General features: G+C 46.6%; 1 protein-coding gene across 1 annotated transcript; it reads right to left on the reverse strand.

The window, feature by feature from the left end:
- Positions 1 to 53353: 53353 nt before the first annotated feature.
- panx1a (pannexin 1a) lies at positions 53354 to 121584 on the reverse strand. The gene is made up of 5 exons (XM_085998779.1): positions 121071 to 121584; positions 91804 to 91940; positions 66182 to 66399; positions 63765 to 64459; positions 53354 to 55495 (listed from the first exon to the last, which is right to left on the reverse strand). The coding sequence occupies exons 1-5, from the start codon at positions 121249 to 121251 to the stop codon at positions 55377 to 55379; spliced, it is 1350 nt and encodes a 449-aa protein (XP_085854905.1). The 5' UTR covers positions 121252 to 121584; the 3' UTR covers positions 53354 to 55376.
- Positions 121585 to 121896: the final 312 nt, after the last annotated feature.

Genomic DNA, 121896 nt, shown 5'->3' on the forward strand with positions numbered 1-121896 from the left:
TGCTTATCGTTATATATAACGGTCACCCTTATTTTTCCTTTGGGGTAGACTTTTTGCCCCGTGTACGTCTTCAAAATAATTTTTGCATCTCTCAAGGGTATGTTTGAGAATAGCCGCTCGTAGTCCCGTCGGTTTATGACTGTTAGGGCTGATCCTGTGTCTAATTCCATCTTTACCTGGACTCCTGCTATCTTGAGAGTGACCCAAATGGTTCGGTGATCCTCTGTTGTGATCACATTATGTAGTTTCAGACAACTCAGTTCCCTGCTTTCGGAGTTGTTATCACTCTTTTGTTCATCTGAACTATTCTCCGTTATCTTATGTACCTTCTTGTACTTTCCTTTGGTAGGTTTCTTATTGCTGGTTTTCTTTCCCGACCTGCAGACTCGTGCTATGTGTCCTACTTTTCCACACTGTCTGCACACTTTGTCTTTGAACCAGCAATCATTCTGGTCGTGTGTTGTTCTGCCGCAGCGATAGCACTTCTCTGTTCCATATGACATTTCGTTTGTGCCATATTCTTGCGGTCTCTGTTGTATCTCTGCAGCGCCCCGTGCTGCTGCTTCATATGATACCGCAATGCTGAAAGCCTTTTCCAGCGTAAGGTCCTTTTCAGATAAAAGCCGTTTCTGGGTTCCTTCACTTTGAAGCCCACACACAAACTTGTCCCTTAAGGTATCTGCCAGTCCCGCTCCAAACTGGCAGTGTTTCGATAGTTTGCGCAGTTCTGTTAAATAATCTGCATTGCTTTCATCCTTATGCTGGTTCCGTTTGTGAAACTGGAATCTTTCTGCTATCAGCAGCGGTGTGGGGTTTAAATGTTCCTTTAGTATCGTTACTATGTCTTCAAAACTCTTTTCCATTGGCTTCGTTGGGGTTACTAGATTTTGCAATAACCCATACGTCTTTGCACCCATTAAATTTAACAATACCGACGCTTTCTTGTCATCTCACACCTCATTTGCCTTGCAGTACACCTCTATTCGTTCGACATATGTAGTCCAATCTTCGACTTCATTGTCAAATGCGGTGATACTGCCACTCTTCGGCATTTTGGGTGTGGTTTAAAATGGCGTCTCCCAATGGCTTAAAATGGCGTCTCCCGCGCTTTCCTTCCTCCCCCGCTGCTGCCGGTTCTCGTGGCAATGGCGACGCCCTGTAGGTTTTGCGCGCTCTCTCTCCCTCTCTCCGACACTGCTCGGCCCCTGAACACCGGCTGCGCCCTGTGCGCTCTGCCCTCTCTCTCTCTTCCCCGTCGATGCTGCTCGGCCCTTTGCTGTGACGCTCGGTCGGGCTCTAACCCGCCGCTGTCCGGGAAGGGTCTGCGCACTACCTGTTGCCAGCCCGTTTCGCTGGACCACCTCGACTGGAAAGCCAAGCCTGGCTCTCGACAGCCTCCCCCGCAATTCTCGAGTCTCTGCTGGATGACTGGGCGGTTGCCCGTGGTTGACGCCCGCATCTCTGGCCTTGACCTCCAATCCACTGATCTTCAGGAACGAATCCCCGGGAGGTGATGCAGAGTTGCAGGTAGGTTCGAACCTGCCTCGTCGCCAATGTTACGTCCGTGTATAATCAGACACAGACTGCGGAGAACGGTACAAACGGTGTTTACTCAACGTGGCTGAGACTGCAACTGATCTATACAGATTACTACTCAACGTTATATACAGGTGTGGTCATTGCCGGTACTACAGTATACATGAGCTGTACAAAGTAGTTCCCCCCTTAAAGGTACATACATTACAGAGAGAGAGACAAGTAAGAGACAGGGGAGAGAGAGAGAGAGACTGGTGTCAACAGAGATCACCACCCTGCCTGCTCAGCTCCTACAATCCACACACACTGACTCCTACCCTGCCATTGGCCCAGAGCCTGCTCACCTCCTCCAATTGACAGAAACTGGGAGAACAATTCGGTTGGTTAGCGCTTCCCGTTAGCGTCTCCCGGGGGGGGGGCACTAATGGGTCGCTAGCAACTTAACGCCCGAGCGCGGCGATTCTAGCGCCACTCGCAAAATTGACCTGTCGTTTTGCGGTGGCACTAAACACTACCGCCACGTTCTCCTGCACCTGGAGATCGTGACATCATCCAAGTGTGCAACGCCCCGCTAGCGCCCCGGACTGGAAATTAATTCTCGCCCCCTGCCTTAGCGCCTGCCGCTCAGAACAACAGGTAGAGGGGAATGTTTTGCAGTCGGCAAGGAGCTGGGGGAGCGCTATCTAAAGGCATGAGCTTCCTGCTTTTTCTTGTCGGCAAAATTTTTGACATAAGCAGGTTGAGAGGGAGAGAGACGTCTGGAGACATCTGCTGTCCTAAGGAGGTTTGGTCCTGAGCAACACTTTTCAGGTTCCTATTTCTCTGAGCTTCATATTTACCACATTTACGAGATTAAATGGGGGCTGTACTAACTCGGGGCTTCGTCCTCCAGCTTCATCTTCGGAGGCAGCAGAGGTGCAGAGAGAGAGTGGCAAACATGGCCAGAGGGAGGAGGGTCACCAGGCCTCTGCACAGGAGACCTTACCCTCCGAGGGTATTCTGGGAGCAAATCTCCTACATTCATTTGTCTGAGGAGCAGTGTTTCCGAAGGCTGTGCTTCAGCAAGGAGGTGGTCACTGAGCTCTGCCACCTCCTGCAACCAGATCTGCAGCCTCAGCTCAGGACCAGGATGTCTCTGTCGGTGGCAGTGAAGGTGACGGTGGCTCTGCATTCCAGGCTTCAACTGTGGACATAGCGAATATCTCCCAGTTCGCTGTCATTGCTGCATCCAGGAGGTCACAAAAGCTCTGTACAAAAGGAGAAGGGGGTACATCTCTTTCCCCATGACCCAAGACAAATAGTGTGAAAATGCAGAGGTGTTCCGCAATAGCAAGGGCTTCCACTCTCTGAATGTCCACAGACAGCGCATCCTCGCCATCAATGCCCGCTATCCTGGCAGCAGCCACGATGCTTTCATTCTGCACCAGACTGGTGTCCCAGACCTCTTCCAATCACCAGGTCAACCTCAAGGCTGGCTCCTCGGGGGTTATCCACTCTGCACCTGGCTGATGACACCGCTCCGTAACACCAACACTCCTGCTGAGCTCGCTTACAATGAAAGCCATAGCGCCACCAGGAACCTCATCGAGCAGACGATCAGCATCTTGAAGCAACGGCTCCGGTGTCTTGACCATTCTGAAGGAGCCCTGCAGAACTCTCCCGAGCGAGTCTCGCTTTTCATTGTTGTGTGCTGCATGCTTCACAACCTTGCAATTATGAGGGCATAGCCATTGCCACCAGGGATTGGTGCACCACCTCAGGAGGAGGAAGAGGGAGAGGAGGAGGAGGTGGAGCATGAAAAGGAGGATGAGCAGCACCAACGTGGGAGGGAGGCGCAAAATATTGCTTCCACAAGGGCCGTCCATGAACACCTGATAAGACACCGCTTCTGACGAATGACAGTGAAGATGGCTTCTGGGATGAAGCAGCACATCAGCACAAGCATCCCGCAGACCCTATTGCCGGGCAAAGCTCCAACGAGTCAAATGAGCAAAGCTGTAAAGTTCCAACTGTGTCTTATTTATTCAGCACAAACAATTAGAAAAAAGCACAACAATTCATAAACTAACAAAACTCGTTCTTACCACATAGAGATAAGTGTCAACAGAGTGAACAATATATTAAGGTGGACATCAAACTTTCTCACAAACATTCCCCCCATTTATTGCATAATTTTTACTTTTCGCCCTTCGAGGGTGATCTCCATCCCCTGCGCACTTTCCCCCTTCCCACCCTACTGCTCCTCCGTAATGTGGCCCCAGTGGCTGCAGCAAGGATCCAGAGACTGCAGATGGCCTTGAAGGATGCCCTTGACCAGCTCTGGGCCTGGAAGGCCCGGCTGCAGCCTGCACCAACTCAGCGTAAGCGGCAGCAGTCTGGGCTGGCTGGGTTTCAGGCTGTGGCAAGTGCAGTGGCGGAGTGGCAGTGGTGGCAGCAGGAATGCTGTCATTCTGAGAGAGGACAGCACCTTCCTGCTCGACCGACACACTGCCACTCCCCTGGAACAGTACCTCAGCATCCGGAGCAATCTGCTAGAGCACAGATTGCTGGCCAGCTGTGGCACTGTGAGATCTCTGGTGAACAGTGGGTGACCCAACGATGATGGCAGCAGTCAGCGCTTGCATGGCATCAATCTGAGACTGCATGAGAGCAGTCTGAGATTGGATGGCACCAACCAATGACTCGATTCCAGCACTAAACCATTGCATTGTCTCGGCCTGTGCTGCAATAGATGCTACCCCCTCACCCATTACACGCAGCATTGTCTCCCTGTAATTCAACCATCCTCTGCAATGAGGCAAGGATGGGTTCAAGGGTTTGCACACAGATGGCAGCAGTGCTGGCGGCGGACTCCTCCACACTCCTAGCCAGTGCATCCATGCTGTCGGGCACCCTTGCCATTGCACCCAGCTCAGTGTGCATGCTCATAGCCTGAGTATTCATCGTCGCAATATCGAGGTCCTCATCCAAGTCCTGTGCAGCAGAACTCGTGCGCGCACTCACCCTCCGGGGAGATGGCCCCTGAGCTTCCCTTCCCCCATGGCGTTGCTGCAGCCCGCTGGGTCTTGGAGCTTCACCTACATCAGATCCAAACCCCCTGCTCCCCTCCAGTGAACGCGTGGCCCCAGTGTCGGAAGTGTCAACCTCGGGAGACACAGGTGGTGAGGCTCCGGCTTCCTCTTCCTCCTCCTCTGGCACGTCGCTGCCACTGGCAGGCTGAGGGACAGGCTGGTCAGCTGGTGGTTCACTATCTGAAAGCAGGAGGGTACAAGAGTAGCTTTAACGTGAGGGCAGGGGGACAGGAAGGGAGCAAGGACTGGAGACAGTTAGTTGGGTTGAAAGTGTAAAAGGGTGGTGTTGTGAGGGGAAGGGGTCTGAGAGAGGAGAGAAAGCTGATGAACACACCGTTGTTGTCCCCAAGGGGTCGATCTCTCCACCGGCCATGGCGCTGACTACAGGGCTGGCAATGAGTCTGTGGACTCTCTCCTCCAATTCTGTGAGGGGGTGTAACTCCGCCTGTCCTCCTCCCATCCGCTGGGTCTCTCAGCAGTTATGTGAAAGCTTGGCCTGCAAGAAAAAAGACAGCGTGTGAGTGAGTGTGCAGCCATGTGTTTGGCAGATGTGCCTACCATAGTTGAATAGCTGTTAATGTGTGCAAGGTGTGGGATGTGCATGTGAGTTTTATGAGATGGCCATAGATTTTGGATGAGTGTTGGGCATTTGGATATTTACAACGTTTGTGCACAGAGTGAGGTTGAGATGGTGGGGTGTAGAGGTTTTGAAAAGCAGGTACTCACCCTGACCACCCGAGTGAGGTTGTTGAACTTTTTATGACACTGTGTATGTGTCCTTTGTCCCAGGCTTGGTGATGACACATGCTGGGCCACCTCCCTCCAAACTCTTCTATACTCGCAGGGCAATGGCCTCCTGCCACTCTCTGGAAAGAGCACTGCCTGTCGCCGTTCAACTGCGCCACCAGAGCCACCAATGCCTGGTCGCTAAAGCGCCGAGCTCTCTTCCTGGGCCTCTGAGTATTAATCACAATTGTTTGAGCAATATCAATGAGTAGGTGTTTGCAGGCCGAGGTCAAACGCTGCAATGAGCAGGGTGTGGCTGTGCAGCAAGATGGACCCTGCCCTTTAAGAACTGGACAGCGCCAGTCTAAGTTGCATGGTAATTGACATTGCCTGAGCTTCAGTAGCGCTCTGAGGTGGCGCCTCGCTCCCCAATGTTAGCGCACTAAGAGAGGTGTGTAGCGCTTGATTTAGCGCTCAAATCACCTCTAGGGGCGATGGAGATGAATTTCATGGTTGGCGGCGATGATTAGCGCTGGGCGCTAAACTTTGCGCCTGGCCAATATTAGTGGCCCAAATTGGGCGATACCAATTTTTCCCCCACTAGGTTTAGTAAGCCAGATGTGGAGAGAAAGAAGTGAATGGCAAGAGAATCTTTCTGCCCTCTGCAACCAGTTGCGCTGGGAGCAAAGGATTCATGACAAAATGCAGTATACACAGAAGAAACTAGATCAAATACTACAGACAGAAAACAGCAGACTGTGTGAGGAGTTAGAGGGTGCAAGGAGAGCGTTAAGGGAATTAAACCGGTGCCAAACCACTGACTCCCCCGAAGTAGACCATGGCCCGTGCTTAGAAAAAATCCAACAGCTGCAGGCACAAATTGGCCAACTATAGGCAGTGGTGGCTGCTGTCTCCAAAATCAAACCAAAAGATCCCGGCCTTCGCTGGGACAATATAGCTGAGGACCCCACTCCCTCTGCTCCCTCCGCTCCACCTCCACCGTACAAGGATGGCGAAACAAACAAGGCAATACCAGTGCGTGTGGTCACTCGGGCCAATGCTGCCTGTCAGCTCAGCACCAGACTGAAGAGGAGGTGGAAGGCGTCCAATCCTTCTCCTCGACCACTAATGACAGGGGGAAAAACGGTCACCATGACCATGCATAGGCCCCTTTCCACTGTTGAGGTCAGGGTACTAAAGGATGACCTAGGGACAGTGGACATGAACACCAGCCCCCTCGACCTCAGGCAGCGGTGGAGGATTTTTATAATCACCCACCCAGAACTAGAAGGGGACGATCTCAAACAGGTCCTCCTGGATGCATGTTCCTCAGGACTAAAACAAGAAATGGACCAGGACATACTGAGGGGGGCACAATAGATGAGATTGAGTTAGAACTATGCCAAACACTAGGGGAGGAGGGCATTGATTTTCACCAGCTCATAAATAACACCAAACAGGGCCCTCCCGAAAGCCCGAATGCCTTTGCACATAAACTCAATGACAGCTTCCAGCGCATCAGGGGCAGTGGAGGGGATTACTTCAATAAACCGGGCTTCAAAACCCTCTTTTTGAATGGCCTCCAACCATTGGTCCGTAACGCGCTGGGCATTTACGTCTCCAAAGATACCCCCGTGGGAAGAAGTACGCACCCATGCCAGAACTGCTTGGGATCAGACCCATACCAATATCCCTGGGACACCTGCTAAAGCTACAGAACCGGCCGTCGAAGGCCCACTGCCTAACCCAAACTCAGGGCCGTCCAAAACTCCCACTCCAGGAAAAGGTGCCTCAGTGCGTTGCTACATCAGCCACCGTCTAGGCCACTATGCCCATCTATGCAACAACAACCCCCCAAGGCAAGCAGACCCTGACTTGGTCGAACAGCGACTAGAGAGAATAGAGGCAGCTATAGTGGCTTTGACCATCGAACTGGGAGCCCGACCGGTTGCTGCGGCGCATCGGCATCATGAGTCAACGGATTCGTTTCCACCTCCCCTGTGACTCCCACAGGCTTCTTGTGGTAAACCACTGTTTGTATACTGTTTGCATTCCATTGTGTACATGCCTGGACATGCCTCGGCTGACTCCTCCCACAAGTCCTAGTATAAAGGTGACTGCTCCCCAGCCCTTTGTATTTCTGGACCGGTCGACCACTCGAGGCAGACCTCCATTCTTTTGTTAATAAAAGCCTTTAGTTACTCTTCTAACTCTCAGTCTTTTATGAGTAATTGATAGCGCATCAATTTTATTAACAAAATTTTTATAATGGAAAAGATCCTCACACCAGCATGCCTGGACTTAGGTCATCGGGAGGCGGACTCATCCACCAAGTTTACTCACTGGCTTAAGTGTTTCGAAAAATTCCTGACCGCCTCCGAAGCAATCAAATCGGAAGAGGACAAACTGGATGTCCTGACCTCCAAAGTGAACCACCGAGTGTACTCGGTCATCCAAGACGCGACCTCGTACGCGGATGCTATCAAGCTCCTCAAGGACCAGTACACGCGCCCAGTGAACGAAGTGTACGCCAGGCACCTTCTGGGGAGTCGTAAGCAACAACCTGGGGAATCGACCGTGGAATATCTTCAGGCACTGTCCGTGCTTGGCCGGGCCTGTGGGTGTAAGGATGTAAAGGCCGCTGTGTACAAAGAGGAACTTATCCGGGACGCTTTTGTAGCGGGCCACAGATCCAATTACACCCGACAGCGACTGTTGGAGCAGAGTGACCTCAACCTCAACAAGGCCTCTGAACTCACACTATCATTGGATGCAGCCTACCAGGGCATGGATGCCTACTCCTCTGCACCGTGGACACCGCGGGGAACGACAGCCTGGGACACGGTAGGACCGCCTCATAGCGCCGTGCCACCCCAGCCACACCCCAGCAACGGCCCAACTACCGCAGCAGTGTCCCAAGGCCAGACAGCAGTGCCCCAAGGCCAGAAATGCTACTTCTGTGGCCAGGCAAAACACCCCAGAGCGCGCTGCCCGGCGAAAAACGCGATCTGCTCGGGCTGCGGGAAGAAGGGACACTACGCTAGCGTCTGCAGGGCCAAAGCCACCCCGAACCCCAGCAGCGCCGCGTGTGGGCCATGCGGGCCGCCATCTTGGGCCTCCTCGGCCATGTGCGAATCACCGGTACAGCAGCCATTTTGGACTCCTCCAGCCACATGGGGATCATGGACGCCGCCATCTTGGACGACAGCCGGGACGCAGCAGGCCCCCGACACCGCCTCATCTGATACCCGCAGCGACACACCGACCCCTACGCTGGCATCCGTTACACTGGACCAAGCGAGACCGCACCAACTGGCCAGTTCCACAATGGACATTAAGGTAAATGGTCACGATACAATCTGCCTTTTTGACTCTGGGAGCACGGAGAGCTTCATCCACCCTGACACGGTGCGGCGTTGCTCTCTCCCAGTCCTGCCTGCGCACCAGCGGATTTCTATGGCCTCCGAATCCCAGTCAGCGGACATTGGCGGCTACTGCATGGTGACACTCATAGTAGACGGGACTGTGTACGATAATTTTAAACTTCTGGTCCTGCCCGACCTCTGCGCTGCCGTTCTACTGGGGTTAGATTTTCAGTGCCACCTTAAAAGTGTTACGATGGCGTACGGTGGACCCCTCCCCCACTCACAGTCCGCAGCCAGCAGCTTCCAAATTGCCCGCCGTGCACCAGGTGCAACCTCTCCACACTCCGAGTCACCCCCCCCCCACTGTTTGCTAACCTCACCCCTGACTGTAAGCCCATCGCCACAAAGAGCAGGCGATACAGCGCCGGGGACAGGGTTTTCATTAAAACCGAAGTGGAGCGGCTCCTGAAGGAAGGGATTATTGAGGGCAGCACCAGCCCCTGGCGAGCCCAGGTTGTGGTCGTTAAGACCGGCGAGAAGCAGCGCCTGGTCATCGACTACAGCCAGACAATAAATCGCTACACCCTACTGGACGCTTACCCACTCCCCCGCATAGCTGATATGGTCAATCAGATCGCGCAGTACCGCGTCTTCTCGACCATTGACCTGAAATCAGCGTACCACCAACTCCCTATCTGCCCTGAGGACCGCCAGTATACTGCCTTTGAGGCAAACGGCCGCCTCTATCACTTCCTTAGGGTTCCCTTTGGCGTCACCAACGGGGTCTCCGTCTTCCAAAGGGAGATGGACCGGATGGTAGATCAAAATGCGTTGCAGGCCACTTTCCCATACCTGGACAATGTGACCATCTGCGACCGTGACTTGCAGGACCATGACGCAAACCTCGAAAAATTCCTCCGCACCGCCCAACTCCTGAACCTGACATATAACAAGGAGAAGTGCATATTCCGCACAAACCGCCTCGCCATCCTTGGTTGTGGAACACGGAGTCATCGGTCCCGACCCCGACCGGATGCGTCCCCTTATGGAACTCCCACTGCCCCACTGCCTCAAGGCCCTGAAGAGGTGCCTAGGGTTTTTCTCCTATTACGCCCAGTGGGTCCCCTACTATGCGGACAAGGCCCGTCCGCTGATCAAGTCCACCTCTTTTCCCTTGACGGCAGAGGCCCGCTTAGCCTTCCACCGTATCAAGGAGGACATCGCCAAAGCCACCATGCACGCAGTGGACGAATCCATCCCCTTCCAGGTGGAAAGCGACGCGTCCGACTTTGCCCTGGCCGCTACCCTCAATCAGGCGGGGAGACCCGTGGCCTTCTTTTCACGAACCCTCCAGGGCCCGGAGACCAGACACTCCGCTGTTGAGAAGGAGGCCCAGGCTATTGTGGAGGCTGTGCGTCATTGGAGGCACTACCTGGCCGGAAAACGATTTACCCTGCTCACTGACCAGCGTTCAGTCGCTTTCATGTTTAACAACAAGCAGAGGGGCAAAATCAAAAATGACAAGATCTTGAGGTGGAGAATCGAACTTTCCACCTACAATTACGAGATCTTGTACCGGCCCGGGAAGCTCAACGAACCCCCGGATGCTCTATCGCGTGGCACCTGCGCCAGCGCGCAGATCGATAGACTGCGGGCCCTCCACAATGACCTCTGCCACCTGGGGGTCACCAGGTTCTTCCACTTCGTCAAGGCCCGCAACCTACCTTACTCCATTGAGGAGGTCAGGACCATGACCAGGAACTGCCAAGTCTGCGCTGAGTGCAAACCGCACTTTTATAAACCAGACAGGGCTCACCTGATAAAAGCCACTCGCCCCTTCGAGCGCCTGAGCGTCGATTTTAAAGGGCCTCTCCCCTCCTCCGACCGCAACGTGTACTTCCTCAATATTATTGATGAGTACTCCCGTTTCCCGTTCGCCATCCCCTGCCCGGACATGACCAGTGCCACGGTCATTAAATGCCTAAATGACCTCTTCACCCTGTTCGGTTTCCCCAGCTATATCCATAGCGACCGGGGCTCATCGTTTATGAGCGACGAACTCCGTCAGTACCTGCTAACTAGGGGTATTGCCACAAGCAGGACCACTAGTTACAACCCCCGGGGGAACGGACAGGTGGAAAGAGAAAATGCGACAGTTTGGAAGGCCGCCCTGCTAGCCTTAAAGTCTAGGGGCCTTCCAACCTCCCGCTGGCAGGATGTGCTACCCGATGCGCTCCACTCTATTCGGTCACTGCTCTGCACTGCCACTAACGCCACCCCTCATGAGAAAATGTTTGTCTTCCCAAGGAAGTCCACATCGGGGACATCGCTACCGCCATGGCTGATGTCCCCAGGGCCGGTCCTACTGAGAAGACACGTAAGGACCCATAAAACGGACCCCCTGGTCGAGAGGGTCGACCTCCTCCACGCCAACCCCCAGTACGCTTACATTGCGTACCCGGACGGGCGGGAGGACACAGTCTCCATAAGAGACCTTGCACCCTCGGGGGCTGCAGTAACCCACTACCCACTACCACCCCCCCCCACGATCCGATATCCAGCCCCAGCAGACGGCAGGCCTGGGTCCCGCGACCCGCTCAACATCTACGAGGACGACACGCCAGCGCCACAGCCTACGCGGGACTTGATGCCGGAAGCTTCACTACCCCTGCCGTCGCCACGCCGATCACAGCGGCAGACAAGACCTCCGGAGAGACTCCAATACACTAACTTTTAATACACTTCACCCCGCCGGACTCAATTTTAAACAAGGGGTGAATGTGGTAAACCACTGTTTGTATACTGTTTGCATTCCATTGTGTACATGCCTGGACATGCCTCGGCTGACTCCTCCCACAAGTCCTAGTATAAAGGTGACTGCTCCCCAGCCCTTTGTATTTCTGGACCGGTCGACCACTCGAGGCAGACCTCCATTCTTTTGTTAATAAAAGCCTTTAGTTACTCTTCTAACTCTCAGTCTTTTATGAGTAATTGATAGCGCATCACTTCTCAGGTGGAGGTAACTTCCCCACTCTGAACGATGGTGGTGGGAGACCGGTAGTCCGCACTGTTGATTCTGGAGGCTGTCAACAATTAATGTTAGTCGACTCCGGCTCCTCCGCCACCATCATTCACGATCCCCACCCAATTCTACAAAGGGCATGCCCCAAGTTTTATCGGGCTTTAACAATTCAACCCAGACAACTATACAAGGATCCTTTCCCTTGGGGTTAAAGCAGGGTGTTGTTTGCAAAGGCACGTTCACGACCAGCTCCCCAGTTTGGCCAGTTAGAAAACCAGATGTCTATCGGATGACTATTGACTATCGCAAACCCAACTCAGTCACCCCCACGTGTGCCCCGGTGGTTCGGGAGATACCCACCCTACTCTCCCAGATTCCCAGTGGCAGTAATCAGTACAGAATGAGATTCAGTAGAAAACATCAGAAATTTAAAATTGGTTTATGGAAAAAAGGATAAGATTAGTCTATGATGAAATAAAGAAAGGAGAAAGGGAAAGAATCTATCCCTTTTCTACTTTCAGTGCAGTCCCTTCTAAAAAAAAGAAGCCTGTATGAATGTTTCAAAGCTAAAAGCTGAGGAAAACAAGGAAAGTTTGTTTAACAAAAGATTAAGTTTCAGTCTAAGATTTAACCTTGGAGTTGCAGTTGCTATCATGAATTTTCCAAGGCAGTTTGATTTGTTTTGTTTAAATGTGAAAACCAAACTGTCTTTTTCGATCGGGAAAGTTTTTTTAATTTACGTGAAGTGACACAATTGCTTGTGTCTGACAATATTAGCTCCACCTTCTTATAAAGGAGTTAACCCTTTCCGCTGGCAGCTGTTTTTAAAAAAAAATTGATTCACCAAACAACTTTGATCGATGTTTTCTATCTTTAATATTATATCAGACAGTAAAGTTTCTCCAGACGCTCATGAATGAGATAGAATCTGGTATTAATGGGAATTTTCATTCTAGTGAAAGTCAGGAAAGTGTAGTTACGAATAGTAACTTTCTCTTGGAGACATTTGTGTCCTTGCCTATGTACCTTTTAAGAAAACTGCATTGATATCCTGACCACTACCCAAGATATCGGGACCATGCAGAGGGAGATGAGCAAAGATCTCCAGACGACTACAATCTTTTGATAGGATCACCTGAAAGCCCGAAAATGGCTTGTATCGGATGGCACATGTGGTACGATATTGAGTACCGATATGAGCGTGAAAATGTGATTTGTTATGTGTGAAGCAATTACCATCCAGGAATGTATGTTGAATTTGCACTGAAGAACAGGTCTCAGACACGCTCAGTTACTTGACAACAGTAAAACATGAAATGGTTAATGTGGCTCAGGAGAGTGAGACAACTTTTAAAGCATTGACACATACTCCATCGAGAAACTATCTAATTAATGAAACAATCAGAATAAAGTTAAACACACTGGTACCTGTTCGAGGGATTGAAATTGAAGTTGAAACGGAGAGTTACATGGAATTTGGATTGGGACAATTGAGGGCTAAGGAGAAATCATGTTTAGCAAGAAATATCCACAAGTTGGATACGAGTAAAAGAGAGATCTGGAGAATCATTTAAGTCCATGACTTGTTGATTAGTTGTAAAATTGTAATGTTGCTTGAAATGATTGTAAGACTGGATTTAACTGTGACTGTAATAATTGTGTTTTGTAGATAACAGAGTGTGGGAAAAAACCAGTATGAATCCAGTATGAGGTGGTTTTGGTGGTGCCTCCTCTGTCACTACTACCGCAACTACCATGCTTTACGGGTCTAACAGGACCTGTCCCATCAACCAACACATTTTACTCAATATCAAAACCTATGCTCAAGTGAAACTGACAGTAAATGAGATACTTAAATATGAGCTGCACAATTATGTGGCACAATTCGGGTAATACATTCCCCTATGCTTGTGATGTGACTGAACTCCTCCCTAAAGCACTTTTATGTTTTGGAGCAAGACAACTCGAGAATAGATGTTGAAATTGATAGCATAGGAGATGACTCACACTGGTGGGATATTGGGCTTAATACATCAGCACATCCTTCGGTTCGTATTATTTCACACACTCTGGTAATTCTCCAACTTGTAACCCATGTAGTAAGACTTTGATACATAAGCCAATTGTGTACTCATGTCTATGACTAACCAGCACTAACAAATTAATTGAGCACACCAAAAGAGAAGATCCGTAGCAACGTAGAGGAGACCCCAGGCGGGGTAAGATCAGGAAAGATAGAAGAAACAGAGGATGCCCCAGGCAGGGCAGAATTGGAACACCGGAACAGTGAACTGAACCTGTGTAAGGGGTCAGAGGTTGCTCCTTCTCCTCAAAAGAAAGAATTGTAAGAAAGGGGCAAATCTTCATTTTTGAGTCTCCCTACTAACTAATGCCCAAGTTGAGAAAGCAATAAGCAAATTAGGGGATTACGAGTGATGGGAAGTAGCTTATAATGCCAGCCAGCATCCCTGGGCATGAATGGTATCAGCAGGCCGATAACTTAGAACTAGCTAGATTAGTCAAAAGAGGATGATGAGAAGCCTTACTGCTGTAAGGAGGGATGATATCTTAGCAGGTTCCTCTAATGAGGCCATTTGGTACAACTTAAAAACAAAAAGGGGGCAAGCACTTTGCTGGGAGTGTACTATAGGCCCCCAAACAGTCAGGGAGAGATAAAGGAACAGATATGTAGGCAAATCTCAGAGAAGTGTAGAAATAATAGGGTAATAATAGTAGGGGATTTCAACTACCCCAATATTAACTGGGATACTCAGAGTGTGAAAGGGTTAGTGTGCGCAGAATTCTTAAAGTGCATCCAGGAGAGCTTTTTGAGCCAGCATGTAGAAAGTTCTACAAGAGAGGGGGCAGTACTAGACCTAATTCTAGGGAATGTAGCCGGGCAAGTGGTAGAAGTGTCAGTAGGAGAGCATTTTGGTGACAGTGACCATAATTTGGTGAGATTTAAGGTAGTCATGGAAAAGGACAAAGATGGACCGGAAATAAAGGTTCTAACTTGGGGGAAGGCCAATTTTAATATGATAAGGCATGATCTAGCCAAAGTAGATTGGGATAAGCTACTTGTAGGAAAATCCACATCAGAGAAGTGGGAGTCTTTCAGAAAGGAAATAGAGAGAGTACAATGCCAACATGTTCCCGTAAAGGTCAAGGGTGGGACCAAGAAGCCCAGGGAACCCTGGATGTCAAGGGATATACAAGAATGGATTAGGAAAAAAAGGGAGGCTTTTGGCAGATACAAAGGACTAAAAACAGTCAAAGCCCTAGAGGAGTATAGAAAGTGCAGTGGGGTACTTAAAAAAGAAATTAGGAGAGTGAAGAGGGGGCATGAAAAACACTGGCGGGCAAAATAAAGGAAAATCCCAGGGTGTTTTATAAGTACATTAAGAGCAAGAGGATAAGCAGGGAAAGAGTAGGGCCCATTAGGGACCAAAGTGGCAATCTGTGTGTAGAGCCGGAAGATGTGGGTGAGGTTTTAAATGAATATTTTGCATCTGTGTTCACTATGGAGAAGGACGATGTAGGCATAGAAATCAGGCAGGGGGATTGTGATATACTTGAACAAATTAGTATTGAGAGAGAGGAGGTACTAGCGATTTTAGCGGGCATAAAAGTGGATAAATCCCCAGGCCCAGACGAGGCAAGGGAGGAGATTGTGTGAGGCAAGGGAGGAGATTGCAGGGGCTCTGACACAAATTTTCAGAACCTCTCTGGCCACAGGGGAGGTGCCAGAGGACTGGAGGACAGCTAACGTAGTACCATTATTCAAGAATGGCAGTAGGGATAAACCAGGGAATTACAGGCCAGTGAGCCTAACATCAGTGGTAGGGAAATAATTGGAAAAAATTCTGAGGGACAGAATTAGTCTCCACTTGGAGAGGCAAGGATTAATCAAGGATAGTCAGCATGGCTTTGTCAGGGGGAGATCATGTCTAACCATTATGATTGAATTTTTTGAGGGGGTGACTAGGTGTGTGGATGAGGGTAGTGCAGTTGATGTAGTCTACATGGACTTCAGTAAGGCTTTTGACAAAGTCCCACATGGGAGACTGGTCAAGAAGGTAAGAGCCCATGGGATCCAAGGCAATTTGGCACATTGGATCCAAAATTGGCTCAGTGGCAGGTGGCAGAGGGTGATGGTCGAAGGTTCTTTTTGTGACTGGAAGCCTGTGTCCAGTGGTGTACTGCAGGGATCAGTGCTGGGTCCTTTGCTGTTTGTAGTGTACATTAATGATTTAGATATGAATGTAGGAGGTGTGATCAGTAAGTTCGCAGATGACACGAAAATTGGTGGAGTGGTAAAGAGTGAGGAGGGAATCCTCAGGCTACAGGATGATATAGACGGGCTGGTCAGATGGGCAGAACAGTGGCAAATGGAATTTAACCCTGAAAAGTGAGGTGATGCATTTTGGGAGGACTAACAAGGCAAGGGAATACACAATGAATGGTAGGATCCTAGGAAGGACAGAGGATCAGAGGGACCTTGGTGTGCATGTACATAGATCCCTGAAGGCAGCAGGACAGGTAGATAAGTTGGTTAAAAAGGCATATGGGATACTTGCCTTCATTAGCCGAGGCATAGAATATAAGAGCAGGGAGGTTATGATGGAGCTGTACAAAACATTAGTTAGGCCACAGCTGGAATACTGTATGCAGTTCTGGTCACCAAACTATAGGAAGGATGTGTTTGCAATGGAGAGGGTGCAGAGAAGATTCACCAGGATGTTACCTGGGCTGGAGCACTTCAGCTATGAAGAGAGACTGGACAGGCTGGAGTTGTTTTCCTTAGAGAAGAGAAGGCTGAGGGGGGACTTGATTGAGATGTACAAAATTATGAGGGGCTTAGATAGGGTAGATAGAAAGGAACTTTTCCCCTTAGTAGAGGGTTCAATAACCAGGGGACATAGTTTCAAGGTAAGGGGCAGGGGCCTAGAAATTCAGTATAGCCACTTTTGGGGCGGTAAAGTCGGGCGGGCGCTAAAGTTAGCGCCTGCCGGAAAGTGGAAGCCACTTCGCCGATATTCAGTAGCTTTGGCCAAGGAGTTTGGGCGAGCGCTGAAACTGGCGTTGCACCCCTATCTTTAGGCGCTAAGCCGGCGGTGCAGACTGATAACGCCAAGGCCGGGCGCAGCGCAGGTGCGGTCATGTTTTGATTGACAGCAGACACCCTGACGCCGGCCAGCTCTTAAAGGGGGAAGGGTCGACTTGGTCTGCTGCCACGCCCTGGATACTGCAGCCCTCCAGCTAGGCCTGAACACTGCTGCTGGACCCAAATAGCGCCTGAAGCCATGCAGAAGGCCCGTGAACGAGCGCAGCGCTTCTCAGAGCATGCTTTGAGGGTGCTGCTTAGGGGTTTGGAGAAGAAAAGAGATATCTTGTGCCCGGACAGTGCCAAGAAGGCTCCCAAGAGGCTGTACAGGAGAGCCTGGAGGGAAATCGCCCAAAGGGTCACAGCCAACAGCGATGTCCCCAGGACTGGTGACCAATGCCGCAAGAAGTTCAACGACCTCACTCGGTTGGTCAGGGTGAGTACCCTTTCCAGTGTCCTCCTCATCCTTGCATGTGCACCTCACATTATGGGCAAAGGGACCTCAAAGGCCTAATGGCCAGCCCTCCTCCAGCAGCTATGGCACTGGCATGATCATCAGTAGCACTTTCTGCACTTGACACACTGGCCAAGCTATTCGACCATGGGAGGCAGTGCACACAACAACAGGGCACCACACTGTACTTAGAGGCCGTCCTTTCTCTTGCAGGCCAAGCTGGCGCAGAATCTGAAGAGCCGGACTGTCACCGGGGGAGGCCGTGTCCAGTTCCAGGAGCTCAGTGACCTGGAGGAGCGCGTGGCTCGACTCATGCGTGCCCGGGTGATTGGCCCCGTTGCTATTGGAGATGCCGACCCTGTGCTGGGCCCCAATGGTAAGGACATGACCGTTTGGACCTCTCTCGTTCCCCTTGCGCTTCAGATCTACATCCTTTGCCACTGTCACACCAATGCGCATAATGCCACCACTCATGCCTCCCTCGCTGACGCCCTGTCCTCACTCTAAAGCTACTCTTGCGCCTTCCTGCTTTCAGCTGGTGAGGAGGAGGTCCCTGAAGCCGCGAGTGTCAGTCCCTCGGAAGAGGAGGACGACGAGGACCAAGAGGGAGGCGGCACATCGGGGGAACCCTCATCCGCGCCAGGGGATGGCAATGGAGGGGACACGTCTTGCCTGGAGGAGAGCCAGGGGGAAGTGTTGCAGGGGGGTGTAGCTCCTGTGCCCAGTGGCATCCAGCCACGTTGGAAGGGTCGGGCAGCACGGCTGCCTTCTCCCCAGAGGGGGGAAGTGTTGCAGGGGAGGGCAGTTGCTGGGCCCAGTGGCGTGCAGCCACGCGGGAAGGGTCGGGCAGCACGGCTGCCTTCTCCCCAGAGGGGGGAGGTGTTGCAGGGGAGGGCAGTTGCTGGGCCCAGTGGCGTCCAGCCACGCGGGAAGGGTCGGCCAGCTCGGCGGCCTTCTCCCCAGAGGGAGAGTCCGGCCTCCAGTCCGAAGACGGTCCTCGCCCAGGAGGTGCGCCTCCTTGATCAAATGTCCGCGGATTCGGAGCGGCGCCACACCGAGTTCATGGGGGTTGTGGGACAGTTGCCTCAGGCCATTGAGTCCCTGGCTCATAGTGTGGCCGATTTCGGGGACTCACAGGCCAGGGGTGTCGAACAACTCGCGGCAGCACAGGACACGAGTCGAGAGTTCATGAGTGGTGCCGTGCAGACACTGGCTGGTCTGATGCGGGCACAGACCAGGGCAGTACGGGCACTCACTTCTGCCACACTCGCTGTGTCACGGACGCATCGCCAGGGCACCCGCCGCGCTGCTGCAGCACAGCGGTCTGGGCTTCACCAGATTGCTGTGCTTGCTGCAGTGCCAGCCCAGCCGAGTGCCAGTGTCTCTGGCGACCAGCGAGCGCCTGGCATCAGCCAGCTTGCCCCCATTGCTGCAGCCGCCACTGCCACTCCCCCAGCAAAGCTGCGACGAGCTGCTGGAGAGACTGATGCTGCCCAGCCAAAGCTGCAGCAATTAGCAGCCGGCCCCCTCCAGGGCCGGACCTCGTCTCGGCCGACCCCCAAGGGCATCTGCCGTCACGCTTTGTGCCCCTCAGGAGCCTTCCCCCAGCCTTGCAACACCCACAGGGCCCAGGTTGAGGCGGAGCAGCAGGTCGGGCAGGGGCCGGAGAAGCCTGCACAAGGACTCGCCCTCTCGGCACACCAAGTAGAGTGTGTTGCCAGATGTTTTTTTATATGGGGGTGTTTGTGTTCTGTATGGGGGGGGCTTATTTTGGTAAGGCCAAAGATGAAGGCAAATGTTTTTTTAGATGGGGGTGTTTGTGTTCTGTATGGGGGATTTGTCTTGGTAAGGCCGAGGATGAAGGCCAATTGGATGGACAAGCTTTGTTATTCCTCCGCAGGTTGTGGGAGTGAGATATGTTTTTGACTGTTTTTTGGGGGTCTTGTCTGTTTTTGTGTTTCATGTGGGAAGGGCCCTGAGTTTGTTAAATAAAGCTTTTTATTTATTCAGCCTGTCCATGTGTCATGTTTCAAGTGGTTGTTGCGTTAACCGGCTGAGGGCTTGCGGAGCAGCTGCATTCAGGTGCGTTCATTGCCACAAGCCATTCCCTGAGAGGGGGCCTAGAAGTGTCGTTCAATAAGCCGCCGGCGGACGGCCCTTGGACCTTGTGGCTCCCTCCTGGGCTGGTACTCCTCCTCCTCCTCCTCCTCCTCCTCATGGTCCTCCTGCTCGTCCTCCTGAGGTGGTGGTCCAACGTGAGGTGGCAGTGCCTGAGTCCTGCGGATAGCCAGGTTGTGCAGCATGCAGCAAACGACGACGAACTGGGAGACTCTATCCGGCGAATACTGTAGAGATCCGCCGGAATGATCCAGGCAGCGGAACCGTTGCTTGAGGACGCCAATCGTTTGCTCTATGATGTTCCTTGTGGCTTGATGGCTTTCGTTGTATGCCTCCTCAGCAGGGGTCCTGGGCGCGCGGAGCGGGGTCATGAGCCATGTACACAACGGGTAGCCCTTGTCCCCGATAAGCCATCCCCTTGGGGGAGGCTGTGCCTGGAACATGTCAGCCACAGTAGTCTGGCGCAGGATAAATGCATCGTGGCTGCTTCCTGGAAAGCAGGCATTGACAGCTAGGATGCGCTGCCTGTAGTCACACACCAGCTGTACATTGAGGGAATGGTAGCCCTTCCGGTTGCGGTAATCCTCGGCATTGTCGCTAGGTGCCCGCATAGCCACATGCGTGCAGTCAATGGCGCCCTGCACCATGGGGAAGTCGGCGATCCTGGCAAATCCGACTGCACGCTGCTCCTGCCTCTCTAGGGTCATGGGGAAGGAGATGAATTGGTGTCTCCTTGCGAAAAGGGCATCGGTGACCTGCCGGATGCAGCGATGCACGGCGAACTGGGAGATGTTCGCTATGTCCCCAGCAGCGGCTTGGAAGGAGCCGCTTGCATAAAAGTTCAGAGCCACCGTGACCTTCACTTCCACCGACAGAGACGTCCTGCACATCAGCTGTGGACGCAGATCTCTGTGAAGCAGCTGGCAGATCTCTGCAACCACCTCCCTTCTGAAGCGCAGCCTCTTAACACAATGCGCGGCAGTCATGGTGAGATAGGACACCTGCTGCCGGTATTCCCTGAGTGGGTAAGGCCTACGTTGCCGACGCCTGATGGCCCCTCTGCGTCTAGGCATGGCTGCCCCTCTCACACAGCGTCTGCGAGCCCTTCGCACATAATGCTGGAACTGAGGGTTGGAACCCCATGCAGCCCCCATAATATACTTGCAAACAGTGAAATCACAATGAGTCAAATTTCCAAGCTCTGGCCAGAAGCCAAAAATACCTCTCCTGTCTGTTCCTTGGTCTCTGTCCAGAAATCCAAAGCACTAAAGTCATTGCAGCAAAATGGCTGGCCTTTATAGTCCAGTCTGAGTGCCCTTTAATTAGCGCTCCCCGAGGCCCGCAGGGCCTCTGCTGCGTTCCACTTCACAGTTCTTAACAGCGCCACGCCCACATTGGGCGGGCGCCACTGAAGTTCCGGTTTGGGGCGCACAAACAGCGTTGCACGACGAAATGACGTCATAAGCTGCGCGCGCAGCTGAGCGGGTGCAAACACTTTGCGCCGGCGCTAAATGTCAACTGAAGTTGGGCGTAGGCGCAGATCGGCCTGCGCCCGGGCGCGAAGTGCCTAGCGCTCGAAATCTACTCCTCTTATGGCGCTAACGGCTGGCGAACGCAACTGAATTTCTAGGCCAGGAGGTTTAGAGGGGATTTGAGGAAAAACTTTGGAATCTGGAAATCACTGCCTGAAAGGGTGGTAGAGGCAAGAACCCTCACAACATTCAAGAAGCATTTAGATGAGCACTTGAAATGCCATAGCATACAAGGCTACGGACCAAGTGCTGGAAAATGGGATTAGAATAGATAGGGCTTGATGGCCGGCGCAGACACGATGGGCCGAAGGGCCTCTTTCTGTGCTGTATAACTCTATAAGTCAATAAGGATATTTCCTTCTCAAGGTGGGGAGTTGTAAGAAATTGTGAATTGGAAGAAATAACTTGAGACAAAAAAGCCTCTTCAGACTGGTATTAGAATAACTGGATAGACGCTTAGAATTTGCTTATGTTCTTGGTTATAACATTCTGCACCGTGGCGGTTACCTTGTTTCCAGACTAGCTGTCCGTGGTTTGTGTGCTAGAAGGGTTGTTGACTGTATCTTTGATAATCTACCTGAGGCCCACCCCTAAAGAGAGAGTAAAAGAGATATCTAAAGAGTGTAAGTTTCGCAAAATTCAGGCAGTTCCCCCCCCCCCCCCACCGAAGATTATTTAATTAAAAGAGACCCTGGTTGGACTGAGTTTTAAAATCCAGGGCACAACAAAATGGCTGCAGTCAGACCTTGTGACTGAAAGCCTGTCAGTTTCAATTCGGACCCTGGCAAGCTAACAGCCTGTGTATTTCAATGTCTGCAGCAAGGAGATCACGAAACCAGACAAGACTTTTGCATATGCATTGGGGACAAACCCAATTACAATCAGACCTACGCATAAAGGCCATCAAGGTGTTTGCTCAAACAATCAAAATAATCAGCGGGGCCATCGAGACGGGGCTGGCCCCCATCAAACAACCTGTTGGACAAAGGAGAGCAGTTGCAGAACCGGTAGGAACCGATTACCGGCCATCCAAGTTGATGGGCCAAGATCGATACCTTTTGTTTAATTCCAGCCCGCTCAAATCAGACAAAAGAATGAGCTGATTGAACGTAGAGATAAGGGCTACCGAGGGGGGTAGAACTAGCCTCTCGAGGAGCCATTCTCTCTCTCTCGCCTCGCCTCCTGCGCCCAGCCTCGCCATCAACCAAGGAAGAAGACCATCGAAGCAGAGCCCGTCCGGAGAGGTAGGATACCCTGTCAGAGACCTTTTAATTACTGGGGTATCTCTACCTGGACGGTGAAGTCTGTGCAACAGCGAGACCACGTGACATCGGCAGGCAACAGGGCAAAGGAGCAAGGCTTTCTTTCAACAACTCAGACCGGTGAGCATTATACTTCTGACCCATCGCAAGATAATCTAGCTAGGTGTAGAGGGTGGGAGTTAAGGGGATTGCTGAATTTTCATTTTAGCCATTTTCCCTCGATGTGCCGTTTTCTCCTCCCCTGTTAAGTGTAAATGTACTGCATTCATATCATCTTTTTGTATAGTATTGTTATCTTATTTTCTCTGATAATAAATGTTGGTTTTCTTTGTACCAAACCACTGGTCTGCTCATTTGTCTATATCGTTATCTGCCAATAAGTCCGGGGATCAGAACTAAGGGGTGAGAGATTCGAACCGCTCAGAGATAAAGCAGCCGGAGACACAACCGACTGGCCAAAGCAAGTAGCAAAACCCCCTTACAAGAGCTTTTAGCACAGACGGTGAAGGGAAGAGTTGTTCGCGCACACCAGCCTTCTGTCCGATCGGGACTGATACCAGCCGTTTGTCACGGTCGTATGACTACTATGTCTATCTTGTACTTAACTTAAACTGCCGCTCCTTAATAAAATGCTTTACAACTCCTAAAACCCTTTGGGTAATCTGTGTGTGACCTGTGATCCAAATCGTACAAGGTGGATCGAGTTGATGAGATTAACTTGTTGGTGCCTGAAGTGCAGATGGGGGAGAACTTGCGCTCAGAGGTTCATCTGATGTGGGAGTAAGGCTGGAGTAGGGACAAGAATGGAAGAATGAAGGAAGAGGTGGTAGCTGAGGCAGCCATGCAGTTAGTTTTAAACTTTGAGACAAAGATGTCCGTAAATTATCACTTGGAGGTAAGAATAGAGGGACAGGGTTAGAGATTTTCATAAGAACATAAGAAATAGGAGCAGGAGTAGGCCATTTGGCCCTTCAAGCCTGCTCCGCCTTTCAATAAGATCATGATCTTCTACCTCTCCACTTTCCTGAACTATCCCCATATACCTTGATTCCCTTAATATTCAAAAATCTACCGATCTCTGACTTGAATATACTGAACCACTGAGCCACCACAGCCCTCTGGGGTAGAGAATTCCAAAGATTCACCACCCTCTGAGTGATGAAATTTCTCCTTATCTCAGTCCTAAATGGCCGACCCCTTATTCTGAGACTGTGACCCTTGGTTCTAGACTCCCCAGCCAGGGGGAACATCCTCCCTGCATTTACCCTGTCAAGCCCTGTAAGAATTTTGTATGTTTCAATGAGATCACTTCTCATTCTTCTAAACTCAAGAGAATATAGGCCTAGTCTACTCAATCTCTCCTCATAGGACAATCCCCCCATCCCAGGAACCAATCTTGTGAACCTTTGTTGCACTCCCTCTATCTTATGTTAATTAATAAATAGACATTCTTATTATGAACACAGCTAGCTTTTGCTAGACACTTTTATTGAGCACATGTGGACTAGGTACAGTATCTGTAGAGGCTTCCATCTTGACTGCTGCCTTGTGGGTAGCCTAGTGCCTCATGGGTAATATAGTCTTAATATACATAAAGCTGGGTAGTGTAGTCTTATACATACAGCTATATACAGCTCTACATAGCTCTACGGCTCCACCTAGTGTCCACTATAGAATGACATGTTATTGATCATTACATCCCCCTTTCTTTGAGGTTTAACAAAATCAATATCAATCAACTTTCAAGAAAACAATAAAGATAATATCAGTAACACTTTTATTAGTGCTCTATAAACATAAACATTTTCAAAACAGTCAACACATTTTCAAAGCTTTACATTGTACTCAAAGATTAAGTCTATCAGGCTCTTTTACTTCACGTGTGGATCTTCTCAACATGGGTAAGTCTGATGTGTCTTCATGAGATTGTTCTGGCGGTGAATGACAAGATGCAGTTGCGGCATTGTCATCAATCTGCTCTTGTATAGATCGAGGTCTCCTTGCGATCTTTGCTTGGAGAGGGTTTCAGTGTTTCCTTCACTCTTCATGCCATAACTCTCAATGTAGTCAATGCACTCTCGAAAAACTGCTGGCAGCTGGATCCCATCATACAGCATAGTCCTCTCAGCAGCCTCGGCTAATGGAACACCAAAGATTGGCCTGAGGGAAGAAGGAGTATCCACCGGAACTGCTTCCTGCTCTGGTGCAGGCTTCTTCTTTTTCTTTTTCTCTTTCCACTGCTTAACAACATCTGCTGCAGTTATATCTTTGGACTTTTTCTCCTTGTGTTTTTCCTCTTTGTGCTTTTCTTCCCTTGGCTTCTCTTTGACCTTAAAGTCTTTTTCTTTCTTCTTGGAGAAACTAGGCTTTTTGAAGACATGGATACCCTTTGGCCTTTTCATCCTTGATGGGCTCTCTGCTTCATCACCTGAGTCATCTGGTCTGCTTATGGCACAGTTTATACAGTAGACTCTCTTGACCAGTTCTAAGTCTTCACAAGCTTTGTCACCTAGTATCAAATCAAGTCTTTCAGCCACAACAGAAAACATGAGATGATGCACTTTGTCTTTGTCTGTCACTTTAAGTCTGCATACACCTAAGCTATCTATTTTCTGTCCATTATAGATCTTCAGTAGTACTGACTTTTTCTGTATTTTGGGCTTTTCTTTCATATTGTTAATGTCACTCATACTGATTAAGTTTGCTTTTGCCCCAGTGTCCAGTTTCAATGTAACTAATGCTCCATTTACCTGCAGTGGGATCATCCAGTTGTCCTCTTTTACTGCATTGACGTTATGTTCAGCATTGTCCATTTCTGAGGGCTGCACATTTTCTGTATCCTTTTTGATATCGTCACATGACACCATTCGTACAAAAAATGTCTCACTTAAATCAGTGTCCTCAATTACATTAACTCGTTGCCCTTTCTTAGTTTTTACTTTTGAAAAGCATTGTTTGGCAAAGTGATTCTTTCCATGACATTTTGTGCATATTTTTCCAAATGCTGGGCATTGTCTTAACTGGTGTTTGTAACCACAGCGTTTCCAATTAAAAATTTCATCCTCCGATTGCTTTTCATTTCTGTTCTGCCCATGTTTCTTCCCCTTATAGGACACAGCACCGACAGCAGCATTATCACTCATTACAATCGCATCATTACTGATTTCACTGAAAGTCTTCGCTTGCTTTCGAGCTAGCTCGCTGGCTTGGCATATTTTCACTGCATTTTCCAAATTTAGTTCGGTTTCTCTCAACAGACGTTCCCTGACTTTTTTATCATGAATACCAAACACAATCTGGTCATGAATCATGGATGATTTCAGCTCAGAGAAATTACATGTCTGTGCTTTCAGTTTCAGATCAGTTATAAAGCTATCAAAAGTCTCATTTTGTTGCTGTGTCCGAGAACGGAAGATGTATCTTTCATACGTCTCATTCTTTTTGGGAGAGCAATGTGCATCAAATTTTTTTAGCACATCTTCTAATTTTTCTCTGTTCTCCTCTGGATTAAATACAAATGTATTAAATACCTCTATCACCTGTGGGCCTGCAACCATAAGCAGCAACGCTATTTTTCTTGCGTCTGGCTTCGTACCGAATCCGATGGCAGCAATGTAGAGTTCGAATTGTTGTTTAAAAATCCGCCAATTGTAGTCGACATTTCCCTCGAGATTCAAACGCTCTGGTGGCTTCAAATTCTCCATGTTGCTTTTCACAATTTTTTAGCAGATATTTACAGCTCTTGGTATCCTGGTACCATCTTATGTTCATTAATAAATAGACATTCTTATTATGAACACAGCTAGCTTTTGCTAGGCACTTTTATTGAGCACATGTGGACTAGGTACAGTATCTGTAGAGGCTTCCATCTTGACTGCTGCCTTGTGGGTAGCCTAGTGCCTCATGGGTAATGTAGTCTTAATATACATACAGCTGGGTAGTCTAGTCTTATAGTGCGGCACGGTGGCATAGTGGTTAGCACTGTTGCCTCACAGCGCCAGGGACCCGGGTTCGAATCCGGCCTCGGGTAACTGTCTGTGTGGAGTTTGCACATTCTCCCCGTGTTTGCGTGGGTTTCCTCCGGGTGCTCCGGTTTCCTCCCACAGTCCAAAGATGTGCGGGTTAGGTTGATTGGCTATGATAAATTGACCCTTAGTGTTAGGGGGATTAAATACGTGGGGTTACGGAGATAGGGTGGGATATGTGTTGGTGTAGGGGTTACGGGGATCGGGTGGGATATGTGTCGGTGCAGGCTCGATGGGCCAAAATGGCCTCTATCTGCACTGTGGGATTTCTAAAAAAAAAAAACATACAGCTATATACAGCTCTACACAGCTCTACGGCTCTACCTAGTGTCCACTATAGAATGACATGTTATTGATCATTACACTCTATGGCAAGTATATCCTTCCTTAGGTAAGGAGAACAAAAATGTACACAATACTCTCGGATTGGTCTCACCAAGGCTCTATATAATTGCAGTAAGACATTTTACTCTTTTACTCAAATCCTCTTGCAATAAAGGCCAATATACCATTTGCTTTCCTAATTGCTTGCTGTACCTGCATGTTAACTTTCAGTGATTCGTGTACAAGGACACCCAGGTCCTTCTGAACACCAACATTTGCCAATCTCTCACCATTTAAAAAATACCCTGCTTTTCTAGTTTTCCTACCAAAGTGGATAACTTCACATTTCTCCACATTATATTCCATTTGCCATGTTCTTGCCCACTCACTTAGCTTGTCTATATCCCCTTGAAGCCTCCTTGCATCCTCCTCACAACTTACATTCCCACCCAGCTTTGTATCATCAGCAAACTTGGATATATTACATTTGGGCCCCTCATCCAAATCATTGATATAGATTGTAAATAGCTGAGGCCCAAGCACTGATCCCTGCAGTACCCCACTAGTTACAGCCTGCCAACCCAAAACTGACCCATTTATTCCTACTCTCTGTTTTCTGTCCGTTAACCAATCCGCAATCTATGTGAGTATATTACCCCCAATCCCATGAGCCCTAATTTTGTTTAATAACCTCTTGTGTGACACCTTATCAAACACCTTCTGAAAATCCAAATACATCCACTGGTTCACCCTTATCTATTCTGCTAGTTACAACCTCAAAAAACTCTAACAGATTTGTCAAACACAAGTTTCCTTTCATAAATCCGTGTTGACTCTGCCCAATCCTATTATTATTTTCTAAGTGCCCTGTTACCATGTCTTAATAATAGATTCCAGCATTTTCTCTTCTACTGATGTCAGGCTAACAGGCCTGTCATTCCCCTTTTTCTCTCCCCCTCCTTTCTTAAATAGTGGGGTTACATTTGCTACCTTCCAATCCACGGGAACCATTCCAGAATTTATGAAATTTTGGAAAATGACAACCAATGGATCCACTATCTCTATAGCCAACTCTTTCAAAACCCTAGGATGTAAACCATCAAGTCCAGGGGATTTATCGGCTTTCAGTCCCATTAATTTCTCCAGTACTACTTTTTTACTAATACTAATATCTTTCAGTTCCTCATTCTCGCTAGACCCTTTGTTGTCCACTATTTCCAGGAAGTTTCAAGAGGAAGTTGGACATTGAGAAGAGGAGTCTGGGATTGTCCTTACCTCAAAGATGATCCGGGAATAGTAGGAAGATTTGGCAGTGGAGAGGGAGGTGCAATATTGCTTGACAAGCCAATTGTGGTAGTGGATGTCCATGCTACTCATACCAGATGTGCTTGAATCTGTGGCCTTTGGACTTGTGGGTTCAAAGGTAAGGACTATACCAGAGAAACCGTGGAGCTAGAAGACCTTTAGTGACTTGGCGGGGATGAAGGCATCTAAAGCAGAACCAAGGAAGCTCATGAGTACGTTGAGAACAGTATCATTGTGGATGGAGGTCCAGTGTAGAACGAGTTGGAAGTTAGAGAGTTTTGGCAAGGAAGCTGGAGAGAAGTATATTTCAAGAGCAAAAGTGAGGGATATGGGAGGGAGATGTGGGCAGTGAAGGAAATGAAATAATGATCAACCTTGTGAATGACAAAAGCTTGGAGATAGCAAAGCCACACATGATGGCAAGGTTGAGTGAGTGATGTGTTTAGGGGAGTTTATGCGTAGGGTGAGGTAGAGGAAGGGCAGCTAGGCCGAGAAGTTGTTGAAGCGGGGACTGTAGGTGAAGGCTGAAATTGCCAAGGAAAAGAAAATCTAAGGGATTGGAAGGACAGATTAGGGAGGATATCTCGGCTTGTGAAGGAATCAGCCATATAACCTATTCAGAAAAATACACCATTCTATGAAAGAATTCTGGCCTTATTAAAACATGACAAACTGGGTTTGGAAATCTGGAAGCCTCAACAATCTAAAACTGTGATAGTATTCTGGCTGTAGAGATAAGATAGTTGTTGACACTGAATCAATAACCTTATTGAAAGAGAAGGTTAAAGGCTCCCGGCAGTCTGAATCTTTGGGAACAAACAATAATTCACCCTGTTAAGATGTTCTAATTTACACTTTGTAAAAAACCACAAACATCTGCCTTCGTAAAAATGACATCAAATAAAGCGCACCTGCTGTTACACCGTTTTTTATGGTAAGCTTGGAACACCTAGAGGAGAGACATGGTTCTGTAATGCTACCAGCTGAGATGACTGTAAGAATTACAGAAGTCAGCAGAAAAATGACTAGAGATAATAAGCTTACATCAGCAGAAAACCTTAAAGGCAATACCACTGGAAAAGGGTATAAATATTGAACTCTCAAATAGGATAATAGACTCGCTGTAAAGGGACAAAGCGATTCTCAGTTTCAGAGACAGCTCTGTAAGTCTACAACTCTTTGTACCTCAGGGATCAAAAGTACTGTATTTGATTTTGGTGGATATCCTGAATAAACTTTAAGAACTGTAAAACTGTAGCGAAGTTAAGATTTGAGAGTAAGGATCCCTGATAAGACTGTAAAGCTTTCTCTTTTTGGAACTGTTAATGTTGCGATTGAATCACCAACTGTAAATTACATGTCAGTTCTTTAATAAATCTATATATTTTTAGAATTGTCTCACATAAGACTTCTGTATCAAACTCGTGAACTCAATTTCTGTACACTTTTTTGGTGAGGAGTTGCAGAATTCTGGGGGAGTTTTCCAGACCCTCATAATATCCGGAACGTTACAGTCTAGCTAAACTGATTAAAAGTGCTATCTGGAGGACGGTAACATTTTCAGGTTGTTCCTTTCCTTTAGGGAGAGATAGTCCGGACCTTTAGACCCAATTAAGTGTCTTTAGGATTCGGCTACCACAAACTTTAGTTGAAAGTAAACGTCTGAGGAATACGCCTGATCTGGGGTAGCCCTAAAGTGGCTAGGACTAGTAATTATCCCTTCAGGCTAAGGTATCATCGTGAGCCTTGGGAGGGTGACAGAAGAGAAGAAATTTAAAGGACAGGTGAGAGCGGGGGAAGGGGAATGAAGTCATTATGCCTGAGGCGTAGGGGAAAGGTCCAGATGGGACCTGACAATAAAAACCATATCGCCACCACAATGATTTGCGCAGGAGACAAAGATTGTCGACGTCAAGCATAGGTCCCTTGCAGTCAGAATCAGGGGAATTTATAATGTGGAACAAAGAAATGGCAGACCAATTAAATACATACTTTGGTTCTGTCTTCACAAAGGAGGACACAAATAACCTCGCAGAGATGTCGGGGAACATAGTGTCTAATGAGAGGGAGGAACTGAAAGAAATCAGTATTTGTAGGGAAATGGTGTTAGGGAAATTGACGGGATTGAAGGCCGATAAATCCCCAGAGCCTGATAATCTACATCCTAGGGTACTTAAGGAAGTGGCCCTAGAAATAGTAGATGCATTGCTGGTCATCTTCCAAAATTCGATAGACTCTGGAACAGTTCCCATGGATTGGAGGGTAGCTAATGTTACCCCACTATTCAAAAAAGGTGGTAGAGAGAAAACGGGGAATTATAGACCGGCAAGCCTGACATTGGTAGTGGGGAAAATGCTAGAGTCCATTATAAAAGATGCAATAGCAGAGCACTTGGAAAACAGTGACAGGATCGGACAAAGTCAACATGGATTTACAAAAGGTAAATCGTGCTTGACTAATCTACTGGAATTTTTTGAGGATGTAACTGGTAGAATAGATAAGGGAGAACCAGTGGATGTGGTGTATTTGGACTTTCAGAAGGCGTTCGATAAGGTCCCGCATAAGAGATTATCGTGTAAAGTTAAGGCACATGGGATTGGGGGCAAGGTACTGACTTGGATAGAGAACTGGATGGCAGACAGGAAGCAAAAAGTTGGAATAAATGGGTCTTTTTCCGAGTGGCAGGCAGTGACTAGTGGGGTACCGCAAGGATTGGTCTAGGGACCCCAGCTATTCACAAAATAGATAAATGATCTAGACGAGGGAACTAGGTGTAATATCTCCAAGTTTGCAGATGACACAAAGCTGGGTGGGCGTGTGTGCTGTGAGGAGGATGCCGAGAAACTCCAGTATGATTTGGACAGGTTGGGTGATTGGGCAGAAGCATGGCAGATGCAGTACAGTGTGGATAAATGCGAGGTTATCCACTTTGGTGGCAAGAACAGGAAGGCAGATTATTATCTGAACGGCAATAGATTGGGAAAAGGGGAAGTGCAACGAGACCTGGGTGTCCTTGTGCACCAGTCGCTGAAGGTAAGCATGCAGGTGCAGCAGGCGGTTAAGAAGGCAAATGGTATGTTGGCCTTTGTAGCGAGAGGGTTCGAGTACAGGAACAAGGATGTCTTGCTGCAGTTGTACAGGGCCTTGGTAAGACCACATCTTGAGTATTTTGTGCAGTTTTGGTCGCCTTATCTGAGGAAGGATGTTCTTGCCATGGAGTGAGTGCAGCAAAGATTCACCAGACTGATACCTGGGATGGCAGGAATGTCGTGTGAGGAGAAATTGGGTCGATTGGGCTTATACTTGCTGGAGTTCAGAAGAATGAGAGGGGATCTCATTGAAACTTATAAAATTCTAACAGGACTAGACAGACTAGATGCAGGAAGGATGTTCCCGATGGCGGGGGAGTCCAGAACCAGGGGTCACAGGCTAAGGATAAGGGGTAAGCCATTTAGGACTGAGATGAGGAGGAATTTCTTCACCCAGAGAGTGGTGAACCTGTGGAATTCTCTACCACAGAAGGCAGTAGAGGCCAATTCATTAAATATATTCAAGAAGGAGTTAGATATATTTCTTAAGGCTAAAGGGATCAAGGGATATGGGGAGAAGGCAGGGACAGGGTACTAAATTTGGATGATCAGCCATGATCTCATTGAATGGCGGAGCAGGCTCGACGGGCCGAATTGCCTACTCCTGCTCCTATCTTCTATGTTTCTATGTAAAAATCTATCAGGAAAAAAGTGGCTTTTGTAAGGAGCAGAATCACAATCTGTGAACCAGGTTTCTGACAGGCCCAGGAGATTAAGTGACTTATCCAGGAAGAGATTGTAGATGAGGAGGTGTGTACAAGACAATGAACATTCTGGAGGATCACATGAAGTGGAGTGAAGGTTATAGGCCCACCAGCGCAATCAGTGGGAGAGGGCACAAGAACATAAGTGTTAAGTCCGCGCCTCAATAATACACGGACTTCGGGAGAACAGTTTAACAGGTACTTTACTGAACAGGAGGGCAACGTCAGACTGAAATACAGAAGCCTGCTAGGGCCTTTTATACAGGGGTGGTCACTGCCGGTACTGCAGTCTAAAACCAGTTCTTCCCTTAAAGGTACATACACAACAATTCCTCCCCTTTTAGATAAACAGTACATAACATTCATTTAACAACTAAATAATAACTAATTACAACTTTCTGGATATTATATACATCAACTGAAATAATCATTTATAAGTTCAGTCTTTGAGGAGGCTTCCTGATCCTGACTGGATAGCGCCTTTCTCGAGTATCCTGTTCTTGCGGCGAAGCTGATTCTGGTTCATGGTCACTGGTAGGTTCGTCAGCTTCCAATACCACTGCATCTGAGGTAGACACAATCTGTACTTCAGGTTGATTACCAGGTGCACCTTCTCGTGGCACGGGTTTGGCTTGTTCCTTTGACTCTAGAATCTGGTCAGCATGGCGCCTCACAATGCTCTCTCCAACGTCCACTGTGTACATTAGTGGTCCCTGCTGTGTGCATATCGTTCCTGGCTGCCATTTTCCTGTTCGGTAGTCACGGGCCAAGACTGGTTGCCCTACCTTGAAGCTCCGGGTTGGCTTCTCATTTATGTGCTGGAATTGCTTATCCTCAATATCTCGTCTTATGTTTGGTTTGAGCAAATCCAGGCGACATCTTAGCCTTCGGTTGAAGAACAGTACGGCTGGAGTTTGGTTGGTTACTGCATGTGTCGCATTCCGGTAGGCAAACAAGAAACTATCCACCTTGTGTTGTAGTGGTATGTCGTCATTATACATTGCCTTTATGGCCTTTTTAAAGGTCTGAACAAACCTCTCAGCCAATCCATTTGTGGCTGGATGATATGGGGCAGATGTGTAATGTTTCACCCCATTATTCTTCAGGAACCTCCGGAAATCCTCAGACACAAACTGTGGCCCATTGTCGGAGCAAATCTGTTCTGGCAACCCATTCCTGGTGAAGATGGTCCGTAGGACTGCAATAGTTTTCTCCCTGGTGGTGGAGGACATTTTAATGACCTCTGGCCATTTCGAATGGGCGTCCACAGCGATTAGAAACATTGAGTCCATAAATGGACCAGCAAAATCAATGTGTACCCGTTGCCATGGAGATGAGGGCCACTCCCATGGATGTAGCTGTCGTGTATGTACCTTGAAGAAGGAACTATATTCTGCAGCCCCTGTATACTGCAGTACCAGCAGTGACCACCCCTGTATATAAGCCTGTGCAGTAACTTTGTATAGTAGCTCCAGTTTTGTCTCCATTCAGTAAACACCTGTTATAACCAACTTCTGCAGTCCGTGTCTCAATTACACACGGACATTACATTGGCGAAGAACAGATCCGAACTTACCTACAGTTCTGCACCACCTCACGGGGATCCATCCCTGAAGCGAAGTTATTGGAGGTCGAAGCCAGAAGGAAGAAATCAAAAAAGAAAGGAAAAAGAAAAAAAACAGACAGAGGAAATGGGCGTCGACCGTGGGCAACCGCCCTCTGATTCATCGAATTCGAAGGTTTGCAGGAGAGGCTGTCGAAAGCTGGGCTTGGTTCTCCAGTCTATGGTGTTCCAGCTAATCGGGCTGGTGGCAGGTAGTACACTGATCCTTCCTGGGCTGCGGCGGGCTAGAGCTCGATCGGCTGGCTTTTCAACGGTGCCGAGCAGCGTTGTTGGGAAAGAGGAGAGAGAGAGAGAGGGTGGAGCACATAGGGCACGGCCGGTGCTACGAAGCCGGGCAGCGTACAGACCCGAGAAGAGGGAGGAAAGTGTCCCATAGGGTCTGCTCTGACGAGGGGAACAGTAATTAAAATAAAGGAAAAAGAAGTTAGAAGCGCAGAAAGCCGCGAGGAGCTGCAGTTTGCCACGGGGACCGCGGAGAGCGGCGTTGGCAGCAGCACGGGGGGAAGTGCGTGAAGACCATAGGGCGTCGCCATCAAGGCATAAAAACGCCAGCAACAGCGCTGGCAGCAGCGGAAAAGACAGAAAGCACAGGAGGGGCCATCTTAATCCAGCGGGGAAGAAGGCAAAGCGCGGGAGGCGCCATTTTGTTCAATCGGGGAAGAAGGCAAAGCATGGGAGGCGCCATCTTAGATCTCCAAGATGCCGAAGACTGGCAATATCACTGCCTTCGATAATGAAATAGAAGACTGGACCAGGTATGTGGAAAGAGTCAAAGTATATTGCAAGGCAAATGAAGTAGCCGATGAGAAAAAGGCATCGGTACTACTAAACTTAATGGGCGCAAGAACGTACGGCCTATTGCGGAACCTGATCACTCCAGTCAAACCGATGGAGAAGAGATTTAATGAAATTATTGATATCCTACAGGAACACCTAAATCCTACATCGCTGCTGATAGCAGAAAGATTTAAATTCCGCAAGAGAAATCAGCATAAATATGAGAGCAATGCTGATTACCTTACGGAACTACGCAAGCTATCAAAGCACTGCCAATTCGGAGCAGGACTGGCAGATACCCTACGGGACAAATTTGTCTGTGGACTCCTGAGTGAAGGAACCCAGAAGAGGTTACTCTCAGAGAAAGAGCTGACGCTAGATAAGGCTTTCAGCGTGGCAGTATCGTACGAAGCAGCAGCAAGGGGAGCTGCAGCAATACAGCAAAAGCCACAGGAATACGGCACCCATGAAATAACATGGGGATTTGAAAAATGTTATCGCTGCGGCAGAACAACCCATGACCAGAAGGACTGCTGGTTCAAGGACAAAACATGCAGGCAATGCGGAAAGATGGGACACATTGCACGAGTTTGCAGGTCCGGGAAGAAGACTAACGACAACAAAAAGACTACTACGGAAAAGTACAGGAAAGTACAAAAGATGACGGACAGTAGTTCCAAAGACCAGAAGAGCGATAGTGAATCCGGGAACAAGAGACTAAGCTGTCTCAAACTACACAACGTAATCGCAAAAGAGGATCACCGAACCATTTGGGTCACCCTCACGATAGCAGGGTCCCAAGTCAAAATGGAATTGGATACAGGATCAGCCCTGACCATCATGAATCGACGAGACTACGAGTGGCTATTCACACACATACCCTTGAAAGACACATCCATTGTCTTGAAGACATATACGGAGCAGAAAGTATACCCCAGAGGGAAAATAAGGGTGCCTGTCGAATACAACGGCAAGGAAATACAGAAATTGTATCTGTACATACTGCAAGATGGTGGACCACCGTTATTGGGATGTGAATGGATCAGAAAGATAAGTTTAGACTGGCACTCCATTCAGGCACTGACTGTGGCTGGTAAAAAGGATGACGACGTCACACCTGGACGATTGTCAAAAATCTTAGCTAACGCTAAAGAGGTATTTCAACAAGGACTGGGAACTCTTAAAGGCGTAACCACCTCAATAAAAATAGAAGAGAATGCAATTCCCAAGTTTCTCAAAGCAAGACCGGTACCGTATGCAATTCGCCCAGTCGTCGAGGCAGAGCTGGAGAAGCTGGAGAATGCAGGCGTGTTATCTAAGGTAGGCTGGAGCGAGTGGGCGACACCCATCGTTCATGTCATGAAGGAAACATTAAACAATAAGTCTAAGGAGCCAAGGAAGGTTCGCATCTGTGGGGACTTCAAGGCGACTGTGAATCCAGTCCTTCACATAGTACAGTATCGTCTTCCGAGGATAGAAGATATTTTCGCCTCACTATCTGGAGGGAAACGTTTTACAAAAATTGACCTAGCGCAAGCATATTTGCAGATGGAGGTTGAAGAATCCTCTAGGAAATATCTCGCGATAAACACTCACAAAGGTCTTTACCAGTATAATCGACTGGTATTCGGAGTAGCATCAGCTCCGGCTATATGGCAAAGAGCGATGGAACAAGTCCTGCAAGGGATTCCGGGGACTCAGTGTTACTTGGACGACATCCTAGTGACAGGTGAAAATGACAGTGAACACCTTGCCAACCTAGAGCAGGTGCTCACTAGACTAAGAGAACATGGGCTACAAGCCAATTGCCCCAAGTGCGAGTTTTTTAAGAAACAAATATCGTATTGTGGCCACGTGATTGATGAAGAGGGGTTACATAAGTCCCCTGACAAAATTGAAGTTGTAGTTAAGGCTCCAGCGCCTGAAAATGTGTCGCAACTGAGGTCATTCCTCGGATTGGTGAATTACTACCATAAGTTTTTGCCGAATTTGTCCACAATTCTGCACCCACTGAACGCCCAGCTACAAACTGGAGTAGCATGGAAATGGAGCGATGAATATAAGCGGGCCTTTCAGAAGTGTAAAGACCTGATCACTTCAAGAGAAGTATTGGCTCACTACAACCCATCACTACCGATAAGACTGGCGTGTGATGCGTCTCCCTACGGCGTTGGAGCGGTACTGTCACATAAATTCCTTGATGGTTCAGAGAGGCCGATAGCTTTTGCGTCACGCTCGTTAACTTCAGCCGAGCGTAACTACGCCCAGATTGACAGAGAGGCCCTCAGCCTGGTGTGGGGGGTGAAGAAGTTCAATCACTACCTGCACGGACAGAAATTTACTCTACTAACTGATCATCAACCTCTTGTCTCCATTTTCAACCCAAGAAGGGCGTCCCGATAATGACAGCACAACGGCTACAGAGGTGGTCCCTTTTCCTAGGGGCACACCAATATGACATAGAGTACAAAGGAACTAAACAGCATGGGAATGCTGATGGATTGTCGCGCCTACCGTTGCCGACGGTGGAAGAAGCAGCTGCAGTGGATCCTGTGGAGATATTCCACTCGACCACAGTCGAATGTCTACCTGTGACCAATGCCAACATAGAAAAGGAAACACGAAGTGACCCAACACTCTCCATGGTCTATGATTTAATGGTGAAGGGATGGCCAGCACATGGCGAACCACTGTTGCCAGCATTCTCGCCGAGAAGAGAACAGCTGTCAGTGTGCCGAGGAACCTTGATGTGTGGATCCAGAGCAGTAATTCCACCCAAATTGAAGGATAGAGTGCTCAATGAGCTTCATGAGGGTCATCTGGGAGGGGTAAAAATGAAGAACTTAGCCAGAGCGTTTGTGCGGTGGCCGGGAATCGATAGAGAAATCGAAGAGATGACCAAGAGCTGTACAGGATGCCAGAAGGTCCAAAACGCCCCACCACAAGCCCCTCTACATCCATGGGAGTGGCCCTCATCTCCTAGAAAAGGGTACACATTGATTTTGCTGGTCCATTTATGGACTCGATGTTTTTAATTGCGGTGGATGCACATTCAAAGTGGCCAGAGGTAATAAAAATGTCCTCAACCACCACAGAAAAATCTATCACAGTCTTATGAACCATATTCGCCAGAAATGGGCTGCCTGAACAGATTTGCTCTGACAATGGACCACAGTTTGTGTCTGAAGAGTTCCGGAGGTTCTTAAAGAACAATGGTGTTAAGCATTACTCATCCGCCCCATATCATCCAGCCACCAATGGATTGGCTGAGAGGTTCGTTCAAACATTCAAGAAGGCTATCAAGGCAATGTGTAATGAAGACATACCCCTACAACACAAGGTGGATAACTTCTTGTTTGCCTACCGGAATGCGACACATGCGGTTACCAACCAAACTCCAGCCATGATGTTCTTCAATCGAAGACTAAGATGCCGCTTGGATTTGGTTAAGCCAAACATCAGAAGAGATGTGGAGAACAGGCAGTTTCAGAATATGAATGAAAGGCCGACCAGGAGTTTCAAGATAGGTCAACCAGTTTGGCCCGGGACTACCGCACAGAGAAATGGCAGCCAGGAACGATCTGCACACGGCAAGGACCTCTAATGTATACCGTGGACGTTGGAGAGAGCATTGTAAGACGCCATGCTGACCAGATTCTAGAGTCACTGGAAAACGTCAAATCTACACCATGATCCTATACACCTGGTGATGAAACCGAAGTACCAATTGCATCTACCTCAGAATCGATGATATTGGAAGCAGACGAACCACACAACGACGTTGATCCTGAATCAACTTTGCCAGAAGAACCTGATACCCCAAAGAGGCGTTATCCAGACAGAATCAGGAAGCCTCCTCAAAGACTGAATTTATAATTGATTAACTTCAGCTAATGTAAATAGCAACTGTAATTGTAAATATGTTATTTAATTATTAATCGAATGTTATGTACTGTTTAGCTAAAAGCGGAGGAATTGTAGTGTATGTACCTTGAAGAAGGAACTATATTCTGCAGCCCCTGTATACTGCAGTACCAGTAGTGACCACCCCGGTATATAAGCCTGTGTAGTAACTTTGTATAGTAGTTCCAGTTTTGTCTCCATTCAGTAAACACCTGTTATAACCAACTTCTGCAGTCCGTGTCTCAATTACACACGGACATTACAGTAGCGGGGCCTGTGGTGGAGCGTTTTGGACCTTCTGGCATCCTGTGCATCTCTTGGTAATATCCTCGATTTCTTTATCGATTCCCGGCCACCACACAAACGCCCTGGCTAGGCTCTTCATTTTTACCCCTCCCAGATGACCCTCATGAAGCTCATTGAGCACTCTATCTCTCAACTTGGGTGGAATTACCACTCGGGATCCACACATCAAGGTTCCCCGGCACACTGACAGCTGTTCTCTCCTTGGCGAGAATGCTGGCAACAGTGAGTTGCCATATGCTGGCCATCCTTTCACCATCAAATCGTAGACCCGAGAGAGTGTCGGGTCATTTCGGGTTTCCTTCTCTATACTCGAGTTTGTAACAGGCAAACATTCGACTATGGTCGCATGGAATATCTCAACAGGGTCCACTGCCGGTGTTTCTTCTACCGTAGGCAACGGTAGGCGCAACAGCCCATCAGCATTTCCATGCTGTTTCGTACCCTTGTACTCTATGTCGTACTGATGTGCCCCTAGAAAAAGTGACCATCTTTGCAGCCAGTGCGCCGTCATCACCGGAACGCCCTTCTTTGGGTTAAAAATGGAGACCAGGGGCTGATGATCAGTCAGTAGGTTGAATTTCTGCCCGTGCAGATAGTGATTGAGCTTCTTCACCCCCCAAACCAGGCTGAGGGCCTCCCTGTCAATCTGGGCATAGTTACGCTCGGCTGAGGTTAGCGAGCGTGACGCAAAGGCTATTGGCCTCTCTGAACCGTCACGGAATTTGTGTGACAGTACCGCTCCAATGCCGTAGGGTGATGCATCACATGCCAACCGAATCGGTAGTGTTGGGTTGTAGTGGGCCAATACTTCTTTTGAAGTGATTAGGCATTTACATTCCTGAAAGGCACGCTTACACTCATCACTCCATTTCCATGTCACTCCAGTTTGCAGCAGGGCGTTCAGTGGGTGCAGAATTGTAGATAAGTTCGGCAAGAACTTATGGTAGTAGTTCACCAACCCGAGGAACGACCTCAGTTGCGACACATTTTCCAGTGCTGGAGCCTTGGCTACAGCCTCAATCTTGTCCGGTGACTTATGCAACCCTTCCTCATCAATCATGTGGCCACAATACGAGATTTGTCTCCTGAAGAACTCACATTTGGGGCGGTTGGCTCGTAGCCCATATTCCTGTAATCTCGTGAGCACCTGCTCCAGTTTGGCAAGGTGTGCATTGTCATTTTCGCCCGTAACCAGGATGTCGTCCAACTAACACTGGGTCCCAGGGATCCCTTGCAGGACTTGTTCCATTGCCCTCTGCCAAATAGCCGGGGCCGATGCTACCCCGAATAGCAGTCGATTGTACTGGTAAAGGCCTTTGTGAGTGTTTATCGTGAGGTATTTTCTAGATGCTTCTTCCAACTCCATTTGTAGATACGCTTGGGCCAGATCAATCTTTGTAAAACGTTTCCCTCCAGATAGTGAGGCGAAAATATCTTCTATCCGCGGAAGTGGATACTGTACTGTGTGCAGGACTGGGTTCACAGTCACCTTGAAGTCCCCACAGATGCGAACCTTCTTTGGTTCCCCAGGCGTGCTGCTCAATGCTTTCTTCATTACCGGAACGATGGGTGTGGCCCACTCGCTCCAGTCCACCTTGGACAGCACACCCGAACGCTCCAGACTCTCCAGTTCAGCTTCAACGGCTGGGCGGATCGCGTATGGCACCGGTCTGGCCTTGAAAAATTTTGGGTTTGCGTTATCCTCAATCTTTATGGTTGCCTTTACTCCTTTTAGAGTCCCAAGTCCTTGTTGGAACACCTCTTCCGCGTCAGATAGAATTTGTGACAGACGTCCAGGTGCGACGTCATCATCCTTATTGTCAGTCACAGTTAGCGCCAGAATGGAATGCCAATCCAATTGTATTTTTCGGATCCATTCACATCCCAATAATGGTGGTCCTCCATCTCGTAGTATATACATATATAGTTTCTGTGTTTCCTTGCCGTTATATTTAACTGGCACCCTTATTTTTCCTCTGGGGTAGACCTTTTGCCCCGTGTATGTCTTCAATACAATGGACGTGTGAGAATAGCCGCTCATAGTCTCATCGATTCATGACAGTTAGGGCTGATCCTGTGTCCAATTCCATCTTTACTGGGGACCCTGCTATCATGAGGGTGACCCAAATGGTTCGGTGATCTTCCTTTGCGATCACGTTGTGTAACTTTAGACAACTTAGTCTCCTGCTCCCGGAGTCCTTATCACTCTCCTGATCTTCCGAACTACTGTCTGTCAGTTTCTTTACTTTCCTGTACTGTTCCTTAGTAGTTCTTGTCGTGTTGGTTTTCTTTCCCGACCTGCAGACTCTTGCTATATGTCCCATTTTTCCGCATTGCCTGCATACTTTGTCCTTAAACCAGCAGTCCTTCTGCTCATGGGTTGTTCTGCCGCAGCGATAGCACTTTTCTGCTCCGTACGCCATTTCGTTAGCGCTGTATTCTTGTGGTTTCTGTTGTATTTCCACAGCTCCCCGTGCCGCTGTTTCGTAGGATACTGCCACACTGAAAGCCTGTTCTAGCATCAGGTCCTTTTCCGAAAGTAGTCGTTTCTGGTTTCCTTCACTCTGGAGCCCACAGACAAACTTATCCCGTAAGGTGTCTGCCAGTCCTGCTCTGAACTGGCAGTGCTTCGATAACTTGCATAGTTCCGTAAGATAGTCAGCATTGCTCTCATCTTTGTGCTGGTTTCTTTTATGGAACTTGAATCTTTCTGCTATCAGCAGCGGTGTAGGGTTTAGGTGTTCCTGTAAGGTATTAACAATCTCCTCAAAACTTTTCTCCATTGGTTTAGCTGGGGTAATTAAATTCCGCAATAGGCCGTACGTACTCGCGCCCATCAAATTCAATAATACTGACACCCTCTTTCCATCGGCCACCTCATTTGCCTTGCAGTACACTTCAATTCTTTCCACATACGTGGTCCAGTCTTCTACCTCGTTGTCGAAAGCAGTGATACTGCCACTTTTCGGCATCTTGGGTGATTTAAAATGGCGCCTCCCACGCTTTTTCTTCTTCCCCAATGGAATAAAATGGTGCCTCCCGCGCTTTTCCTTCTTCCCCTTGCTGCCACGCTGCTCCTAGCGTTCTACGGGGTAATGGCGGCGACCCGCGGCTTCGGCGCGTCTCGCTTTCCTTCCCCCCCCCCCGTTTATTTTCTCTCCGCTGCCCGGTTCTTGAGCACCGACCGCGCCCTGTGCGCTCCACCCTCTCTCTCTCTTGTTTTCTTTTCCCGGCGACGCTGCGTGGCCCGTTTTGTCGAGCCGCTTGATCGAGCTTGAGCCCGCCGCTGTCCGGAAGGGTCAGCGCACTACCTGCTACCAGCACAATTTGCTGGAACACCTTAACTGGGGAGCCAAGCACAGCTCACCACAGTCTCTCCCGCAATTCTCCAAACACCGATGAATTTTTTTATTTTTTTGGGGGGCGGTTGCCCGCGGTCGACGCCCGTTGCTCAGGCTACGACCTCCAAGAAACCTCCTCTCAGGGCGAGATCCCCGTGAGATGATGCCACACTGCAGGTGAGTTCGAACTTACTCGTCGCCACTGTTAAGTCCGCGCCTCAATAATACACGGACTTCGGGAGAACAGTTTAACAGGTACTTTACTGAACAGGAGGGCAAAGTCAGACTGAAATACAGAAGGCTGCTAGGGCCTTTTATACAGGGGTGGTCACTGCCGGTACTGCAGTCTAAAACCAGTTCTTCCCTTAAAGGTACATACACAACAATAAGAACATATGAAATAAGAGCAGGAGTAGACCATGCGGCCCCTCGAACCATTCAATATGTTCATGGCTGATCATCGAGCTCAACTCCACTTTCCCGCCCGATCTCCATATCCCTTGATTCCCCTAGAGTCCAAAAATCTATCTCAGCCTTGAATATATTCAAAGACTCAGCATTTACAGCCCTCTGAGGCAGAGAATTACAAAGATTCACAACCCTCTGAGTGAAGAAATTCCTCCTCATCTCGGTCTTAAATGGCCGACCCCTTATCCTGAGACTATGCCCCCTAGTTCTAGAAGAGGTTAGGAGGATGGGAAGAAGTTAATTCCCTGAGAGCAAACTGTGTGTGATATACACGAGTAATCTATGCCAGTGATAGTTGCTGTGGCAGTGTATACCTGCAGTGGATGGAAGGGAGGCTGTAAGCATGTCCAGTAAGGATTTGAGCTGGAATGGCAACTGAGGAGGAAGTTAGCAGGGGAATAGGGTCCGGTGGGGTGAAAATCAAGAGGGGCATGTTAGAGAAGAACAAGAAGGGGAGATGGGAGTATAGTCTGGAGGACAGAAAGGACCGGGTGCAATAGTGCAGTGGTTATGTTACTGGAATCGTCCAGAGGCCTGGACTACTAGTCCAGAGAACGTAAGTTCAAATCTCCCCTTGGCAGTTTGATGATTTGAATTCAGTTTAAAAAGTCAGGAAATAAAAAGCTGACATCAATCAAAGTGAAGCTATTGGATTGTTGTAAAAACACAACGGGTTCGCTAATGTCCTTTATGGAAATAAGCCAGCCGCTCTTAGCTGGTCTGGCCTATAGGTGACTCCAGTCCCACACTGACATGGTTGACTCTTAACTGTCCTCTGAAGTGGCCTAGAACGCCAGTCAGTTGTATCAGGGCAACTGTGGATGGGCAATAATTGCTGGCTTTGCCAGTGACACGCACATCCTTAAAATAAATGTTTTTCAAAGTCAGTAGGAGTAGAGGAACTTGGATTCAGAACAGCAGCCAGAATAAGCATGCGAATGCACACAGGAAAGCCACTGATGATGAAACACAATTAGCCTTCTCTAATTATGATGTGCTTTTTGTAGCATTATAGAATGTGTCTGCTGTATCTAGGATTGAGGTCAGGCAGGCAGAAGGATTGATTCATGGCTAAGATCAGGGAGCAGCTTTCTATCCTTAATTACACAGTACAGCCACAATCAGGTTCTGCCATTACCATTCAACCTTTACCTTACAGTGACAAGATATTGATCAAATTTATGTCTTCTTCTGTTTCTGTGCATTTCAAGTAGTGCTTTACAAAAGAAAACTGAAGTGGCATTTTTGCAAGTGTGTTGTATGACACAGTGGAAGAGGTCACATTGACACATATATTGCTCATGGGAGAAGCATCGGGGGGACAAGTGCAGTAAAATGTGATGTTGTAGTATGAAGACTAAGGGACTATTTCACCCTCCCCCTCCCAGCAAGAAACAGGGTGGGGGTGTTAAAGTGATGTCTGAGGCTTCCCTGCGCCAGTCCCACCATCCACCATTTTAACTGACCTGCATGTCCCAGGAAAACAGGGTCGTATTGAAAGTCACGCATTGATGATGTTATACCCACCGCCACTGCATTTTAACTCCACTCAGTCTCGGAGAACATAGCAGGATTGGTGTCTGAGCGCTGCTGAAGCTGTATAAAAGGGGACTCTCGACTGCAGCTCACTGGATCACAGGATCTTTTGCTGTCTGGTTTGCCAGGAGAGTTTCCAGCTTCTAGATCATAACTTTCACATTTTGGTGCCTTACAATCCTTTAATCACATTCTATAATTTTAATGGGAGCCGTTCTTGCTTCTTTCTTCTGGCTGGAGCAAGACTTGGAGGAGGAGGAGCAACAGCAGCAGCCTCAACAACCACCTCCAGAATAGATGAAGTAAGGAGGGTTGCTATACCCAGCACACGGAGTATACATGCCAAGACTGGGGAGCAGTGCAGGAGGATGTTGTGCTTCTCTGGGTAGACTGTCTCAGGCCACTACAAAAGGGCCTGCTGCCTGCTTGACTGGGGGTGGGGGGTGGGGACATGTCATGCCAGTGGCCTTCAAAGTCACCCCAGCCCTGACACCATTGGCTCCTTTTAGCCTGCAACAGGGGACATCAGCCGCTAGCAGGTGACTGACGCCCTATTTGCCAGGGCCCAGCAGGACATCACCTTCCCCACTGGCCTCAGCAGTCAACTGAAGAGAGCTTGTGGAGAGAGCCAGTTGCTGGCTTCCCTCTCAAACAGGGCACGATTGACTGTGGTTATTAGGGCACCAGAACATAAGCGAGCAACATTTGTCAACAGAAAAGGATTGCACTCTATCAATGTACAGCTCGTTGCTAATACCACAAAAACATCATGCAGATCTGTGCAAGGTACCCAGGAAGATGTCATGATGTTTTATTCTCAGACTCTCTACCATCCCCCTGCTATTTGACCAGGAGAGGAACATGACAGGATGGCTGCTGGGAGGCGGGGGGCAAGGGATACCCCCTACTGACCTGGCTGGTGACACTTCTGCACAAGCCCACACTGCCTGAGCAGCACCGATACCATTGAAGCCAGGGTGCAACCAGGATCCTTATAGAGCACATGTTCGTACTGCTCAGACAGAGGTTCAGATGTCTGAACCGCTCGGAGGGCTCCTTGCAGTATGCTCCAGATAAAGTGTCACACATGGTCATGGTCTGCTGCATGTTGCACAACATTGCATTACAGAGAGGACAAAGAACAAAAGCAGCAACGGCAGTCATCGGACAAGACCCAGGAAGGAGGAGAATCAGCAGAGGAAGGAGAGTCACACCAGCGCCTTGCAACCAGAGATCAGTTCATAGCTCAGCGATTCTACCAAGCTTCTCACACCCCTGCCCTGAGAACTTACATAGAGCCCCTCTGCAGAACAGTCCTTGCTCCATTCTTCCTCACTTCCTTCATCCTGCATTCAACATTCAAACTATTCAGACTTCTACATCAATGACATTCTGAGAATGCAGACTGAGAAACTGTTATAAAACCACACTGTAGACCAAAGTCCCAAGTGCAACAAAGATGATTAATTTAATGCCAAACATAATAATTGCCTTCAATTAATTTCTCACCCAGGTGATCAACCCATAGTGCTTTTCTTTAAAGAAGGTTCCCTAACTCTACTACTCCTATGAGGTGCTCCCCTAGTGGCCTGAGCAGAGCTGGTGGAAGGCTGCTGTTCCTCATATAGGGACGCTTGAGACGCTCATGGTCTGTGGCTTCTGGGTGCTCGAGCCTGTGTGGGCCCGGCCACAGACTGCTACAACTTGGCTGGTGCCCGAGCAGTCTGGCCCAGCTGACTTTCTGGCACCATGGTGGGTACTGATTGGGTGGGGGGGAGCGGTGGAGAGGAGGCAAATGTCCTGACATCTTGAGAGAGGCCAGCACATAGTGCTCCCATTATGCTAATTCCAGTTCCTTGGGGGCTGGGGCTCATCCCTTCCAGTAATCTACAAGAGAGCAGATTGCAGCAGATGACCGATCCCTTCAAAACCCATCTATTCGATTCATCATTCTCTCGATTGTGGAGCCCAATGTCGGTATGGAAGCCATTTGAGCTGTCACCAAAGCTGTAATGTGTGCAAACATGGACCTCTGTTGTGTAGACTCCACCACAATGTCCCTGGAGGATACCACACTATCCAGGGTAGACTGCGGAGTGGTGATGCCATGCGAAGTGAAGCCACAGAGTTTGGATACAGAATCCTCCACACTCTCAGCCATAGTGGTGAAACTCCTTGACATGACTTCCAATACCTCATGCAGCCGTCTGTGTGAGGCCAGCAGTTTTCTTCTCATAGCTAGACCCTAAAAGTCCTCATGTCATCCTCAGCAGACCTAGGAAAGGGCCTCTCCCACCAACAAGGTCTTTCAGCTGTCTCTGCCTCCTTTTCTGCTGCTGCCCACTGGTGCTGGGTGTTTCACCACATGCTGACCACACTAGCTCATTATCTAGCCCATACGGAGTGCCAATGTCTGAGCTGACGCCTGGGAGGGGTGGAGTGCCTGGCAGTGCATCCTCAGGATTGTGCTCCTCCAAGGTCTGTTCTTCTGCAGGAGCTTCTTGGTGTGGAGATAGCCATAGAAGAAAGAGAAGGGAGAAGAGTTAGGACGTCAGAGAGAAGCTGCATATGCTCAGGTAAGAGTCTGGAGAATGCAGGTTGAAGTTGCTAAGCTTGCTGCATCTATGCTAAGTGGAATGAAGGGATACAAGTAATATGCAGACACCCTGCTTGGGTACGTCGCCAGTCTCTCCTGGCATGATGCTTGGGACCATGCCTGGACCAGTGATCCCCAGGGCTTCTTGCTCTGCCTGTGTGAATGCAATATTTGGGACACCTCCTGCACCTCTCCCTGGCATTATGTGCTGTTTTGTCCTGCAAAAAGAATGGCGCTAGTGTGCGGTGTGAAGACAGGAAAGGAGAAGTTGAGTGTAAGGATGAGTTATCTTAGTGTGCCCTTGTGATTGTATGGTGAAGGATGTGATGGAGGGGAGTGAATAGTTGAGAGTGGTGGGAGAGGGGGTGGGAGAGAGGGTAGGAGGTGTGTTGTTAGGTAGTGTTGACAGAAGTGAAGAGGTGCACTCACTTTTGCTGCACTTGTGAGGTCATTAAACCTCCTTCTACATTGAACCCAGGTGCTGGGGTGATGCTGGCACTGACCCGGTCAGTCACCTGTGTTCAGGCCTGCTTCACAGTAACCTTTGGAATGCACCTGCAGGTGCTGAAGAATAGCATTTCCCTCACTTCCTCCACTAGAACCTCCAGGGATGCATCAGGGAAGTGGGGGGCAGCCCCTCGACTCATCTCTGCAGCCAACATCTTCCAGAGTTGTGCAATTAAAAAAGCAAGCAAGGGATACAACCTTACTTTAAGAGGTGCCCCATGCAACCCCCTTTAAGTAGTCAGGGAACCCCATAGGGAATTGCATGGGTCACATGGGTGGGTGCCCGATTCTGCACGTGATTGGGAGGGCAGGCTGCCCTTCAAATGTTAATGAGGCCCATGAATTAAAATGGCCTAGGCCTCATGCTGACAACATGGGGGCTTGCTGCCTGCACAATTCCCAGCTGAGGTCAAAATCAGACCACAAGAGATAGTGAAAGAGAAGAATAAAATGGATGGCCACCAGGGTATACCGACTAAATAACAGCGTTTGTTTACATTTTTCTTTTCTCAGGTGAATGTGTTGCAGTAGGGAATTAGAGGCAAGATGAGGCTTAAGCTCTGATTCACAAGGAAAAGTAAACACAGACTCTTGAAAATTACAGTTTTCCCACTGCTGTTTGCAGCAAATTACTACTTACAGAACTGAAACAGACAGCAAATTCCTCACACTGTACTTATAACCTCATGAAATTGAAAATTAATTCTAGCTTTACATCTCACTGCAAAATTATATTGGTAATTTTATTTTGAATGCAGGCATAACTTTAGATGCCAGCCAAGAATTTCAAGTAGGCAGGAATGAAAAGAGCAGTGAAAGTGTTAGATATAACAGTCAGAAAGTTACTGCCCATTGGAATAGTAGATTTCAAACCAAAATGAGAGCTTGATGCATTTACTGAGTTAAGCCAGTAATAATACATCCACAAATAGAAAGTTGTACCATACTCCAAAGTGTCTAATGGAATGGAGGGGGCTGAGAATCAGCAGACTATCGAACCTGGCAGTGGGAATCCACCTGCTGGTCATCTACAGTGCTGACCCTGCCAGAGTATGCAGAGCTTGGGGAGGTCACCTAATTTAAGTTATGCCAGAGGCACCTGCACCATTGAGGGCACATCGCAGGTGCTCGGCAGAAGGGAAAAGCATCTCCAAGGCACAGTAAAGGATACCATAGGTTTGTGACAGCAGTGAGAGTGTTGATTGATTCATTTATTCAAAGTGTGCAGGAAGGAGTTATGGGTAGTAATAAAATCTTAGGTCCAGAGGCTATGTACAAATCATTCCAGTTTCCTTCTTGCTTTAAGATAGCAATCGACCCTTGAAATTGTGCACTGGTTTGGCAACTTCTTTCTACTTATCTATTTTTGATGCATCTTTTGCACTCATCAGGATGAAGGACCAGCAGTACTGATGAATCCATGTCGGACATCCAGCATTAGTATCATTTACTCCCAAAGCAAATGAAATTGCTAAATCAGTGCAAATGTGTGTCAAATTGTGGGCAGTTTTCTGCTACAAGAGACAGCCCAAACCCATTTCGGAGGAGAACTTAAGTTGATCACTCTGGTCTGAATCAAATATAATCTCAGAATTCAAAATTCTGGGACTGATGCATGTGAACACTGTAAGGGGTGGCGTGTGGGTTGTTTGTCAGCTTCACCTCTGACTCCTTTGAGCGGTTCGAATTGCTCCCACTCCCTTCTGTTCTAGACTTTGGACTTATTTGGGAGTTGTAATGAACTTGCAACAGACACCTGGGTTGGTCAAAAGAATTCAGATCTTTATTTTGAGACAGGAGAATATACAATAAAACTTATACTCTAAAAGGGTGGGGAACACTCGGAATAAGTGAGGGAGAATTACAATATACAAAATCCCTTACCCTCCCAACCCCACTACACTAGCTAGGCTGGAATCCAGAGGACCAGGAAATGCTCACCAAAATGACTTTCTTGACAGACTGTAGAGGTTCACGATTTCAGGGTTCTCCTTAGTTGGTGGTTGGGGCCTGCTGTACCCTGGACGTGGTAGAAGACTGCACCTGCGTTGGGTCTTCAGTTTCGGTTTGTCCACTGATGCGGTTAGTCGCTCTGTTGGATGTATCAGGTGAGTACCCGATTTTCTTTGGTTTCGGCTAGTTTTAGGGTCTTTTGTGTCCAAATCTTACCCAGGGGTAAGTCAGACTAGCCTGTAGAGTGGAAACAAGACTTTGTTTTTTTAGTTTTTCGGCGGTTGGTTTCTTGTTGGTCGCAGTGGCCCAATATTATCTGGTTAGTGGTAATATTGGTGTTTGTTGGTTTCTGTAGGCCTTCGGTTGCTGCGACTTTCATTCTCCTTCTGTTTCTTCAAGTCTCCGATGATGATCCATTGAGCTGTACTGTGCTCTCGCTGACCTTCTGATGAGCTGACTTCTTAACTGACTGACTGTAGAACTGAAAAGGCAGGCCTCAATTATACTAATTTTGGGGCCTGGCTTATCTGACTGCCAAATCTCGGGTTTCTTTGTTAAATTTGGCAGGCTCATTATTTTTAATGTGTTTTAAAACTTTAACAAGCTTCGGGGATGGCCCATCTAAACTTAACGAGTTTTGGGGATGGTCCATCTAACTCTTAATCGGCCTTTAACTGGTTTCGGGATTGCCTTGAAACTAGTTTAAAAATGCAAAACATTTGTCAATCTGTTTGATTGGTTTTGGACTGTGGTTTGATTGTTGTATCCTGTAGGGCTATGTTCTTTCCTTTGTGTTGCTGGGGACATGTCCTGTTTTATTCATGTACCTTGGCTCCGTGAATTTTTGGCAGGAACAGGTTTCATTGTCTTTATGTAAAAGGCTGAGGTGGCCTAGGACATTCTCAGACTGTCCAATATCCAAACTCGGGGGCCCACCCCACCTCCCCTGTGTCACAGCCTTTTGCAAGCCTGAACATGTCTTTTAAACCAGCCAAATCTTCCTGGGATTTTTATTTTAAATCCCTTTGGCCCAATAAGTCCTTAAAACAGTCCAAAATCTCTTCCTTCCTTACACTTAGGGAAAATGTGTAATTTAACTCTTTGAATTCTTCTGTTTGGCCCAACCACACTTTTATCCTTTTTACAGGTTTCTTCTGTAATGTTCCAAAATCGTTTTTAAAATAAGGCTTTCCTTCTGTTCTGGGGTTGTGCAGAAATTTTCCAACCTTACAACACCTCTGACCCCAGAAAGTAGGGTGGGGTCAGGAGCACAACCAATAGGTGGGCAGGAGTCTTATGCTGCCATATTTATGACAGCAGAATGGGACCAGAGGAATTTCAGGGCCACAGATCAGACAATAATAAACTTGCCAGAATTCATTTGATGTGACCCTCAACAAATGTTAGATTAAAAAGATTTCAAATTTATTCTGAAAAAGGTTTAAGTCCAGCTGACAACAACGTCTTAATTCAATTCACTGCAACAATTTTAAACAACATCAATTAAATTGAAATACAATTAAAAAGTAGTTCAAGATAAATTATTTCAAAATCTATACATCGTTACATACAAAGGAATTAACATTTGGTTCATTAGAATGCCTCCATAATTGGTTTAAGCTTATATACAGCAGAATGCTGTCAATATATATGAATTTTCCATTTACACAATATTTAAATAATTATTTCTGTAATAAAACTGTGGTTCAAATATTTAAAGCACTTTCTAAAATTCTTTAAAATAAAACAAATAAATAATGGTTTGATGGTCTAATAAGCTCAAACTTCCTGTGATGTACAACATATGCACTATCCCATTTGTAAGTTATTTTACTCCAACAGAATTCTCTCCCATTGCTGCTCTTATTTGCAAAGAATTAGTCAGAACTCTCATTGTTCCTTCTGGATGGTTAACTTTGAATATCATCATCTAGCCTGATGGGGAAAATTCACACAGCGAACAAATTTTGAGATTAATACTATTCTGCTAAACGTAATTCAGAACATTCACCAATGGACCAGTAACAGTGGGAGTGTGACTGCTCTACTGTACTGAGGAACACACTTCACCACCGTTGCATGCTTGCTGTACGGTCCTTCCACACGCAGCTTCTTATAAACTGTCAACACAAGTACATCGGTATATTGGAAATACAACTTTAGTTGCTAGTATGTCAACAGACACCATCTTTAATTGTAGACCAATAAATGCTAATTCTTTAATTGCAGGCATTCTGACTTATACTGTTTCTTTGCAATAGTCTTTCTGTTTAGTTTCCCTTGTCCCAGTCATATTTCTTGCTAGCAGGAGGGATGAGTATTCTGGATTATGGATTTAAGTAGCAATATATCACTCAAGTTCTTTCATTCACAAGAAAGTCCAGCACATCACATTTGTGACAGATCAGTTCCAATGCATTATCATTGACTGTGCATTCTATATCCCTTATTAAAATCCATGCAACAAGAGCTGTAGTGCATATAAAGGTGACAAACCAATGTTAAAACACCTGAATGCAAGTATAAACATTCCAGCCGTAACAAGATATGTGCATGCTGTATGACTTTCATATTTTAACAAGTTAATAACAAAAAAGTTTAATTTTTACATGTCAGCTTATTATGGGCCATTTATTGTCAGCTAGCTGATGTCTTAATGTTTGGCAAATTATGTTTAACTTAGAAAAGTGTAGTGTTATGCACGTGACCACATCTAATGCTAAATATATAGCTAATATTGAGACTTTAGAAAGAGTGCAGAGGAGGGCCACAAGATTAATTCTCAGCTTAAAATACCTTAGCTAGGCAGATAGGCTCAGAGCTGGGTCTGTATACTTAGAAAGGCGTAGACTCAGGGGTTATTTGATTTGAGGTTTATTAAATAATAGGGACTAGATTGTGTTTTCATGAACCAATTACTTCATCTGGATAGGTTAGGGAGGATCAGGAGTCACACTTACAAGTTATGTAAAGGCAGAACTAGGTTGGATGTTCGGTGATTCTTTTCTCAGAGAATATTAAACCTGTGCAACATGTTGTCAGCTAATGCGGTGAACCCTGATTTGCTGCATTCCTTCAAGAGCAGTACCCGTTTTTGGCTGGGGCGGAGATCAGCTTGTTCAAGAGGTAGGTACGCTGTAACATAAATTAGTGTAAACGTGATCTTCTGGAATAGATTTGATCACCTAAAGAGGAATTTTTCATTTTTCGCTCCTAATTAGCCTAGGGTTTTTGTCTAGCTTTTCACACCTCGCAGGAGATGACATGGCCCTGTTTCGTAGGGAGTGTCTGTATTGTAATACATAAGGTATCACAACTATATGGGACAGGCTAGATGGACCAGATGGCCTTTTCCTGTCTGTTATTTTTGTATGTTTGTCTGCTGGGGAAAGCAGTTTTTTTGAACATGCTGCCTTTTAGAAAGTAGTATTTCCCAAGAAGGCAGGGCAACAAAAAAAGAAAATGTAAGCAATGTTCTCAACCACCTTTACTTCGTAAAGCAAGAGCAGCAATGTGAAAGTCTCATCATCCACTGAAAAATATACAGATGTATAATTTACATACAATTTTAATATTTAACACTTTTATAAAATGCAGGTTCTCAAGATTCTTTAGTTAGCAGTTCTAATGCCACAGATTTACTGTGGACTCAGTCCATTTGATAAAGTTTAAAAACATGAAGGTACTTTTACTTTAATGTACAGACAAATGAGAGAGAGCGCACCATTAGGGTAATCCCTCAACATCAAAAGGTTAACATGCCCGACAGTAACCACATGTAAAATCTGAACCTTTTACTCCGCACGAATGGTTAGTTAGAAATCTAACAAAATTTCAACAAGATTTAGCTTCTTCCATTCAGCTTGGTCTATAAAAAGATTATAAAGCAATACCAATAAAATGAGGGAATACTAATTGGCTTATGAAAGGTTAAGTGTGCACTATTTAGGGCAAGTACATGATGACCAGTTGATACAACGGAGCTGCTTCCAACAATGATTAAACTAGTTAAGACTAATTGAAATAGCAGCTACTGGAAGAGAATCTGTGCAAGTGAGTTTGGTGACGATGAGTTAGTCAAGCACATGCATGGACACCAACAGTATTTCTAGACAACGCAAAGGCTACACGGTGTTGTAATACAATGCACAACAGATTCGCAGTCAGGGGGTTTACATTAACCAACAGTGTTCGCCACACAGATAATTGTGCTGTTCAAATAGCAACATAACCCAGCCAACATGAAAAAGCATCAACTTCACATTTATTTGAGGACATGAAATGCTTCTTTCTTCATCTTGTCCCCCAGAATGACATTACTATGATCTTTTTAAAAATTGCTTAACAAATGTGTGTACCATTCACCATCCTCGATAGCACTCTATGCATAAAGTGAGTTCTATTACACTTATGCTGGCTATTATTTAGAATAAAGCCTAACAAGAGAATGTGGTGTTTTTCCATGTGAGCAGAGATGTTGGGGATGGCACACTTCACTTTTAGCAGCGGATTTCAGCCGATCTTTGATATCTCTGTATGCTTGCATCCCAGAGCCAGGGTCTGTTGCCTTAGATTACCAAACAAATTAGGGTGTGTGTGTGTGTTTTTTTTGGAGTTTGAAGTATTGCTATTATTGGAGATTACTTTTGTTCTCTCATGACAAGAATAAATAAATAAATACAAAGCTGTAAAAAAAAAGCTGGCAGAGTTTTAAGTGACTTTAATAGAAAACTACTGGCACATTTTCCTGAATTCAGCAATAAACATTCATGAAAATTCCACAATGATAACCCCTAATTTTTGAAAAGCAAAACTGCAAATCTGAATTTAAAAATAGGAACTTGGTATTACACATCTCCATCTGATGCAGGATACATTTAAAGTTCAGAACCAGCCTCATCGCTGCAGGTGCCAACTGACCTGCTGTGTTTATTCAGCATTTTCTATTTTTAATCCTAAATGTGTGCGAGTCAGTCAGTGGGGAAGTCCTAGTTTGCTAGCTTATTTGACAACCATTACAATATTGGTTCCAGTCACTGTTTTTGACTCCAATAAATTGTACGATTACAAAACCAGAACAGTCAAATTAGAAAGTCACTATTCTGCTGGGTGCATTTCATGGGGAAATCCCACTCTAGCTAGAATAACCAATTTATTGACTTAAGGGCCAGGGTTTTCCACTTTTTAAAAATTCATTCCAGGGTTGAGGACATCGCTGGCAAGGCCAGCATTTATTGCCCATCCCTAATTACCTTCGAGAAGGTGGTGGTGAGCCACCTTCTTGAACCGCTGCAGTCCTTGTAGTAAACTTCGTAGCTGTTGTGTACAACTGAGTGGCTTACCAGGCCACAAAGGGTGGTTAAGAGTCAACCACATTGCTGTGGGTCTGGAGTCACATATAGGCCAGACCAGGTAAGGATGGCAGATATCCTTTCCTAAGGGACATTAGTGAACCAGTTGGGTTTTTTACGACAATCCGATAGTTTCATGGTCACTATTACTGATACTAGCTTTTTGTTCCAGATTTATTTAATTAACCAAATTTAAATTCCCCAGCTGCCGTGGTGGGATTTGAACTCACGTCTCTGATTACTAGTCCAGTAAACTAACCACTATGCTACCGTTCTCGTTAACCAGCTGCAGTTTTCCTACTATTCACTGTAATGGACAAAATTATGGGCTGGCAAACGCAACAGTGGAAAACTGACCAATGTACGCTCATAAAATCTGACAACTTGAGGGGTGAAAGTGGCGAGAGTGACTGAAAGACACCAACACTTTCGGGAGCTTTCCTATGAAAGTTTCTATATTCCCCATAACTGGACAATTGATCATTTTAATAAACTTGATAGAGAGATTTCTCTTAAATCCACGCAGTATGTCAGTGATGTTATACAGCATCTGTATTTAACTAATCTAAAATAAATATGTTTGTTTGTTGTTCTGTATCAGTAGTCTATCCATTGTGGTCTTCCCGAAGGCATGTTCTATCTCAGGTCCGACACATGGGATTCTTGAGCCACTCACTAGAGAAGAGTAGCCGAGTTGGGTTCCTGTTGCCTTCCTCATGGTTTTAATCTTTGGAGAATCTTCTCCCAGGTGAGCTGCAAGCAAGGCTAAATAGCCCCACCTACTCTATGATTTTGGGGGGAAGCCCAGACGCAAGCACCCCGTTAAATGTCATCACAGTATTTAGAATCCATATTCTGGTCTCTGCTCACAAGAGCTGTCTGGAGTGGAGCTTCAACTCTTTGACTTCTGACTTTGAGGCAGGAATTCTACCACTAAGTCAAAGGCTCACTCTATCAATACAGTATCCCCAATTAGATCTCCAATTAAGAAGACATTATTACAATCTGTTCAGTATAAATACATATAAAACATTTTTTAAATGTCACATTGACTATTGAATTAAGTTCTGCTTTTCCTGATTAATTTTAACCAGGTCGGTCAATCTACATTCTATTTTTGAGCTTACTCAACATTCTTGCTAAATCACTGATATTACAAATTTATAAAAAGTGTGACAAATACAAATTAAAAATAAGAAAGTAGTTATTTTCATAACAAGCACTCTTCCAGGTAACTAAACAATTTAAATTTTATAAAGACACAATGCAATAAATTTATAGCACATTTGGCCTTCAACAAACACACAGCTTGCTAATACTGCTGTAAATGGATGTCTAGTATTTGGGAACAGGATCTGCGGTGTTAAATTCCATGTTTTAACAGTTTGAACTACAAGTCTGAGATTCCAGAAGTCTTTGTCGTAGGGCCGTGGACTCATCTCTTTCTTCATCGGTGGATCTGGTCCCATCTTCTACGGAATCTGGTTTAGTTATAACTGAAAATTTTAAAAAGATCTTGTTTACTCATCTGTGTAACAAAAGAAATTATGATGTTTCACAATAATTAAGCATGGTTACATTTTTGGGGTTTCATTTACACTTTTTCCATTCTAGACAGTTTGGGCTTCTGTGTTTCATGCAACTCTTGGATGCAACACTTCACTCCCTGTGCCCCAGAATGTTTTCACTTGACCAGATAACTGGGTCAATTTGTAGTGTACCCAGGGAACCAGCAGAGAACCCTCTTCGGTTTATTTCAGCTTTTGGTTTTAACAGTTGTGCGAAAATTTTAGAATCCTTAATTCAAGATCAAATTAGTAAACATTTAGAAATAAGTGGGATAAGCTAGCGTGGATTTGTTAAAGGCAAGTTGTGTTGGACAAACTTAAGAGTTTTTTTTTGGAAGAGGTCCCCGCTTGTATAGATAAGATTAGATGTACTGCATATATATTTTCAGAAGATGTTCAATAAGGTGTCTCATAAGAAGCTTGTTAGAAAAATTCAGGCATATGGTAGAAGAGGAAATGCGGCTAGAAAGCATGGGTAGAAAGTTTGTTGACTGTCAGGTTGCAAAAGGTTAGGGTTTGAAGTGGTGTACGCCATGGGTCAGTGCTGTGTTCACTTGTTTATAGATAGATATAGATAGACTTGGGTAAAAGGCACGAGTTCTGCTTAAAGCCTACTAGGGGCCCCAAATGCTACTCGGAAAGGGGATCAATTACCTTTCAACTAATAACCCTGAGCTCCATTAGAGCTGAAGAAACAATTCTCTCAGGCCACATGGTCCCTCTAGTGGAGCAACTGTGTGCCACTTTGACTTAAGTCAACAGAAGTGGGTGGACACCTCTGAGGCAATGTTACTGGCATGGCCTGTCTGCCCCAATTACAGTAATGACCCTAACCCTGCAATTTTGGAGGGGGTCCACAGGGATTTCTGTGAACAGATGCAAGTTTCACTGACAGAGCGAGACTCTCAGAATTTCACATTCATGGTTGTGATCAAGAATCGACTACAAGTTCTCTACAGCACTTACTGTGCAGTAATCTTTTTAACTTCCAAAGGCATTTGATGAAGTGCCAGCAAAGTTGAAGCCCATGGAATGAAAGGGACAGTGGCAGCATGTATACAAAATTAGCTTAGTGATGGGAAACAGAGAATAGTGGTGAACGGTTGTTTATTGGACTGGAGGAAGGTATACAGTGATGTTCCCCAAGGGTCAGTACTAGGCCCACTGCTTTTCTTGATATATATTAATGACTTGGACTTGGGTGTAAAGGGCACAATGTCAAAATTTGCAGAGGACACAAAACTTGGAAGTATGGTGAACATTCAGGTGGATAGTGACAGACTTCAAGAAGGACATAGACAGGCGGGTAGAATGGGCAGACACGTGGCAGATGAAATTTAATGCAGAAAATTGCAGTGTGATATATTTTGGTAGGAAGAACGAGGAGAGGCAATATAAACTAAAGGGTGCAATTCTAAAGCGGGTGCATGAACAGAGACCTGGGGATATATGTGCACAAATCGTTGAAGGTGGCAGGGCAGGTTGAGAAAGCAGTTAAAAAAAGCATACGGGATCCTGGGCTTCATAAATAGAGGCATAGAGTACAAAAGCAAGGAAGTTATGATGAACTTTTATAAAACACTGGTCCGAACTCAACTGGAGTATAGTATTCAATTCTGGACACTGCAGTTTAGGAAGGATGTGAAGGACTTAGGGTGCAGAAAAGATTTACAAGAATGGTTCCAGGGATGAGGGGCTTCAGTTACGTGGATAGACTAGAGAAGCTGGGGTTGATCGCTTTAGGAGCAGAGACGGTCGAGAGGAGATTAGATAGAGGTGTTCAAAATCACGAGGGGGTCTAGACAGTAGATAGAGGGAAACTGTTCCCAATGGCGGACAGGTCGAGAACCAGAGGACACAGATTTAAAAAGGTGATTGGCAGAGGAACCAAAGGCGACATAAGGATAAACTTTATGATTATGATCTAGAATGCCATGCCTGAAAGGATAGCGGAGGCAGATTCAATCATAGCTTTCAAAAGGGAATTGGATAAGTACCTGAAGGAAAAAAAATTGCAAGGCTACAGGGAAAGGGCCGGGAGTGGGACTAGCCGAGTTGCTCTTGCAGAAAGCGGGCATGGGCTCGATGGGCCGAATGGCCATCCGTCAAGTGGGGATAAGAAGGAACAGGGAGGGAAAAGCACCCACATTTGGACAGGTAGGGGTGGCAGCGGAAGTGGGGGTGGGACTGAAGGATGTTTTTGTTACAACAGTCGAGATTGTAGGATAATTTGAATGTACTATTGGAGTTCGTGATTGAAGCGGAGAACATAAAAACATAAGAAATAGGAGCAGGAATGGGCCACTTGGCCCCTCGAGCCTGCTCCGCCATTCAATAAGATCATGGCTGATCTTGGGCTCAAAGCTACTTCCCTGCCCGCTCCCCATAACCCTTCACTCCATTATCTTTCAAAAATCTGTCTATCTCCACCTTAAATGTATTTAATGGCCCGGCCTCCATAGCTCTCTGGTCAGAGAATTCCACAGATTTACAACCCTCAGAAGAAATTCCTCCTCATCTCAGTTCTAAAAGGGGGAGCCTTTATTCTAAAACTGTGCCCCCGCGTTCTAGATTTCCCCACAAACATCCTCTCTACATCTACCTTGTCGTGCCCCCTCCATATCTTATGTTTCAATAAGATCACCTCATTCTTCTAAATTCCAATGAGTATAGGCCCAGCCTGCTCAACCCTTCCTCATAAGTCAACCCCTTCATCTCTGGAATTAACCTAGTGAATCGTCTCTGAACTGCCTCCAATGCAAGTATATCCTTCCTTAAATAAGGAGACCAAAACGGTACGCAGTACTCAAGGTGTGGTCTCACCAATACCCTGTACAGTTGTAGCAGGACTTCCCTGCTTTTATACTCCAACCCCTTTGAAATAAGGCCAACATTCCATTTGCCTTTTTGATTACTTGCTGTGCCTGCATGCTAACTTTTTGTGTTTCATGCACAAGGACCCCCAGGTCCCTCTGAACTGTAGCATTTTGTAATCTTTCTCCATTTAAATAATAATTTGCTTTTTTATTTTTCCTGCCAAAGTGTATAACCTCGCACTTTCCCACATTATACTCCATCTGCCAAATGTTTGCCCACTCACTTAGCCTGTCTATATCCCTTTGCAGGTTCTTTGAGTCCTCTGCACAACTTGCTTTCCCATCCATCTTTTTATCATCCGCAAACTTGGCTACATTACACTCGGTCCCTTCATCCAAGTCATTAATGTAGATTGTAAATAGTTGAGGCTCGAGCACTGATCCCTGTGGCACCCCACTAGTTACCATTTGCCAACCGGAAAATTACCCATTTATCCCGACTCTCCGCTTTCTGTTAGTTAGCTAATTCTCTATCCATGCTAATATATTACCCCCAATTCCGTGAGCTCTTATCTTATGCAGTAACCTTTTATGTGGCACCTTATCGAATGCCTTCTGGAAATCCAAATACACCACATCCACTGGTTCACCTTTGAGGAGGTAACGAGCAGGGTGGACAAAGAACTCCAGCAAATGTGTTAAACATGATTTCCCTTTCATAAAACCATGCTGACTCTGCTTGACTGCATTATGATTTTCCAAATGCCCTGCTACCGCTTCTTTAATGAAGGACTCCAGCATTTTCCCAACGAGATGTTAGGCTAACTGGTCTATAGTTTCCTGCTTTCTGTCTCCCTCCTTTCTTAAATAGGGGTGTTACATTTGTGGTTTTCCAATCTGCTGGGGCCTCTCCAGAGTCCAGGGAATTTTGGTATATTTTGCAACCAATGCATCCGCTATCTCTGCAGCCACTTCTTTTAAGACCCTGGGTTGCTGGCCATCTGGTCCAGGGGACTTGTCATCTTTTAGTCCCATTATTTTACCAAGTACTATTTCCTTAGTGATAGTGACTGTCTTTAGTTCCCCCCTCCCTGTGGCCTCTTGATTATCCATTATTGGGATGTTGTTAGCGTCTTCTACTGTGAAGACAGATACAAAATATTTGTTCAGAGTCTCTGCCATTTCCCCGTTCCTCATTATTAATTCCCCAGTCTCATCCTCTAAGGGACCAACGTTTACTTTAGCTACCCTCTTCCTTTTTATATACCTGTAGAAGCTCTTATTATTTGTTTTAATGTTTCTTGCCAGTTTACTCTCATAATTCATCTTCTCTCTATTATTTTTAGTCATCCTTTGCTGGTTTTTAAACATTTCCCAATCCTCTGGTCTCCCACCAATCTTCGCAACATTTTATGCCTTCATTTTCAATTTGTTACCATCCTTTACTTCCTTAGTTAGCCACGGATGGTGCTCACTTCTCTTAAAATCTTTCTTTCTCACAGGAATATATTTTTGTTGAGAGTTATGAAATAGCTCCTTAAATGTCCGCCACTGCATTTCAACTGTCTTACCCTTTAATTTATTTTTCCAGTCCACTTTAGCCAGTTCTGCCTTCATGCCATTGTAATCGCCTTTGTTTAAGGTACAACTTTCTCACCCTCCAACTGAATTTGAAATTCAACCATGCTATGATCACTCTTTCCTAGAGGATCCTTTACTATGAGATCATTTATTAATTCTGTCTCATTACACAGTACCAGATCCAAGATAGCCTGCTCCCTGGTTGGTTCCATTACATACTGTTCTAGGAAACGATCCTGGATGCACTCTATGAACTGCTCCTCAAGGTTACCATGGCCAATTTGATTTGTCCAATCAATATGGAAATTAAAATCACCCATGGATTATTACCGTACCTTTTTTACAGGCCTCCATTTTTGTTGATTTATACTCTGTTCAACAGTATTGCTACTGCTCGGGGGCCTGTAGAGTACACCCACCAGAGACTTTTCCCCTTTATTATTTTTTTTATCTCCACCCAAACCGATTCTACATCTTGATGTTCTGAGCCAATATCACTTCTCACCACTGCACTGATCCCATCCTTTACCAACAAAGCCACTCTACCTCCCTTTCCTTTCTGTCTATCCTTCCAAATTGTCAAATACCCTGGAATATTCAGTTCCCAGCCCTGATCACCTTGCAACCACGTCTCAGTAATGGCGATCAGATCATACCCATTTGTATCTACTTGTGCCGTCAACTCATCTATCTTGTTACGAATGCTGCATGCATTCAGATATAGAGCTTTTAACTTTGTCTTTTTACCATTTCTCCTTGTTTTGGCCCCATTGTCTGTTGCAATCTTATTTTTAAACATTCTGTCCCTTCCTGTCACACTCTGGTTATTATTTCCCCCAAATCATGCTTGACTAATCTACTGGAATTTTTTGAGGATGTAACTGGTAAAATAGATAAGGGAGAACCAATGGATGTGGTGTATTTGGACTTTCAGAAGGCTTTCGATAAGGTCCCACATAAGAGATTAGCGTGCAAAATTAAGGCACATGGGATTGGGGGCAAGGTATTGACTTGGATAGAGAACTGGTTGGCAGATAGAAAGCAAAGAGTTGGAATAAACGGGTTGTTTTCCGAGTGGCAGGCAGTAACTAGTGGGGTACCGCGAGGATCGGTCCTAGGACCCCAGCTGTTCACAATATATATTAATGATCTGGACGAGGGAATTGGATGTAATATCTCCAAATTTGCAGACGACACAAAGCTGGGTGGGAGGGTATGCTGGGAGGAGGATGTCGTGAAACTCCAGTACGATTTGGACAGGTTGGGCGATTGGGCAGAAACATGGCAAATGCACTATAATGTGGATAAATTGTGAGGTTATCCACTTTGGTGGCAAAAACAGGAAGGCAGATTATTTGAATGGCATTAGATTGGGAGAAGGGGAAGTGCAAAGAGACCTGGGTGTTCTTGTGCACCAGGCGCTGAAGGTAAGCATGCAGGTGCAGCAGGCGGTTAAGAAGGCAAATGGTATGTTGGCCCTCGTAGCAAGAGGGTTCGAGTACAGGAACAAGGATGTCTTGCTGCAGTTGTACAGGGCCTTGGTGAGACCACACCTTGAGTATTGTGTGCAGTTTTGGTCGCCTTATCTGAGGAAGGATGTTCTTGCCATGGAAGGAGTGCAGCGAAGATTCACCAGGCTGATACCTGGGATGGCAGGAATGACGTATGAAGAGAGATTGGGTCGATTGGGCTTATACTCACTGGAGTTTAGAAGATTGAGAGGGGATCTCATCAAAACCTATAAAATTCTGTCAGGCCTGGACAGACTAGATGCAGGAAGGATGTTCCCGATGGCCGGGGAGTCCAGAACCAGAGGTCATAGTCTAAGGATAAGGGGTAAGCCATTTAGGACAGAGATGAGGAGGAATTTCTTCACCCAGAGAGTGGTGAACCTGTGGAATTCTCTGCCACAGAGGGCGGTGGAGGCTAGTTCATTAAATATAGTCAAGGAGGAGTTAGATATATTTCTCAAGGCTAAAGGGATCAAGGGATATGGGGAGAAGGCAGGGACAGGGTACTGAATTTGGATGATCAGCCATGATCTCATTGAATGGCGGAGCAGGCTCGAGGGGCTGAATGGCCTACTCCTGCTCCTATCTTCTATGTTTCTATTTAGTGGGGTAGATTTGCAACTTGCTTCCCGGGCGTAAAACTGGAGTTGCAAATCGGTTACCGTTATAGAAACTGCCTGATCTTTATTTCCATCGACAACAATTGACAAATCCACAATTGGGAACAACGATATCTGCTTCGGGGGGGGGGGGGGGGGGTGGCGGGGTGGTTGCACGTCTATAAATGAGGTTGAGGCCCCCCACTTTTAGCTTTGTCGGAATGTCCTTTGCAGTTTCTGGGGACAGGCAATATTTCATTCAGCTAACAGAGAATAACAGAATGCCAGGTGGTTAATGTGTGGAAGTTCAGGTCGATTCACAAAATTGGTTTGCAAGGGTTTGTAAATATCAACTACTACTTTCTACACAGCGTTACTGTGACACTATTAAAATAGCATCCACAGTGCCACCTACAGGCACAAGTAATACTGCAGGTACATGATGTTGGCAGTTTAACAATGATTTTTTGTTCGTGAGCTTGACAGATTTTTAATACATTTTGAAATTGAATCTTGAAACCCACTCAGCAATTTTAATATATAATAGATATAGCTAGAAATCTTTGGTTCAGTATACTCCATCAATATTGCTCTGCCACATATAGTCTACTCCTTTTAATTCAGACATGGCAAGAGAGCCTCAGGTGGGCAGAGGAAACGCTTCAAGAACACCCTCAAAGCCTCCTTGAAAAAGTGCAACATCCCCACCAACACCTGGGAATCCCTGGCCCAAGACCGCACAAAGTGGAGGAGAAGCATCCGGAAGGCGCCGAACACCTCGAGTCTCTTCGCCGGGAGCAAGTGGAAGCCAAGCGCAAGCAGCGCACGTCAACCCAAGCACCCCACCCACTCGCCCCTTCAACCACCGTCTGCCCCACCTGTGACAGAGACTGTAGGTCCCGCATTGGACTCAGTCACCTGAGAACTCATTCTTAATGTGGAAGCAAGTCATCCTCAGCTCCGAGGGACTGCCTAAGAAGAAGAAGAAGGGTGTTACACAGAAGCAGTGCTCAGTAAGTAGACGAACAGGGAAATGAGGCGAGAGGTCAGGAATGCCCTCTCCTGTCTAAGTCTCTTCCTGCCTGTGTCGACTGCAAGTACAAGCCAAGCTCTGCCTCCAGCCAGGAAATCCCAAGGCAAAGTTAAAGGGGCAGAGACCTGTCGATCTGGCTGTCAGATCTTCATGACCTTTGTGCTTGGGGAACAGACTTCTCTGGGAACAAAGCTCAGGAAAATCCATCCTAATACCTTAGAAGATACTTAAAATTTGAAAAGAACCAGGAGTCTACACTATGGAAAAATCCTTGCAACAAAAACCGCAATGTAAAATGAAAGTTTTCTCTTTCATTTTCCCTTTTTTCAACTTGCAATTTTTTTTCCTTCTTATTTCAGTACATCGGGTTTTGAGACTATAGGCCTATTGAAATAGGCTTCAGTTTCTGAGATCTGCCATCGAAACAATCCAGAGAGTAGTTATCATTAAGAAGTCTGTTATTACACTCACAGCTTGAGAAGGATGCTAGGAGTAGAAATTATGATCTGCGCTGCTCTTGTACGAACACGTAATGTGCTGGTACCAAATTCCTCTCTGCACTATTTTAATCCAGGTATTTAATCCCGATCGTTTGTGACAAGTGAGGGAAAAGTACAGGAAATGTTTTTAAAGTTTACTTTCAACAAAAAGTCTTACCTTTCAGTTGTGTTGCATTCAGTTGTGTTGCATTCATGTCCATGTCGGGCTCAGATTTCTGCTCAGCTTTCTTGGTTTTGGCCAAACCATCTACCATATCTGACTTGACTTGTCCAAGGGCTATTAAAGGCAACATTACATCCATCACTGATGCTGATTCTAGTAATTCCTTACCTTTTATGTGTTGCAGCACTTTAAGGCACTTATGTGATTTTACTTCACTGATGTTTTCTTCCAAAAATAAAAGGTACAGGCTCAAGTCATTCCAACAGCCTTTGGTAATCTTCATCACCTCAAACTGTGGCAAAAGTTCATATACCTTAAGAAAAGTGAGGTTCTTTCTTAAAGGAAAAACCATACTGTAGACTGTGACTGGTATAAGGAGGATATATACAACAATGTTGACAATACTTAGAAGTTGAAAAATTCCAACAGAAATGAGTTTACACTGAAAAAAATCTGGTATGTTTGTTTCATTCCCCAAAATGCCTGTTTTGACTGAGCATTTGAATTCATCTGTGAGGAAAGTCAGAGAGATGTAATATCCTAAGTAGCTGCTGGCAAGTATAAGAAAAGCAAGAGCAAGGCCATTGCGGACAAGATACATTGTCAACATGCTGCAGGAGTCTTCTTTTGATTTCAAGTAACGCTCCACGATTGGGAACTGGAAAAAATTCTCTTTTTTTCCCTTGGAACTAAAGTTAAAAAGAAAAATGAATTAAGTGAAGAGAACATAAAATGTGACGCACTGTTCTTTACACGTTTTGTGCACACTATTTTAGACATATACTACCTCCTTTAGAAAGCCATGCAGCATACCCAGGTCAACAGGGCAATCAGATGGTAAGATCCTGAAAACTATAGCATAAAAAGGAGAAAAATATATTCTTTTCTTTCCTTCTCTCCCTCCAGAAAAACACCAGTTTTTCCACTTGGCACCGCTCACCATCAACACAAGAGAGTGGAACTCTTTCAGGTAAATCTTTGTCTTCAACAGGTGGGCATTAATCTGGGAGGAGCAGCAGATCAACCGCCTGCTATGGAACCCGCCCGATTTTCATTCCATTAAAATCAAACGAAAATTAGGCAGGTTTTATAACAGGCAGGCGACCCTCTTCACCAGACTAACGCCCATGCAGCAAAGACAGAAATTTACCCCATTTGTTTAAGAATTGTGCTTGCTAAGTTACGTGTTTAATGATTTGAATAATTTAACAAGTTTTCCCAAATGATTGTTGCTTAATTAAAAATAATTCTGTAAAACAGACTAAATCTGACCTGTGAATAATATATATATGACTAAATCTGATTTTCAATAATAACTAACAAATTGAATTTATATAGGAAAGGTTCCAAAATTTAAAACTTAAGATTCCCAGTGTGTGCGGAGTCATCTGATCTCAGCCAGGGCAGAATTTGAGGTGCTACCATTGCTCTCAGTGCTGCTGGGCTAGGAAGGAGGAAGGTTAAATATTGCAGTCAGGCAAAATCAGGTGGTGAGACCTACCACCGCCTCACCAACAATGTTCCCATCAATTTTCTTTTTGGGTGCATGGCCCCTTCAAGGGGTTGCGCAGCCCATTCAAAATACCCCGCAAGCGCGGTTTTTCGCATTGAAAAGCCGGTGAGCCGACAGGGAACATTGCTCACCAACCTTAATTTTGTCCGATTTCAGTCGAATTCTTCTTCAGGGCTCTTCTGCCTCTTTAAACCTGGCCACCTCTTCTGGCAATTCCACTGCGGCATAACCACAATTTTCCTCTTTGGCAGTGGTGGGCTCCATTTGGTGATGGGAACCTGCCGGGAGACCACACTGCATACTAAACGAGTCCGACCCAGGAAAATGGGTCAGCATCGTTGCAGGGTCAGAATGGAGGACGAAGTCCCATCCTGCCACTATCCCACCAGATAGACAAGAATCCAGTCCATGGTGTTTCGGACCTTGCCACTCAGCACTTTATACAAATATGGTGCTCCTCAACTGAATTGCTTGCTTTTCACCCCCCCCCTCATTTATTCTTGTTCAATGGCTCATTAGCAGTTTGAGGAGTGTTAAAGGATCATTATTACTAATGCACCATGATTGGTTGCTTCTTTTCTGTTCCTGCTAACACAATTGCACATTTCAAGATCCCCATTCCCACCATTTTGTTAGCGTGTTGTACGTTACTATTAGAGGGGCACTTAGCCCCAAAATAAAGTCAGGGAACAAGCTAATTTTCCTCCAATATTACAATTCAACATGAAATAAATGGTAGTTACGATAACCATTCAGAAAATATATGAGCTTATCCTCCCACAAGTCTGCAAGACTTCATCAACATCCAAAAAATCTGGTGTAGAATCCACAGGCCTGGGATAACTGCAAAATTTACAACCACACAAATATAGCACCAACAATCTGCTTATCTACATACCCACTTTGTTCCTCAAAGGATTGGAACCAGCTGTTAGCATCAAATCCACTGGTGCTGACAATGTGCTGTGCTAATCTGATTCCACGGTTGTAGGCCTTATCAAGCTCTTCTATTATAAAAGTCAATTCTCCATATAGCTGAGGTGCTGCAGTAAACCGCCAAAACAAGGCTGGAACATACATAAGGATCGCCACTAACAGCAGAACGTATGGAAAAACCTGCATCAAAAAAAATCAAAAACAGCAGAGCTTTATGTTAAATCAGAAAAATAAACATTTCAGCTTCTCGTTCTGTGCAACTGAAATACATTAAACTCAACCTGTGCTTGTGAGCTGGCTAATGCTTATAGTAATGCCTTTCTTTACAGGTGTATAAATTCTCTAGCAGACAGTTTGCAAGGCCAGAAAATTGAAAGAAGAGGGAATGAGAAAACCGCTTCAACACACCAAGTGCAGTCTTCTCCATTGCGACCTCTAGCCCACCCAAGTAAGCAACTTTTATATGATGTAAATAAAAACTAAGACTGGGCAGGGTAATTGTGCCATTGATGTAAAGGGTGGAGCAGAAAGAGGTCAAAACCTTGCTGGAAACTCAACATCAGAGTTCCCAGACCTCAGGCCTTCTTAGGGAGCACTATGTTTGGCACAAGCATAATTTGTAAGACTAGACATACAGGCTAACCAAGTGGTGGATATGGGCCCCACATGGGAGTGCAAGCCAGGATTGTGCCCCTGACCAATGATTTGGTCAGCCATTTTTTTTGTTTCAAAGTGCTCCCATTGTACAGGGGCCATGGGAGGACCTACATGTTTCTTCCCCCTGACCCCATGAACTTCAGCAGGGTCACTGGCAGGGATCGGGACAGGCACATCTCGGTACTAATGCCAACATGTGACATCCCGCTGATTTTGGGACCTACATTTTTAATTGCGAAGCCAATGTAGGTCAAACGGCTCTTCAAAGACAGGATAGCCACACACAGAAACATGGCATAATCATCTTCTCCCAGCAACTACAACATCTCAGGCAATAAACAACAATGTTGTATCTAAAAGATTACACTAAGAGCTAGTCTTGCACAAATGGATATGGGAAATGAACTATACAGAATAAATCCTGTAAACCACTGCCTGGATTGTGTAGGTTGTACAGTACTTTTCAGGTACGTGCCAATTAGTGACTATGTGGCCAATACACGTAGTTTCTGAGAAAATCGTTGGAAAAGTATTTACTTCTGAGAAACGTGGTTCATATAAATGAGTACACCAGAAGAAATAGCTTTAAATGAAAATGAGAAACATATCTGGGATCCACAAGCCAATTAATTCCAAAGTGACTTAAATTTCCTAGGGCAAAAAACACGCTCTATCAATCATGCAATAGGGACAAGAAGACGTCCACATTTATTATTTAAGATAGGAACATTGTAGTAAATAACATTCAATGCAAGTATTGAAAAGTCCCCGAGAAATGCTTTGAGACATCATTAAAATAAATACTTTAGAATACAGTTGTACAATGGCTTCATTCTAGAGTTTCCATAGCAATAATATTTATACTTGTTTGCAGCCAAAGACATTAATTTTTAAAATATATTCATACATGGCTGGCAACAGCTGCCGATTCTTTATTTGCACACAGGCTGGAGCACTGAAGCCTCTCAGTAGCCATCAAAATGCTCTGTGTCCCTTTGTTGTCCAGTATAACAAAAAGCACTGCCCCCAGTCAGAGATTCACACAAGCAAAGACAGCATTCAAAGTAACATTGTGTTCTTTAAAATGTGTAATGCCCAAGATCCAGGTAGTTTTTAAAATCTTATTCAAGCAATGATTTCCACAATTTTAAAAAAGGTGCAAAAACAGCAAGTCAGGGTGATTTGTATTCTGAGCGAGCTGATATTTTGATTGCAACTTTATTAAATATATTTTTGGTCCCAATTACAAAATAACTCCAAACTCTATAGTAACTTAATTTTCTAATTGTTTAACAAGGTTGTCCATTTTTGTTAACAGAGTTGCAGCTACTTACAAATTCAGTTTTACATACAGACCAGGATCATGCAGCACTATTCAAAGTAGGATGCACATGTACAACAAGCTTCAAAAGAATAACCATAAAAATTCAAAGCATCAGTGTATGACTACATGGTGCATTGGAGCAATGAAATCAGAGGCCACGATATTGACTGGGGTGGGTTGCCTACACGGGGGAAGGAGATTTGGTTGCCGCATACCGTGGAGTTTGTGTGTTTTTTTTAAAAACAGGATCTCCGCCCGGAAGTCAGCCTGATTGACAGGCTTTCTCCCTGTCGGGCGGGGAACACTCTGGAGGAGGCCGCAGCAGAAAGTAGTGAGCCAGCTGCTACTGGGTTAGTGGGAGGGAGGAGCGGTCAGGTGTCCAGGGCGAGGGGATGGGGGAGGGGAGTATGGTCCGATCCCCAATCCTTGGGGAGGGGGATTGGCGGGGGGGGGGGGGGGGGGGGGAATGGCAGGCAGCACTCCTGCTCCTCCTAGCCCACAAGCAGTGCTGTAAAGGCACTTACCTTTTCCCCGAAGCCTCCTTGTATCTGTCGGGTTTCCCTGAGGTCTGGGAAGCCTGACGGCCAAGGTTAAACCTGGAAGACAGGTTAAATCTGAGGCACGTTGCCTCATTATAATATTTAAATGGCTCAAGTTTCTGAGGGAGATTGACAGAGTAGATGTTGAGAGGTTGTTTCCCCTGGCTGAAGAGTCTAGAACTAGGGGACATATTCTTAGAATAAGGGGTCGGCTATTTAAGACTGAGATGAGGAAGAATTTCTTCACTCCAAGGGTTGTGAATCTTTGGAATTCTCTACCCCAGAGGGCTGTGGATGCTGAGTCGTTGAGTATATTCAAGACAGAGATCGATAGATTTTTGGACTCTAGGGGAATCAAGGGATATGGGGATCGGGCAGGAAAGTGGATTCGAGATCGAAGATCAGCCATGATCTTAGTGAATGGCGAAGCAGGCTCGAAGGGCCTCAACTACAATACTAACCACTTTTCATCAGCTTTGTTCAGTTGGTAGCATTCTTGCCTCTGGGTCAGAAGGTTGCAGGTTGGAGCTCAACACCAGGACTCACGTTCACAATCTGGACTGATACTCCAGTGTACTAGTAAAAGAGGACTACATTGTTGGAGGTGCCAACTTTGGGATGAAATGTTAAACCAAAGTCTCATCTGCCTATTCTGGTTGTTCAAGTGGACAGTTAGAGCCCATGACACTACTGGAAGAGTAGGGAATGCTCCCAGTATCCTGGCCAAGATTCATCCCTCAGTCACTATCAAAAACACTGATCTTCTAGCTCATTGTTGTTTGTGGTGCAGAATGACTGCTGTATTTGCCTATGAAACAACACTTCAAAAGCAATTCATTAAAGACCTTTGGGATGTTTTAACATGATAATGCAAATTTTCTCTCGCATAGATTTATCTATAGAGTATAGAATATTCAGGGATGATCTAGTTGAGGTGTTTAAGATGATTAAAGGAATTGATCGAGTAGATAGGAGAGAAGCTATTTCCTCTGTTGGAGGAGTGCAGAACAGGACAGGTATAACCTTAAACTTAGAGCTAGGCCATTCAGGGGTGATGTCATGAAGCACTTCTTCACACAAAGAGGAGTGGAAATCTGGAACTCTTCACCCCAAAAAGCTGTTGCAGCTCGGGGTCAATTGAAAAGAGCTGGGGGGGGGGGGGGGGGGGAGGTTGTGCTGGAGAGGTAAACCTGGATGTTGTCCCTGTGCTTACATGTAATGTTTCTGATCATTTCAATCCTAAATATAAGCCTAAATGTATAAAGAGGCTTCTCTGAGGCAAGGGTATTAAGAGATATAGGCCTAGAAATTCAGTTCTGACGCTATTGCGGCGCTAAAGTCGGGCGCTCGTCAAATTTAGCGCCCGCCGGAAAGTGCAGGCGAGCTCGCCGAAATTCAGTAGATTTGGCCAACTTTTTGGCCGAGCGCTGCACAAGGCGTTGGAACCCTGTGTTCAGGCGCTAATCCGGCGATGCAGCCTAATAACGCCGATTCCGGGCGCAGCGCAGGTGCGATCATGTGGTGAGTGTCAGCAGACACCCTGACGCCGGCCAGCTCTTAAAGGGGGAAGGGTCAACTTTGACTGCAGCCACGCCCTGCATGCTGTAGCCCTGCAACTAGGCCTCAGGAGTGGTTGTGTGGCATATCAACGCCTGGAGGACATGGAGAGGGCCCGTGAAAGAGCCGAACGCTTCTCTGAGCATGCGCTGGGTGTGCTCCTTCATGGGGTGCGCAAAAGAAGGCGGGTCGTTTGCCCGGCTAGTGGCAGGAAGGCTCCCAGGAGCCAGTTCAGGGAGGCCTGGACCAAAATTGCCCGGAGGGTCTCCTCCAGCTCAGATGTTCCCAGGAGTGCGGACCAGTGCCGCAAGAAATACAACGACCTATGTCGGCTGGTCAAGGTGAGTACCCTTTCCAATGTCCCCCTCATCCTTGCATGTGCACCTCCCATTAGGGCCAAAGGGACATCCAAGGTCTAATGGCCAGCCCTGCTGCCGCTGCAATGGCACTTGCATGTTAATCAAGAGCTCTTTCTGCACTTACCACACTGTGCAAGCTATTCCACCATGGGAGGCCTCACACAGAGCACCACACTGTGCAAGCTATTCCACCATGGGAGGCCTCACACAGAGCTACAGGGCACCACACTGTGCAAGCTATTCCACCATGGGAGGCCTCACACAGAGCTACAGGGCACCACACTGTGCAAGCTATTCCACCATGGGAGGCCTCACACACAGCTACAGGGCACCACACTGTGCAAGCTATTCCACCATGGCAGGCCTCACACACAGCTACAGGGCACCACACTGTACTTAGACGCCCTCCTTTCTCTTGCAGGCCAAGCTGGCGAGGAACGCCAGGAGCCTCCGTGTCACTGGTGGAGGCCCTCGCGAGTTCCAGGAGCTGACGCCTCTGGAAGAGAGGGTGGCCCGACTGCTGCGGCACCCGGTGATTGGGCCTGTGGCGATCGGCGACGCCGACCCTATACTGGAGCCCACTGGTGAGGACAGGACCGGCTGCACCTCTATCCTTGCCCTCGCGCATCAGATCTACATCCTTCCCCAGTGGCCGATAAATGCGCATAATGCACCAGTGCGGCCTCCCTCGCTGTCGGCCTGTCCTCACTCTAAAGCTACACTTGTGCCTTCCTGCTTTCAGCTGGTGAGGAGGAGGTGCTCCCTGAAGCCCACACAGCCAGGCCCTCGGAGGAGGAGGACGTGGAGGAGCAGCAGGAAGGCGCCACCTCGGGGGAACCCTCCTCCGCTCCAGGACATGCCAATGAAGGGGATACGTCTGGCGTGCCGGAGAGCCAGGGGGAGGGGAGCCCCGAACCTGGTCCCAGTGGCATGGACGCCCGCGGCAAGGCTCCGGCGGCACGCGACCCTTCTGCCCAGAGGGGGGAGGCGGTGGAGGGGAGGGCAGAACCTGGTGTCAGTGGCGTGGCCGCACGCGGCAGCGCTCCGGCGGCACGCCAGCCTTCTGGCCAGAGGGTGGAGGCGCCCTCCAGTCCGGACTCGGACGTCGCCCAGGAGGTGCGCCTCCTGGACGAGATGTCGGCGGCGTCGGAGCGCCGCCACGTGGAAATCATGGAGGTGCTGGCACAGATGCCTCAGGCCATCGAAAGCCTCTCTCAAAGTGTGGTGGCTTTCGGCCAAGCCCAGGCCAGGGGCCTCGAGGTTTTCGCTGCAGCGCACGCCAGGGGGGTGGAGCTCCTTGTGGCAGCGCATGAGAGGGGGGTCGAGCAACTCGAGGCAGCGCAGCACGCCAGTCGCCAGCTGAGAGGTGCTGTCCAGACAATGGGACTGCAGATGCGGGGACATGCCGGCGCAGTTGGGGCACTGACTTCTGCGACCCTCGCACTGGCGGGGAGGCGTCGCCAGGCCAGGCGCCGCCCTGCTGCCGCACACCGGTCTGGCCACCCACAGTTTGGCGCGCTTGCTCCCCGGCCAGGCCGCCCGAGTGCACGTGTGTCTGGCGACCAGCGCGCGCCTGGCATCACCCACCTTGTACCCATTGGTGCAGGCGAGCCTGCCACTCCCCCAGCCACGGTGCAAGGAGCTCCTGCAGCCAGTGAAGAGGGCCACCCACAGCTGCAGCAGCCACCAGCCGGCCCCTCCCGGGCCCGCCCTCGTGTAGGCCGACCCCCAAGGGCATCTGGCGAGACGCCTTGTCGCCCTGAGGATCCTTCCCCCAGCCTCGGCACAGCCTCACGGCCCAGCTTGAGGCGCAGCAGCAGGACGGGCCGGGGCAAAAGACGCCTGTCCACACACTCGCCCTCTCGCCACACCCAATAGAGTGTGTTCACCGAGGGTTTGGGTGATGCGGGGGCTTCTGTTCTGGGGGGCATTATGTGTTTTTGTTTTATGGGGGTCTTTGTGTTGTTGGGGGGGCTTGTTTTTGTTAGGCCAGTGACGAGGCCATTTGGATGCGGATGTTATGTTAGTCCTCCCCAGGTTTTGGGAGTGACAGAAGTTTGTTACTGTTTTTTGGGGGTCTTCTCTGTTTTGCTCTTCCATGTGGGAAGGGCCCTGAGGTTTTCAAATAAAGATGTTTATTTATTCACCATGTGCAGGTGTCATGTTTCAAGTGGTTGTTGGGTTAACCGGCTGAGGGCTTGCGAAGCGGCTGCGTTCAGTGGGCCAGGCCATTCCCTGACAGGGGGCCTAGAAGTGTCGAGCAATAAGCCCCCGGCGGACGGCCCTTGGACCTTGTCGCTCCCTCCTGGCCTGGTGCTGCTCCTCCTCAGGGTCCTCCTGCTCGTCCTCCTGAGGTGGTGGCCCAATGTCAGGTGGCAGTGCCCGAGTCCTGCGGATAGCCAGGTTGTGGAGCATGCAGCAGACCACGGCGAACTGGGAGACTCTATCCGGCGAATACTGAAGAGACCCGCCCGAACGATCCAGGCAACGGAACCGTTGCTTGAGGACGCCTATCGTTTGCTCTATTAGGTTCCTTGTGGCTTGATGGCTTTCGTTGTATGCCAGCTCCGCTGGGGTCCTGGGCGCGCGGAGCGGGGTCATGAGCCATGTGCACAAAGGGTGCCCTTGTCCCCGAGAAGCCATCCCCTTGGTTGAGGCTGTGCCTGGAACATGTCAGCCACAGTAGTCTGTCGCAGGATAAAGGCATCGTGGATGCTTCCTGGGAAGCGGGCATTGACAGCTAGGATGCGCTGCCTGTGGTCACACACCAGCTGCACATTTAGGGAATGGTAGCCCTTCCGGTTGCGGTCTTGCTCGGCATTGCGGATAGGTGGCCGCATAGCCACATGCGTGCAGTCAATGGCGCCCTGCACCATGGGGAAGGCCGCGATCCTGGCAAATCCGAATGCACGCTGCTCCTGCTTGTGTTGGGTCATGGGGAAGGAGATGAATTGGTGGCTCCTCGCGAAAAGTGCTTCGGTGACCTGTCGGATGCAGCGATGCGCGGCGAACTGGGAGATGGTCGCGATGTCCCCAGCAGCGGCTTGGAAGGAGCCGCTTGCATAAAAGCTGAGAGCCACCGTGACCTTCACTTCCACCGAGAGAGACGCCCTGGACATGAGCTGTGGCTGCAAATCTGCATGAAGCCGCTGGCAGATCTCTTCAACCACCTCCCTTCTGAAGCGCAGCCTCTTAACACAATGCGCCACAGTCATGGTGAGATATGAGACCTGCTCCCGGTATTGCCTGACTGGGTAAGGCCTACGTTGGCGACGCCTAATGGCCCCTCTGCGTCTAGGCATGCCTGGGCCTGTCTCAAAGCGTATGCCAGCCCTTCGCACAAAATGTCGCAACTGAGGGTTGGCCCCCCATGCAGCCCCCATTACAAAGTTCCAACCAGCAAAATCACAAGGATGCAAATGTCAAAGCACTGGCTAGAAGCCAAAAAGACCTCTCCTATGGTGTCCGAAATCAGTAATCTCTGTGCCTTGCTCTCTGTGCAGAAATCCAAACCAGTCAAGTCATTGCAGCGAAATGGCTAGCTTTTATGGGTGAGTGGATGTGCCCTTTAATTAGCGCTCCCCGAATCCCACAGGGCCTCTGTTGAGTTCCATTTCACAGTTCTTAGTAGCGCCACGCCAACATCGGCCGGGCGCCACTGAATTTCCGGTTTGGGGCGCACAAACGGCGTTGCACGACGGAATGACGTCATAAGATGCGCGCGCAGCTGACCGGGCGCTAACACTTTGCGCCGGCGCTAAAGCCCAGCTGAATTTCGGCGTAGGCGCAGATCCGGCGGTGCCCGGGCGCTAAGTGGATAGCGCCGGAAATCTGGCGCTAACGTCTGGCGCAAACAGCTGAATTTCTAGGCCATCGAACCAAGGCAGGTAAACGGAGTTAACATACAGATCAGCAATGATCTAATTGAATGGTGGAACAGGCTCGAGGGCCTGAATGGGTTACTCCTGTTCTGATAATCTACATCCTAGGGTACTTAAGGAAGTGGCCCTAGAAATAGTAGATGCATTGCTGGTCATCTTCCAAAATTCTAGAGACTCTGGACCAGTTCCCATAGATTGGAGGGTAGCTAAATGTAACCCCACTATTTAAAAAAGGTGGTAGAGAGAAAACGGAGAATTATAGACCGGTAAGCCTGACATCGGTAGTGGGGAAAATGCTGGAGTCCATTATAAAAGATGTAATAACAGAGCACTTGGAAAACAGTGACAGGATCGGACAAAGTCAACATGGATTTACAAAAGGTAAAACATGCTCGACTAATCTACTGGAATTTCTTGAGGATGTAACTGGTAGAATAGATAAGGGAGAACCAGTGGATGTGGTGTATTTGGACTTTCAGAAGGCTTTCGATAAAGTCCCGCATAAGAGATTAGCGTGCAAAATTAAAGCACATGGGATTGGGGGTAAGGTACTGACTTGGATAGAGAACTGGTTGGCAGACAGGAAGCAAAGAGTTGGAATAAACGGATCTTTTTCCGAGTGGCAGGCAGTGACTAGTGGGGTACCACAGGGATCGGTGCTAGTACCCCAGTTACTCAAAATATATATTAGTGATCTAGATGAGGGAACTAGATGCAATATCTCCAAGTTATCAGACGACACAAAGCTGGGTGGGCGTGTGTGCTGCGAGGAGGATGCAGAGAAACTCCAGTATGATTTGGACACGTTGGGGGATTGGGCAGATGCAGTATAATGTAGATAAATGTGAGATTATCCACTTTGGTGGCAAAAACAGGAAGGCAGATTATTATCTGAACAGCAATAGATTGGGAGAAGGGGAAGTGCAACGAGACCTGGGTGTCCTTGTGCACCAGTCGCTGAAGGTAAGCATGCAGGTGCAGCAGGTGGTAAAGAAGGCAAATGGTATGTTGGCCTTCGTAGCGAGAGGATTAGAGTACAGGAGCAAGGATGTCTTGCTGCAGTTGTACAGGGCCCTGGTGAGACCACACCTTGAGTATTGTGTGCAGATTTGGTCGCCTTATCTGAGGAAGGATGTTCTTGTCATGGAGGGAGTGCAGTGAAGATTCACCAGACTGATACCTGGGATGGCAGGAATGACGTATGAATAGAGATTGGGTCAATTGGGCTTATATTTGCTAGAGTTTAGAAGAATGAGAGGGGATCGCATTGAAACTTATAAAATTCTAACAGGACTAGACAGACTAGATGCAGGAAGGATGTTCCCGATGGCAGGGGAGTCCAGAACCAGGGGTCACAGTCTAAGGATAAGGGGTAAACCATTTAGGACTGAGATGAGGAGGAAATACTTGTGGAATTCTCTACCACACAAGGCAGTTGAGGCCAATTCATTAAATATATTCAAGAAGGAGTTAGATATATTTCTTAAGGCTAAAGGGATCAAGGGATAAGGTGAGAAAGCAGGGACAGGGTACTGAATTTGGATGATCAGCCATGATCTCATTAAATGGCGGAACAGGCTCGAGGGGCCGAATGGCTTACTCCTGCCTTCTATGTTTCTATATTTATGTAAGCTTAATATTCATTTTGTTACTATTTAATAAACCTTTTGAAATTAATCATGGGTTGCACGCGAAGTAGTATCAGAGCTCCCAGTGTTTAAGATGAAATTGGTTAAATCACTACAAATGCCAATTTTAACATTTCTAATACAAAATTAATATAACCATGTTACTGAAGTCTTCACATATTGAACTAACTTGGACAGATCTCATAATATAGTTAAGCCTGTACCTTTCACATGGGAATACTAAATCCCACGGTTTACAACATTCTGCAGGTCCATATAATAGCAAAATACTGCGGATGCTGGAAATCTGAAATAGCAACAGAAAATGCTCACCTCTTTTTCCGGTACATCGATGACTGTATTGGTGCCGTTTCCTGCTCTCGCCCTGATCTAGATAAGTTCATTCACTTTACTTCCAATTTCCACCCTTCCCTCACCTTCACATGGTCCATCTCCGACTCTTACCTTCCCTTCCTTGACTTCTCCATCGCCATTTCTGGCGATCGGCTTTCGACAAACATCCACTACAAGCCCACCGACTCCCACAGCTACCTGGACTACATTTCCTCCCACCCCGCTTCCTGTAAGGACTCTATTCCATTCTCCCAGTTTCTCCGTCTCCGCCACATCTGTTCTGACGATGCCACCTTCCGTACCAGTGCTTCCGACATGTCTTCCTTTTTCCTCAACCGAGGATTCCCCTCTACTGTGGTTGACACGGCCCTTGACCGTGTCCGTTCTATTTCCCGCACTTCTGCTCTCACCCCTTTCCTTCTCCTCCCAGAACCACGATAGGGTTCCCCTTGTCCTCACCTTTCACCCCACCAGCCTCCACATTCAACGGATCATCCTCCGCCATTTCCGCCACCTCCAACGTGATCCCACCACCAAACACATCTTCCCCTCACCTCCCCTTTCAGCATTCCGAAGGGACCACTCCCTCCGCGACACCCTGGTCCACGCCTCAATCACCCCCAACAGCCCTTCTCCTTCACCTGGCACCTTCCCATGCAAGTGCAGGAGATGCAACACATGCCCTTTTACCTCCTCCCTTCCCACTGTCCAGGGCCCCAAACACCCCTTCCAGGTGAAACAGCAATTTACTTGTACTTCTTGCAATATACTGTATTCGCTGCTCACAATGTGGTCTCCTCTACATTGGGGAGACCAAACGCAGATTGGGCGACCGCTTTGCGGAACACCTCTGTTCAGTCCGTAAGGGTGAGCTTCCGGTCGCCTGTCACTTTAATTCACCGCTTCACTCCCACTCTGATCTTTCTGTCCTCGGCCTATTACATTGTTCCAATGAAGCTCAACGTAAGCTCGAGGAACAGCACCTCATCTTTTGATTAGGCACTTTACAGGCTGCCGGACTCAACATTGAGTTCAACAATTTCAGATAATTATCCCTGCCCCCATTTTTCATGCAGTATGATTTTTGCCACTCCCATTTGCAACATTTTATCTTCCCTGCCTCTTACAATAGTACAGGATGTTCTTTCAATTCCTTCCTCCCCTCCTAACCCCCCACCCCCGTCTCTGCACCTGCTTAATATGTTACATCTCCAGCTTTTTCCAGTTCTGATGAAGGGTCCCAGACCTGAAACGTTAACTCTGTTTCTCTCTCCACGGATGCTGCCTGGCCTGCTGAGTATTTCCAGCATTTTCTGTTGTTATTTCATTCTCTAGGTCCATCTTACTTCCCTCTAACAGATCTGAAACAGGCTCTTTGTTGCACAAGGAATGCGCTAATTCTAACATGTGAGGGAGCTGCGTGGCGTGCACTTATTAGAACTTCAAAAGGTCAGACATTCAGCCCACATAGTCCTTAATGAAAATTACAACGTCCTGAATAAGCACCACAAACTCAGTGTCACCAGCGGTGCTCAAAAAAGCAACTAACTTGCCAGCTAAGGTTTTGCCCAGCTAGCAGCTCAATCAATTAAAACGTCCTATTGAAAATAGCTATCTACAAAGATTTCGCAGAGTTTGAGCAACAGATAGCATTACTTATATGGGGTGATTTCCTGAGCATACATTGATGGCAAGAAAACCTTGGAAAATGTTCGGCAATGTGCCAGGGATTCACCAACACATGCTGCTGGTAGACTAGTTATTGCACCCCCACCTATGTGTACTAGGAAAATTACCCCCGTGTCAGCATGACTGAACAAGAAGTTAGTATTTTTTGATGGACAACTCATACTTGAAACATTTTTGGGGCTTTAAATAAATATAACAGTTACAACATTGAAATCCATCTTTTAATGTGTTTGCATATCTAATAGAATCATACAGCACAGAATGAGGCCATTCAGCACATCATGCCTGTACTGGCTCTTTGAAAGAGTTATCCAATTAGTCCCACTGCCCTGCTCTTTCCCCATAGCCCTGCAAACGTTTCCTTTTTAAGTATATATCCGATTCCCTTTTTGAAAGTTGCTGTTGAACCTGCTTCCACCACCCTTTCAGGCAATGCATTCCAGATCATCAAAACTCACCACGTAAAAAATGATTTCCTCATCTCTCTTTTGATTCTTTTGCCAATTATCTTAAATGTTAGTGATGTTCTGTTCTTTACTGTGGCCATATCCAACTTAACAGACATCATGCAATTCATGATTGTGGGTAGTTATATATAAACAATGGCCTGTTTTTATGAATGACATTAGTAGCTCAGAGGTAAGTGATGATAATACTTTATCATCCCATTATGTTTTCATCATCCCATCATGTTTTCAGTCAATTTAAAAAGGAAAACACAAGTGAATCTTCAAGGCAGCAGAGAGACCAGGTTCTTCCTAAACCAGACAATGAGCTAGATGAATGTTACAATTTTTGCTCTTTTGTTTAAAAAGTGTACTAGTAGAAACAGACAACTTTCCTGGCAGTTCAGTGTGTTTGGTAGGGTGGAGTAAAGGGAAGATATAACTAAGTAACAAATCCAAAAGGAATGCTGCTAAACAGGTGCTCAACTGGTATTAGCAGCAGTGTGTGTGCACATTTCTGGGAGAAGTAGAAAAACAGTGCTGACAGGAAACCATGGCCATCAACTACCTCAGAGCTGTTCTGCTCCAGCACTGTAATTTCCCAGATATACACGGGAGACAGAGAGAGAAATAGAGGCCCCGATATTAATGGAGGTGGGGGCAGGGCGGTGCAAACGAGCCCCGAAGCGGGCAGCAAATCCGGGGATGTGGAGGCCTAGCTGACCTGAACAACTGAGTCTCATTGGCATAGATTTGTTCGCTAGCCTGCCCGAACCCGGCCAGATCCACTCCTGGCCAACAAGGAGACCCAAAATTAAATTTAATTACTTACCTGCCTAGGCCTCTTCTGGCTCATGATCCACCTCCCGGCATGACTGGTCAGAAGCCATCACTGCTCCCCCACTCGGGTTGCCAACTAAAATTGCAAATCGGGCCCCAGTCTGCATATTTAAAGAATGACTCCGCTGGCATCCTGCAGGTATCCCGCTGAAAAGAGGTTAACATCAAGACACAGTGTGAAGGTAGGGAGATCAAAAGAGGGCAAGTAACTGCCCTCATTTTAACTGCCTTCACACCTGGTGGAAACCAAGCATCATAATGTGATGTGTGCTGGATGGCAATATTGGACAAATGTGCACGACCACCCTCAACTAGTGCCTAACAAGCCATTAATATGGCACAAATCATTGTCCGGTCAGGGCACTAGTTTGATTGGTTTGCCAGATTTCCTATGAATATTTTCTGTTTGCTTTATTGAACAAAAACAAAGGATTTGAGAACTTGGCCCAATTCAACAAATGACTCCCGAATACTGCATGAACAATGACGCTACAAACCAAGCCATATAATTAGCACAGGTAGGAGTGGCTTTTTTCCCCCTCCCAGTACAGAGGTTACCTCTCAGGCTTACTCATGTCTTGCTACAATCTTAGCAATTACATTAGAGGTGGTGAAATTGGACTTCGGTGGTAGTGCAAATCGTCATTAACAAATTGGCAACCAGTTTCACAACCTGACAAATTCTCTTTTAAAAATAAAATTGTGCGGGATATAAAACTGGCTACTGACTCGCTATCACTCGTTTCTTGCTACCGCCGAAGCTCGACTTCACCTCCAAAGTGTCATTATGGACTGTGCTGCATTTAAATATCCAAGCAAATTAAAAAAGATCTAGGAATTATTACAGTTCACTTAACATATCTTCCAAACACAAATGATACATCTGACAATCAATGGTTTAATTAGTGTCAGTCATGTCATAATGATGTTATTACAAATTACTGCATATTTCCATAATAGAATAGTTCCACCTTGATCACATGACCTTATCACTGTACTCCAATTATTCCTCCATTACAGCACACAAAAACATTTCAATAGTGAGACTTTACCAGTTCTACTGGGGGGGAAAGCGGGGGGTAGGAGGAAAACCCACGGGGATTTAATCTGTTTTGGATTGAAGAATTCTATACATATATTTAAATTTAATCCAATTCAGAAAAAAAAAGCAGAGCATAGATTTCACCTTTAAGGTTGAAAATACCCACTAGTTCACACTACAATATGAACCATGCCATAAAATAATTACAGACAAATAAAAAATTAGTGATATTTCACTAGAAGGGCTGGGTTACAGCACAGTCTTTCAACCTCTGGGAACACAATCGAACTTAATGGGATAAAATTCTCTAGTCTGTTAGCCACAGAGTCCTCAATGAAAATAGCATGTGCAACCTTAAACTGAAATTAAGCTGTAGGTTACTGGTGTTACGAACACAATGCACTGTTCTAAAATTCCTCTCAGCTGCATTAGTGGAGGCACCAACCTATTTATTTTAAACAGGTAAATGTCAGAGAGAAAGAGAGAGAGAGAGAGAGAGAGAGAGAGAGAGAGAGAGAGAGAGAGAAAAAGAGAGAGAATTTCAGACCAGCAATGTAATTCCAGAGCACCAGTTCCTCATGGGCACAGGTCCACTGCACAAACCTACAGCACCAACTGGCAGTCTCAGTCATTGTATAGGATTCTCACTGGTGCATTAGGGGGTGCTCCTGTAAAGCTGGGGTTAAAGCTGATCGTCATTGAGGCAGCTTTATCCTGCTATTAGCTCATGCTATACTTAACCTAAGATTGCTTGATGCTGAAGTGGCTGCAAAGTAATAAAATGATCTATTTCCCCATACTGATTACATAGAACTTCACCTTTTAATTTAATACCCAAGAATGCACTAAAGTTGCTAATACTGTATAATTTGACAAAATCTTACACAATCTGCATAGCATTGCCCCTATCTAAATAAATGGTGGTGAATGGTGATCATTTTCTCATTGTAGAAGCAGACTAAGATCTGACTGTTCACAATACAATTACTAGAAGTAATTTTAATTTTCTTTACAAATCATAAATGACACAAGATGGTTGATCAATTTTTTAAAAATTGCTTAAAGATGAAAATCAAGCCCAGACTCTAGTGTTCTTACAGTGCCACCTGCTTAAAGTTTTTAAGTAGAGCCCCTGTGACTTGCAGTGTCTTGTATCTGTGCTTACTACGTCAAATAACAAAACAGAACAGAAACATTTTCGGGTTAGCAGCCGATAACATCAAGTACAACTGGGTCAACCATTAAGGTGGAAGGAGGGGGAGGGGTTCAAAGGCAATAAGGATTTTTCTTAATACAGGAAACTTTCTGCTATCCGGCACTGACGGGACCGAGCTGGTGCCGTAACATCAAAAGTGCCGGACATACCAGAGTTAATGTTTAAACATACAGAACTGAGAAGCTCCATGTGAATCAACAAACCCTGTTGCTTAGCAACAGCTTCAAAACAATCGGCTGCAGCTGCAAGCGTCTGTAGCTGAAGCTGTTGCTATAGCTACAGACCTTGCAGTGCTTGACTGGGGAAAAAAAAGCAACGAGAACTAAAAAAATATAGAAAACGGCTCCTGATTTTTGCCGTTAGATCGAGTATTCCGGACATATAACCTCCGGATAAACCAAAGTTTCCTGTACTCCCCTGGCAATGCACCACAACCATCTTTGAAGAACACTCTATAGGGGTAATTTTACCTCCACATTGTCGACTGGAAACCTTGTCGACAGCAGCCCATACCAGAAATTCGGGCGTGTGCTGCCCACGATTTTTCAGCCAGAATGGTATTGTGAAGGAATAAGCCATATTTCAGAAAAATACATCATATGAACAGAATTCTGATTTTATTAATAAATGATATACTGGGTTTAATAATCTAAAGTCTCAACGACACAAGCTGTGCAAACAGGCTTCTGAGATGAGATGGGATTGTTTGATAACACAAAAGTTGTGAACACCACAAGCTTTTGAACTGGGAATTGGTTAAAAATACTAAAACAATGGCCCTATTGAAATAGCAGTTTGGTGCTTCCAGAAGGTCTGGAGTTTGAAAGAAACACACTGGAATGACCCAAGTAAAGTGTTAAAAACTGATGCTGTGAACAGGAACACAGAATATTAAAAAAACCATGTGCCTTTGTAAAAGTAACATCAAATGAAACAGGAAACACAATTATAATATAACCAACTAAGATGGCTAGGAAAACAAATACCCTAGTTGAAATGTCTTTAATTTACATGTTGTAAATATGATACCTACAGAACACTTTGAAGATATGACTTCAATAGGTGCACCAAGCAATCACACGGTTTTTGTATTGAACTTGGAACACCATGGAGACAGGAGTCTGTGGTTATAACCAGTTTATCCAATATTAGAATTGAATAGAAGCCCTTCGATAAGAATGACATCAAAGAGATAAATCTGTTGTAACCATTTTTTGATGTTTTTGGAGCACCTAAAGGTAGAGACATAATTATGCATGCAGCAGTTAAATTGACAGCAAGAATAGAAAAAAGTCAACAGGAAGATGAATAGAGATAGAGATAATTAGCTTACATCAGCAAAAAACTTCAAAGGATAAACCACTAAAAAAAGGTATAAAAATAAAGCTTTTCAGAATAGAAAGTCAGAAGTCGCTGGGAAGGGGCAAGCAATTCTCGGCTTCAGAACCACTCTGTAAGCCTACAACTCCGAGTCTCGGGTAATCAAGGTATTTGATTTTGGTGGATATCCTGGATTAGAATAATAAGAAATGTAAAAATGTACGAAGTTAAGATTTGAGAATAAGAATCTCTGAGAATAAGAAATGTAAGCTATTTATTTTTGAACTGTTAGTTGCGATTGACTCACAAGCTGTTAACTGTATGTCGGCTCTTAAATAAATCTATATATTTTTAGAATTGTCTCAAGTAGTATTTCTGTATCAAACTCGCGAACTCAATTTCTGTACACTCTTGTAAGGAGTTGCAGAATTCTGGGGGGTATTCCGGACCCTCATAATATCCGGAAGGTTACAGTCTAGTTAAACTTATTAAAAGTGCTATCCGGAGGATGGTAACATCTTCACTTCATTCCTTTCCTTTAGGGAGAGATAGTCTGAACCTTTAGACCCAATTAAGCGTCTTATAGAATTCGGCTATCTTTAACTTTAGCTGAAGGTGAACGTCTGGGGAATACGCCTGATCTGGGGTAGCCCGAAAAGGGCTAGGACTAGTAATTATCCCTTCAGTATGAAGGGGAGGTAACTAAGTGCCATAGGTGCTCAGTACACTGAATTAATGCCAGTGTTCTCTTACATTGTCTGGCTTGTTAAATTATTAAGCGTCTTTCTGCATTTCCTCCAGGTATCTGATGTGTTGCTCATGGCATTCACACTGGTTCCTACCTCCCACCATTCTTGTTGAGCAGTTTGCACAAAGTGGCTATGGCACTTCATCTCAGAGACCGTTTTGTGCATCACTTCCTCCATCAGAGTTTCTATGGCCCGATCAGGGACACATGCACTCCTGAAGTACTTGCGGACATGTTTTCAAACATAATGATGCTGCCTCAAAAAAAAAAAAATCACAGTATCTGCCCCTATACTTGCTGTTGCCTTTAAATCCTGCAGTAGCACCCGATTTCCCAATGAGATGCCAATGATGGGAATTTTTCACCCAGAGCTCACCTCCATTATGCACATGTTGGTGACCTTGCAAATAAACATGGGGTCAGGTACTCTTCTCAACACACCACTGGGCGTAAACCTAGCTGGAAGACATAGGCTAATAAAGCGCTAATCTAAATTAGGCAGGAATGAAGAACTACAAGAAATAAAGTTATTTGATCAGATATTTGTTTAATTTTCATGAAGTGACTGATGGGTCAGGCTATCAGGGTCATGTTTTAACCTTGATAAGCAAGGTATCAAAAAGAGGAGTAAGTGAGGAAGAGAGAGAAGAACTTCTTTACACAGAATGCTGCATGGAATGTTTTGCCACAGGGAATACTTGAGACAAAGAACACTGCATCCTTTAGAGGAAGAGTAGGTAAATAGTTGAAGCAGATAAATACACAGGACTATGGGGACAGCAAGGCAGTAGGCTTCGTTCTGTATTGCTCTAACAAAGAGCTGGCAAAGACCTGCTTTTGTTGTTAGTAGTCAGGAGAAGAAGGAAGAAGTCTGTGAATAGGTATAGTTCAGAGAATAGTCCAATGGTTGTGACATTTATGTGAAACAGTATTTTGAATTAGTTAGCTCAGTAATACAAGTTAGATGAGATATTTAAGAAATGTAATAACATCCTGCATATGCTTAAACAGTTGTAAGCTTGAAGCTCGATGGAGAAAATAGATGAAGCAGGAGAGAAGACTCCAGACAACTTACTAAAGCTGAACTCGGGACAGAATCAGCATGCTTCGGACAAATACAGATCTGTTATATATAACAGTTAAATAGTTACTTGATCAAAGAATTTTGTATGTTTTTACATTGTCATCCACGACACAGACTTAAACAGGAATACAATTGCTACCTGTTATTTTGCAACATAAACTGATAAGGGTTAATTTTGCCAATCACATACTGTGATCCTCAGAACTATGTATTACTGATATGCAGTGTTTCTCCTAAGGTGCGTGGCCCCACGCAGGTTGCTCACCAGCTCCGGCCGCTGGAAGAAATACCGCGGGTGCAGCTGCGCAGCAAATTTAAAGGGACCGCACATGAAAAAAATTAGAGGGAACATTGCTGATATATTAAGTTGAAGAACCCAGCTGAGGCTTCACATTTGTCAACAAAAGAAGATTTGTTCAAAGCGTTGGTATCATGGAGGGGGTCAGTTTCTAGAGCATCTGTTTGAAAACTCCATTGCAAGTCCACCATGTCAGCTACAGATGAACATTCGTGTTACAATATAAATGAAGCAACTATTTCAAGATGTCAAAATCTTGTTCATTCATGGTTTGTACTGTTACTTTAGTGAGCACCATCAATTTCAACAGCTAAAATTGATTGAAATGTGATGGTTTTTATTTTGATTGAGCTTTGTCATAGTGGTGTAAAAACGAATAGTTCAAGATGTGATGGCCTCTGCTATTAAACCAGATAGTGCTGTACTGAGACTGTATTGTTGGTGCAGTTTTAGAGCTTCTTAATTAATTTCCTTACTCATTGTGTAGCCCTCACAGAATGTCAGTTTAAGGCTGAATTTGAAAACAGACAGGTGTTAGAGGACTGCCAGAATAAAATGAACAATTTTCAGTCCTTTATCTGCTCCAGCTCCAAAATGAAGATGCTTCCTCCAATTCAACTCGATCAGCTGCTTCCTCAAAGGGAAGCTGGAGGGGGGCATGGAGGCGCTATTAACAGGGGCAGGATTTCTTTTACGTATTTGGGCCAGCCCACTTCAGGTGCAGATGGACGCCAATGCCAATTACTTCCATCCACTTGATAGTACGGGCATCCATAGAAGATAGGAGCAGGAGTAGGCCATTCGGCCCCTCGAGCCTGCTCCGCCATTCAATGAGATCATGGCTGATCATCCAAATTCAGTACCCGGTCCCTGCCTTCTCCCCATATCCCTTGATCCCTTTAGCCTTAAGAAATATATCCAACTCCTTCTTGAATATCTATCTATCTATCTATATAAACGGATCGATCTGGCTGTCTGTCTGTCTGTCCGGCTATGCACTCGAAAGTTATAGAGCGTACCTACACGTGCGTTACATCAAAAGAAAGCTTACGATTCCAAAACGGTCGTAAGCGTATTTACGTTTCGGCCAGACAAAAATTGCGCCCGCGGTATCCAAAAAACGTTCAAAATTCCGCTCATTAGCATCTAGGGTGGGAAACTAGATTAAAAGGTACAGTATGACAGTAGATAAGCAATGGCAAACATTTTTTTTTTTTTAATTCACGACAAATATACATTCCCTTAAGGAATAAAAGCCCACAAGAAAAATGGTCCAACTGCGGCCAACAAAAGAAGTTAAAGATAGTATTAGATTAAAGGAAGAGGCTTATAATGTTGCCAAAAAGAGTAGTAAGCCTGAGGATTGCGAGGATTTTAGAATTCAGCAAAAGATGACCAAGAAATTGATGAGAGAAAAGAGAATGAGATTAAACTAGCAAGAGGCATAAAAACAGATTGTAAAAGCTTCGATAGGTATGTAAAAAGGAAGGAGATTAGCAGAAGTAAACGTGGATCACTTACAGGCAGAGACAGGAGAAAATTATAATGGGGAATAAGGAATAATTAAACAAATACTTTGTATCATAAGAAACAGGAGCAGGAGTAGGCCAATCGGCCCCTCGAGCCTGCTCCGCCATTCAATAAGATCATGGATGATCCAATCTTGGCCTCAACACCACTTTCCTGCTCTCTCCCCATACCCCTTGACTCCCTTGTAGTTCAAGTGTCTGTCAATCTCTGCCTTGAATATATTCAATGACTCCGCCTCCATAGCTCTCTGGGGTAGAGAATTCCAAAGATTCACGACCCTCTGAGAAGAAAAAATTCCTCATCTCCTTCTTAAATGGGCGACCCTTATTCTGAAACTATGCCCCCTAACTCTAGATACCCCCACTAGGGGAAACATCCTCTCAGCAACCACCCTGTCAATCCCCCTCAGAATCTTATATGTTTCAATAAGATCACCTCTCATTCTTCTAAACTCCAATGAGTATAGGCCCAACCTGCTCAACCTTTCGTTATACGTCAACCCCTTCATCCCAGGAATCAACCTAGTGAACCTTTTCTGCACTGCCTCCAATGCAAGTATATCCTTCCTTAAATATGGAGACCAAAACTGTACACGTAGAAACATAGAAGATAGGAGCAGGAGTAGGCCATTCGGCCCCTCGAGCCTGCTCCGCCATTCAATGAGATCATGGCTGATCATCCAAATTCAGTCCCCTGTTCCTGCCTTCTCTCCATATCCCTTGATCCCTTTTAAGAAATATATCCAACTCCTTCTTGAATATATTTAATGAATTGGCCTCTACTGCCTTCTTTGGCAGAGATTCCACAGGTTCACCACTCTCTGGGTGAAGAAATTCCTCCTCATCTCTGTCCTAAATGGCTTACCCCTTATCCTTAGACTGTGATCCCTGGTTCTGGACTCCCCGACCATCGGGAACATCCTTCCAGCATCTAGTCTGTCTAGTCCTGTTAGAATTTTATAAGTTTCGATGAGATCTCCTCTCATTCTTCTAAACTCCAGCGAGTACAAGCCCAATCGACCCAATCTCTCCTCATACATCATTCCTGCCATCCCAGGTATCAGCCTGGTGAATCGTCGCTGCACTCCTTCCATGGCAAGAACATCCTTCCTCAGATAAGGCGACCAAAACTGCACACAATACACAAGATGTGGTCTCACCAAGGCCCTGTACAACTGCAGCAAGACATCCTTGTTCCTGTACTCAAACCCTCTCGCTACGAAGGCCAACATACCATTTGCCTTCTTAACTGCCTGCTGCATCTGCATGCTTACTTTCAGCAACTGGTGCACAAGGACGTCCAGGTCTCGTTGTACTTCCCCTTCTCCCAATCTATTGCCGTTCAGATAATAATCTGCCTTCCTGTTTTTGACACCAAAGTGGATAACCTCGCATTTATCCACGTTATATTGCATCTGCCATGCTTCTGCCCAATCACCCAACCTGTCCAAATCATACTGGAGGTTCTCGGCATCCTCCTCACAGCACACACTCTCACCCAGCTTTGTGTCATCTGCAAACTTGGAGATATTACATCTAGTTCCCTCGTCCAGATCATTAATATATATTGTGAATAGCTGGGGTCCAAGGACCGATCCCTGCGGTACCCCACTAGTCACTGCCTGCCACTCGGAAAAAGAGCCGGTTATTCCAACTCTTTGCTTTCTGTCTGCCAACCAGTAATCCAGATGCAGTCTCACCAGTGCCCTGTAAAGTTACATCAAAACTTCCCTACTTTTATACCCCATACCCCTTGCAATAAAGGCCAACATTCCATTAGCCTTCCTAATTACTTGCTGTACCTGCATGCTAACTTTGTGTTTCATGTATTAGGACCCCCAGATCCCTTTGTACCGCAGCATTTTGTAGTCTCAATTTAAATAATAATTTGCTTTTTCATTCTTCCTTCCAAAGTGGATAACCTCACATTTTCCCACATTATACTCCAGCTGCCAAACTTTTGCCCACTCATTTAACCTATCTATATCCCTTTGCAGACTCTGTCTTCCTCAGAACTTGCTAACCCACCTATCTTTGTATCATCAGCAAATTTGGCTACAGTACACTCGGTCCCTTCATCCAAGTCATTAATATAGATCGTAAATAGTTGAGGCCCCAGCACTGATCCCTGTGGCACCCCACTAGTTACTGATTGCCAACTGGAAAATTATCCTGACTCTGTTAGTTAGCCAATCCCCTATCCATGCCAAAATATTACCCCCAACCCCGTGCGCTCTTATCTTGTGCAGTAACCTTTTATGTGGCACTTTATCGAATGCCTTCTGGAAATCCAAATACACCACATCCACTGGTTCCCCTTTATCCACCCTGTTTGTTACATCCTCAAAGAACTCTAGCAAATTTGTCAAACATGATTTCCCTTTCATAAAACCATTTTGACTCTGCTTGATTGTCTTATGATTTTCTAAATGTCCTGCTATTACCTCCTTAATAATGGATTCCAGCATTTTCCCAATGACAGATATTAGGCGAACTGGCCTATAGTTTCCTGCTTTCTGGCTCCCTCCTTTCTTGAATATGGGCGTTACATTTGCGGTTTTCCAATCCGTTGGGACCTCTCCAGAATCCAGGGAATTTTGGTAGATTACAACCAATGCATCCACTATCTCTGCAGCGACTTCTTTTAAGATCCTAGGATGCAGGCCATCAGGTCCAGGGAACTTATCGGCCTTTAGTCCCATTAGTTTGCCTCGTACTTTTTCTCTAGTGATAGAGATTGTTTTAAGTTCCTCCCTCCCTATAGCCCCTTGATTATCTATTATTATTATTGGGATGTTTTAAGTGCCTTCTACTGTGAAGACCAATCCAAAATAATTGTTTCGAGTCTCTGCCATTTCTCTATTTTCCATTATTAATTCCCCAGTCTCATCCTCTAAGGGACCAACGTTTACTTTAGCTACTCTCTTCCTTTTTATATACACCTGTAGAAGCTCTTACTGTCTGTTTTTATATTATTTGCAAATTTACTCTCATACTCTATCTTCTCCTTTCTTTATAATTTTTTTTAGTCATCCTTTGCTGGTTTCTAAAAATTTCCCAATCCTCTGGCCTACCACTAATCCTCACAACATTGTATGCTTTTTCTTTCAATTTGATACCATCCTTAACTTCCTTAGTTAGCCTGGATGGTGCATCCTTCTCGTAGAGCCTTTCTTTCTCATTGGAATATACCTTTGCTGAGATTTATGAAATATCTCCTTAAATGTCTGCCACTGCTGATCTACCGTCTTACTCTTTAATCTATTTCCCAGTCCACTTTAGCCAACTCTGTCCTCATACCCTTGTAATTGCCTTTATTTAAGTTTAGGACACTAGTTTCAGACCCAAGTTTCTCACCCTCAAACTGAATTTGAAATTCTACCATGCTATGATCACTCTTTCCTAGGGGATCCTTTACTATAAGATTAATTAATCCTGTCTCATTGCACATTACCAGATCTAAAATAGCCTGCTCCCTGGTTTGTTCCTCAACATATTGCTCTAAGAAACCATCCCAAATACACTCTATGAACTCATTCTCAAGGCTACCCTTGCCAATTTGATTTGTCCAATCTATGATGATGATTAAAATTGTCCATGATTATTGCAGTACCTTTCTTACATCCCGCATTATTTCTTGATTTATACTCTGTCCTACAGTACAGCTACTGTTAGGGGGCCTATAGACTATGCCCACCAGGGACTTCTTACCCTTACTATTTCTTATCTCCACCCAAACTGATTCTACATCTTGAGCTTCCGAGCCAATATCATTCCTCAACACTGCAGTGATCTCATCTTTTATTAACAGAGCTACCCCACCTCCTTTTCCTTTCTGCCTATCCTTCCAAAATGTCAAATACCCCTGAATATTCAGTCTCTGTAATGGCTACCAAATCATACCCATTTATTTCTATTTGTGCCGTCGACTCATCTATCTTGTTACAAATGCTGCGTGCATTCAGATACAATTCCTTATCCAAGCTGCCACTGACCCACCCATTCCAAGAGCCTCAATTTTGTTAACTAGCCTTCTATGTGGTACTTTGTCAAATGGCTTCTGAAAATCCATGTAGACAACAGCCATTACATTCCCTTCATCAATGCGCTGTTACTTCATCAAAAAATTCAATTAGGTTAGTCAAACACGATCTGCCTTTTACAAACCCATGTTGGCTCTCCTTAATTAGCTTAAACATCTCCAAATGCCCATTAATTTTTTCCTTGATTATTGTTTCTAAAGATCCCAATTACTTGTCAACATCCTTGCTGGTGGTGAAGTGGAGGGGTGGAGGTTTAAAATGCTAAACGGTTACTTACCTCTGACCTTCAGCCTGTCTCAGTACCTCCAAGGTCACTCTGATCAGTGGCTGTCAGGGACAGGCAGTATATTATGGGAAACTTACAGCAGGAAAATGAAGTGGAGACGAGGAACACCCTTCCTGCCTCATTAGAATGCGATTGTTGGTTCTGCATTTACTGCAGGTGCAGGCCTAACTACAAACCCAAGGAAAGCCCCTGAAATCCCAGGGCAATGTAAACGGTCGCAGAGACTTGGCAAAGTGTGTTCTGTCTGGTTTTCCTAACCTTTGCATTCAGAGAAGTGGGTATTCCCTAGGGGAAAAGGTCAGAAATATCGAGGTCACGTGGAATGTTTAAAATGTAGCTGGATGTGAGAGTAGGAGTAGTAGGAGAGTTCGAGTAATAGAGGGGTGAGCTTTGATGGGTCAAGTGGCCTTTTCATACCCTTGAGTTTTCTTATGTCCCCACTCAATACCAGAAGTTTTGACCTTTTAACACTTGAACTCAATCTTGGGTTTAACATTAAGACAGAGACCTCTTTGAGAATAGGATATGGCAATCCAACATAAAATAAAGTGCCATTTTGATGCCCCACTGCACTTCCTACAAATATTTAGTGGGCACATTTCACTTACTCAATGAAAGCACCTTTTCCACATGAATAATAGCATTAGTGTTTCTCATCAAAACATTTATTGTACATAGTTTGTTCGCAATAACCATTATAAAAATAATAGAATAAAAAGGAACACTTTATGAATCTGTTTTTACCTTATGAAGCCACAATGGTATTCTTTCTGCATCATGCTTTGGTAAAGGCCGATGTAGCGAGGCCCAACAGTAGGCATCTACGTAAGCTGCTTGCCGCCAAGAAAAAGAACTCGGGGAAAAGCAACTAATTTGGGTACCTGTTACGGAAGAACAAAAGAGATGATTTAAAGTAATTGAAAATTATAACTGAGACAAGTGGTTTGATGCAGAAAATGACAAAACCATGGGTAGTTACAGGTGATACTAATATAGAGTCAGATCCACCCTTGTAGTTCCCCTGATCAGCACGCTTATTTAAATCAACAGCCTGTTCCCAACCACCTAATGTTTAAGGGCAATTCTAACTGGTTACTGTAATTGCTGGTCTTACAGTTGACAAGCGTTCAGTTTACCAACACTATTTAAAATTAGAATTTGAATTAAAGTGGCACCCCAGCATAGCACAGCGGATGCATGTTGAGCTTTCACTGGGGAAGTTGCCTTGGAAGGTCGTGCTGTGACAAATCACTTGCCCTAATTACATTATATTCTGCATTAGGAATAAAACTTCAGAGGACACAGATTTAAGGTAACTGGCAAAAGAATGAGAGGCGACATGAGGAAGCTTTTTTTTAAATGCAACAAGTTAATGATTGGGAATGCATTGCCTGCAAGGGTGGCGGAAGGAGATTCAGTAATAACTTTCAAAAGGGAATTGGATAAATACTTGGAAGGGGAAAAATGTGCTGAGCTATGGGGAAAGGGCAGGGGAATGAGGCTAATTGGATAGCTCTTTCAAAGAGCCAGCATAGGCACAATGTGCCGAATGGCCTTCTTCTGTGCTATATCATTCTATGATTTCATATCTATTTTAAAACAATACCAATACTCAAGCATCCGTAACAGAACAGTAACCCAGAATTAACTGCAATGCAGACAACTTAATATGAACATTATGTGAGCATTATTTTTGAACTGCTAATTTACAGAAATACCTACATGCAACTCTCTGCAGTCAGGGTCACTTAAAAATCTGTACAGTAAATAGAACTGTCCCTCAAAATTACATTTCTTTTTTTTTGGCCAGCCTCCACTATCTCCTACGACCACAACTCCCCAAATCAGCAGGGAGGATATGCCGGTCTTTGGTTACCCTTCATGCCATTCTGTAACTGGCCAAATTGAAGTACTCTTCAGTGATGTGAAACTAGTCGTGCTCAATTAGTTTCAAATTGTTCCCTTCACATCATATTAGAGTAGCACATCAACATGCATTAAGACAGTGCATATCACCCTTTCTGACAGGCTATTATTTATAAATCGTAAGAGGCAATGAACTTCAGCAAGGAATATCTGCCAGTTGATTTATTCTGAAATATTATGACAGCATCAGGTTGCAATTTTGACATATGTAGGGGGTTTGGTGTGTGGCGTGTGCCCAGTCAGCTCTGCCTCTGACTGTCTGAGCGGTTCGAATCGCTCCACACACCCTGGGTTCTAGACACCGGACTTAGGTACAGCCGGCAATACAGAAAAGCGAGTAGACCAGTGGTTTGGTGCAAGAAAACCAAATTTTATTAAAAGGCTGAATAAAACACAATACTACTGAGAATTACTGGTATAGTTACAGGCATAAACAATTAATACACTTACATGGGAATGGGGAACACACGGCACATAGAGGGAAACAAATACATTAAAAATCCCCTTAACCTTATCCCACCCCCTATACCTAACTAGATTAAGCTATGAGGGGCCAGGAATTCATGCTCACCAATTCAAAACCTGTTGCTTTAGATGGTGGGGTTTTGAGGTTTGCTCTTTCTGTTCTTTGGGGTATCTCGTCGCCACATGGTCACAGGGCGCGGCGCTGAAGTTGTTTGTGAGAAGCACCCTCCCTTTTTCTCCATTAACGTCTTCATCGAGTACTTCGTCGCGATGGGCCTTCTCCTTCGGGCGGTCGCCGATGGTATTGCTGTGGTCGGGGGTCGGTTGGCGGTCTATACCGTTTAATGATTTTCCTACCCAAGTTTCGAACACCAGCTTATTCAGCAACTGGGCTATTACTGTCCATGTAACAAACACCAGCTTAAAACTAGGCCGCTTGTCTCGATTTTGCTACCCATTCTTCGAACACCAGCATATTCTTAAATTGGGGTTTTACTGTCCATGCATGTAACGCCAACTTATTCACCAAACGCCAGCTTATAACTAGGCGTTTGTTCCCCAGTGCGTCTTTCCACTGTCCTTCTCGGTTTACCGTATTCTTCGTCTCGTCTGTTCGTTTGCGGCCTGTGTGGTTTTGAACTCGGGTCTCGTTCTCCTCCCGCGTTGGGCCCTCGGTGTAGTAATGGGCGTCCTTGGTGTTGAGCGGCGCGGGGAGCGAGAAGTGAGCCTGCCACGAGGCCAGGGCATGAGAACGAGAGGCAGTAGGCCGAAAACCAAACGATAAGCGGCCAGAGCAAGAGCGCTACGCTACCGATCACTACTGATAGGCCTACAATTATACCCGATCCTTCATTCCTTATCGGAGCGCCAAATCAGATCAGTCCTTTGTCTAACTTTTGGGGGGGGCTCGTTTAAAATGATTACAACCATTTACTTCAACGACTTCTGGAATGGTTGTCCCCGTGTTTAATGGTTTCAATGTCCTGACCGTTTGTTATTTATGAAACTTAAATCGGGTTTCCTGACTTGATGGCTTCGGTGAGCTGTTACCAATTAAATATGCAGAAACCTAATGGCCTCGATTTAGGCACATTCTAACTTGATCTGTTTCAAGATGAATGAAATGCATATTCTGTGTTTGTTGTAGCTGTCTGGCTCCACAAAGTCTCTTCACAGATTCATGCATTTTAAGTTTTGTTTCAGGCTATTGAAAAGGTGCCTGCCTGTTTGCAGGCCCTTACTTTTAAAATCCTGTACTTTCGGTCAAGAGGTTGCAGAAGCCACTTTGGGTACCCCTTTTTTTAAGCAACTTCTCCACGCAGGGTCCCTTTATCCATAGCTTTTGGGGAATGTGGGAATTTTGGGAACCCTACGCGCCCCCCTGTCGATACTAAACTGGCTTTAAGTATCATCCTGATAAGGTGAGCAAAATTTCCGACCCTCCAGTCAATCTTCCCCTGCAATTACCTATCCAAGATACCCACAACAGATGCATTTCCCATTCTGTAAAATGTAGTGTATATAAGCATACATAGAATAAGTACAGTTGTTGACACACAGCCAAGCATGGTGGGGATTCAACACCCCTGCACCACATCATCTTTATTACAAACACATTTAAAATCTTTATTAAAAACCAAAACAAAAAAACAACAATCTTTACTCAATAATACGAACAAACAAATTCAAACAGGTGTATCTCCCTCCACCTGAACGTAATGTTCCTTGCAGGTCCTTTGGTTTCGGAATTCTAGTATTTGACCCTTTCCCTTGCACTGAGTGCATACTAGGTACAATACTATCCCCAACTGGCAAACCCCGAGAATGTGGGAAGCCAGTCTGATCCACGAAGGGACCTCTATATTCTCAAAAATGTCCCACTAGGATGGAACTACAATGTCCAATATCTTAGCCCCCATCTCTACTGTTTTCTGCTCCAGAGTGTAAAAATGTTTCTGTGAAACTATAACTGCTTTGAGTATTTTGGTAAGGTGTTCTGGGAGAGGGGGAATTTCGTAGCCGAAATGTACTACATACTTCTGCAGGTTGGTGAAATTCTCTTTTACAAATGAGGTGAACAGTGGAGAGTTCAGGAATGGGGACAATTCATTCCTGGGCCACTTGAACTTCTGCCTCGGGTTTAAAGCAGAAACTGCCGTCATTTACCGGACACCAGCTATGCTGTCCAGGCTGGTAGTGGGGCGCACTTGTGGCGACACAATATGTCCCACCTCCTATATATGCTACCAGTGGGGGAACATGGCCTTGTGCCATTGCTTCCATGGTACAATTTATAGGTTTTGCGCCAGCAGCTCTGAACCCGCACTGTGGTTTTGAATAGGCGTTCAAGTGCTGGGGACACAGGATTATGTGTGCTCCCCGGCTCCGGCACCCGAGAGGTCAGTACCCGTCATAGCGTGCTCCCACTTTATGACATAAGGTGGGACCGCTGTGAAACGGATGTGTGCACCCCCTTGAATGACTCCAATGTCCTCTACCCTGTATACCGGCACAGGTTGGGCTGTCCTACCCAGGACCGGCATCCTAACTACTATACCCATGATCGTGTGGTTAGACCGTCCACAATCCACTGGGACTGGGTAGGCCTCAGAAGCTAGCCGGAGTTGGCACGGGCTTAATGCATTCTCAAATGGATGGAGGGCTGCGAGGTGCTTGTTGCTGATACAGGAGGGGACTAAACCCCATTTTAAATCCTCCAGGTTACTGCAGCCCTCGCCCAGCAACCACGCCCCGTACAGCACGCACACCTCGTTCTGCGCAGCCTGATCCGAAGCATTTCTGTCCTCTCTTGTGAGGGCATTCACGGTCTTTGCGTGCTTCTCCAGCTCGGCTATAATTTCTTTTAAATGGACCGTCATGGCCTGGTCCTTATGTAGCTCCGAGCCCACTACTTTGTTCTCATCCATTAGGATTTTCTTTAACTGAGTTTTTAAACTGTTTATCTGGGTCGACAACTCTATGTCATCTAAACTGTTGCTGACAGAGGACCCAGTGTTAAACGCAGTAAAAACATCATTCCATGCTCCCCTTCTTTGCCTCCCCGCATTACCCAAAAACCTCATGGGGTGTGGTGTACAGTTTGGTTTTGTCGACATTGGCGAAATCGAACTCATAGAATTTCCTAAACATCTCTTAACAGGGCCTGGTATAGCTTTTCTGTCTCTTTGGGGCACCACTCCGGTAAGTGTACCTCAGTAAGGTTTAAAATCACGGAGGCTACCGTGTAGTGTACCCCCTGGTACAGCACCTGATCCGTAGGCACTAGTACCAGCCCATTCCCTGGTCCCTTGGTGGTGGCGGGGCACCCCTCCGTGTGTCCTTGCTGCCTGGAGGGTGGGCAGGGGCTTTCGGGGGAGGTTACAAGTTCAGTGGCATTGGCTGGGATCGGGGAGTATGGGACCGCGCACGCCTTCAGGCTGGAATCCCACTTCACCCCCTCCCTGGCGTCTTGCCACTGCCGGTGGAAAATGATGGATATGCCTGTGAGGCAGACCTTCTCTGACCCCCACATACAGACATAAATACCCTGATCCGGTTCCCACCACTTGTCCCAGCACACACGTCATCCCCCGTGAGTCCCTGTAATCGTCCGGTGGGTATTGTTCCCCAACCCTTCCCACCTGACTGCGGGGTTTCCCATATCCTTGCTCAGTTTTCTGAGCCACCACCACCTATCCAAAGGAATCTGTCCTTTGCATGTTAAACATACATGTTTCCCTACGGTGACGCTGACCCTCGTGGCTACCACCTGTACCCTGGGGCACAGGAGGGAGGCCTCCCCGTACGTGAACCCGGTCTGGCTGGAGTACTGAGTCGAATTGGACCCCAGCCACCCTGGCCACCTCCCCTCGTGGAAGTAGACGGCGAGCTCCTCCACATCCCGTTCGCCACTTCCATCGGTTACTATAAGTGCTCTTTCTCCTGAGCACCCATAGATGTGGGATTCCTCCACGTCACCTCTCTTTCCAATGCTCAGTCCTATCAGGGCAAGTAGGATTACACCCCCCTTCATCCTGAAAATCTTTCTGCAAAAGATACAAGAACATATAGCCAGGTCCCGAGGAGATTCTCTGGCTTGGGTGAAGCATAGTCGGGTCTCACGACCTCTACTCAAATACGCACACTCTTAACCGATTACTACTTATTTAAAACTACCCATCACTGTTAAGTCTGTGTGTTCTAGTTGTATGTATGTAAGATTAATTACTGACACAGACTACAAGAATAACGTTTCAACAGGTCTTTACTAGTTGGAGGTCAGGGCTATACTAACAGCAATATCACTACACAGTACTTATATACCGGTGGTCACCACCGGTATTACGTATACAGCAGCCAGAGAAAGTAGTACATCTCTTAAGGTGGAACAGGCTTAAGTTCTCTTAAGGTGGAACAGGTTACATACACCACAATCCTCCCTTTTTAGCTTAACAGTCATATCCCCATTTAACATAACATATATAACTTCAGCTTTAAACAGTTCAAAGGTTCAGTCTCTCAGGAGGCCTTCTGATTCGGGTTGGATAACGCCTTTCAGTGGTCTCTGATTCTTGTTGCTGAGGTGACTCCTCTAGTTGGTTTCCTATGTATTGGACGTCCTCATCAGGTACATTCCCTGCCGAGGTAGATGCTTCAGGTTCATTAACGTCTTCCACAGTTGTCTCTGTCGCAACCATGGGTTCGACCCTTGCTCTCGATTCTACCAGTTGATCCGCATGACGCCTTATCACATTGTTACCAATATCTACTGTGTACATCAGAGGTCCTTGTCTGGCCCGAATTGTTCCGGACTGCCATTTTTCGTTTCCATAGTCCCTTGCCAACACTGGTTGTCCTACGTCGAAACTGCGAGTGGTCTTGTTATTAATATGCCGGAACTGTTTGTTTTCCACTTCCCTCCGCACATTTGGTTTTAACAAGTCCAACCTGGACCGCAACCTCCTGTTATAAAACATCATGGCAGGACTTGTTAGTTACTGCATGAGCGGCGTTTCGATATGCCATTAGGAAATTGTCCACCTTGTGTTGTAGCGGAATCTGATCATCGTTCATGGCCTTTATTGCCTTTTTGAATGTTTGGACAAATCTCTCGGCCAACCCGTTTGTCGCCGGATGATATGGGGCAGAGGTATAATGTTTCACCCCATTCTTCTTTAAGAATTTTTGGAATTCTTCCGACACGAACTGTGGTCCGTTGTCCGAACAGATCTGTTCTGGCAATCCGTTCCTTGTGAATATTGTTCTTAACACCGCAATTGTCTTTTCTGAAGTAGTGGTATTCATCTTGATCACTTCTGGCCATTTGGAATGTGCGTCCGCCGCAATTAGGAACATGGAGTCCATGAATGGACCAGCAAAGTCAATATGTACGCGTTGCCATGGGGCTGAAGGCCATTCCTATGGGTGTAGTGGTGCGATCAGAGGTGCATTTTGCACTTTTTGGCACCCAGCGCAGCTTTTCGTCAACTCCTCTATCTGTTGGTCAATACCCGGCCACCATACATAAGCCCTAGCAAGACTTTTCATCTTAACTACCCCCAGATGACCTTCATGCAGTTCCTTTAGAATTCTTTCCCTTAACTTGGGAGGAATAATCACTCTTGTCCCGTACATCAAAAGTACCATGGCAGACGGACAGCTGGTCTCGCCTTGCCGAGAATGCCGGTAACAGAGGATCACCATGTGTTGGCCATCCCTTCACTGTCACCTCGTAGACTCGGGACAGTGTCGGGTCGTTCCTGGTTTCTCTTTCAATACTTGCATTGGTGACTGGTAAACACTCGATGATGGTCGAATGAAATAACTCAACAGGGTCAACTTTCGTCGTCTCTTCTTCTTCAGGTAGTGGCAGGCGCGACAGCCCATCAGCATTGCCATGCTGCTTTGTACCTTTGAATTCTATTTGATATTGATGTGCCCCTAGGAAAAGGGACCATCTCTGGAGTCTCTGTGCTGTCATCACCGAAACACCCTTCTTAGGGTTAAAAATGGATACCAACGGCTGATGGTCTGTCAGAAGTGTGAATTTTTGGCCCTGCAGGTAATGATTAAATTTCTTCACTCCCCATACAAGGCTGAGAGCCTCCCTATCGATCTACGCATAGTTGCGCTCAGCGGAGGTCAATGATCTGGATGCAAACGCGACTGGCCTTTCCGTGCCATTTGGCAACTTGTGTGAGAGTACTGCCCCAATACCATATGGAGAAGCATCACAAGCCAACCGAATAGGCAGTGTCGGGTTGAAGTGAGCCAACACTTCCTGAGGTGATCAATTCTTTGCTTTTGTGAAATGCCTTCTTACAGTTTTCGCTCCATTCCCATGATACTCCCTTCTGTAAAAGAGCGTTCAGCGGGTGCAGTACCGTGGATAGATTCGGTAGCAACTTATGGTAATAGTTAATCAATCCTAGAAACGACCTCAACTGAGACATTATCCGGAGCAGGAGCCTTTACAACTGCCTCTATCTTGTCAGGAGACTTATGAAGCCCCTCCCGGTCAATGACATGACCACAGTACGAGATCCGCTTCTGAAAGAACTCACATTTCTGCCAATTAACTCGAAGTCCATACTCTTTCAGTCTGTTGAGCACCAGTTCAAAGTTTGCGAGGTGTTCTTCATCACCATCTCCTGTAATCAGAATATCGTCCAGGTAACATTGTGTGCCTGGAATTCCCTGTAATACCTGCTCCATGGCCCTCTGCCAAATTGCTGGAGCCGATGCCACTCCAAAAACCAGCCTATTATACCGGTACAAACCTCTATGCGTGTTGATCGTGAGGTACTGGCGTGACTCTTCAACCTCCATCTGCAAGTATGCCTGCGCCAGGTCTATCTTGGTGAAGTGTTTCCCGCCAGACAACGAAGCAAAAATATCCTCAATCCGCGGAAGCGGATACTGCACCGTGTGAAGCACCGGATTAACGGTGATCTTGAAGTCTCCACAGATGCGAACCTTCCCTGGTTCTCCTGGCTTGTTGCTCGAAGGACGTTTCATAACGGGAACAATGGGCGTACCCCACTCACTCCAATCTACCTTAGACAGTACACGTGAACGTTCTAGCGCTTCCAGTTCCGCTTCTACAGCAGGTCGTATTGCATAGGGTACCGGTCTGGCTTTAAAAAATTTTGGGTGTGCATGTTCATCAATCTTGATGTTTGCCGTAATTCCTCTGTGTTCCCAGTCCCTGCTGGAACATCTCGTTAGCATCATCCAATATTCTGGACAATTGTTTAGGTTTGACATCTGTTTCCCCGGAATCTACCGTTAGTGCCTTTAAGGAGTGCCAGTCCATATTCATTTTCCTAATCCACTCCCGTCCCAGTAGTGGTGGACCTCCTTCAGGTAGCACATATAAGTCCATTACTTGGCTTTCTTTGCCCTTGTGGACCACTTTTACCTCTAGCTTTCCGATGGGGTACACTCTTTGCCCCGTGTATGTTTTCAATATAATCTCCGTAGCCCGTAGGGGAATATGTTGGAATAACCTTTTGTAATCTTTCTTATTCATGACCGTCAATGCCGATCCAGTGTCCAATTCCATCTTTACTTCGACTCCTGCTACCTGAAGAGTAACCCAAATTGTCTGGAGATCTGCATCCTTACCAACGTTGTGTACTCTTAAGCTACCCAGGTCATTACTGCTGGCGTCTGAATCTGACTTCTGTTCGTTCGAACTGTTCTTTGTCACCTTGTGTACCTTTATGTATTTTCCTTGCGGTGACTTTTTGTTGCTGGTCTCCTTTCCTGACCGGCATACTTTAGCTATGTGGCCAAGCCTGCCACACATTCTGCATTCTTGGTTTTTAAACCAACACTGGTTCTGATCGTGCGTTGTCTTTCCACAACGATAACATTTTACAGTACTCAAAACCAATTGATTTGTACGGAGTTCCGGTGACCGTAGCTGCATTACTGCCGTGCCTCTCGCTGCGGCTTCGTGTGATGCTGCCATAGTGACCGCTTTCTCAAGCGTCAGCTCATTCTCCTCGAGCAGTCGCTTTTGTGTATCTTCTTTTAATAATCCACACAAATTTCTCTTAGCGCATCTGTTAGTCCCGTTCCAAACTGACAGTACTTTGCTAGCTTACGCAATTCCATTAAATATTCAGCATTGCTTTCATCTTTCAGCTGCTTTCTGCTGTAAAATTTAAATCGTTCCGCTAGCATCAGCGGCGTGGGGTTTAGATGATTTCTCAGGACAGTAACAATCTCCTCGAACGTCTTCTCCGCCGGTTCATCTGGTGATAAAAGGTGTTTCAATTGCCCGTATGTCTTCGCACCCATTAAGTTTAATAAAGTTAGTGCTTTCTCATCATCATCTGGGATTTTATTTGCTTTACAATAATTTTGTATGTGTTCTACATACGTGGCCCAATCTTCGATGTCGCTATCAAAGGTATTAATGTTCCCATGTTTAGGCATCGTTGCAATTTTTTTTAGTGATTTCCCTTTTTCCAAGATGGCGGCTTCCCGCTCTTGTCTTCGTCCTCCGCCTACAAAATGGCGGTTTCCCGCGCTTGGCGGTCTTTTCCGCGCTCGCCTTCTTCACCCGCTGGCTGCAATGGCGTTTGGCGTGCCGCTGCTGCTCCCCTTTCCCAGCGGTTAGTAACTCCCCCGACGCTGTCTCCGCTTCACCGCGGCTCCCTCGGGCATTCGCGCTTCCCCGATGTCGCGCCTCGCAGCCCTTCTTGCAGCCCGGTTATTAGCACCGGCTGCGTTCGCCTTCACCGCGGCTCTCGCGCCTTCAGTCGCCCCAGACGCTGCGCCTTTTTGGCCCGAATGCGGCCCGGCCCTTATCTCCGGTCGCGATCGATCTCACCGCCCTTATTCCTCCATCTTCCCTCCCCGTCTGTACAGCCAACGCAGCCGACTTTCTGCTCGCGTCGCTGACCGGCTTACCCACCACCGAGGTAGAAGGAAGATAGCTGACTGCCGCTGATGGAGGCTTCGAGTTCAGGATATCTTCTGCACTCCGGGTTCTCGATGCCTGCCGTGCGACGTGTCTTCCAGCAGGGTGATGAGGGTGGATGCCTCTCTTCGACGCCCGTTCTGTGGACGAAGCCGCCGTGGATATAAACTGCCGCAGGGTAAGAATCGGACTCGTCACCACTGTTAAGTCTGTGCGTTCTAGTTGTATGTAAGATTAATTACTGACACAGACTACAAGAATAACGTTTCAACAGGTCTTTACTACTTGGAGGTCAGGGCTATACTAACAGCAATATCACTACACGGTACTTATATACCGGTGGTCACCACCAGTATTACGTATACAGCAGCCAGAGAAAGTAGTACATCTCTTAAGGTGGAACAGGCTTAAGTTCTCTTAAGGTGGAACAGGTTACATACACCACAATCACCTTGTTTAAACTTACACTAAACAACCAAACTTTAAAAAAACGAAACTTAATTTACCTAAACTATATACATCCGCCGCCCGTCTCCAGGCGGCCAGCCTAATCCCTGTTTGGGCTGCAGCACACCGCTCCCTTCGGCGTGACCGCACTGTCCTGCACTTTTGGTCCCTTCCAGCCTGTGGCTGCTGGCTGGGGACCTCTGTCCTTGGACTTACCCCTAACTCGGGAGGCTGTCCCTTTCAAATGAGGAGCCGGTGACCATGGTTTCCTTGGCTGGGGCATCCGTGGGGACCTTCTAGGGACTTTGGCGGATGGGGTTTTCTTGGCTGGTGGGCCTTTAACCCGAACCGCTGTCCCCTCCGGTGCAGTCTGTGGGCTTACCACTGCCGCTGGCTGGGGATCTTCTTCCTCAGGCTTTACCTCTCCCGAACTTGGGCTAGGGGCAGGTAACTCTTCGCAAGCCTGTTGCAGCAGGCTGGGATCTCCGCCCCCAGGTCCCAAACTTGGGTCCAGGGCAGGGTCTTCGCCCTCGGGTCCCTCCTCCTCTAAATCTGGGTCAAGGGCAGGGTTTTTGCCCTCGGGTCCCTCCTCCTCTGGATCCCAGAAGAGTGGGGGAGTGTCCCAATCGGTGGGCGGGATGGCCCCTCCCCTTAACAAGCCACAGTGCCTGCCTGTGCAGTCTGTGAACTTGTTCCCACTGCAGAGGATCTCTATCCTCAGACCTTACCACAACTGGCTGCTTTCTCGTCTCGGGTTTAAACAGTTTACACTGATTAATATGGAACCAATTGGTGATGAGGCATCTTAATGGCGTATACCATGGGGCTTGCCTTGTCTACAATGCTGTAGGGCCCCATGTATAGCGGTTCTAAACTTCCTACCCGAGCATAGTTCCTCACCATGACCTGGTCTCCTACCTCCCACTCGTGGTATTTTCGGGGTTCTAGCAGCAATCGGTTACTCCAATGATGCTTTCCCATGTTCCCAGCCGCCTGCCTGTGGACCTGCTTAAGGTGCTCGAAGAGGTTTTGGGCGAACCGGTCCCAGTTTACCTCGGAGCTGACCTTCGGTGAGCACCGGGGCTAGTACATGGGTGGGGGTCCGCATAACCCTGCCAGTCATCAGCTCATGCGGGGAGTGTTAAGTCTGTGTGTCCCAGTTAAGCTTATTATAAATCACTGGACACAGACCACAAGAATAACTTTAACAGGTCTTTACTATTCGGAGGTCAGGGCTGAACTGCCCAGCAGATCCCTACACAATACTTATATACCGGTGGGGTCACCACCGGTATTACAGTATACAGCAGCCAAGAGAAAGTAGCACATCTCTTAAGAGAACTACCTTCAAGGTGGAACAGGTTACATACACCACAATCCTCCCTTTTTAGCTTAACAGTTATGTTCCCATTTAACATTGTATATATATATATATATATATATATATATATTTATATACACACACAACTTCATGCAAAACAGTTCAAAGATTCAGTCTCTGAGGAGGCCTCCTGATTAGAGTTGGATAACGCCTTTCAGGGGTCTCCGATTCTCGTTGCTGGGTTGACTCATCTAGTTGGTCTCTTATGGATTGGACATCATCATCAGGTACATTCACTTCTGAGGTAGATGCTTCAGGTTCACCAACTTCTTCCACGGTTGTCTCTGCCGTAACCCTGGGTTCGACCCTTGTTCGCGATTCTACCAGTTGGTCAGCATGACGCCGTATTACATTTTCACCAATATCTACCGTGTACATCAAGGGTCCTTGTCTGGCCCGAATTGTTCCAGATTGCCATTTCTCGTTTTTATAATCCCGGGCTAACACTGGTTGTCCTATTTCGAAACTCCGAGTGGTCTTGTTATTTATATGCTGGAACTGTTTGTTTTCAACTTCCCTCCGCACATTTGGTTTTAACAAGTCCAACCTGGACCGCAACCTCCTGTTATAGAACATCATGGCAGGACTTTGGTTTGTCACTGCATGAGTGGCGTTTCGATATGCCAGTAGGAATTTGTCCACCTTGTGTTGTAGTGGGATCTGATCTTCGCTCATGGCCTTTATTGCTTTTTTGAACGTTTGTACAAATCTCTCGGCCAACCCGTTTGTAGCCGGATGATATGGGGCAGAGGTATAATGTTTCACCCCATTCTTCATGAATTTCTGGAATTCTTCTGACACGAACTGCGGTCCGTTGTCTGAACATTTTTGTTCTGGCAATCCATTTCTTGCAAATATCGTTCTTAGCACCGCGATCGTCTTTTCCGAGGTAGTGGTAGTCATCTTAATCACTTCTGGCCATTTAGAATGTGCGTCCACCGCAATTAAAAACATGGAGTCCATGAATGGACCAGCAAAGTCAATATGTACACGTTGCCATGGGGTGGAAGGCCATGCCCATGGATGCAGCGGTGCAATCGGAGGTGCATTTTGCACTTTTTGGCACCCTGAGCAGCTTTTCGTCAGATCCGCTATCTGTTGGTCGATACCCGGCCACCACACAAGCCCTAGCAAGGCTTTTCATCTTGACTCCCCCCAGATGACCTTCATGCAGTTCCTTTAGAACTCTCTCCCTTAACTTTAGGAGGAATAATCACCCTTGTTCCATACATCAATGTTCCTTGACAGACGGACAGCTGTTCTCGTCTTGCTGAGAATGCCGGTAACAGTGGATCACCATGTGCTGGCCATCCCTTCACTGTCACTTCGTAGACCCGGGACAGTGTCGGGTCATTCCTGGTTTCTCTTTCAATACTTGCATTGGTGACTGGTAAACATTCAATGATGGTCGAGTGAAATAACTCAACAGGGTCAACCGTCGGTGCCTCCTCCTCTGTAGGTAGTGGCAGGCGCGACAGCCCATCAGCATTACCATGCTGCTTTGTACCTTTGAATTCGATCTGATATTGATGTGCCCCTAGGAAAAGGGACCATCTCTGGAGTCTCTGTGCTGTCATCACCAAAACACCCTTCTTAGGGTTAAAAATGGATACCAACGGCTGGTGGTCTGTCAGAAGCATAAACTTTTGGCCCTGCAGGTAATGATTAAACTTCTTTACTCCCCACACAAGGCTGAGAGCCTCCCTATCTATCTGAGCATAGTTGCGCTCAGCGGAGGTCAATGATCTGGATGCGAACGCGACTGGCCTTTCCAGGCCATTTGGCAACTTGAGAGAGTACTGCCCCAATACCATATGGAGAAGCATCACAAGCCAAACGAATAGGCAGCGTTGGGTTGAAGTGAGCCAACACTTCCTGAGGTGATCAATGCCTTGCTTTTGCGAAAGGCCCTCTTACAGTCCTCACTCCACTTCCATGATACTCCCTTCTGCAAAAGAGCGTTCAGCGGGTGCAGCACCATGGATAAATTTGGCAGAAACTTATGGTAATAGTTAATCAACCCTAGGAATGACCTCAACTGGGATACATTATCCGGAGCGGGAGCCTTCACAACAGCTTCGATCTTGTCAGGAGACTTATGAAGCCCCTCCTGGTCAATGACATGATCACAGTACGAGATCTGCTTCTGAAAGAACTCACATTTCTGGCGATTAACTCGAAGTCCATATTCTTTCAATCTGGTGAGCACCAGTTCCAAATTTGCAAGGTGTTCCTCGTCATCATCTCCTGTAATCAGAATATCGTCCAGGTAACATTGTGTGCCTGGAATTCCCTGTAATACCTGCTCCATGGCCCTCTGCCAAATTGCTGGAGCCGATGCCACTCCAAAAACCAGTCTATTATACCGGTACAAGCCTCTATGCGTGTTGATCGTGAGATACTGGCGTGACTCTTCCTCAGCTTCCATCTGTAAGTACGCCTGCGCCAGGTCTATCTTGGTGAAGTGTTTCCCGCCAGACAACGAAGCGAAGATATCCTCAATCCGCGGAAGCGGATACTGCACCGTGTGAAGCACCGGATTAACAGTGATCTTGAAATCTCCACAGATGCGAACCTTCCCCGGTTCCCCCGGCTTGTTGCTCGATGAACGCTTCATGACGGGGACAATGGGCGTGGCCCACTCACTCCAGTCTACTTTAGACAGTACTCCTGAACGTTCTAGCCCTTCCAGCTCAGCTTCCACAGCAGGTCGTATCGCATAAGATGCTTTGAAAAATTTCGGGTTTGCATGTTCTTCAACCTTGATGTTTGCCGTAATTCCTCTCAGTGTTCCCAGTCCCTGTTGGAACACCTCTTTAGCATTGTTCAATATTCTGGACAATCGTTTAGGTTTGACATCTTTTTTACCAGAATCTACCGTTAGTGCTTTTAAGGAATGCCAGTCCATATTTATTTTCCTAATCCACTCCCGTCCCAGTAGTGGTGGACCTCCCTCAGGTAGCACATACAAGTCCATTCCTCGGCTTTCTTTGCCCTTGTGGACGACCTTTACCTCTGTCTTCCCGATGGGGTATACTCTTTGCCCCGTGTATGTTTTCAATACAATCTCCGTATCCCGTAGGGGAATATGTGGGAATAACCTTTTGTAATCTTGCTTATTCATGACCGTCAATGCCGATCCAGTGTCCAATTCCATCTTCACTTGGACTCCTGCTATCTGAAGTGTGACCCAAATTGTTTGGAGGTCTGCTTCCTTACCAACATTGTGTACTCTTAGACTACCCAGTTCATTACTGCTGGAGTCTGAATCTGACTTCTGTTCGTTCGCACTGTTCTCTGTCACCTTGTGTACCTTTCTGTACTTTTCCTGCGGTGACTTTTTGTTGCTGGTCTTCTTTCCTGACCGGCATACTTTAGCTATGTGACCAAGCCTGCCACATTTTCTGCATTCCTGACTTTTGAACCAGCACTGGTTCTGATCGTACGTTGTCTTTCCACAACGATAACATTTTACTGTACCCAAGACCATTTGATTGGTGCTGAGTTCCGGTGACCGTAGCTGCATTTCTGCCGTGCCTCTCGCTGCGGCTTCGTGCGATGCTGCAATAGTGACAGCTTTATCAAGCGTAAGATCATTCTCCTCAAGCAGTCGCTTTTGTGTTCCTTCTTTTAACAATCCACACACAAATTTATCTCTCAGCGCATCTGCTAGTCCTGTTCCAAACTGACAGTGCTTTGATAGCTTACGCAGTTCAATTAAAAATTCAGCGTTGCTTTCGTCTTTCAGCTGCGTTCTTCTGTAAAATTTAAATCGTTCCGCTATCCTCAGCGGCGTGGGGTTTAAATGATTTTTCAGGGCAGTAACAATATTCGCGAAAGTCTGATCCGCCGGTTTATTTGGTGATAGAAGGTGCTTCAATAGCCCGTATGTCTTCGCACCCATTGAGCTTAATAAGGTTAGTGCTTTCTCATCATCTGGTACCTTATTTGCTTTACAATAAACTTCCATGCGTTCTACATACGTGGTCCAATCTTCGATATCGCTATCAAAGGTATTAATGATGTTCCCATGTTTAGGCATCCTTGCAAGTTTTTTAAATTTTTCTTTTTCTCAAAATGGCGGCTTCCCGCGCTTGTCTTCTTCCCCCACCTACTAAAATGGCGGCTTCCCGCGCTTGGCGGTCTTTCCCGCGCTCGTCTTCTTCCCCCGCCGACTACAATGGCAGATTCCCGCGTTTGCCTTCTTCCCCCGCTGGCTGCAATGGCGATTGCCGTGCTGCTGCCGTTCTCGCCTCCCCAGCGGTTCTCAATTCCCCGACGCTGCTTTGCCTCGCAGCCCGGTCCTTTACACCGGCTGCGTTTGAGTTCTCCACGGCTCTCGTGCCTTAAGCTGCCCCAGTCGCTGCGCCTCTCGGCCTCGATTGCAGCCCGGCCCTTTTTACCGGCCGTGGTCGAGTTCTCCGCCCTTTTTCCTCCGTTTTCCCTCCCCCACTCCACAGTCAACGCGGCCGACTTTCTGCTCGTGTCGCTGATCGGCTTACCCACCACCGTGGTAGAAGGGATGATCACTGCCTGTCACTGATGGAGGGCTTCGTGGTCAGAATTTTTCTTTTTAACCCGGGTTCTCGATGCCTCCCGTGCGATGGTGCTCAGCAGGATGATGAGGGCGGATGCCTCTTCTCGACGCCCGTTCTGAGGACGAAGCTGCCTTGGATGTAAAACTGCCGCAGGGTAAGATCGGACTCGTCGCCACTGTTAAGCTTAACTGGGACACACAGACTTATTATAAATCACTGGACACAGACCACAAGAATAACTAACAGGTCTTTACTATTCGGAGGTCAGGGCTGAACTGCCCAGCAAATCCCTACACAACACTTATATACCGGTGTGGTCACCACCGGTATTACAGTATACAGCAGCCAAGAGAAAGTAGTACATCTCTTAAGGTAGTTCTCTTAAGGTGGAACAGGTTACATACACCACAGGGAGTACCCCGTGCTTTTCGACTGGCTGGCCCGGATCCCCATGAGGACCAGCGGTAGGACCTCTGCCCATTTGAGGGTAGTCCACTGTCTCCTTCCTTAACCTCTCTTAAGGTCCTATTCATCCTCTCCACAATCCCTGATGACTGTGGGTTGTGGGCATCGTGCCACTTCCCCTCGATGCCTAGCAGCATAAGGGTATTCTGCATTACCTGCCCGGTAAAGTGACTCCCTTGGTCGGACTCCGCATACTGCGATAGCCCCTATCGCGACAACACTTCCCGGACCAGGATCCTGGCCGTACCCAGAGCTGTGGCCGTTTTGCAGGGGAAGGCTTCGACCCATTTGGTGAACACATCCACTAGGACTAGGCAGTACTTATAGTCTCCCTGGGCGGTGGGTAGGGGCCTGATGTAGTCGACCTGTATCGACTGCCATGGTCCCTCTACCCTCCTGATGCGTCCCATGGGTACCTTCCTTTTATGGGGGTCAGGGTTATTGGCAGCACACACCAGACAGCCGGCGCAGAACTTGCGGACATCTTCCGAGTCCCGGCCACCATCCCGCCTGTTCCACCCGCTGCCAGGTGGTCTCAGGCCCGGGATGCCCCGCTCCTGGACCCTCATGGGCCAGTTGAAGGAATTCCCTCCGGTGCTGTTGCGGCACAACCCACTGTTCCCCCCTGAACAGCATGCCTTCTTTTACGGAGAGGGCTGCTGCGCCGTACGGGCCCTCTACTCCTTTTCCCTCAATCACTGCGCTGAGGACTGCCTTAAGGACGGAGTCTTGGGCTTGGACCGTCTTAAAGGTCTGGGGCTAAAGCTACCCCTGCACTCACCTGTGTCCCGTCCCTACCTCTGACTGCTGCTATGGGTCTGGACCCATATGGGTCCCAGAAAGTGCCTGTGCGGGCACCCTCCTTAGCCAGCACGTCAGCCTGCTGGTTAGCCTGACTACAGGGTTCTGTAGAGGAATGGGCCTTCACCTTGTGAATGAAGACTTCCTCTTCCTCCCCCACTGCCGCTAGGATTTTCTCCAGCAGGGGTTTTACTGTGAGGGGTCTCCAGTCGGCGGAGGTGTATCCGCGCTGGGACCAGATGGCCAGGTACTCCGTACACGAATTGCACGTACACATGCTGTCCGAGCAAATAGTGTATGGGGTGGGGAAGATTTCGGGGTGTGCAACGACGTACACTACCGCGGACAGTTCAGTCTGCTGGGCGCTCATGGTGCTGGGGAGCTTAATTGCCAGGGCAATGTTTGCCGCTGGGTCATAAACTCCACACCCCGTGAGTCGCTCGCCAGCAGATACCGTGCTGGAGCCGTCTACGTAGATCTCGCGGCCCGTGGGATGTATCCCGGCCCGCAAACCAATGTTCACTTTCCAAACCCCTTCTATGGAACACCAGTGGGCTGTTCCAGGATATACCAGGCTGGCTGCGAGCTTTGGCTCGCAGAGACCCTGCACTTTAAGGTCCATCTGTGAGAAGAGCAGGGTCCAGCGGGCAATGCTCACCTTTCCATCCTTGATCCTCCCATCCCGAAGCATCTGGGTGGGTGTGTGATGGGTGAGGAGGGTGATGGGAGAGGTGCCTGTGAAGATCAGCAATCTTTTCACAGCCCAGTCTTCAATGAAGTCTCTGCAGTACCCGGTTAGCCCTAAAAATGACCTCACACCCATAGCTGTGTTGGGGACGGGTAACTCCTGTACCGCCTCCCTCCTAGCCTTAACTATGGCCCTTTCCCAAGCGCATACGGTCAGGCCCAGGAATTTCACCTCCTGCTGGCCGATCTGCGCTTTCTTTGGGTTTACTTTAAAACCCTCCTGCCTGAGCAGCTCCAGCAGTTCGGCCAGTAGTGGGCCATGCTCTTCTCTCGAATCGGTGAAAAGGAGGTCATCCACATACTGCACCAACCGTCTGGGCTGGCTGAAACCCTTTAAGCTGTTCGCCATGCACTGGTGGAAGATGCTGGGGTTGTTGTGGAAGCCCTGGGGCAAACAGTTCAATGTGTACTGTTGCCCTTTAAACGTAAAGGCAAACTTGTACTGATCCTCCCTCCTTAAAAGGGATGGACCAAAACCCATTGGAAATATCCAGCACCGTGAACGTGGTCGCGGATGCTGGAATACTTCCTATCAGGTCGGCAACTGCTGCTACCGTGGGTGCACAGGCTGGGATGTTGCTGTTGAGCACCCAATAGTCCACCGTGGCCCTCCAGGAATTGTCCGGCTTTCTAACCGGTCACAGTGGAGAGTTTACATGGGTGGCTATCGGTATCGAGACTCCCTGCTGCACTAAGGAGGACATGGCTGCTTCCATGTCTGGCTCCGCTTCCCTGGGGGAAGTTATACTGTTTCTGTGGTCGGGCCATGGGGTCCCCGTCTACGCTGACCTCAAACCCGTTGACCCTCCCGCAGTAGTGTTTGTGCGTGGCAAATGTGGCTAGGTGGGCCTGCACAAATGCCTGGAACTCTTTTGGGGTGTTACTGACCATGAGCTCGAGGTTATAACCCTCTTTGGGCTTCATGGTGCACAGGGTCCCCTTCCCTTCTTTCCCTGGGATCACTACTACCTCGCCGTCCTTTCCTGTACTTGCCCCCCAGAGGCAATGATTTCTTAAATCTACCAGGATCCCGTGGCTTACAATAAAATCGGCTCCCAGGACCCCTCTTCCACCCTCCACTTCCCATTTCATCAGGACATTGCTCCAAGTGGAGCAGAGTGGTCCTAACCGAATGGCGAGCGGGATGGAAAACGAGCCAGCCTGTTCTTTGCCTGTGAATCCCGACAGACTGTATGGGACCCAGTTAGATAGAGGTGAGGTGGTGGGGTTAGCTGAATGGACCACGGTGCATGATGCCCCCATGTCCAACATATAGGTCCCCTTCACCTTTTCCACCTCCGCGATGGGTCTTTTCCTTTCATCGCACCGCAGGGAACACAGGTAAACAGGCTGCGCTGGCATTAGTCATGGCTGTGGGTTGGATGGGGCCAGAGCACCGGTAGCAGCTGCTACTCTCCCGTGGCCAGTCAATAAGGATCTCATGGTGTCCAAAAATGACTCGACCGCAGCAGGAGGGATTCCTGCCTCTGCCTTTTGGGCTGGGGCTGTGGAATTCTTTCCCTTGTTGTCTTTCCAAGGGTTTTTGGCACTCCTTCCGCCAGTGGCCATCCTTCCCACACCCGTAGCAATTCATCTTAGTGTTGGGGGGGGGGGGGGGGGGGGGGGGGGGGTGGGGGGGGGGGGTTATTCCCTTCCTGATGCCACTCCTTCCTACCCTGTCCGGGTTTTACCTCAGGCACCTTCCCCTTAGGTGGGTGTGCATCGGTCCCCCTACTGTTCTTATAGGCTAGGGTCAACTGTCTGATCACCTTAAGTTCGGTGGTCTGGGGATTCTTGGGGTCAAACCAGACTTCCGCCTTGGCCCGGACCTGTGGCAAGCTGTTTGCCACCAGGCAACAGAGCCAATAGGCCAGCTGACCCTGGTTCAGGAACGCCCAGTTAGGTGCCCCAGGACAGGCGCTCCTATAAACCAGCCATAACCTGTCCGCGAAAGCGTGCGGGGTTTCCCGTGAGCTGGACGGTCTTCTCCACACCGGAGAAAAGACTTCCCTCATTCATCCCCATGGCCTCCAGAACCTCATCCCTGAGCTCGTCATACCTGCACTGCCCCTTCTTACACTCGTCAGAGAGGGATTGGAGGAGCCTACTTTCCAGGGAGAATAGCAGCATTTTGGCCTGCTCAGCACCATCGCAGTCATTGACGCTGGCTGCCTGCTCTACTTCCCTGAAGTGGATCGATGGGTCCCCTTTTTCAGAGAGCTTTGGGATATGGCTCACCATAGCCCTAAGCTGTTGGGTGCTATTGGGTAATACGAACTGGTTTTGATGGGGTCCCTCGTCGGACGAGGGAATTGGATGTAATATCTCCAAATTTGCAGACGACACAAAGCTGGGTGGGAGGGCAAGCTGTGAGGAGGATGTCGTGAAACTCCAGTACGATTTGGACAGGTTGGGTGATTGGGCAGAAACATGGCAAATGCACTATAATGTGGATAAATGTGAGGTTATCCACTTTGGAGGCAAAAACAGGAAAGCAGATTATTTGAATGGCAATAGATTGGGAGAAGGGGAAGTGCAAAGACACCTGGGTGTTCTTGTGCACCAGTCGCTGAAGGTAAGCATGCAGGTGCAGCAGGCGGTTAAGAAGGCAAATGGTATGTTGGCCTTCGTAGCAAGAGGGTTCGAGTACAGGAACAAGGATGTCTTGCTACAGTTGTATAGGGCCTTGGTGAGACCACATCTTGAGTATTGTGTGCAGTTTTGGTTGCTTACCTGAGGAAGGACGTTCTGGCCATGGAGGGAGTGCAGCAAAGATTCACCAGGCTGCTACCTGGGATGGCAGGAATGACGTATGAAGAGAGATTGGGTCGATTGGGCTTATACTCACTGGAGTTTAGAAGATTGAGAGGGGATCTCATCAAAACCTATAAAATTCTGTCAGGCCTGGACAGACTAGATGCAGGAAGGATGTTTCTGATGGCTGGGGAGTCCAGAACCAGGGGTCTTAGTCTAAGGATAAGGGGTAAGCCATTTAGGACTGAGATGAGGAGGAATTTCTTCACCCAGAGAGTGGTGAACCTGTGGAATTCTCTGCCACAGAGGGCGGTGGAGGCCAGTTCATTAAATATATTCAAGAAAGAGTTGGATATATTTCTTAAGGCTAAAGGGATCAAGGGATATGGGGAGAAGGCAGGGACAGGGTACTGAATTTGGATGATCAGCCATGATCTCATTGAATGGCGGAGCAGGCGCGAAGGGCCTACTCCTATCTTCTATGTTTCTATGTTGCCATTGACGGGTGGGCCGAACCTCCGATGCCGAGCCGGGCACATCAGTCCCAGCTCTGGCCTCTGGCGGGGGGGTTGTTCCACCTCCGCTCCCACCCCTGACTCCACCCCCCCTTGCTGCCAGACCTCGCTGAAACCTGGCGCTACGGGTGGCGGTCGTGAGACCTCCTATTCTTCAACCGGATCGTCCCTGGGCACTACCAGTGATGTTTGAATCGTTCTCCCTTCATTCCCTATAAAATCCGCCTGGCCTGCCTTCGGGCTTATGAGGCACACCATGCCTTTTGCCTTCCTCAGGGCCAGGCTCAGATTTTCTCTGTTCCTTGCAGGGGCCATGATCTGCATCTTCAAACCCCTGTTCGCTCACTAACTTGTAAGCTGCCTTTACCTCTTTCACTTTCTCCTCCTGTTCCCTTACTCATCTTGCTAGGTGGGCGTTCTTTTCCCGCAACCTCAACTCATTACCCTTGGCTTTGGTGACTTGGCACTGTAGGTATTTCAACCTGGTCTTACGTTCTCCCATTAAATGTACCCTTTCCTGATTCAGGGCCTGCAATGCCACCAATAACTTCTCCCCTGCTAGAGCTTTGTCCTGGATGTCCAGGGCTGACTCCTTTCACTCGGCTGCCTGTGCTGCAACGAGCCTGTCCAGAAGCTGGACCTGCTTTTTAAAGCACATCAGCCAGACTGCCTTCTCTAGGGATTTCTTGTGCTCCTTCCCTTCTGTCCACTTAGCTGCTGCATCTAGCGGATGCCCAGCCTTTAACAGAGTGGTGATCCACTTTGTGATATTCACCTTGCTAAACACAATCAGAAATCCTTTCCTCCATCATGGTTTGCTCATCCGAACCATTGTCTACTGTATCGCACCCGTTGCCAGAGTCCTGCCGCGGTCGCCATTTCTGTAGGGGGTTTGGTGTGTGGCGTGTGCCCAGTCAGCTCTGCCCTTGACTGTCTGAGCGGTTCGAATCGCTCCACAGCCCCTGGGTTCTAGATATCGGACTTAGGTACAGCCGGCAATACAGAAAATCGAGTAGACCAGTGGTTTGGTGCAAGAAAACCAAATTTTATTAAAAGGCTGAATAAAACACAATACTACTGAGAATTACTGGTATAGTTACAGGCATAAACAATTAATACACTTACATGGGAATGGGGAACACACGGCACATTGAGGGAAACAAATACATTAAAAATCCCCTTAACCTTATCCCACCCCCTATACCTAACTAGATTAAGTTATGAGGGGCCAGGAATTCATGCTCACCAATTCGAAACCTGTTGCTTTAGATGGTGGGGTTTTTGAGGTTCACTCTCTGTCCTTTGGGGTTTCTCATCACCACGTGGTCACAGGGCGCGGCGCTGAAGTTGTTTATGCGAGGCACCCTCCCTTTTTCTCCGTTAACGTCTTCGTCGAGTACTTCGTCGCGATGGGCCTTCTTCTCCTTCGGGCAGTCGCCGACGGTATTGCTGTGGTCGGGGGTCGGTCTTTACCGTTTAATGATTTTCCTACCCATTCTTCGAACACCAGCATATTCTTAAATTGGGGTTTTACTGTCCATGCATGAAACGCCAGCTTATAACTAGGCGTTTGTTCCCCAACGCGTCTTTCCGCTGCCCTTCTCTGCCTTTATCGGTTTACTGTATTCTTAGTCTCGTCTCGTCTGCCCGTTTGTGGCCTGTGTGGTTTTGAACTCTGGTCTCGTTCTCCTCCCGCGTTGGGCCCTCGGTGTAGTAATGGGCGTCCTTGGTGTTGAGCGGCGCGGGGAGCGAGAAGAGAGCCCGCCACGAGAACGAGAGGCAACACGCCGAAAGCCAAACAATAAGCGGCCAGAGCAAGAGCGCTACGCTACCGATCACTACTGATGGGCCTACAATTATACCCGATTCTTCATTCCTTATCTGCGTGCCAAATCAGGTCAGTCCTTTGTCTAACTTTTGGCGGGCTCATTTAAAATGATTACAACCATTTACTTTAACAACTTCTGGAATGGTTTCAATGTCCTGGCTGTTTGTTATTTATGAAACTTAAATCGGGTATCCTGACTTGATGGCTTCTGTGAGCCGTTACCGATTAAATATGCAGAAACCTAATGGCCTCGATTTAGGCACATTCTAACATGATCTGTTTCAAGGTGAATGAAATGCATATTCGGTGTTTGCTTTAGCTGTCTGGCTCCACAAAGTCTCTTCACAGATTCATGCATTTTAAGTTTTATTTCAGGCTATTGAAAAAGGTGCCTGCCTATTTGCAGGGCCTTGCTTTTAAAATCCTGTACTTTTGGTCACAAGGTTGCAGAAGCCATTTTGGGTACCCCTTTTTTTAGCAACTTGTCCATGCAGGGTCCCTTTATCCATAGCTTTTGGGGAATGTGGAAATTTTGAGAACCCTACACATATCACATTCATAATATGGAATTGAATTGGTGCCAATGTGGCAAGAACACTGTTCGGATAGTGGATTAGTTGTAATATAGTAATGTTCAAATTGTGTAAATGGGTGCAAAGCATATAAACAGAGAAGTTTAAAATGAAGCAGCCGAATACACTATTTATATTATAGCCCTAGCTTCATAGGCAGTACTGCAATATAGTATTTGCAAGATCTTATGCAAAATGAAGTTTTTAAAAAAGGTTGCAGCTAGTGCTCCAAATCTGCCTCATTGTAAACAGGGTATATTAATCCAGTCATAGTGCAGAACCATTTCCATCAGAAGTAGATCTGCAATATAAATGGGATATAAAATATAGAGATAGAAGGGAGTACAAATTTATGTAAATAGTTCACATTAAATTTAATGTGAAGCAATCATGAGGAAATTGGAACTACTAACTTGGTGTAGTACATTCCTTTGATATGCAAATTGTCTAGCAGCTGCAGGAAAGTCAAAAGCAGTTCCACATGATATGGATGAAAGGTTAATAAAGCAGGACAAGAAGGCTGAAGGTATAAAACATCATCAGATTGACACTAAAAAGTGACATATTAGGGAATATTTTATGAATTTGCACTCCCATCGTGGACCACATTAAAAGAAGTCAGCAAGTCCCATGGAATTTTCCATCCTTTATAACAATTGCCAAGCTTTGCCATTTGCTATTTTTTGAGACAGGCAGCCAACCTGCAACATAGGCAGGGCACCAACTCAATCAACCCTTTAAGACCTGCTGGCTCACCAGATATTCCTCCCACGCATGAAGTGCGTTTTTGCCACTTGAATCAATGTGTATAGGGTGCATATACAAATTATTGCAATAAGTTGACATTGTGGAATCACGCGAGTGGAGTTGTGCTGGCAAAATGACCATGGTGCGCACACTATAATTTATTCCTTCAGATGCTGTGCTGTGGTTAGACAATTAGCCCTGTTTATATTTTAAAATCATTAGTTAAGGGCAGCTTGGAAATAAATGTTTTGTGTAGTCCCTGATGTAAAGTTCTTTTTTAGGTATAAACTTTTATCTTCAGTGCTCTGGTGTAGAGTTTCACGCGCTGGGAGTGCATGTCGGAAATGTGGACAAGCACCTCCACACGTCTAATGGATGGAAAATTGTAGGGGTACATGCCCGAATTCCTATATGCTCTTCCAGCACACAAAGCTCTGCTCCGGGAGCACTGAAGATGAAAATTTATTCCCTGGTGAGATTAGGTGTTTCACAATGAAAGTACTTTTTCCAGACATTGGTTAAAGCAGAATAAAACAAACATTTTTTCTATCATTAATTGTGGCGATTAACACTAGCTGATGCATTTTTAATCAATAGCCACTTTGCTTCTGGATTCTGCTGTGAGGGAGAAGAAAGAAAAGAAAATCTGCTGCTGGTCATTGGCATACCCTCAATAGATAGATCTCAAAAACTCACCAGTGATGATATTGCTCATTTGTTGAAAAATTCATGAAATTCATGTTACCAGGTCAGAGGCTGGGCTGCCCTCCCCTCCACCCCCCGACCTGGTAACAAACTCATCAGAAGAGATTAACAGTAGTTTGATTCAATAGTGCCAATTAACTAAGCACTGCCAATAATTATGCTTTAAGAGTTGGTAAACAACTAAGAAACCACTTAAATAGTACTGTATACAGATGCCAGAATTGTAAATGCAGCTGTGGAAAAATGTAACTGTGGAGTATACAATTTTGCTTATGAATTGAACAACAAAAGTACAGAATATCATGGTTCTCCAATGAGGCTTATTCAAGGAAAGCCAAAGTGGTGAGATGACTTATTGCAAATGCTAACCTAATAAGGAGGGGGCCAACACCATGGAAAGGGTAAATGGGGTGTTGCACAGCTAAATAAATGTAGCAGAAAGTGCACAAGAAGCTCGTGACCTGAAGAAAAGCATTAAAAAGGAACTAATGAAGGTTAATGTCACAGCTGCATTTTAAATTTTCCCTACATTACAACAGCAACTACACATCAAAAGGTACTTCATTGGCTGTAAAGTGCTTTGGGCTGTTCGGAGGTTGTGAAAGGCACAATATAAATGCAAGTCCTTTCCTTTAATGGGAATTGTGAAGCCAAAGTACAAATCATAAATATGCATAAAAGGGAGTTCCAGGTGCCAAAGATCAAAGCCTAAATACAGAATGGCAGGCATATATAGTACAAGTAAAGCTATCAGTGGTAATGCTAATTTTACTGCATTCACCATGATACAACAGAGAATATGCTATAGATGGGAAGTTACAGCAGCCAATTGACTGTCTTAGTATTTACTGTTCTTATATTTAAACTGTCCTTCTACGACAGATCGGAGAGCCATTACACTCTGCGATGAAGCCATAAGAAGATTGTTGGCATAGGGCCATATAACATTTGGGGGTTAGAAGACAGGTTACATCTCGGATTCACCTAATCTTAGCAGAGCCTCAATTAACCAGTGAAGGCACAACCTCACACCAGCAATATGCACGAAAGCACCATATGTCAACACCACTACTTGAAGCAAGCACTGGTCTATAGATACAAACAATTAATAATTTAATAAGAATGAGACAGGATCATTCAGCATTTAGGTAAAACTGTTCCTGTTGATGCTGCTGCTGATGTGGAGCGTACCTGAAGTGTATCGGATTGTGTTGGTATGTAGGGCTTTAGTTACTCCTTCAATGGACCAGTATTTGGAAAACTTGCTTACTCTTGTGGGTGTCTGAAATGCCAAAATAGGAGGTCAGTGGTGACCTTCATTGCCACTGCTAATTCAATGCTGATGTCAGACTGAGCCTGCAAGTTTTTTTTCAACCCGTTGACACAGATTAGTGATAATCTTCCTGTGGAATCCGAATCTACAAGGCAGATTAACTGGATAAATATTTTTTAAAAGAAAAAACCTAAAAGGGTACAGGAAAGGGGAGATTAGGACTAAGTGGATCTCTCTTTCAGGGAGCCGACAGAGGTGCAATAGGCCAAATTGCTTCCTTCTGTGCTGTAACATTCTATGATCCAATGGTTGAGGTTATGCCCTCTGCGGTCCCAGGCAGCCCTCTACTTTATTAATGCTTTCTCTGCACATTACTGTAGTGTTTGTAACCACACAGTTATTTAACAACCAGAACAATTTCAACCTCAACTGAGTTTTGGTGACTCACTTTTTTTTTTTTTTTAAGGGCTGATCCCACTTTTTCACCATTTTGTTGCGCTTGAGTGTGGCTATGCGTTACAAATCTATGATTTCTACAATAGATATGAAAATCTGCAATTTCCATTTAAGGGAACATGAAACTAATTTAAGCACCTAACAGGTCAAAAACCCATGCTCAATTATACTGAAGTTAATTTTCTGAAATCATGCAACTGAATTGGTAAGGTAAACAGAAACATATTTAAAAGGATAACAGTCTGCAATGCATGCTAAGACAGTAACACAGAGGTTCATATGATGACATAATAAATGGCAAAATCAATCAATATATTACATTTTTCTAATAGAACTGCAGCAATGTGTTACACTAATAATAATGTATATTAAACGCCTGACTTTACTGTATTTCAGTATCCAAATAGGCATGTCATGACAGGCAATGGTGGATGAAAGACTCCACCAAATTATACAATTTGACAGGCAAATATTGAATCACACTATTTAATGAGCACTGACAACAGTGTCAGATTTATGTTTAAAAACGAGATGACTATCTGTCTACTTAGTTACCATAACTCTCAGCTACAAAACGCAAGCCTCACTTGTATCTCCCCGTCAATAATGACATATACAACCAGTTAATTTTTTTTTAAAAAGCGCCACCATTGAATAAATCGAAACAGCAGCAGCAAGGACTCCTTGACTCGGTTATTCTAAACTTCAACGGCCACTGACTGGACTTTGCAGATAAACCAACTTTGTGCAGCCATGGAGGTGAGGTGCCGAGAGCGGGACCCTGCCCACTGACCTCTCCTTGTCCAAACCAACCAGCAGCGCCTGACCTCCCGCATTTGTGCTCATTTTGCAAACAGGGGCACAAAAAAACAAATAAGCGCGATTGCGTTTCAGTTCATTTGAACAACAATGGAAAACACGCAAAAAATATTTTCGCGCTTACTTCTTTTCCCCCTCAATTTTAAAACAGGCCTAAAGTGAACCCGCCAGCAGCGGAGCTGGGCTCTGCTTTGTGTTGGCTCGGTGCGCGTCTCTTCCGAAAGCAGGTTCGGTGGCCAAGGGAAGCTTCCCCCCCCCGGCTGCTCCCTCGACCCTTCCTCCCGGGCGGGCTCCGTGCCTCAGACTAAAGCTGCTTTGCAACAAGTATCTGCTCCCACAGCTGCGGTTAGTGAACATTTTGCCCGAAACGGTGTCGCGCCCTCGGTACCGCCCTGCGCGCCTCTCCACATCCAACCTGCTGGCTAGTCACCATCGAGGATTATCCACAAGAGCAGCCGTCTTAAGGTGCCTTTTAAACAGGAGAGAAGCAAACCACCCGGGTCACCGCTGTGGAAAATCCAATGTTGTTGTTTTGGAAGTGTCTGGACAAGTGCACAGCCCGGTGTGGACACACGAGTAACGTGTCGCTTGTCGCACACGAAATGATGTGACGCCAGAAAACAAAAAGTGTCTCCCTTACCGACTGAGATTTCTTGTGCAAAGGCCAGAGAGATGAGGAGCAGAGGCAGGCCGGCCGACACCAGAGTCACTATCTTGTCCACGGCCAGCTCCAGCCTCACTCCTTTGTGTCTGGACTCCGTCGGCTCCTTCAGCAGAAAGTCGGAGAAGACATACTCCGCCGCAGCGTGCGTTATGGCCATCGCCTCCAATAACTTACTGCCTGCGATTTCCGAGAGAAACAATACTAAATAAATAAGGGTCAAGTTTTTCCAGCTAAAGAAAGAAACTCATTCCCATAATTCAGACTGTACAAAGGTCAGGACAGAAAGAAACAGGCTTTGTTTTCCTGTACAGATAACGGGTGTGGCCCTGACTGTGCAGAGGGCAGGTTTACTTAAGCTACTTATCGCTGCTGCCGCCGCCCATTGTGTTGCACGAATGGCCCAAAACGGAGGTTTTCTCCCTTATCCCGCCCGGGCTTTCACTTTCACGTGTGCCGGCTTGGCTTGTGTTTCTATGAGCTGCACTTCCGGATCTCTCCGAGCTGTCAGATCTTTTTAACTGGTCCCCACTAGGAGGAGGTGGAGATCTCAGCCACAGTCTGTCACAGAAAGGAATATGGTACAGTGTTGCACCGTAACATTGCAAATAAAGGGTCTTTCATAATGTAAGGGGTGGTCCACACTGAATCATGATGTACAAGGCTGCAATTCAATCAAGAGGTCCTACAATATGAGTGCAAATTTAATACATACAGTGTCGTATTTATTACGACGTTTAGTATATTAAGGTTCTACTCTTTGGGCTGGATTTTGTCATGGGGCGGGCTGGGGGCATGTCAGGTG

Source organism: Somniosus microcephalus, chromosome 10 (genome assembly GCF_052327205.1).
Source record: "Somniosus microcephalus isolate GS21.2 chromosome 10, FLI_Smic_1.0, whole genome shotgun sequence".
Classification (NCBI taxonomy): domain Eukaryota; kingdom Metazoa; phylum Chordata; class Chondrichthyes; order Squaliformes; family Somniosidae; genus Somniosus; species Somniosus microcephalus.

Bases quoted from the DNA above. Each gene is read 5' to 3' on its own strand.
- panx1a (XM_085998779.1), bottom strand. From the start codon at position 121,251: ATGGCCATAACGCACGCTGCGGCGGAGTATGTCTTCTCCGACTTTCTG. The intron at 91,941-121,070 runs GTAAGGGAGACA...CTTCCGTAACAG, and splicing joins TGCACAAGAAATCTCAGTCG to GTACCCAAATTAGTTGCTTT. The intron at 66,400-91,803 runs GTAAAAACAGAT...TTTTTGATGCAG, and splicing joins TACCATTGTGGCTTCATAAG to GTTTTTCCATACGTTCTGCT.